General features: G+C 46.1%; 3 protein-coding genes across 6 annotated transcripts in view; 2 read left to right on the top strand and 1 right to left on the bottom strand.

The window, feature by feature from the left end:
- The window catches only part of SLC12A8 (solute carrier family 12 member 8), a 131,354-nt gene extending 122,427 nt beyond the window's left edge, over positions 1–8,927 (top strand). The window contains exons 12-13 of the mRNA XM_027107034.1: positions 4,936–4,996; positions 8,291–8,927. Coding sequence (XP_026962835.1) covers positions 4,936–4,996; positions 8,291–8,456 — 227 coding nt within the window. The 3' untranslated portion in view covers positions 8,457–8,927. The remainder of the gene's footprint in view (positions 1–4,935; positions 4,997–8,290) is intronic.
- A 20,893-nt stretch (positions 8,928–29,820) lies between these two features.
- On the top strand, positions 29,821–112,204 carry HEG1 (heart development protein with EGF like domains 1). 4 transcript variants are annotated; one of them, XM_027107005.1, is made up of 19 exons: positions 29,822–30,245; positions 54,423–54,710; positions 56,407–56,706; positions 62,706–63,059; positions 64,184–64,531; positions 68,028–68,303; positions 68,939–70,297; positions 72,365–72,481; positions 73,111–73,230; positions 77,497–77,600; positions 80,345–80,403; positions 80,651–80,811; positions 83,580–83,684; positions 84,646–84,780; positions 89,663–89,705; positions 89,838–89,875; positions 100,432–100,519; positions 104,359–104,533; positions 107,098–112,204. In XM_027107005.1, exons 1-19 carry the CDS (start codon positions 29,975–29,977, stop codon positions 107,245–107,247), a joined length of 4,491 nt encoding a protein of 1,496 aa, XP_026962806.1. In that variant the 5' UTR covers positions 29,822–29,974; the 3' UTR covers positions 107,248–112,204. The 4 variants fall into 4 exon arrangements, with proteins under 4 accessions (XP_026962819.1, XP_026962823.1, XP_026962806.1 ...); XM_027107018.1 differs by lacking the exon at positions 56,407–56,706 and having other exon boundaries at positions 29,821–30,245; XM_027107022.1 differs by lacking the exon at positions 64,184–64,531 and having other exon boundaries at positions 29,821–30,245.
- Positions 112,205–138,782: 26,578 nt separating this feature from the next.
- On the bottom strand, positions 138,783–141,220 carry LOC113620734 (Bardet-Biedl syndrome 12 protein-like). Its single transcript, XM_027106993.1, has one exon. It carries the CDS (start codon positions 141,013–141,015, stop codon positions 138,871–138,873), a length of 2,145 nt encoding a protein of 714 aa, XP_026962794.1. The 5' UTR covers positions 141,016–141,220; the 3' UTR covers positions 138,783–138,870.
- Positions 141,221–143,395: the final 2,175 nt, after the last annotated feature.

The raw sequence follows: 143,395 nt of genomic DNA, 5'->3' as shown, positions 1-143,395 counted from the left end.
GGAAAAATAGAGAATGCCAGTGAAACAAAAAGCTGGTTATGTGAGATCAATAAAATTTACAAACCTCTACCCAGACTGATCAGAATAAAAGGAGAGGAAACACAAATGCTCAACACCAGGAGTGAGAGAAATGACATGACTGGAGAGTCTACAGACATTAAAAAGGAAAATAAGGAAGTGTTTTAAACAGCTTTATGCAATAAATTTGATAGATGAATTGGACAAATTCCTCAAAAGATACAAACTATCAAATATCAAAGCTCACTCTAGAAGACATATAGGGCTGTTTAGGTCATCTATGAAAGAAATTAAACTTATCATTAAAAAACCTTCCCATAAAGAAAACCTTGGGCCCAGATGGTGTCACTAATGAAACCTATCTAACACTTAAGGAAGAGAGAATATCAATTTGATACAAATGCTTCAGAAGACTGCACACCAATATCCCTCATGAACATAGATATAAAACTTCTAACAAGACTTTAACAAATTGAATACAAAATAATATAAAAAGCATAATAATACATCATAAGCAAATGGGTTGTCCTAGGAATTCAAGGTTAGTTTAACATTCTCCCTCTCTTTTTTTAAAAATTTTTATTGGTGTATAGTTGCTTTACAGTGTTGTATTAGTTTGTGTCTGTACAGCAAAGTGAATCAGTTATATGTATACATATATCCCCTCTTTTTTGGATTTCCTTCCCATTTAGGTCACCACAAAGCATTGAGTAGAGTTCCCTGCGTTATACAGTAGGTTCTCATTAGTTATCTATTTTAGTTATCTATCAGTTCTCAGTAGTTATCTGTTTTGTACATAGTAGTGTATATATGTCAATCCCAATCTCCCAATTCATCCCACCTCTCCTTGCCCCCCTTGGTGTCCATACATTTGTTCTCTACATCTGTGTCTCTATTTCTGCTTTGCAAATAGGTTCATCTGTACCATTTTTCTAGATTCCACATATATGCATTAATATACAATATTTGTTTTTCTCTTTCTGACTTACTTAATTCTGTATGAGTCTCTAGGCCCTGGTTTAACATTCTTAATCAATCAATGTAATTCACCATATTTACAGACTAGAAGAGGAAAACTACAAAACATTTTGAGAGGAAATTAAAGAAGAAATTAAATAAATGAAGATTTATACTATATTCATGAATCAAAGATTCAATTCAGTATTCTTAAGATGACATTTCACCTCAGAATTTTCTATAGATTAGATATAATCCCAATCAAAATCACAGCTGCCTTTTTTGTAGAAATTGGAAAGCAGATCCTAAAGTATTTATATGGAAATTTAAAGGACCTAGAATAGCCCAAGCAACTTTGTAAAAGAAAAACAAAGTTGCAAGACTTAACACTACCTGATTTCAAAACTAACTGTAAAGCTAAAGTAATCAAGACAGCATGGTATTGGAATCAAGATAGATAAAAAAATCAATGCACAGAGTAGAGAGTCCAGAAATTGCAAAGGCAATTCAGTGGAGGAAAAAAATAGTCTTTTCAGCAAATGCTGCTGGAACAATTGGAAATACACAAGCAAAAAACAAACTTCATACATCATACAATGTAAAAATAGCTCAAAATGGATCCTAGAAAATATAGGGAAAAAATTTGTGACTGTGAGTGAGACAAAGATTTCTTAGATACAACACCAAAAGCAGGAAAAAAATTGATAAATTGGACTTCATCAAAATTAAGGACTGTTCCTCCAAACACACCGGTAAAGGAATGCAAAGGCAAGCCATAGACTATGAGAAAATATTAGCAAATCACATGTTTGAAAAGGACTTGTACCTAGAATATATAAAAACCCTCAAAACTCAGTAACAAGAAAACAACAAAAAATTTTAAATGGGCATAAGTTTTAAATAGGTTTCAGCAAAGAACATATATGGTTGACAAATAAGCATGGGAAAAGGTATTCAGTGTGATTAGTCATTAAGAAATGAAAATTAAAACCACAATATAATATTATACACCTATCAGGGTGATTAAAATTAAAAATACTGATCATGCCAAATGTTGGCAAGGATGTGGAGCAGCTAGAGCTATCATATATAGCTGAGGAAAATGTAAAAATAATACGATCACTTCGTGAAACCATTTGACAGTGTATTACAAAATATATATATCTGCTATATGAGTTAGCCACTGTACTCCTAGGTATTTACCAAAGAGAATTAAAAGCATACGGGCATACAAAAACGTGTATATGAATATTTATAGCAGCTTAGTTTGTAATAGTCAAAAACTGAAAACAGTTCACATGTCCATCAACAGGTTACTCTGTAAGTATAGTATAGCCATGCAACGGAATACTATTTCGTAATAAGAATGAACTATCGATATATGCAATAGCGTGAATCTCAAAATAACTGTGCTGAGTGAAAGAAACCAGAAAAAATGAGTACGTAATGTAATATTTTACATATATACATATGTTATTATTAAAATGCAAACTAATTTCTAATGACAGCACTATCAGCGGTTGCCTTTGGATGAGGGTGGGAGTGTGGATACAAGGGAGGGAGGTCTTATGAAGTCGCTTGAGGGAGCTTTTGGAGGGGATGGATATGTTCATTATCTTGCTTTTAGTGATGATTTCACAGTATATGCATGTGTCAACACTTACCAAATTGTACACTTTAAATGCATGTAGTTTGTTCTAAAAATGTACCTGGGATTTGTTTTAATCAGGTATGATAAGACACACAAACACAGAAATTATTATCATGAAGAAAGAAGTTTATACTCACACATCCCTAGGAACAGGAGGGTCATGCAGGGCCACAGCGGAGAGGACCAGGGTTGGTCAGGAGGCAAAAGAGGAAGTGGGGAGAGCATGGCCCATAGCCTTTATTAGGCTTTTAGTGGGAAAGAATGGACAAAGCAGGTAGATAGCTGAATAAGTTTAGGATTAGGTAGTTTGAATAATTTCAGGGAACTCTAGATTATAGGGGTGGTCTCTAGTTGTCTGGTTTTTGGCCCTGGGGTGATTTAAGGCAGGGGAATATTGGCTTGATGTGTGAGAGCTTGATAAAGGAGATGGTTGGGGGCGCGGGCTCTGGACTGGTTGGTTTGTATATCAAAGGTGTGCTCATAGGGGAGTTGTTTCCTATCTCTAGGAATTAGCACCTCTAGGATCAAGACCCCAAGTGCCAGAGCATCAGGAATAAAGAAAGGAAGGGGCTTCCCTGGTGGCGCAGTGGTTGAGAATCCGCCTGCTGATGCAGAGGACACGGGTTCGTGCCCCGGTCCGGTAGGATCCTGCATGCCGCGGAGCGGCTGGGCCTGTGAGCCATGGCCGCTGAGCCTGCGCGTCTGGAGCCTGTGCTCTGCGGCGGGAGAGGCCACACAGTGAGAGGCCCGCGTACCGCAAAACGAGAAAAGGAAAAAAAAAAAGAATAAGGAAAGGAAGAAAATATTATCAATACTGTGTGTCAGTTACTCCTCAATAATAAAGCTGTTTTAAAAATACATTCAAGAGCCCTTTTCATCAAAATTCTACAATGTCCCAATTTTTAAAATAAAATAATTATGTAGTTTTAAGTCCTAACTAAATCAGATGGACCATAACAATCCAGGCAAAATGAAAAAAAAATGCTTCCAAATTAGAATAGTCTGATATACATTTTTGAAAGAAATGCACTTCAAACACTTGAATCACATGTACATTAAAAATAATGCTTTAGAAAAAGTCATACTAAGGGTCCTTATATCAGCTAATTTAATGGAGAAAATATATTTTAATTAACATAGTGATTACATCAGTGATTGCTTCTGAATTTCTTAGAAGTTAGTTTGATCCTAAGAAATTTAAATATTTCCCAGAAATTTATTTACAGGAAAGTATGAAATCAAATTTCAGGCCCATCTTCATCTAAAATTTAGATAATTTAGAATCTAAATGAGCATAAATAGGTAGGACCAGTTAATAGAATATTTATGTTTATTTTCTAAATACATGTTATCAGCTGCATACTGTTGACATTAGTCAAGATTCTAACATAAGCCTCTTAAAATAATGCTCACTTCCTGATCATATATTGAACATGATCTAATTAACCAATTTTCAACCAGCCATATATATATATATATATATATATACACACACACACACACACACACACACTCACATATATATATATAATATGAATATGGTGGAGTGAATATATATAATTTGGAAAAGCACTTTATAAAATTACATTTCATTTGCTTTCCTAAAGTTATATATAATTCATTTTGTGAGATTTTAAAAAAACTCACACCAAAGGAGAAATGGATTTAAAAAAGAAGCTTTTTAAACAAAGTTGATAAACCATATTGTAGACAGTGCGTCTGATGCCAGGATATTTGGTCACTGTCAACAACAATCTCACTTCAAACTTCAGCGCTAACATTTCCACATGCTATTGCACAGGCACTATTTGATTCACCCAGCACCTGAAGAAAACTTCCTAAGGGCCAGATCCTGTGGCTGTTGTGCTGTGTGTGTTACCAGATGAAAAAGATGTGCTTCCTGGCCTCAAAGAGTGTATGGTCTAGTAGGGGACTTTATAGTGTCTACTTAAACACATAATCAGTTTGAATCTAAGGAAAAAAATTATCAAAATTTAAAACAATTAAAAATTCCAAAGACTGAAGTTAGCAAGTCCTGTGCTTCTTTCTCTATAAATGCATTCAGTTTCTTTCTTGGGATTTTGGAGTTTAGAAATCAACTTTTGGAAACTACATGAAATATGAAGTCCTTAGCAGGTTGCTGTCGGAGTATTACAATGAATGTCGTTTGGTTAGACTGAAAAAGGAAAAAAATTTTTTTTGTGCTATTGTGTGTGTGTCAGGGGATGTATATTTATCCCATTAAACCTGGGATTCTAGATGCATACATAGAACCTTCATAAATATTTATGTCTATGTCTTCCCTGCAGGTTTAGCCTCCAACTTCAGCCTTTTCAGATGGATGAGGTCTCTTCTGATCCCCTCCTACAGGTCTGTGCCAATCTGGGGCCAGGATGAGGGGCCTGGGATGTGCTAAGGGTGTTTCATTTCTTGCTGGGCTTGGGTGAATTGTGGTGTGAATACCTGATGATTGAGAACCTCAAGGAAACTCAGACTGCTCCTCACGGCCCTCCACCACCCAGCCTCCCTGCTTTAGCTTCTCAGAAGCTTCCTTTGGCCCATGTCTTCTTGTCTTCTTATCCTCAGGAATCATGAACAGAGGCTTTCTTTAGAATCTGGTTGCAGAGTGATATAAGTCGAGAGAGTTACTCTCAGTGAGTTCACAGTCTAAGACACACTAGCGTTAGTACTCACACACAAGACTAAGGCCCAGAGAACTCCCATTCTTCCATCTCAAGTCAGAGGTAGTTGACATGACTGTATTGGTGAAAGTGCAGAGGCCAAGTACAGAAACAGAGTAGCGATCCTGCAGGATTTCTGTGGGACCTCCGTGTTCAAATATTCAGGGAAAGGGAAGAACAGACTTTCCTGAGAAACAGGAGAAAGCCTCACAGGGAAGGTAAGCTTTCATGAGTGCCCTAATCTCTCTCTTCCTCCTCTACCCTTCCAGTGCCCATGCGTCCTCACCTTTGAAGGCCTCAAGACTCTGGAAATTACCTCCCTCCCCTTTCAGTATCAGTGAGGGGCCAAAGCTACAGGCTGGGAAAATCCAGGCAGAACCCAACTAAGTGTTTATTTGGTTTCATTTTGTTGGTTTGTTTCTGAAACTCTAGAAGTCTGGGTTGCCCTTGCCAATATTTCCACCTTCCACGCCCAGACGTTGCTGAGGGATTATGGGACCCTTTCCCATTGATCCCAGATGTAAGTTCAGAATTTTTTTCCCCATTTTTTTTTATTGTGGTAAAATACACATACCATAGAATTTTTTAAAGTATACAGTTTAATGGTATTAAGTACATTCATACTGTTATGCAGCCGTCACCTCCAAGCACCTCCAGAACTCTTCATCTTGCAAACTGGAAACTCTATACCCATTAAACAATAACTCCCCATTTCTCCCTCCCAAGAATCCTTCTTAAGACAACTTTTTATAAGCACTGCCAATCTGTTCAAGTTGGCCCAAGGAATGAAGGCTGGATGCTAGATCCAGCATCAAATGATGATGAAAGGAGCAGGAAACCAACAGGGAGAGGGCTGGCAGGGAGAGTGGTGTGTAGGGGGGTAATTCCCTGCTGTTTGCTTGGAAGCTGGGCTAAATGTCCTGTATGGAGCCGTGGTGTGGGTGTGTCATCTCTCTGCCTCTCTTCCAGGCTGAGGCACCAGGTTGGGTGACTCAGATCACAGCACTGATCTGAGATCACTGCACTGCTCCATCTTCCCCAGCCTCCTAGGCCTAAGGGCCAGTAGAGTTTAAGTGGAAATAGATTCTGTGTGAAAGCTGCCTGCAGACTCTGGAGCTACAGCTGGTGTGTGGTTGAGAGTATTTGGCCTTATCTGATTCTGCATGAATGTTTTTAGGTATTGTAGGCTTTGAAAGCCTGCAAAGGACCATGGGAGGTCACTACTCTTTTTTGGACTCTGAATTTCTGGAATTTCACCTCTGAGATCACTGTTGTGCAATGTGGAAAGAAGAATGCATTAGGAGGAGATTATTCTTAGAAAAGGGCAGTACTTTGGTTGGAAGAGAACCTAGTCCACACTATTCATAGCTCTATGAGCTTGTGGAGTGGTTGGTGGAGGCCTCAGCTAAGTCTGTGTCAAATTTGCTGGCCTCATCATGGTGACTGAGCGATATTTTGTGATGGTTGTTCAGGAGGGTGAAAGGACTAAGAAATGGTGATCCATTTAAAAGTAGAAATTGGTAGCTGTGTTTTCTCTTTTGTAATTTTGAGTATTTTTCACACCTGTTGCCCCAGATGCTCTTCAAAACCAAAGAAGAATAATATTGTAGGGTGTTTTGGGCGAAGGAATTTGGCTGTTACTTCCTCTGTTACACCTACAGTTCCCAGAATTATGTGAAATTAAGCCTGACCTTAAGAAAACTTTCTTTCCTGAAGTCCTAGCAACTGCCCAGGTGAGAACCCTTAGGCCATTCTAGACTAGAAAGTGAAGTGTATTATTTCCCTGAACTCAGAAAAATATGATGGTTTTACCTTAAAAAAAAAAAAAAAAGCATTTACAAGAAAGTTCACTGGCAAAAACACATGTTGACTGGTATGGCATTTCTGTCACTTCCTAACCTTACTTCTTGAAGATTCCACCTTTATAGAAGTTAATTCATTGCTCAGAAAACCTCAACCCACCTAATTTAGATGTGTTCTCCTCGAGCAGCTGCAAAGCCTTAGTCGTGTGATCCAAACTCCTATAACAGCACAGTTTTCTAGACAGTGAAGCTTTCTGCTTAAGTTCCACAGATTTATAACAAGGTTTCTACCAGTTTTTTACAACTATCAAATAAATATATTCCTTATTTAAACAGTTGAGCGCTGCTACTTATAAAGCCAATGATTCTCTCAGGGTAAAGTTTTAAGAGAAAAATCTATGCCTAAGGTGTGATTTCAGGACCTAGCATAGGCGGAAGGAACTAGAAGGGGCCTGAGAAGGTGAGGAAATAGAGGCACAAGGAGGTGAAGAGGTTTGCCTGAGGCCACCAGCCTGATTCGTGGCAGAGCTGTGACTGTCTCTGTCTTCTATAGATACCCTGGCTGCCAGGATGGTCTTTCCTTACTCCTTTCTGCTGTCAGCAGTTTCTTCACGCATCGCTAACATGTTTCTTTACCAGTTTATTCCAACTCCAACTCTTCTGCGGACCTTCAGTGATAATGGCATCCGTATTGGGACTCGCTCTTTGCCTTAGGCAAGCTTGGTGCCAAAAGCCCTTGCACTTGACCGTGTAGCTGCTTTGCTCTGTAAACCTCGGCTCTGGAAATCATTCCTCACTCAACTTTCTTTCCAGTGAACCAAAGAGCAGGTTTCTCTTTCTCCTCACCTCAGCTTTCCAGCCTCTCCATTCCATTATTTCATTTGACAAGAAAGCCAAGTAAAGCTACAGAGCCCCAACACAACAGCATTTGGAAGGTTATTTTTATAGTTTTATACATTTCTACTAAAAGAAGGTAAATTTCACTCTTTGATGCTTATTTCTCATACTTTGGGTTCATGAAGTATTGTACATATAGCTTTCAACAGTTATGTTGTTTAATACATGTTTATTAGTAAACACGACATTTTTGCAAATCATTTCTCCATCCCAGAGGAGACTTACCACCACTGGTTAACGTTTGGTCTTTCCTTCTGACCGTCCTCGTGTTTCTCTCACCAAAGGAACCTGCGATCCCACCAAGAGCAGATAATTTTGGCGCCGTCCCTGGCTAGGGTTGACATGGAGATGACTCAGCTCACCCAGGAGAACGCAGACTTCGCCACCCGGGATCGCTATCACCACTCCTCCCTCGTGAGCCGGGAACAGCTGATGATGCCTCAGTACTAGAGTACTGAGTCGTCAGTACTAGGCAGCCTGGGACCCGCCCCTCGTGTAGCTGTCCAGGGTACAGTGGACCCAAATCCCAGAACCTTTGTGAAGCTGGTTCTCCTTGGTAAGAAACTCAAAGACCTGCCCTCCCCCTGTCATTTTGGATGATGGAAATGTGCATTCTGGTGTGGAGCACCACGGCTAACCAGGGGACCCACTGCAATGGCGGTGGCCCCTGAAACACGCCTCCAGTCTGAAGGGCTCCATGTGGACCCCAAGACTTGCAGGTGTCCAGACCAGATTGCTCGTTCTGAGTGCCACAATAAATGGTTATTTTAAATTTTATTTTATTATTTATTCCTTGAATAAATAATATGCTTACATGGTTCCAAACCCCAAAGTAGAATCGTATATATAGTGAAAAGTCTCCCTCCCATCCTTGTTTGTCATCCGCTCAGTTCCTACCCCCTACCCCAGAGATAACCACTCTTCTTAGATAACGCTCCCCACATTTCGTTACGAATGTACAAGCAAATAGGAATGTGGATTTTTATTACTCCCTTTTCATCCACAAAAGGTAGCCTATCATACATGTGTTCTGTACCTTGCCCTTCCTCTTAACAATCTATCTTGGAGACATTTCCGTATCAATACATGTGCCGTTTCCTCCTTCTTTTTCATTATATGAATGTGCTATAATTTATTTCATCAGTTCCACAATGATGGCATTTGGATTGTTTCCAGTCTTTTACTATTACAATCAGTTCTGCAGTGAATAATCGTGTTCATATGTACAAGCATGACGAATATCTGTAGGATAAACTCCCAAAAGTGGAATTGCAAGATCAAAAGGTAATGCATTTGTAAGCTATTATTGTTTAGTGAAGGTCTTTTTAATTAAAAAGTTAAATTACCATGAATTACTTAATGGTGACTCAACGTTCTCAAAAGCACGTGTGGTGCCCCACGCTCTGGACACCTTGGCAGCTGTTTTGCTGTATGAACACATGAGGGGACAGGACAGTTTTGGTTCCTCTCTGAGCTCAGTGTGGCATTCATCACAGGCATCCAGTCTGGGGGCCAGGGCCCTGGCTGTGCCTACATGAGTTCAGCCCTGGCCCAGAGTTGGTGGTTTCACCCCTGAACCATGGAGAGAGGTACTGTTGGATCAGTTCTGACCTCTTTCTTCTGTAATAGAGCTTCTCAAAGTCAGTGTGCTAAGAAACCTGGGAGGCTTGTTAAAAGTGCACATTTCTGCATCTCAGTACTGGAGGTGAAGCTTGGGGGTGAGTCGTGGACTTTACTTTTTTTTTTTTTTTTTTTGCGGTACGCAGGCCTCTCTCTGTTGTGGCCTCTCCCGTTGCGGAGCACAGGCTCCGGACGCGCAGGCTCAGCGGCCATGGCTCACGGGCCCAGCCGCTCCGCGGCATGTGGGATCCTCCCGGACCGGGGCATGAACCCGTGTCCCCTGCATCGGCAGGCAGACTCTCAACCACTGCGCCACCAGGGAAGCCCCATGGACTTTACATTTTTAATGAGCGCCTCAGGTGACTCAACACAGGGGACCCTTGGACACCATTTTGAAAAACGTTGACCTGTTGGATGAAACGGGCTTAAAGTAAGTTGGGGGTGGGAATGTCATGATTAGGGGCCAGTTAGGTCTCAACCTTCTCTCTTAGAAAGTGAGATCTGTTGATAGTTTATGCTTACTGTTCACAGTGAGATCTAGTTTATAATTACTGTTCATGCACCTTTGGGGTTAAATACCAGACTTCCAAACATCATTAGAAACAATGTAAAGAAAGCAAACACTGAGTTAACTATAGGCATATGGGAAATCATTAAAGACAATATTCATGAAGGGCTGAGTTAGTGTTCTCTGAAGGCCCTTTTTAAGAAGAAGCCGCACTAGTTTCCTGTAGCTGCTGTAACAAATTACACAAACTGAGTAGCTTAGATCAACAGAAATTTATTCTCTCACAGTTCTGGAGACCAGATGTCCAAAATCGGTATCACTGAGCTGAAATCAAGGTGTTAGCAGGACTCTGCTCCCTCCAGAGGCTCTAGGGGAGAATCTGATCCTTGCATGTTCCAGCTTCCGGTGGCTGCTGGCATTCTGTGACTCGTGGCCACATCACTCCCATCTTTAAGACCAGCACCTTCAAATCTCTCTCAGTGTGACCACACTGCCTTCTCCTGTGTGCACCTGACGTGGGCCTCTGCCTCCCTCTTATAAGGATACATGTGATTGCATTTCGGGTCCACCCAGATAATCCAGGATGATCTCCTCTCGAGAGTCGTAACTTCATCACACCTGCAAAGGCCTTGGCAAATGAGGAAACATCCCCAGGTAACAGAGATTGGGCGGTGGATATATTTGGGGGAGCCATTTTTCAGCCAGCCACAGAAGGCTTTACTGATTCAGCTTTTTGCTCTTCTGAATCCTGGATAACAAGCTAAAAAAGTATCCCCTCTGAAAAAGATGGTCCTGGGTTTGAAAACCATATACAGCAGAAGATTCAAGTATCCAAGATGAGAACTTTCCCAATATGATTAACTTTATGGAAAAGAGTAAGAGAAGAATGGGTATGAGAGAGAATTCCAGCATTTGACTCGGTGTTGGGGGTACTGAAATGGTAGACGCTAAACACTCGAACCTCTACTTAGGTCCAAATATCTTGTATTTAAACAAAACTATATTGTATAAATAGTAATAGTAATCAGTAAAGCAGTAACGGAGTCTTAGCCTGGGCTCCCAGAAAGCAGAAGTTTATGTGCTATTGCTTTACTGGGGGGTACCTTCAGGGAAGGAGTGAGAGAAAAGAGTGGAACAGGTGAGGAGGCATGACATTGGGTTAGTGACCCTTTAGTATCATGTGCAACGGAACACTTGGTCTCAGAGGGCCCTTCTGAGAGATGATAGGAATACCCGTGTCTCATGACCCCTTTGCAGAGGGAGGAAGGGATGAGAATTCATCCACTGGTTCCTGTTTCCCATAGTCAAAGGCTAGCCTTGAGGGGCATTAACACGCGCCCCACCCCCGCCACCCCACACTTGTGATTTGAACTTGTGTGAGTACCTAGCGAGTTCTGCTGCAAGCAGCTACTCTGTGGACATGAGGCACTGTTGGGTTTGTGTGCGTTAAATTGACTGGAGTCCTGCAGAACTGGTTGCTGTGGTGGTGGCTGAGATGCACCAGCCTCAGCTCCAGAATCAGGTGGGGCAGAGAGGATCTGAGGTGGCATATAAGAGGTATCGTGTACTGTCCGTGTATGCCGGAGGTCAGCAGTAAGTTCAGGTTGTCAGAGAAGTGAGACAGATGACACTGGATCATTCAGAGAGAGTTCGGTTATCTACAGAATGCTAAAAGGGCCAGCACAGTCAGGATATTTGGCAGTGAGACTAGCATCATTTTCTTAAAAAGGCAAAGGTCTAACCTAGACTAAAGGTCTAACCAAGGAGTGCACAGTTGTAGGGGAAAACGTCGGAAGGAGTGAGGGTCACATTAGATCTTCTGGGACCACGAATGTCTCCCTTCAGGCCACACTGTTTACGAATTTATCCGTCTAATGATCCATCTATCCACCAGGCCATCTAACCATCTACCCACTCACCCATTGATCCATCCATTCACTCAGCCATCCACCCACCCTCTGACCAGCCGTCGGTCTACCCGTCTACGCACCCATCCATGGCTGGGGCAATTGTACACGTGCCTCAGACCACCTCACCTGAGCCGAGTACACCTCACCAATCTCAGAGCTTTGTAATGTAAAAATATGGTTGCAGGCCATTCAGACAGAAATGAACTAACTCCTCAGTCACCACCCTCAAACTTTCAAGGTGAGTACTGCCCAGTTCTAGAGCATTCTTGAACTCAGGACTAGGAACCAGCACAGGGGCCATTTTCTCAGATGTCTCTGGGAGTCATGCTAACAAGTCCTCTGACCTACACAATAGGGTGCATCCTGCACAAATGATTATAAGTCAGTGTGGAAGTTTGAGGTTCAGGATTTCATCGTCCTACCTTCTGTCCAGTTTTCTGATGGAGGAAGTATGTTTAAGGATGGGAAACACTGTGCCAGTTTACGTATTGATACCTGGACAAGGGCATAAGGGTGGTAGCAGAGAATGCAGCTGAGGTCAGAAGGTGGAAGCAAAGCTTGTCATGTCTAACTTTCTTCCTCTTGAATCTAAGAATCCACTTCTGTCAGTCCCTTGGTTGAGGAGCTGGACTCAAGAGACAGAATGACCAGCTGGGCTCATCACCCAATAACACGTGGGTGGAGATCGTAAAGTGATCACCTTTCGCTCCGGGCTCTACCTGCCAATGAACTGTGGCCCCAGACCTGACCAATCAGACTGACCTCCCCCCTCCCATGGGGAGGAGCTAATACTGACTGATAGACTGGTGGTGGGGGCAGAGGTGTTCCCTCTGCCTCTGGTAAAGCAGGAGGGAGCTTGGGTGGTAGCTCCATCCTCTCCATGGAGGAGGAAAGTGAGGAGAGCTAAAGGAACCCCAGTAGCAGTGAGAATACTGACAGAGGCGGACACAGGGTCTGTGGGTGGACAGAGGAGCTCTAAGCCATTCTGACAGTAGTCAGGGAGGGCTCCCTGGAGGAGGACATATCTGACCTCATTCAAGCACTTCATGGGCAGAGAGGAGGGGCAGGACATTCTCAATAGAGAGATCACCGCGATCAAAGGTGTCTGGGGGCTGAAGGGTAATTGAGAGTTTCAGGAGTGTCCGGGTGGGGCAGTGCAAGGCAGGGGAAGTACTGGAAAGGCAGGCAAGGGTCAGGTCTGGAAGGGGTTTGCTACCTCTCTGTGTGTGCTACGGGAATGAGGAGGTAAAGCTGAGGAATGATCATAAAAATCCATCCTCAGCCTTTTCTAGGGCTTTACCAGAAGACCCTTGTAAGAATTCAGTGAGCGTGATCCAGGCTCAGAAACAATCCAGCTTTGATCTGCTCTTTCGCTGACATTGTGTTGCCGTTCCTGCTCTCCTTACTGGGGAGGGGAGAGAGGGCCAGTGGGGGGCGTCCCTCTTGAGGTCAGAGCACGTGGGAGGAGGGGAAGAGGAACCAGCCCTGAACTTTGCAGGGGCAGGGACTGGTCATTGGAGGTTCCCAGAGGCCCGCCCCCCTCACTCCCTGTATGCTGAGTACCAGCCGTCCCAGTGCCTGGTGGGTGTGGTTGTTGGTGGGAGGAGTGGGGTGGAGATAGGAGCAAAACAATTAGAACACGGCAGCCCTGATGTACTACTTTCCTATTGCTGCTGTAACAGATTGCCACAAACTTAGTAGCTTAAAACAACACGGAAGTACTCTCCTACAGCTCTGGAGGTCAGAAGTCCGAAATGGGTCTCATGGGGCTGAAATCAAGGCATCAGCAGAGCTGGGCTCTTCCTGCAGGGTCTAGGGGAGAATCTCTTTCCTCGCTTTTTCCAGCATCTGGAGGCTGCCTGCATTCCTTGGTGGTTGCCCCTTCCATCTTCAAAGGCAGCAGTCCACAGTCCCGTTGTCTCCCTCCTCTGCCTCTGTCATCACATCTTCTCTAACTCTCCTGCCTCCCTCTTCTGCTTTTAAGGACCCATGTGATTAGATGGGCCCACCTGGATAATCTAGCATAATCTCCCCATGTGAAGAGCCTTTATTTAATCACATCTGCAGAGTTCCTTTGGCCATATAAGTAACTGTTACCTAGGATCTGGGGATTGGCACCACCATTTACTAGCTGTGTGACCTTGGGTAGGCTTCTTAACCTCTCTGTGCCTTCATTTCCTTCTCTGTAAAATAGGAATTAACAATTCCTGCCTGCCTCCAAGTGAATCTGTGAGTACTTAGTAAAGTGAGACTCACATGTTTTTGGAGGAAGTCAAGGTGGAGGCGGGGTCATACGTGTTCTTCCACCGCCCCTACTAATTCCATGTCACTTAATGTGGGCAACACAGAAAGAAAAAAGATCAGTGGGAACTGCAGTGGTTCTTGGCATCTACTAGCCTGAGGTTTCAGAGCAGGGTGGAGTTCTCCTGCTTCAGCAGGCCACGCTATATCTTGTCAGCGGCAGACAAGGTGGGACCTCTTCTCCAGCCATCAGCAGGGACTCTGCGGCATGCGTAGTCAGGGCGCGGGGAGCTGGCAGTCGCCGCTTGCTGACCACCGTGTCAGCTCTGCCTCCCTCTCCACTCCCTTGGCTAATCGGACCCATTTGGCCACGTCCCTATACCACTGCTCTCAGCCTTCTTCATTCCGTTCCCAGAGCCTTGGGGAATTTTCTTAAACATCAGAAAACCTATCCCACTCTCCAGTTCTTTTGAACCAAGGCTTACTTGAGAGCAGATAACCCGCTTTTTGCTATGTCTTATCCCCTCCGTGTCTACGTGGATGCCCTGGAGGAGAGGATCAGAAGTGGTGGTTGCATGGTCTGTGTGAGTCCATACTGTTTGCACTTCTCTGCAGACAGGGACATGCAGACGTCTGTACTCGCCACACACTGCTCAGCATCCCTGCATCTGGGAGGCGTTCCTGGGCTCCTTTGAAGGGGCTCACAAAGGAAAATGGATGCCAGTTTGTTAGTTTGAGGAAGGAAGTAGAGGTGTAAGGCCCTGACTCTTGACAAGGTACTCTTCTTGGAGGGGAAGGTCACATTCAAGTAAAGGGTGAAGCAGACGGCAAGAAAGGCCCACCAGCATCGGGGGGTCCGCAGTTGGCTGTGCTCCTGGCGTGCAGCCCGTCTCGCAGCACCAAGGCTGGTGCCCTTACCTGTTCCCTAGGCTGCTGGGCTAGGTGAGTGGACGGAGGATAGTGGTTGACTACTCACCACCATTCATAGAGGTGAGGGTGGCCACAGCCTCCTTCTGAAAGAGGCAGAGCGGTTCTCTAAATGGGAGTCTCTAAAATAATGGAGAGCCTGGTTTTTTTTCTCCCTTTTTAAATTGTGTTTCTTTTTTTCCAAGTTTTACTCCAGAAAGAAAAAGAAAAAACCAGAAAAAAGGGGAAAATTGTGTTTCTTTGAAAACACACACACACGTGTGTGTGTGTGTGCACGTGCACTTTCCTGACCGTTTGTGTTTGTTAGAGATGCCTCTCTATAAAAAGAAGCTGGACTTACCACATGTGAAGACTGGCTTAAATTATGGGCCATGTGGTCTACATCAGATTCACTTTGGGCAGCCCTGAGGGTGAGTAGCATTTCAAAGGATTAGCAGTCATCCCCCAGCAGCCGGCAAGAGGGCTCGATGAACGCTGATCTGTGCAATGTGACATAGACCATATGTGTTAAGAGGCTGAGGTTCAAATATGAACCCCAAACTGAAAGTCACAAGGACAGACACTGGCAACGGCGGTGTCAAGTTTTAAGTGAACTGCTTGGCAGACGGGCAGCTCTGTGTAACTCTGTGTGTCTGTATCGGTCCGGGTGGGCTTGCTGCTGCAACAAACAGCCCTCAAATCTCAGTGACTTGACACTTCATACATTTATTTCCGGCTTCTGTTCCAGTCTGATACAAGTCAGAAGCGGGAGGGGAGCTCTGCCCCACACGGTCGTTCAGGGACCACTGTCATTCTGTTTTGTAGTTGAACATCTTCTAGGCCCTCAGAATCTTCCCCTGAATTCTCACCCCCACGTTGGCAGGTGAGAGAAGAAAGGGAGGGTGCTGTGGCAGTTTCAGGGGCTAAACGGGCTCATATCACTTCCTTCCACTTTCCGTTAAGAGGCTGGCTGGGAAACGTGGGCCAGCGCTGTGCTCAGGGAGATGAGGAGCCAGGTTTGGTGGTTCTGGCCAGTCTGTGCCACTGTGCTCAGGATGAGGACAGCTGGATTGGGTTCTTCACTGAGGGCAGTTGAGTGAGTCTCCTGATCGTAGGTTTTGCCCCTTCAGGGCTCTGACTTTTGTGAGAATTTACACATTTGATCCAATGATTCTGCCATTCCTTAAATCATGCTTTGGAATTCCATTTTCAATATTCTCTTCTGAGCCTTTGAATAATCTCATGAATGACAAGTTTTTGTCCTTTGAGGGTTCATTTGATTTCTGGAAGCATCAAAAATCCTTTGGAACCAAATCTGGGAATGAGGGGACTGACCAAGCTAAATCATCTCTTTGGGTCAAAAATGAGGTGTGAGCATGAAGCAAACTGACCCTTGAAGCAATTTCTACAGATGAGATGCGAACACAACACGTTTTGAGGACTGACAGTGTCACTGGAATAATTTCATAAGGCCACTCAAGGTGCTGATTTGAAGAAACAACATTTATTTAGATCAACTCTACGTGTGTGTGTGTGTGTGTGTGTGTGTGTGTGTGTAGTGAGTGACTCTGTAGTTTGGGTTCTGCTCACCTTTTATTAATGATCTGTGTTGTTCTTCTTCCGCCCAACCAGATTGAAAGACCTTCAGTAGTAGAGGTGTATCTTCAGTTATAAGTCATCCCAATTCATGGCTTTAAGTATTTTTTATGTGCCCTGTCAACCCGTCCAACTCATCATGGATTCATTCAGTCACTCACTTAGCAAGTATTTATTGAATGTCTATGTGTGCAAAGCCACGTGTTTTGTTTTGTTTTTTTATTCAGAAACTGTGAAAACAGATGACAGCAGTTGCTCCCCCAGTAGCCTGCAGCTCAGTTTTTGGGAGTATTCTAGGATTAAGAAGCAGGAAATGGGCACGGACTTCTTGGCTGGCTAGGAGGAAAGGAAATGGGACTTGGAATAGACTGCACTCGGATGGTTCAACCAAAATGCTCTGAGGAGAGTAATTATTCACATTTTCTTATGGACTGAGGACAGTGCATCACCTCTTCTCTGGGTGATGGTAAAAAATTCCTGGGTGAATACAGTGCCCTGGAAAATCTTCACGTCTGTTTTAGAATTAGTCATGGTACCCCAAGACATCCAACCTGAGTTTCTCTTTTCCTCAGGAGCAGTAGGAGGAAGTATAATAGATAGGGGTGGACCCTGTTCTATGGCTGCAGTTCTAGGGACAAAGTTGGGGATCCCATTGTTTCATCACGCAGCTGCGTTCAGAGATGACAAAGTCTTATTTCTGAAAGCGTGGTTCTCAGCTCACTGGTATAAAAAATGACCTGGGATGCTTGCTAAAATGCACTTTCCTGGGCCCTTCTCAGTTTACTAAACCAGAATTTCTTGGGTGAGGCCTAGGACATACTTTGTTTACTATTAATTTTTATTGGAGGATAGTTGCTTTACAACTAGGACATACATTTTAAAGTAACCCCTCCCCCAGGTGACTTTCTAAAGTTTGAGAAGCACGGGTGGAAAGGCTTTGAGCTGACCTGAGTCTGAAGCCTCTTGTCTCCGTGAGCTCCAGGCTCTGTGATGGGCAGCAGTGGTCCCAGACCAGAGCTCCGTATGCTATGTGCTAGCGAGGCGTGCTGGTCCATGCTGGGGCCTGATAAACCAAACTGCGGGCGGCACGTCCATGGGCCACACACTTAACCAGAGACAAAGCACTGCAGGACCTCGTTCCACTAAGAACAGTGGAGTTGGGCTACATGCCCTTGGTGTGCCTGTGTGTGCACAGGTGTGTGTGTTTGCAGCTGTGGGTCTGTTTGTAGCCCTGGCCATACAAATTTTGTTCTCTCTGCCACCAGGTGGTAAAGCCCCTCTCCTTACCTCTCAGCCCAGCCCCCAACTCCTTCCTTCCTTCCTTCCAGTCCCACCTGCAGCTGGCATCCTGCAATTCATGGTCAATCTTTATAAATAAAAAAATCTTCACTGAGCCAGGTGTTATGCTAGATACCCATATTCATTGTTTCATTTGATCCTCAGAACAACTTAGTGAGGTAGGACTGTTATTTCCTCCATTTTACAGATGAAGAAACTGAGGCTCAGGAAAGTTAAGTTATTAGCTAGTAAGTGGTAATACTGGATTTGAACTCACATCATTCACTGTTCACGGTCCTGTGGACGCCAGCCCAAACCCTAAGTCTCCAATGGCTCCTCCTTCACCTCTAGAGCAGGTGTTGGCAAACGCTAGACCCGTGGGCCAAATCAAGCCCAGAGCCTGCTTTTTTTTGTGTGTGTGTGTGGTACGCGGGCCTCTCACTGCCGTGGCCTCTCCCGTTGCGGAGCACAGGCTCCGGACACACAGGCTCAGCGGCCATGGCTCACGGGCCCAGCCGCTCCGTGGCATGTGGGATCTTCCCGGACCGGGGCACGAACCCGTGTCCCCTGCATCGGCAGGCGGACTCTCAACCGCTGCGCCACCGGGGAAGCCCGAGCCTGCTATTTTTTAAATTGAGGTGAAATTCATATAAAATAAAATTAACCCTTATAACCACTGCCTGTTTTTGAAAATAAAGTCTTATTGGCACACAGCCAGGCCCATTCATTCACGCACTGTCTATGGCTGCCTTAGACAGTCTATGGCAGAGTTGAGTAGCAAAGCCTAAAATATTGACTGACTGTCCCCTTATGGAAAAAGTTTCCTGGCACCTGCTTTAGAGGGTTTGATCGGGATCCAGGCCCCTGGGAGTGAGTTTCCTCACTATCTCCATCTCTATCTCCGCTAAGGAATGCCTCTCCTTCCTGAAGATAAACTCTCCTCCTGTGTTGGATGCACCTCCTGGACCTAGCTGCTCGGCTACCTGATTCCTCTTTCTTCCTCCTGTCTCCGCCCACACGCAGGTCAGTCCTGGCAAACACACACCTTGTGCCTGATCTTCCGGGTGCCATCCCATTTTTCTTTCTTCCCCTGATAAATGCCTGAAGTAGATCATTTGTACCTGGACATCCCACTTTCTCTCCTTATAGTTTCCCTCCTTACCTCTACAACCCAACTTGTGCCCTTCAGCTAGCCTTTTGTGTACATCTCCACACGGATGCCTTGGAGTTATATGAAGTTCAAGTAATCTACCTGGCATCCCATCTTTGCTAAGGTCATGTTATCCTGTTATCTTGCTGTCTCAAATCAGTTACTATGAGGCCACCTTTGCCCTTCTCTTTCCTTACATCTGTTCTCTTCCCAAATTCGGTTGCCTTTTGGGCAATATCTCTTGGGTTGCTCTCTGCCTCATTCCCACCGTCAGTTCCTCGGTCCAGGTCTTCATCACTTCGTGTTGGGATCTCTACAGTGGCTACTGACTGTTCTCCCTACCTCGCTCGCTCTCTTTTCTAATCTGCTTTCTCTAGCTCAGTTTTCAAACACTGAGAGCTCAAGTAGTATCAGGCCCTTGGTGCTTCCCTTTGTCCTTCCTTCCAGCCCCTCTTCCCCACACTCCCCATGTTACGCTGAACACAGGGAGTCTTCATAGGACTCGGCACCTGTATAACACGTTTTCTTCCACTTAGAATGTTCTCCTCTGTTTCCTTTGCTTGGTAAACTCCTAAGCATCCTTCAGGAAAGAATTCTAATGTCACCTCCCTAAGAAAGCCTTCTCTAGCAAATCCTCAGTGTTCTTAGAGCACTGGGTTCATACTTCTGTAAAACAACTTCCTTTATATTATACTTATTTATGGCTCTGTCTCTTCTCTAATTTGCTGGCTAGTCAAGGGCAGGGACGATATACATCTTCCACATCTCTGTGTACGCAGAGCCTAGCACAGTGCCTGCTGGTATACAGAGGTGCTCAGTAAACGCTTCCTGAGCAGCCACTTTGATCATGTCCCTCTACTGCTGAAAGCTTACAGTGAGTTTTGCCACTGCAATTAGGTTAAGGCAGTGGTTCTCAACCCTGGCTGTACACAAGATCACCTGGGGAGCTTTTAAAAAATACTGATGCCCCACACCAGAGATGCTAACTAGGTAGGCGGGTTCCAGGCACTGAGAGTTTGTAAAAATTCCCTTGGCAATTCTAATATGCAGTCAAGGTTGAGAATCACTAGTCTAATGCCTAGTTTTCAAGGCTCTCATTCATTCCTCCATCTCCTTAGGAGTTCCTGCTCAGAACCCCTCTTGAACAAGTGGCTTCCTTCCCAGATCCCTCTCTCTCAATTGGGTCACACTTCCCTCCCCACCCAGACGAGGGCAGGGACCCTGTAGGTTTGCATGCCTGGACCCAAAGCACAGGGCTGCCAGTGTTGTGAGAGCTCGCTGCAGGGCGGAGCTTCGAGCACAGGGTTTGTTTGGGGTGGGCGGGGAGGAGGCACTGGGTGGGAGCTGGTGGCGGTGCCTAGCCTGCATCCACGCCAGCGTGTGGATGGCCCCCGCGGCCCTACACCAACAAATGACCCCACGCTGGCAGAGAGCTCAGACCCTCAGATATGCTCTGCTGGCCAGCAGACATGCAGCCCTGTTTCCTGTTCCGCACGTTTGTCTGATTCTCTCCTCATGAGGGGACAGTGCAGGGGATGGGACAGGGCACCGGTTGGTATCTGAAGACAAGGCTAGCCCTGGCCTTCTGTGTGTACTCTGTGGGCACATCCCTCCTCTTGCGGGTCCTGAGTCTATCCCCAGGTCCCTACAGCTCAGTCAGTGAGGCTTTTTTGTGGTTTGTCTAGACCAGGGGCCCCCATCTGCTCTGAGCCAAGGCCACTTGGAAGGGACAAAAGATGTCACAGACCACCTGTTCCCCGTCACTCATGTGAAACAAAGACTTCTGGAGACGGGGCATTTTGAGACATGTATTCTCTTTTATTTGTTATTTCTTACCTTTGAGACATGTATTTATCTTTTATTGCCCACAGTGGGTCAGGGGTTGGGGAGATCTTTTGTCTAAGGCCCCAGGTTCAAATTTGTTTTCTCAAATTTTAAAACCAGGTAAATCAAGAGCCTCATAATGCGTCTGTTATTTTTTTCTTTAATATGAGAAATAATAATGCATTTTATTTTTCCATGACACTCTTTCCCTCACATCCATCATCTTACTTGATTGTCATAGTTTCCCTGTGAGGTGGCCATGCCTCCCAATGGCAGATACTACTGTCCATCGTTTGCGGATGAGAAAACTGAGACTCACTGAGGTTAATCGATTGGCTCAAAGTTGTAGAAATAGAGAAGAGAGAAGCCAGAACAAGGGCGCATGTGTTCTGCTTCCTATTCCAGAGCCCTTTTCTAAAACATCCCACTTGGCCACCTCCATCTCTTAAAACGAAAATAGTTTTCTTCTCTTTTCCTGATTCTAAAAGTAATAGATGCCATCAAAAGACACATACATGGAAGTTAATAGCAGCATTATTTGTAACAGCTGCTCATGGAAACCGCTCAGTTGCCCATTAACAATAGAAGGGAAAACGAATTGTGGGATGGCCCCGCCCCGGGTGCTATGAAGCAAGGAGAATGAAGGGTTTATAAGTACATGTAATGATGTGAGTGAATCGACCGTCAGATTCCGAGCAAGAAAAGCCAGACACAAAAGGGAACATCCTACAGCACTCCACTGATAGAAGATATAAAACCGGGTGTTTTGTAGTTTATCAGAAACGACTAGTCTCTGCTGAAAGAAGTCAGGCTGGTGTGACTGTGTGGGAGGATGAGTGGAGGGGACGTGGCATCTCTCCACGTAAGCGCTGCCTCTACCCACGCTCTGGTAGCGATGAGTTCTGCGTGGTGCTTACCGCTGCTACACGTGCACTGTCGTCTGTGCACATCGTACTTTAATAAAAAGTTGTAAATAGTTACTCATGCTCTCGTAAGAAATGCAGATGACTCGGAGAAGGACACATATTCTTCAACCAGTTTGAAGAATAAAACACAGAGAATGTAAAAGTGTATTCGACAAATATTTGTTTTTAATGTATTTAGTTCTGTGCAACAGTTTGTTGGAGAGAAGAAACAGAAAAGGGATGAAGAAAAAAAAGGGGATGAGCTGATTAGAGGAAAGGCGGGAAAAGAGAATCTGATGGAGACGCAGAGAAAGGGACGGGCTGGGAGGCACTCTGATACAAAGTGAGACGTGAAGAAAAGTGGAGATTGTGATGCCCAGAAACAGCCCATGGAGGAGACCCCTGCAAGCGGAAAGCGACATAAAGGTCAAAAGAATGGAGGGCCCAATGGGACATAGAAGAAAACGGGGGCTCCAGCCTCACAGGGTGAGGCAGGGAGGATGGGCAGAGGGAGTAGGGGGGAAGTCGGTATGGAGGTGAAGCCACGGACTGGCCCCTGATTGCTAACCTGGGCTGTGTGAGGGCAGCAAGTTATCACTGCTCTTTGAAAGACAGGGACGCTTAGCAGTTGCCTTCCCAGTGACTCCAGATCAGGGCCCAGCACTTGGAAAGTCTTGTCAAATATGTGTTGACGGATTGAATGAGATGATGCCTGCAAACCCAGGTGCCTCTGCCCACAGTGGGAACATCACTCTGGGTTTTCTGCTCCTTCCTTAGGGCCCTGACCACTTTGCCTGGTGTCCTGGCATCCCAGGAATTTCCCTGCCTGCTCTGGGGAGGATTTTTTACACTAGAAGGTTTTGCAAAATCAGACCACTTTATCAGAATCCTGTTGCAACGGAGAATGTTCCTGGCTCCCTGTTGTTTACAGTGTGCAACTGATTTTATCGGAGGAATGTTGTTTGGAAAGGAATGGTCTTCTCAGATGAGCAGACAAGAAACGGAAGGTCATTTGAGGACCCACCCCAAGCTGTTGAAGTTGGAACTCAGGGTTGCCATACATGATGCTCGGGAGCTTGGCCAAGCTGTGAGCAAGTCTTCCTCCCTGAAGGAGGTCCCAGCCCGTTTGCAGCAGGCTTGCCTTGCTGTGTTTACATTCTCACCTTGGCCCTCCAAAGCAAAGGCCTCTGGAACCCTGCACCAGCGGGCGGAGAAGCAGCAAGAGCTCCCTAGGCTTGGGGTCCAGCAAGCAGCCCAGCCGGACAAAACAAAACCATTCGTGACATACCAGAGAGGGACAGTAAAGCTTCTCCCGGGAGGTCAGAAATAGGGAGATGGGTTTATTCCTTCAGTTCTTTTGTCAAAATCGCAAGGCGCTCTGCTTCCCGGAACTCTGAACAAAACAGTGCAGGGGTAGCAAGTGTTCCCTGGGAGGCCTGCACCCTCTCTCTTCTGTTATAACCCTGGTGCTGTCCGGGCTGGCTCAGCAGCTTCTGTCTGCAGGGGCTCTTGATGTATCATCGGGCAGAGAAAAGGATGGCGTGGGATGCAGAGACGAGAGTGAGATGCTAAGAGAGGCGGGGTCAAGAGAGGGCAGAAGTCTTTGCACCTGGTAGGAGGGAATCTATCCTGAAATGGGAGAGAGCCGATGTGCCCCGGCTCAGGCCAAGGATGCTGGGCGCCGGTCAGCAGAGAGGAGTACACTGGAAAGAGCTGGAGCTGCTGGACACTGTCCACCAATCTCTGGGAGCCCTGAACAGGGTGGGTGTGCTAGCACATTGGTCTCACTCTCTACAGCTTCCTAAACTTCTTCATTCTGATGGGTAGAATTGTGTCCCCAGAAAGATACGTTCAACCCCTAACCTCTGGTGCCTGTGAATGTGACTTTATTTGAAAAGATCTTTGTAGATGTAATCAAGTTAAAATGAGATCAGACTGAATTAAGCTGGGCTCTAAATCCAATGACTGTGTCCTTATAAGAAGGCCAGATGAAGACACAGACACACACGGAAGAAAGAAGGCCACATGGCAATGGAGGCAGAGACCGGAGTGTTATGTCTACAAGCCAAGGAACGCCGAGGATTGCTGGCAGCCACCAGGACTTAGAAAAAGGCAAGGGAGAATGCTCTCTCCGAACCTTCAGAGGGAACATGGCCCTGCTGACACCTTGACTTTGGACTTCTGGCCTCCAGATCTGTGAGAGGATAAACTCCTGTTGTTTTAAGTCACCAAATTTGTCGGTACTTTGTTTACAGTAGGCCTAGGAAATGAATATATTCATGTCCCTCCAAATTTCAGATCCTTAGTTCCCACCCCTTCAGTCCCCCACTCTTAACAAACAGCTTTGTATTTGCTATCTTACAAAAAAAAAAAATTCAAGTCGTCAGGCAGAAATCCAAATCCCCTCTCCCCGCTCCTCTTTCCCTCCTCCCAAGGCCGGTCCCTCCACCTGTGCTATGGATTCCATCTTCTCCTGCTTCTCAGAAGCCCTTTCCTGTCAGTCATCTTTCCTCTTTCTTAGACCTTTGATATTTCTCTCTCCCAAGTAGACCCCTTCTATGTTCAAATTCTCCCACTAAAAGCGAGAAAAACTCCCTTACTCCTAATTCCCCTGTAGTTCCTGTCCTAACGCACTCTTCCTCTTCAAAGCCAAGCTCCCTTGAAGTTATCTTGACCAGCTTGGTTTCTTCACTTCCCATTCTTCCCAGCTCGCTCCATTGTCCCTTCTGCTCCACTGACACCTTTCTTAGTATGGTCACCGGTGACTTCCATGGGGCTAAAACCAGTGGATTTTCGGGTCTTCACCTTGCTGGACCTTTGGGCCACGTTACACCCTGTTAACCACCATCTCCCTCCCTTTGCTCCAGTGATGCAACTTCCTCCTGGACTTCCTCCCCCATCTCCATGGCTCCTGCCCAGTCTTCCTTCTGGCAGAGTCCCCCCTCCCCAGCCATTTCATGGTGTGTCCTCAGGGCTCATTCTTAGGCTCCCTTCACTGCCTACAGTCCTCTCTAGATGATCTCATTCCCAGGTAGGCAGATCTAGACCTCAAACTTGGACCTCTCCTCTCAGCTCCAAGTCTGCAGATCTAAATGCACACTTGACATGGCCACGTGCACAGCTCAAAGACATCCCAAGTCCAAGACAAAGTTAACCATCTTGACCTCAAAGACCTAATTCTCATTCACTGTTCCCACTTCCTTGTGAATGGTACCACCATCCATCCAATTATGAAGGCCAGAAACTCAGGAAACCTTTGACCTCTTTTCCTCACCCTCCGTATCTGTCCGCTTATCTTGTGGATCTTACCTGCACAGTCTCAAGTCCATACTCGTCTCTGAACTGATTTCTATCATCCTCATCCAAGAATTATCATTTCTTATGTGGACTCCGAGAGTTCAGGCATCAGTGCTTGTTTCTTTCTAAATCATTCCCCTTATCATAGCCAGAATGGTGCTTTCCATTCCCACCTCACTAAGCTAAAACCTTGAAATGACTTCTCTAAATTCTTAAGATAAAGCAAAAATCTTAAAAATGGGCTGTTAGGGTCTGCCTGATCTGGTCACTCTGAAAGTCTCCGGCCTCACTTCCCTCCACACTCTTTGTGCTCCAGCCACGTGGGCTTTCTTTGGTCCTTTCCATTTATCCCAATCCTTCCTGCCTCAGGGTCTTTGCACATACGCTCCCCACTCACCTTTGCCTGATTAACAGCCTACATGTTAATGGCCTACAGAGCTTTCAGATAGTAGCTCAATCTCATGTTTACAGGGAAACCCAACCCTCTCTCCCTCCTTCAGGGCACTTTCTACACTGACAAATTTACGTTTACATTTTTGGATAACTATCTGTCTCCTCCAAACCTGTAAGCTCTGTGAGGTCTGAGACTCACCCAACGCCCAGCACAGTGCCAGGCACAGAGTAGTCACTTAGTAAATATTTGTTGAATGACTAAATAAAAGAAAGAAGGCGCTATGTTGGGTTCTGGAGATGCAAAGAACAAGGCCCAGGACTTCCCAGAAAGCAGCTGGTTGTCGATGAGGGGTGGGAAGGGACAAGCAGATGAGAGGATGAGTAAACAGACCCAGGGTGTAGAAATGTGATGAGCACATAGCAGAGGAGCAGGCCAGAGGAAGCAGTGATGGCTGGTCCCAGTGTCCCACCTCCAGATGAAGCTCAGTCAAGGAGTCTGTGGACTGGTTTCTCAGCCCTCAGGGCCCCTAGTCCCGCGATGTTACTGATATGCAGTCACCACTGTGTCCACGGCCACAAACCCTGCAGGGGCACTGTCCTCAGGAACGGGCACACGTTGGGCCTGTTGCAAAGGCAGCGTTATTAAAGGCTCTGGTTACAATAAGAGCATCATGTGCAGCCTTTGAGTCCGATGGGCTTCTGATGCCTTCCAGACAGTGATTTCATCATATTCTCAGATTAGCCCTGGGAGGCAGCAAAGCGTAATGATTTTTCTCCCCACTGTACAGCTGGGGAGACTGAGGTCAGTAGAGATCACTTTTCTTGGCCAAGGAGTGAGAACAGCTCAGGAAGAGAACTTGGAGAGAACCCAAGGCCCTCTCTGCGGGGTCCGCCCCCCAGACCAACTGGCAGAGGAGGACACCCCAGACCGAGCGTACATTGTAGCAGCAGCCTGCAGGCTTGTTTACTTTGGTAAAGGACTTTTCATCAGAAGGACGTTTCATCATCTCTTGGAACCACAGAATGTTAAAACAGATGGGCCCTAAGAGATCATCTGATTCGACACCCTTGTTTAACGAGGGAGGAAACTGAGGCCAGAGATATGAATCTCCCTTCCCCTCCCTTTCCTTTTCCTGCCCAACTGATGCTGAGCAGTAGGGCAGAGACGGCTAGCTGTTTACCCAAGTCTCTTCTCCCCTTCTAGCCTATATGGCTAGACTATATTTCCCAGACTCCTTTGCGGTTTGGTGAGGCATGTGACCATGTCCTCTCTAGTGAGATATAAGAGAACGTGCAGCCTGGCCCATCAAAACCTCCCATCCGCACATCTCCATATTCTTTTTCACCTCTGGCTGATCGGGATGTCAATTCCAAGGACAACTTTGGAAGCTGTGCATTAGAGAATGACAGAGCTGCCACAATGCCGAGGCCCTGAAAGGCTATATGAAAGAAAGCCACCCCCTGACCTGAACATCAGTGCCTAAGGCTGTTAAGTGAACAGGGAGAATAAAATATCTACCACATGAAGTTGCTGCATTTGGGGAGGCTCTCATACAAGTAGAGACAGGAGAGCCCCTGCAAAAGCTCTGACCACATACAGCGTTGGGTAATGGACATAGAGGCTCACTGATGATTTCACTGTCAACCACTTTGGAGTGGCCCCTCTGGAAAGGCTAGAGACCTGGCTCCTAACTCACTCAATCCAGGAATCTGGTCTGAGCTGGCTTCCTACCTGTTTAATTCTAGATCAATAGACTCCCAGGGCTGGAATGGACCTGGGAATGTCATCTGATTTATCCCCTTGGCTCCTGACAGGGCCTCTTCTAAGCCCTCTGAGATGACCAAAAATCTTGTCTGGATTTTTATATCCCTGGGAAGGAAACACTCCAGATTCCTTAGACACTTGTTTTATTTATTTATTGCTATGGTGTCAGAAGGTTCTTTACTGAACCCTAAAACAGCAGAGCTGGAGCATTCCTTAGCAATCATCTAGGACAATCCTTGTTTTACAGATGAGGACACTGAGGCCTAGATCACACAAATAGTGGTAAAGTCAGGACAGGAAGCAAGGGCCCTAAGATCAATCTGACTGCTCTTTCCAGGGTTCTATCTGCCTCTAACTCTCTCTTGCTGTTTTCTCATGTTCTGCCTGGGAGGAGCTGAAAATATGCTGGGGTCCATCTTCACTGTGATCAATCTTTCCAGGTTCTCCTGTGTTTCTCCCCTCACCCCTCCCCTCACCTACCCAGCTAACCCGAAATAGGTCCTTCTCCTAGGAGGCAGAGAGAAGAGCAGAGAGGTGAATCTATGCCTAAAGGGGAGGCAGGTGTGACAGGTGCATGTTTGCTCCTTGAGCCTCGGTAGTAAAGACATCTCTGAATCCACACCAAAAGCCTGTAAGGGTCATTAAATCCTTAAATATTACTGGTTGCCCAGGAGGGCAAACTGGGCTATGTGAAATGTTGTCTGAGGAAGGAAGGGAGCAGCAGTGACCAGAACCTCTGAACACAGTGTCTTGGCTTATTGGGGGTTTTCTGGCTGCATTTCGGCAGCTGGGGGCAGTCCTGCCTTGTTAAAATGAGAGCAGGATCCCAAGAAGTCGAACTGGGGCCATGAGCGCAAACCGAGTTTCTTACAGGGGTGTTATTGTATATGGTACTTTCTTGGAAAGACCTGGAAATTCCATGTGAGAGCACTGGAAAGTTGGGTTTGTTTTGTGGCTCTTTAAAAACAAAACAAAATAAAACCAAATCGTTACTCCTCACTCCACGATTTAAGGTGAGCTTGTACATAGAGAGCATCCTTTATGTTTTCTGCCAAGTGACTCACTTGGACTGAATCACCAGAGAGTGGGCCTGGGTCCATCTGCAGCTGCCCTGGACACCACAATCTGCTCATTAACCTGAAGGGGAAGTCATGGGGCTCAGAGACAGCAACTGAGCGGAGCAGAGAAATGGGGTGGAGACAGGCCTGAAAGGGAAGTCCACACTCATAGTTTCCCGAGCATCTGGTGGTCAGACGCAGTCCCTAGTGGAACTGACGAGATCCCCAAGGAGCTCCAGTATTCATTTCAGTTGAGCCATTATCTGGATTATTGCAAATTCATAATTGTGGGACCAGAATTAATGATGCCACATGGTCGTTCACAGATAAATCCCTTAATCTTTGGGTCTAGCTTCAGAACCTTGAGCAAGTTGTCCTTTCATTTTGAGCCCTTCTTTCTTCACCTAGAAATGCAGAGGCTTACAGTCTAAAAATTTAGACATTTTATTCTTTATTTACCAAGAAAGTCTGTTTACACAAAACCTTTGAATCTCTCCTCCGAAAGTGTCCATTTAAGATTCTGGGATCTCTGTGCATCCTCTGTTTAATTTGCGATCTGCAGCCCTTTTCCGGATATGAGTTTGCCCTAGCCCTGTCTGAATTCACAGTTTTCTTTTCCCTGCAGCCTGTTTGGGTGTCCTGGCGGTGACATTTCTGCAGAACTCTGGTGTGAGCCAAAGGCAGTGGTGGGATGGGGATGCGGATGGAATCCGGGCTTGAGAGGGCGCAGGGAGGGGCATAGGATGACTCCCGAGTTGGCTGCGGGGTAAGGTGTTAGGCTTGGCCACCGCCGGCTCAGCCCCACCCTGGGGACTGGAGGAGAGGTGGTGGGAGAGGTGCAGGGGGTGTCAGATTAGTAAGGGTGGGGAACAGGGCCCCAGGTTCCACTTCTCTCGCATAGCAAAGCGCTTTGTATGATCTAGTTGGTGCTAATTATGTTCCCCAGCACCTGCTTTTCACCCATGGGCTGTGCATTTAAGGAGTTGGGAAATTCTGGTTCCGGATTCGGAAGACTCCGGTTTTCTAAATTTTCTGCACATGGCAGGGCAATACTAATTGGGGGCGGGGGGGGGAGGGGGCGGCGTGTGTGTGTCTGTGTGTGTGTGTGTGTGTGTCTGTGTGTGTGTGCCCGAGGTTGCTGGCTCCGAGGACCTCCCCCCGCGGTCCCAGGCCGGCGCTCGCGGGCCCGGCCCCCGCCCCCTTCCTGCCCTCTCCCCGCCCCCGGCCCGGCCGCGCTCGGCCGGTGATGTCAACCCGAGGAGGAGCCGCCCGCCCCGCGACCCGCCCGGGCTAATCAGCATGTAGCGGCGCCGGGGCCGCCTCCGCCGCGCCCGCCCGGCCCCCGGCCTCCCTCCTGCGGCTCCCCACAACTTTTGAGGCGGGGACCGCGCTCTCAGCCTCACTTCGCTCACTTCCCCGGCCCCGGGCAGCACCCGCCGCTCGCTTCCCTCGCACCCGCGCCCGCCCCGCGCCCGCCCCGCGCGCCGGGCATGTGAGCGCGGGCGGGCGCCGCCACCATGGCCTCGCCGCCGCCTCCGCTCCTGCTGCTGCTGCTGCCGCTGCTGCTGCTGCTGCTGCCGCCGGCCGCCCCCGGGACGCGGGGCCAGCCGCCCTCTCCGGGAGGCACGGGGCCGGCGGGGTCGCCCGAGCCCGGCCCCGAGCGCGAGCTGCCGCCGCCCTCGGAGCGCCACGGGCCCGCGCCCCCCGGCCACCGCCAGACGACCACTGCGCCGGGCGCCGCGACGCGGCTGGGACCCTCGGGCCGGGCCCCCGGAGGCAGGAGCGCGGGTGAGTGAGAGCCGGGGACTGGCGCCGCGCGAGCCTCGGGCTGGGGGCGTGGGCGCGCCCGGGGCCGCATCCCCCGCCCTAGGCCCCGGCGCCGCTCGACCCCGGAGGGGGCTCCGCTTCCCCGGGGCGCGCTGGGACCCAGCGCGGGGGGGCCGGGCGGGAGGGCAGCGAGCTGGGAGAGTGGTTTCCTAGCCGCTTTCGCGGGTGGCTGGACTTGGGGGTGTGCCCATCCTGTTCTCCCCCCCATCCCCTTGGAAGAAAACTTATCTCGCATGGTGTACCCCGGACCCCATATACACCTACCTTAAAAGAAATAAAATTTTTAAAAATCCACACCTTCAGAAAGCACCTCTCCCACTTCGGAGGTGATAACGTCCGACGGGTCCATTCCCCAATCCCATTCTTCTATAGATACAGAAATAGGCCTCTTCTGGTACAGAGCCTGACTTTCAAATTTAAATAACTGATTTTTTTAAAGGGTTCTAGCCCTGAGGATATTTGTAAAGGACAAAGGATGTAGTTGGAAACCAAACACTCTGCTGGCTCTCTCTAAAGCAGAGAGACTCGCAGGAACTGTGTGGAGATGGGGCTCCAAGGTGAAGCCCAGCAAAGCAGACGCTGCCACAGGGCTGTCCCCGAGCCTTTCCTCCCCTTTCCTTTCCCCGTGAGCTGGGGCTCCATGCACAGCCCCCGCCTGTCGACTCAGAGGGACCTGCCCTCTCTCCTCCGGACGTTTTTATTCAGTTCCTTCTTTGGGTCTGTAAGAAATGCTAAGGACTGAGTGGAATTCCAACCGTAATACCATTGTGACCTTGGGGATGTCACCTCTTTTGATCTCAGTCTGTCCATCTGTGAAATGGAAGTAATGATCCCTGCTCTTCCCAGCCTCCTGGTGATGATGTGACAAAATGAAAGTAAAAATAAGTGGAAAGTGCTTTGAACAAAGCCAGCAATGCGGTGGCGTAAGCTACTGCCTTCCTGTGAGTGACACAAGGCATACGTTCTCGCGGGTTGTCCGGAGAAGCCAGGTCGCTTGAAACAGTAGGTGTTGTCTTGGAGTTTAGGTGAAGGCTGAGAAGCTTTCATCTTTCTAATGGATACTTCATTTAAGCCTCTCGTATCACACAAACTTTCTGGGATAGGAATTAGCTTGCTTCGTTGCACCTAGGGATGCTTCCTCTAATTAAATAAGAAAAAAGCTTTAAAAAAATCCCATCAGATCCTCCAGTAAAAACTCAATTCCACATTCAGTAGTAATCCCGTCATTGCAGATGCCTTGTCCTCGTGAACTTCTCCCTCACTGGCACAAGATTGAGACACTGAGGAACTGTAAGGGAAGAGAGAGGGGAAGGAAGCTTCCAGACCTACGAGAGAAACAGTCACCATGACTGCAACTCTAGGTGACTTACAACATCCATCATTTTAAGTTCCACAGGAAGGAATCAAAAACATAAAAGACAATATTTCCTGGCTTTCTCACACTACAAGAGTAACCAAAGAATACTGTGCAGAAATTTGTGCATCTTCTAAATGGGAAGTGGAGTGCAGGGGATTGAGGCCATCTCAGGAACTAAAAGCAGTTTCTCTGGCTGGAAGTCAGGCTTTCTTAGCTGTAGGGCCTGATCTTGTTAGTGGAGGGGTGAGAGTGATGCTGACTTGCGGGGGCCTGGCTGGATGAGGCTGGTACAGGAGTCTCCCTCCTTCTCTCGTGGCTGAGAATCCCCACACATCACAGCTAGGTGTCACAGGGAGAGAGACAGTGGAGGCAGTTGGCCTAGGGACTCAGCAGGTAAGAGTTGGGGCTGATCTCCCTTGCTGGTCACAGACACCCCTCTCCCCCGCAACGCCATATGTGAGCCACACTTCCTCACAGGTGTGGCAGGTAACTGCTAATCCTGGCTTTGCAACCTTCCCAGTTACAAAGATTCATTAGGGGAGGTGAGAGCAATGGAGGTTTCAGGTGCGTGAGGCTCTGGGGGAATGCACCTGAGAGTCCCAGAGAGCAGGTAGGCAGGAGCTGGGGTTGTCCAAAACTTCTCTTACCTAAGAGGATCTCCCCTGGGACCACCACCCCCTCCCCCGCACTGTGCACAGACACCACCCAAGGAGTGTCTGCACTTCACCTGAGCTAAGGCGAGATCTCAGGTAGGATGTTAGGAAGGTGAGATGAGAAAAGAGGAAATTGATTACCTGTTGAAAACTTCTAGAAGCTACCAACATGGCTTAGGATTCAGGCAGGACCTGTGCTGCCTTTCTGGTGGTGGCCCACATCACGTCACTTAGAGGGAAAAAGAAATAATGAACAAGAAAGCATCCAGTGATTTCAGTGAGTCCACGTTTCCTAATAACCTCTGAGATTTTCTCTGGACCCTTTTCGATCGGCCACCATGTATCACAAGGTGCAATCAGTTATTTCCCGAGGCAGCCAAGTCTCACCACTGCAGGGGCCTCCGGAAGCCCTCTGGTCCACACAGCGTCCCATGTGGTTATCTGCCCTCTCGGCACCCCTGACAGATGGCCACCCGGGCTCTGCACCGATCTTTTAATGTTTGGGGAGGTGCATAACAGCAAGCTGCTGGTTATGAGCCCTGAGTCTTAACAAATAAGGTGCTTCGTTTGATCTTTGGTGAAACTGCCTGTAGCCCCTTGTGTTGCGGAGATGCTGGTGGTCAGTGCTTGGTCCTCATGGCCTGGGCTTCCAAATATGATGTCAACAGCAGGGACCAGAGAATGTCCTTTTCTTCCCTGGGGCCATTTCTAGCCCCTTAAGCTCCTGGCAGGGTTCGAGGTTCTCACTGTTGAGGAACCGTGCTTGCGTTCTGTCTGTCGGTTGTTTGCCTGCCTTAGACCTCAAGTCCCTGGATGGCAGCACTGCCCCCCTTTGTTTGGCCTTTGATAAGCTTTTGCACCCACCTGGCACCCGCGGGCCGTTAAGCTAACCTTGTTGCTGGTGTTTCAGCCAGTGGCGGTAGAGAGGATGCCAAGTCCTCGAGGTTTCCTTTTTCTTGCTGTTTTTGTTTTGAACACCTCAGGGCTTGTGAGCCACAGTTCTGCCTGCTTAAGTGGATACGCTTTGACTTTCGTACTTCACAGTCCACGCTTTCGCTCTGAGATCCGCAGATGAGCGCGGGGGTGGGGAAGAGGAGGCCTAAGTCATGATGAAAATCAGTGCAGAAGGAAAGCACTTTCCCACCCAAAGGGGAAATGACGCTAACGAGCTGAGCAGCCAGACCAAGGAATAATAATCTGAGAAAAATGCAGCTCCCTGGAGTAAAGGAAGCGCCGTGAGCCCAGCCCCTTCTGGGCTGTTACATAGCTGTCCCCTGAGTTGCTGTAACTTTGTGGGCCAACTTGTCATTTAGCTTTAGCTGAGGGGGAACCCTTACACAGTGCAGTGAAGGTCTGGGCCGAACAGGAGGCAGCCCCCTGGCACGAGAGGGAGCTTTCCTCCGGGCATGTCCCGGCCGAGGCTGGCGGCGGTGGTGGTGGGGATTTCTGAGAAGCCCTCTTGCTTTGATGGAGGGTGCCCCAAATAGAAGGAGGGATGTGGGGAAAGGGACTCATCCTGGCCCGTGTGTGTTTAAAAGCCACGTTCTTTTAACTTCATGCTTGCAAATGCTGAACAGCTGTTTCCTGCCGGAGAGCTGAATGGTGTGGGTAGGGTGAAAATGAAAGGTGTTTGCTGCCCAGCTAGCCAGTTACTGCACCCCTAGTCCTGGACAGCTGGGGAAGGAGCCTCTGCCCTCCCAGTGATCCCCTCTGCCTTCCAGCAGCCCTGCCCAGCTGGCTGAAAACGGTGTGCTCAGAATTGGCCTGTTGTCTCAGAGCTGCTCAGAAAGAAAGCAAAGCACAGATGGCAGTTGAAGTTTCTGAGCCCTTATTGCCTCCTTCAGTGGCTGCCCTCTGTCCCCACCCCCTTTTGTGTGAACGGGAGGTTTCAGCTGCAATAAATGTGCCCCCCTTCAAGAATCCTAAGGAAGGAAGCAACAGGGGAGATCAGTTTTGCTCCCTCTTTGACTTCTAGCCTTTGAGCACCTGTGTGGTTGAAACTTATTCCTCGTCCCATTTAACCCTCAAAACAACCCTGTGAGGGATATCACTGCCCTTTTACAGTCGTGGGAACTGAAGCCTGGTGATGTTAGATCAGACAGTAAACGGAGGAGGAGGAATTTTAATCGATTTGACCAAATCCGTTTGCTCATTCCACAGTATCATGCAGCCTCAGTTTTCTCATGGGTTAAATGGGGTGAGAGTTGCCTAGATCTCTAAGATCCTCTCCAGTGCATCGTTCTTCTTCCTCTCTTCCTCAGATCCTTGCTCTTGCCCTTTTTTCAAGAGTGAGGACTGTAGGATTGGGATGAGAGACAGAATGAGGAGGTGGCAGTAGTAGTGGGGACAACCTGCAGAGGAGAGATCTTATAAACGAAGATGGGACTGCAAGTCTTTCTACATGTGTAAGATGGTATTTTATTTGGAGATTGTGAATTACGCCCTGTTTCTATGCCAATCCGTAAGGTTATTGATGCCAGAGGTAGCTACATTCATTAGCAACCAAACTGAAATGAATTGGTGATGTTCTCAATGGGCTCTCCTGGGAACAGCGCTGGTATTCTGAGGAAGTGTTATGAGTACTTATTCAGTAGGAGGAGACGTCAAATGGTTCCCTATTCAGAGGCTGTAAAATTGTTTCCTTTTTAACTTCTATGCCCTCTTCTACCCATTCATCGTGCATCTCGAGCAGATAGAAACGAAGATGTTTCTGTCCTGTCTTCTCTCTCTTCTTTTGTTGGAGTGTGGTACGTGACTCAGTCTGCATCATGTTTGACTGATCTGTAAATCAGAAAATATGTACAGAGCTCTTTCTCTGTGTGAGGAGCTGTGCCAGGTGACAGGGAGGGTGAGGTGCAAGTCTGCCATGCCCCCAGGGAACATGTAGTCTTGTTGGAGCACAAGATCCAAATGTCTAAAAAGTGAAATGATGTTGCACGAGTGATTCATCGATGAACAAGTGTCACGAGATCACACTGACCCAAGGAATGGTGTGGATGGAGATGGAGAGACGGATGGGGCCGGCAGCCCAGGGAGACACGTTGGGGAGAAGGAAAGAGTTGCTTGGATGTGGATAGACAGAGAGGGCAAAATCCCAAATATTGAAATGCTCAAGATGTTTTAAATGCAGGTTAACAGCCAGGAAGGTGGGGGGAGAGGACTTGAGGAGACTAGTTAGGCTCCAGCATAACTGGAGTCATTAGACGGGGCTAGAAAGGAGGATCAGGTCAGGTTGGGAAGGCGGCCGTGTTTGTCTCGCGCGCGTTGAGGAGCCCCTGAGGGCTCGTGAGGAAGGAGCAGTGTCATCTTCTTGCTCAGTGTTCATTGTGCTTGTGCCGGAGCCTCATGGGTGAATCACATACAGATCTACCCTTACTACAGCCCAGCAGTCATGTCAGAGATATCAGAGTGCTGGTGGGCAGTATATCGACACCCTGGGAGGAAAAGGGTGAAAACAGAGCAGGACGAGAATGTAGGGGAGCGGAAATTGAAAGGGGGCGATGCAAGGGCCCAGGCAGGAGGACCCGGTGACTGCCTGGCTGCAGGTGTGATGGGGGCGCGGTGGGTGGAGAGGAGCTGGTTTGCGCCAGTTGAGGTGCCTTCACCATAAACACTGCAGCCTGTCCCGGTGAAGCCTTCCTTGGCCAGTTGAGAATGCAGAGCTGAACTCGGACGAGGTCAGGGCTGATTCAGCCTGGAGGGTGAGCCCCAGCAGCAGGGAACGTCACGGGAGAAGAAGCAGCCAGCTCTGACCGGGTGGAGAACATCCAGCGTAGATGGTGAGGAAGAAGCAGTGCCAGGCAAGGGGTCAGGCCGGCCTGCGGGGGCCGTGAGGGCCTGGCAGCTTGGGGGCTGGCTGTGGGCGGGCAGGTGATTAGTGTTAGTGCACAGTGTATGCATAAAAGGCAACGGTCTTAGGGGCAGGACAGGAATAAAGATGCAGACGTAGAGAATGGACTTGAGGACACGGGGAGGGGGAAGGGTAAGCTGGGACAAAGTGAGAGAGTGGCATGGACATATATACACTACCAAATGTAAAACGGATAGCTAGTGGGAAGCAGCCGCATAGCACAGGGAGATCAGCTCGGTGCTTTGTGACCACCTAGAGGGGTGGGATAGGGAGGGTGGGAGGGAGGCTCAAGAGGGAGGAGGATGGGGATGGATGTATATGTATAGATGATTCACTTTGTTATAAAGCAGAAGCTAACACACCATTGTAAAGCAATTATACTCCAATAAAGATGTTAAAAAAAAGGCGATGGTCTGTGAAGGAACGGGTAAGCTAAGGTGTATCTGCTGGGTCTTGTCTCATCTGCGTACTGTCCCAGTTGAAAGGAAAAGGGGGATGGGGAGAATGAGGCTGAGGGCAGGCCCCTGGCTTTCATTCTGAGAATTTGTGGGAGCCTTTAGGAGAGCAGGAAGAAGCCTGTTTACTGTGTGGGAGATGGCAGACGTTGGTCTCCCTGGGCAAAGTTTAACAGTGACGTGAAAGAGGAAAAAAGTCAGAGACCTAGAACCCTTGATTCCCACCCCAAACCCATTGTTGACTCCCAGATCTTCCCACGTCAGGAGTTGACAACACCATCCACCTGGTTACTTAAAGGAGAAGCCTAAAAGCCGCCCTCCGTGCTTTTTGTCCTCACCCTCTACATCTTTGTGTGTGCGTGCGTGCGTGTGCGTGTGCGTGTGCGTGTGTGTGTGTGGTTACTCCAGTTGCTTCTGTTTCCAGAATATATCCCGAATCTGCCCTCTTCATCTCCGCTGCTCTTTTCTGTTCTCTCTGCATCCACTCATGCTCTCCCTCTACTTCATGCTCACAGGAGCCAGTGTGCTTCTTAAAATGTAATTCAGGTCACCTCGCTCTCCGGCTGAACACCCTCCGACGGCTTTGCCGTTGCGCTGAGGTAAAATCACGCAAGGTCAGCAGGTCTGAGCCTGCTAGCTCTCTGGCCTCTTCTCACTCCACTCCAGTCCTAACCCACCAGACTGTTGTTTCTACATGCCCAGCTCCTTCCTGTCCTGGAGACGAGGCACGGGGTGTCCCGGGCTCTAGTGGAACCAGCCTTGCCGGCAGAGGGAGCAGCCAGTGCACATGCCCCAAGGCTGGAATGAGCTTGCATGTTTCAGGATGGAGAGAAGGGAGGCCACGGTGACTGGGTCATGTGGGACCAGGAAAAGGCAGTGAGGAGGGCAGACCGTCTTCTAGGCCCCAGGAGGGGTGTTAAGCAGAGGAGTGATGTGGAGAATAGACTGTGGGAAGCCAGGGCTAGTTGAGGGCCTGACACGTTGTAAATACTCATGGATTTGTGGAATAAACGATTGCTTCATGTGTGAGAGTGGGAGGTGGGAAGAGGGATGCGTGCTCGCAGTACTGTCTCTGTGACAGAGCTGTCCTCACATTCCTGGATCAGCAAAACACAGGGTCGGCAACCCAACACCTCCCTCCTGCTTTACCCCCCAGTGCGGTAGGACAGTGGACTGGACAGTCTTCTCCAGGGGAGGGAGAGGGCAGAGGGGCTGCTGGTGGAGCCCCTGCATCCTTGCTGTGGGGTGTGGTGTGGTCGGGGTCCGTGGCTGGGGAGCTGCTGTGGCGGGATCTCTGGAGACAAGGGTTTGGATGCACGTTTCGGGAGCGTTCGCCTTTTGCTTCTTGTGTTCCCGCTTCCCTTGTTCGCCCAGGAGCTGTCAGAGGGTGAGGATGCTTCTCCCTCATCAGGCAGGGGCCCCTCCTCCCTGACGTTTGTTTCCCCTGCCAGAGCAGGGACCCTCAGGCCAGAGATGCCTGGCTTGCCGTCAGTCAACAGTGAGGCCATGAGGTGACATTTTTAACTTAGGCTCAGGATGAAGTGCTAGCATTCGGTACTTCCAAGCTGCATGGTTGTCTTTCCTTTTTAAATGTTTGTGTTTTTTTCCTGATTATAAGAGTTAATATATGTTTATCATATAACATTTGGAAATTATAGAGAAGTAAAAGCAACAAATAAATTATCACCCATATTCCAACTACTAGAAGTGTATTAAAATATTAGCAATTGTTATTATTTCTCATTTACATGGAATATAAAGTTATCTAACTATATCCATGTATCTGTCTACATATCAATCCATGTGTACAGCCGTATGAATTTCCAGAATAGATATTATTCCAGTCTGTGGTCACTTTTTTCTAGCTATTTCTTTATTGGATATGTAGACTGTTTTCAGTTTTTCATTGTCATAAATAGTGCTGTGACTAAGTATCTTTGTGCAAAGATTTTTGTATTTATATCTGATTATTTGCTGAACGTTAATTCCTGGATGTGGATAATTTTAAGATCCTTGGCAGTACTACCAAATGGCCCCTTTGAATTGTACCAGATTATACTTTCACCAGCAAGTTGAGGAGAAGATGTTTCTGTGGGTGACTGACTGTGCAGCGCATCTGACAAGCAGGAAGTTTGGTGGACGCTGCTGAGGGAAGCGGGTCCCTCCAGAACAGGCTGGCAAGCTGTCCACCACGCTGTGTCCAGGGAGCCTGCATCTGGGAAGGGAGGTAGCCTAGCACAGTGCCTTGGCTAAGTGACCAGGCGGAGGGGAAATACAGTATTTTAGAAGGAACTAGAATACAGAATTGGGGATGGGGCAAGAGAATGCAACAGGGACTTTGCATCTTTCTAAATTAGAGTCATTTCATTGGCAATAATTGATCCCTTAAATTGTGGAGTACTGGGCAAAATTAGTGTTTTGTTTGGGGTCTGTAAGAGCGCTTTGAGAATTCTCTTTACGTTCAGAAAATCCTACATCCTCAGGATTAGAAAGGACCTTAGAAGATCCATCTTTATTCATTAAATGATAGGCTTATGTCCAAAATAAGGAGGGAAAAGAAGACTCTCGATTTCGTTTTAGGGCTCTCACTCTTTTGCCCCATCTACCCTGGTTGATTCCCAGCCGGAGTCAGTAATTTCACTTTGTGCTCAGAAACTTTTGGATTCTTTGTTCAGGGTGCGATGCAAGATGTGAGGTCCCCTTAGATCGGGAGATTATCTGACAAATCCAGATGCATCCAACGAATGATGTGATGGGGGCAGCTCATAGACATAGGTATTCCTGGAGAGGTTCTAGAAACCGGTGAAGCAGTTTCACAACCATCACAGTGACAGAGCTGTAGTTGGGGATAGAAATGGTGCTCCAGCAACTGGAGTGGCTAGAGGTGAAAACTGGTCCAAAAGGTCCGGGGTCAAGTTTTAGCTCTGCCATTTAGTCACCATGTGACTTTGGGCCTATCACTTCCTCCCCGGGCCTCCATTTCTTTATGAAATGATGGTCCATCCCATGCTAAAAGCTCCCTTTCTGAGAGGGCCCATCTTTATCCTGTGAACACCTCTCGACTTCCCTGATGCTGGTATAAAATGTGAGGAGGTTCCACACCAGGCTCCCCACCTTGAGGTCCAGGAGCTTTCGGAGCCTGTGTGAGGGACAGGGAAGGGCCACGCGCGCGGTGGCTCTGAACGTGCACTTGTGAGCCCACTAGACCTGCAGCTCCTTGGGAGGAAGCAGTAGGTCTTATCCCTCTTTGTGCCCTAGCGCCCGGCACAGGCCCTGTCCAGCCTGCCCGGGTACTACTGCAGAAGCACCTGCACCACCACGTGGTCAAGGGCTCCTGGTACAAGATCTCTTAAGGAGCCAGCAAGGCTATAGAGGCTGTTCAAAATGCACACATTGCTTTTGAGCTATATTTTGGTTTGGGGTACGTGAACTTCATGCCATGTGAGTGTGTGAGGAAAGCTGGCAGGTCAGATGGTGTAGGAAGCAAGCACGGCTCTGTGTTCCCAGTTGCTGGAGTTGCTGGGAGCGCTGGAGGGGAGGCTCTCAACTCACTGGAGACCCTGAATAACAGCAGGCCCCGCCTCTCTGGGCTGGGAGGGAGCTGGGCTGCTGGAGGCAAGGAGATGGATTTGATAAGTTTGACAAGTTTGTGCTGGATGTCTTTGATAAGTTGGGAGACGAAGACCAGGGAGGAAGACGGGTGATGAGAAGAGGGCAGAGGCCAAGGTCAAGCTCTCCAGCTGGCCCTGCGCCATCCTGGGCGTCTGAACTGAGGTGGTCGCATTGGAGGGAAGGAGTCGCAAGGATACGGGAAGAGGGACACCTGGTAGTAATCTGGTGGGATTTTTTTTCTTTGGGCAAGGTCATGACTAGTGATTACCATATGTTAGGCTAGTATTGAAAACCACTCCATTTTCCTTCCCCGGGTGGTAGGAGGAGGTGGAAGCAGCTTCAATGTGGGGATGAGTGTCACTCCTGTAGCCTCTGGGGCCACCAGGACGTTTGTTGATGCCATGGGTGAGCCCTTCTGGGATCATCTTTTGCCGGGTGTGGAGGAGAGGCCTCCTGGCTTTGCAGTCACAGACCTGGGGAGGTCCTGGCTGGGGGGTCAGATAGCCTCAGTCCAAATCCTAACAGTGCCACTGGCCAGCTGTGGGACCCTGGCAGGTTATTCAGCCTCTCTGCACCTTCAGGTTCTCATCTGTCAAATGGGCTATTAACAGGCCCCGCTCAGGGAATATAGTGTCGTAATCCCCTGTGGAGCAGATTGCGAGGTGCCTGGGCAGGAGAGCTCTATAAATACTGGCCACAACGACTCTCCCGAAACCAATGTCTATTAATACTGACCATTGTATTGGTGACAACGCACCCTTCACCTCCAGGCTCATTGGCCAGGGGACAAGTTCTCAATGCAAAGGGCTCAAGGCCACCTTCCAAGGACCTCTGTTACCTAGTCCGCTCTCACCCTGGACCCCTGCCAACTTCACCTGTGGTCTTCTAGAACTCTCTCTCTCCTTAGCTTCAGAGAAAAGAGCAAGATTTGAAGTCAGAAAAACTCAGTGCCACAGCCCTTGCCTATAATCATCTGAGGAGACCCAGTTAACACACGTGAAGCAATTAGGATTCAACAAAAACAGAATAGGAGGTATATGTGACTCCAAAATAATAAGCCTTTGAAAATCAGTCATAGTTAGACCTCTATGGCCAGTGAGTGTTCCCCTCCAGGTCAGAACCTTTGGAGGTCATTGACACGCCTCCAAAGTGTTTGAAGGAGTTGGGAGCTACCTTTAGAACCAGTGTGTGGGGCACAAGTGACTCACTGCTGAAGTTTTGCAGTTAAATCTCCTCCTGGATCCAAAGTGGGTTCACTCATCTTGATCGCCTTCATCAGTCACTAGATTGGGCTTTGAATTTGTGTCTGTGTCCAAAATAATCTAAACGCCTTATCAAGGGATGAAAAAATTGTCGTTATCCAGGAGAGTCAAGAGAATAATATTCTGCAGGCTCTATTGAAAATCAGAGATTTTAAGAATACAGCTCGAGCAATGACAGCATTGTTGGAATAAGTGTGGTCTTGATGGGACCTCCTTGAAGGGGATCAGACTCACTGGGTAGGTGGATTCTTGTGGTTTGCTAGGAATTATTTATAGTATAGTTGTGCCTTGTGGTAATGGAATGCCGCTGGCAGAGCTGGGAAGACAGATGCCAGTGGTGGCTCCAGGGCTCTGACGGGGTCAGAGGACTTCTGCTCTTAACTCCTTTGCTTTCTAGGTATGTGGCACTGGGCAGCTGCCTAACATCCACCTTTCCTTATGTTAAAAATGAAGATGATAATGTCTATTCTGCTTCCTTAACAAGGCTTTTGAGGAGAAGCAGATATAATTATGACTGTGAAACCACGTTTAAATGTAGACATAGCAAGTAATGAGTTATAATACAATGAACTGACTGTGACCTTGGGCGAGCTGTTTCATCTCTGAGCCAACTTCCATATCTGTAAAATGGAGAGGATAATACCAGTTGTGTCCACCTCACGGTGTTGTTGTAGGGGTGAAATGAATCAATCCACGTGTACGAGCTTCGTAAACATGCATGTGCTGCGTATGGGTTAGTCATTAATGCTCCCCTGGAACACATCGGGCAGTATCATTACTCTAAGTGAGGTGGGGCTCTATGGAGAAGGTAGATGCAGGAGGTGAGAAGAAAGTGGGAGAACATTCTATGAAGTCTCAGTGGCCTTTTTCAAGCCTCCTTCTCTTTGTCCTCTCAGCTGGCACTGGCTAATTAGCTCCTTCCCATCTCTGCCCCTCCCACCAAATGGGATGTTCCTCACAGCTCTGCCCTTGGCCTTCTCCCTCCAACTCAGTGAAGTGAACATTTATTGAGCATTTCCTGTGAGCCATAGTCTCTCATAAGGGACACAGAAATGGGATCGTGTAAGTTATAATTGTATAACAAGGTAAAACAGTAGTGTTGAGGGAGAGAGTTGTCTCTGGGAAGGCTTCCTGGAGGTGGTGGCCTCTGAGCTGGGTGTGAGAAATGAGTCAGATTTTGCCAGAAGGCCAAGGGGAAGGAAGCAGGGCACTCTAGGTAGGAGGACTGCAGGAAGGAAGGCATGGAGGGAAGACAGCAGGGCTTCACCTGTTTTCTCTGAGGGGGAGATCCTCCTCTTTCTTCTCTGCAGAAACCCAGTTCCAAGCCTTCAGCCACCAGTCAGACATTGACACATTCGTTTATCCTGCTTCACTTTCAACAGCACAGATAGCGGTTATAAACGCAGACATGTCTCCCTTTCCTCCCCTAGACCCGACCACCCTTTGCCTGATAATGGTCCTGTTAATCTCTCCATTGCACATTCAAAACCTCCATCATCTTTGTCTCATTGCCTTTTCTCACTCACAGGTAATAAGTGTGGACTCTTCCCTCCCTTCGTTCCTCCCATCCTCCCTTTCTTCCTTCCTCCTCCTAAATCCCATCACTTGTTAATCAGATGGAATTAAGTACCCATAATTCCATTTGGACAGTGGGTGACCTAGGCTGTCAAGGCGTGTCACCCCATTTGGGTTGTGAAGCCGCAGTGTGGACCCCGGAGTCCCTTGGAGGTCATCCTGGAAGCACACCAGGAGGTCCTCCTCAGCCCTTTCCTGTTTCCCTTTCAGAAGCTGTCTTTGTTTTGCTCCTTCCTCTCCTATCCTTCATTCTTTATTTCTGTCTTTTTAAATTGATCTTTGGAGTCAGACAGACCTGGGTTGATACCAAGCGCTACTGTTTGCCGTGCAACCTTGGCCAATTTACTTATCTCACTATACCTCAGTGTCCTTATCAGAAAATAAGGATAATAATGGTACCTACCTCCAAGGATTGCCAAGAGGATTAACGGGGACGGTCCCTGCGAAATGCTGAGCACGTGCCTGCAGGGAGCAAGTGCTCCCCTCATTTGGCTGCCATAATAATAGCCAATCATTACCCTACTCTGGTGGGCATCTTTTTACAAAACATTCTCCCTAGCTTTATTTCTCCCTCCCTCTGTAAGTTTCCCCCTTTTATTTCTCTTTTCAGCCCCCTTCCTTTCTTCTCCCTCTATTTTATCTTTTTTCTTCACTGGCTGTGGCATACAACTTGATTTTTTAAATAATGGTTATGTTTGAATCGAGTGTCATGTTTCCCAATCTTAATTTTAAAAGGCTATCAGTAAACCTTTAATGTATCTTCTGAAATAGATTTTACTTAAACCCCTGCGGGCTCCTCGCGTTCCCACGCTGAGCCCGCCCCTCGTCCCTTGAGAGGCAGTGACCTTGGCGACCACCTTCCTCCCCTTCCCCAGTCCAGGCCTCAGCATCGGTCCAATGTGTACATTTTCTAATGCTGTAAACTTTCCAGACAAATGATGCTTCTCTGGTTTCCTTAAAGTCCTGGGCCACTTCTTACAAGTCAGTGGAGTAAATGGACCCCAGAACGTGTAAAGGCACCGGCGTCTGGCTCAGTTCGCCCGCCGCCCCGGTAGCGGCGCTTCCTGCCCCCTTCCCACGCCTCTCCCCCTTCCTCCTCGGAACCAGGATGTTTTCCTTGCCTCTTTATTGTTTCACTAACCTGGCAGGCCTCCTTTGGTGGAGCCCTGCCACCAGGCTTCCTCTTTGGGTGTGAGCAAATGTCAGGGTGACCTCGCGGGAGGCAGGGAGGCTGGCTCCCCGGGCTCCCACCCCCGGCCCCGACCTTCACCTCTGCCGCTGCTTGCTTCTGCCTCTTTCTCAAAACTGCCTCTTTGCTAAGGAGACTCTTCTTCAGCCCCTCCATGGGCGTTTATTTTTCAGAGGGTAAGAGGGGCAAAGAAAACCGAGGCACAAGGTATAGGCCCCCCACAGAAAGCCTTTTTGTTTACTTATTTAACTGAATGGGAATCTTCTGACCTTTGACCCTAGGTCTGTTTCTCAAGGTCCTTTTTTTTCCCCTTAAACCTATAGAATTATTTTTAAAGCAAGGAGCATGAGGTCATACCAAGGTCCTTCATCTTTCATTCCTGCCTGGATAGGCAGCCTCTTTCCTTAGTGCCCCTGAGGCCGCCTCAGGGGTGATTCCCTTTCTGGAAGCCTGACCCCAGACCCAGGGGCCCCAGGTCAGTCGACTCTGGGTCACGGCTCAGCCTTTTGTCCTGGAGGATGGGCATCTGGACAAAAGCTCACTCTCTCACGGGGAGGGGAGGATAATGTGCCTTGTAAACTTCATGCTTTTCATTACTAGGGGCTGTTCCAGGGGAATCTTTTTAAAAATCACATCATCGGAGTTTAAGTCCAAACACTTCTCAATGTGTATGTTTTTTCTTGGGGCCGCTCCTTTCAGGGTAAGAACAAGGAAGGAAACGAAACTCCCCGAGAGCCCTGGACAGTCCAGATCGAGAGCTGAGTCTTTTGTTCACACAAACTCATTTGGCTCCTAAATGTCCTCCACCCAGAATCATTACATCCGCAGCAGCGTTTCAAAACACTGCCCAGAGTGGCCGAGCTGAGTAGGCGGCTGCCTTTCTGGTGAGGTTGCAGCCACCCTCCCCCCGAGCGCCCAAGGTTCCTGCCTGCCCCAAAATATCCTGCCGCCGGCCATCTGGCCTGAAATCCCCCTCATTTGGAGGATTCCTGGGGTGCAGACAGTGAGGCCACGAGGGCTCTGCTATGGAAGGCCGGGGGTGTTTGGAGGAGGGGGCGGCAGCTGGGGGAGGGAGGATGGGATTCTGGTCTTAGCCCTGTGCCTTCCAGACTCCCCGGGCGCCCCCTCTGCCTTGCTGGGCCGCTTCCTACACTCCAGCAGCACCACAGGGATTTATTCCCGTGGTTCGGCTCTCTTGGAAGCAGGAAGCTCCTTGGAGCAGATTCTACCGTGTCTTGTGTGTGGTTGCTGCTCAGTAAATATATGCATTTTTTATTGTGGTAAAATATATGTAACGTAACGTTTACCATTTTTACCACTTTAAGTGTACAATTCACTGGCATTGATTACGTTCACAATGTTATACAAGCATCACCACCACCCATTTCCAGAAAGTTTTCGTTTTCCAAATAGAAACTCATTAAGTAATAATTCCCCATTCCTCCCTCCCTCCAGCCCCTGCTAACCTCTATTCTACTTTCTGTCTCTATGACTTTACCTATTCTAGGTACCTCAGATAAGTGGACTTAGGTAATATTTTTCCTTTTGCGTTTGGCTCATTTCACTTACCATAATGTTTTCAAGGTTCACCCATGTTGTAACATGTGTCGGAATTTCCTTCCCTTGTAAGGCTGAATAATATTCCATTGTATGCATATACCACATTTTGTTTATCCATCTACCCGTTGATGGGCACTTGGGTTGCTTCCACCTTTTGGCTATTGTGAATAATGCTGCTATGAACGTGGGTATACACGTATCTGATTCCCTGCTGTCAGTTCTTTTGTATATATGCCTAGCAGTGGAATTGCCGGAACAGCTGGTAATTCTATGTCTCAGTTTTTGAGGAACCACCAAAATGTTTTCCGCAGTAACTGCATCATTTTACATTCCCACCAGCAAAGCACTTAGGTTCCAATTTCTCCACATCCTCGCTAACACTTCTTATTTTTCATTTTTGTGATAATAGCTATCCTAATGAGTGTGAAAGTGAACATTTAAAAAAATTTGTAAATGCCACTCACTGACCACATTGTGGATTTGGAACTGTTACTACCCCTTTGGGCCCCAGTCCTGTCACGTGAGGGTCAGAGTAGTTGGTTGCTGGGGTCCGTGAGGACAGAGGTCGCCTCTGGAGAGGGATGGGGGTACCACAGACAACCCAGCCGATTTCCCAATTCTGCCCAGAATGAATGATGCGAAGCCCTGTGGGTGCTAGCTGGCGAAGCAGGCCACACATACCATCCATTAGTTTGGGAAGAGCTGGCTGAACTTCCCTCTTGGTCCATCCTGGTGTCCATGTGGGTGTGTGAATTAGGAAAGATACTGGAATGAAAGAGCTGGCCTCTAGTCTCTGCTCTGCCACTTATTTTCTGGGTTATTCTGGGCGAGTGACCTCAGTACTGAGCCTCAGTCAGTTTTTTTCTTCTATAAGATGGTGAAAGAATTCCTATCCTACCTGCCACTCAGAATGTCAGGATCTAACAGGATAACTTAGCCCCCCCGAAATTATCCTGTAAAAAGTGCTTTGCAGTTGTGAACGTGTGGGATTTCTTAAGTTCATCTCTGAGAATAGGAGCCTAATTTCCTTCTCCCTTAAAGTTCCTGTGAACAGTATCCTCCTCCTCTTGTGGTTTCCACATCCATCACACCAAAGGGATTAAAAAGAAAGGGGCGGGGGGTGTGTGTGACAGTCTCTATCTTTTTAAAGTCTCTTTTCTTCCCTCCCTGTGTGAGCCGTTGAATTTCAGAAAAATCTTTTAAAATTACAAAGAAACCTGCTATCATAGTTCTAAGATACAACCGTGCAGATTCAAGGCACCCAGCTCCACAGCACTCTGAAGAGTGTTTCCCAAGTCGAGGATCCCAGGAAAGCTCCGAGGGGTGGGGGGACAGGAATGGGGAATTCCACAGCTAGGGGTCAGTGTCTCACCTTCCAGAACCTCTCCCTCGTGAACCTTAACCCCTAGCCATCTGACCATCTTCCATCTTCCGAGCGACACTCGGGAAAGTCCTGGGGACTTTGGTTGACTCATCTCTGGACTTTTTGCAGGCCTGGTGTCCATGGCCTCTCTCTGCTGTATCTCTGCATGCACAGCCTTCCTGACTCCTACTTTTAATGTCATCCTGTCCTTCCCTTGTCATCCGTGTGTCTTTCACTGGCTCTTGTCCTCCCGCCAAATTCAAGTTTGCCCCTCAATTCAGTCCTTGACCCCTACTTTCCCCTTCATCTGCCACCTCTTTGTCCTTCCTCCTGATCAATAGCCCACATCTTAACTGCCCGTCACACATTTCCACCTGGAAGTTATAACATCAGCCCAAACTTCATATTTTGAAAACAGGCTTTTCTTCTCCCATAAATTCATTCTCCAGCCAGGCACTACTTCTTTGTTATTCTTTTCATTACCCGTGAAATTCATCTCTGAGTTAGAAGCTAATTTCGAAGTCCTCTTGCTCCGTCTTCCAGCTAATAACATGCAGCTGCCGTCAAGCCAAGTCTGTCCGATTCCAAAGCCCACGTGATAGGCACCATCTCGTTCCTCTTAGAAACGGGGTGCAGTGGGGTTTAAGGCTGAAGTTTGGAGGCTGGTGAGACTTTCTTTGGCCCTGCTCATTGGTTAGTGCCTTGGAGGCCCTGTGTCACCGAATAAGTGGGGGTGTGATGGAAGGGGACCTGGGTTCAGATTCTTTTCTCTCTGCTGTTGAGCCTGTGACCTTGAACAATCAATCTTTCTGCCCTCAGTCTCTCCATGTGCCATGACACCTACTTGACCAGCTGTCACGTGCAGCAAATGAGATAACACAGGTGAAAACACTTAGCACTGGGTAGGGAGATCTGAACCTAAATGGAGGGAAACGAAAATAAAGCGCTTGTGCTTCAACACTGGGCCCCAGAAGCGGGAGTGTAGCTGGCGGCATTTGACACGGGGCCGCGCAGCGGTAGATGGTGCAGCACGGGGGCGGCCGGGCCACCGGGAAGAAATTGCCTCTTTGGATGATGGCACACTCCCCGCAAACACCCACTACACTGCTCAGGAACAATGCAAGCTGAAAAACCCCAAATCATGGGGTGGGTGGCGAGGAGTTGACTCTGTAGCAGCTGCTAATTAGGAAATCCTACTCCTGGGCCGTGCTAGCATCCCTGATGTTGTTGGTTCACAAACAGATGTTTTGGAACATTAAGACATTACAGAAGTGGAAGTTGTCAACTTGGGAAAAAAAAACAAAAACAGGCAAAGCAGTAAAACTCTCTTGTTAATTTAATCTCCATTCATGGTACAAGGGAAAGTGATGGCCTGACACAGGGGGCTGAGTGCAGAGGGAAGGATGGTATTTCCAGCTCAAAAGACACCTGGGAAATTGGGACATCTAAACTCCAGTATGAGGCTGGTCGGTGTGGCTCGGTTGCCACAGGATGTGAGTGGGGCTTGAGCAATCGCCGCTGACCCTCTGGGGAGAGGGATGGATGAGGTGAGGAGTGCCAGCCTCTCCTGAGCCTCGGGACGCCCCTTCCTAACCCCCAAGGCTGCCCCTGAGTGTCTGGTGGCACACGGCCTCTTCTCTTCACTGCCCAGCTGGCCCAGGCTCCGCAGCCTGAGGCATACCTTCTCCTTTCTCGAGGGCCAATTTCTCTTCTCCACAAAGAGGAAGAGCAGGTTCCCTGATACCTTCCCCTGCATGTGGTAGGTCGCTGTCCAGTCCTGTGCACTTTACTCTGAATTGCTCTCCCGCTCAGGGTTTACACCTGTGCTGAATAGGGAGCCACACCACAAACAGAAATTCAACCACAGGAGCCCTAAACAACTCAGGGCTTCTGCAAGGACTCGTCCTTGGACTAAAGTAAATATTTTAGCGTTTGACTCATTGTTCTTCCTGAGATACAGCCTGGAATGGTGTAAAGCACTTGATGTTCACAATCAAACAAGACCTTGAACGGCAGAGAGTGTGGCCTGGGGTGCTGCCTGCCCCATCCTGCGTGGTTTGTTAATCCCTTTTCTGAGGAACAGTTCATACGCAATCAGAGGAGTAGAGGCACATCCAGAGCTAAACAGGGGCAGTGGGATACTGTTCTTTTGGAATCCCAGGCCAGTGACATCAGGGGCTTGTCTTGTAAAATTTAATTTTTATCAAACTTATGCATGCTTTAAAGATCAAATATGTTTTATAAGGCTATTATAAAACCCCTGACCACTCCTACCATTGTCATTTTCTGCTTCCCACTTTCAGCCCTTTCAACTATTCTTTTAGGAATTATGTCCATATCTCTAAATCACATGCTTATGTTACTGTTTATTGTTTTTTTTTGGTTTTGGTTTTAGGCAATGTTCATTGATTTCTCTCAGTGGAAATTTTATATCATTCCAAGCTCTACCACTTTTTTTTTTTTTTATTTTCTTTTTTTTTTTTTTTTGTTGTTGTGGTATGCGGGCCTCTCACTGCTGTGGCCTCCCCCGCCGCGGAGCACAGGCTCCAGACGCGCAGGCCCAGCGGCCACGGCCCACGGGCCCAGCCGCTCCGCGGCACGCGGGATCCTCCCGGACCGGGGCACGAACCCGCGCCCCCCGCATCGGCGGGCGGACTCCCAACCACTGCGCCACCAGGGAAGCCCTCCAAGCTCTACCACTTTTATTCTTTAGGGTCAGCTTGAGGAACTTTAAAGTGCATTTTTGACACAGCTTAAAGTTACCTTCTCCAATACAACATGATTCTGATCATCCCCTTCCAACTTATGTGCTATTGTTATCCAGGATTTGCTGTCTTGTTTTCTTCCTTTTTTTTAAAATTTAATTTAATTTATTTTTGGCTGTGTTGGGTCTTCATTGCTGCGTGTGGACTTTAGTTGTGGCGAGCAGGGGGCTACTCTTCGTTGCGGTGCTCGGGCTTCCCATTGTGGTGGCTTCTCTTGTTGCGGAGCACGGGCTCTAGGCACGTGGGCTTCAGTAGTTGTGGTACGCAGGCTCAGTAGTTGTGGCTTGCAGGCTTCAGTAGTTGTGGCTCGTGGGGTCTAGAGTACAGACTCAGTAGTTGTGGCGCACGGGCTTAGTTGCTCTGCGGCACGTGGGATCTTCCTGGACCAGGGCTTGAACCCATGTGCCCTGCATTGGCAGGCGGATTCTTAGCCACTGCACCACCAGGGAAGTCCGCCATTACCTTTTTGAATATAGCCGTTTCTCCTTTTTCTCATTTCCTCTCCTAGAACTCCAATTAGATATATGTTGGACTTTCTTACTCTATCTTCCTTGTCTCTTCACCTCTTTTTCATAGTTTCTGTATTTTCATATCATCTCAGCATTCTCTTGTCATCTGTCTTGTAATTCTTAATTCCCTTTTCAGCCGTATCTAATCTGTTAAGTTTCCTAATTTTAATTATTATTATTTTTTCAATTCTAGAATTTCCATTCAGATTTCTTTCATATATTTTGGCCATTATGTATAGTCTCTTTTTCTCTCATTTTCAATTTCTTCTTATCTCTTTTCATGGAGTTTTATTTACTTACATTCTTTGTCTGATAATTCTAGTAGTTGAAGTCTTTGCTTGTCTAGTTTGCTGACTTTTGCCTACAGATGCCTTTTTCATGTTTATTTTGTGATTTTTTTTTTTTACTGTTATCTCTTATTCCCTAGGATTTTGTCAGTAAATAATAAAATTGGATTAAAGGTATGTTTATCTAGAGAGAATTCACATTTGTTTCTGCCAAGTACCCAGAGGCACTGTATATCAGGACCACTTTTCCTCCCCAGTAACAGAATATGCGTGTGTGTGTGTGTGTGTGTGTGTGTGTGTGTGTGTGTGTGTGTGTGTGTGTGTTTTGAGATATAATTTATATACCATAAAATTCAGCCTTTTAAAGTACAGGCATACCTCCGAGATATTGTGGGTTCAATTCCAGACCACTGCAATAAAGCGAATATCACAATAAAGCAAGTCACATGAAATGTTTGGTTTCCTAGTGCATGTAAAAGTTATGTTCAGGGCTTCCCTGGTGGCGCAGTGGTTGAGAGTCCACCTGCTGATGCGGGGACGCGGGTTCGTGCCCCGGCCTGGGAGGATCCCACGTGCCGCGGAGTGGCTGGGCCCGTGGGCCATGGCCGCTAAGCCTGCTCGTCCGGAGTCTATGCTCTGCGGCGGGAGGGGCCATGGTGGTGAGAGGCCCACGTACCGCAAAAAAAAAAAAAAAAAAAGTTATGTTTAAACCATACTGTAGTATGTTAAGTATGCAATAGCATTATGTCTAAAAGATACAGTGTACGTATCTCAGTTAACAATAATGCTGTTGGTACCAATAGACTTGCTTGATACAGGGTTACCACAACTTTGAATTTGTAAAAGATGCAGTATCTGTGAGGCACAATAAAATGAGGTATGCCTGTATATAGTTCACTCGTTTTTAGTGTATTCACAAGGTTCAGGACTACTGTTTTAGAAATTTTAATTTTATTGGGGTATACTTGATTTACAGTGTTGTTAATTTCAGGTGTACAGCAAAGTGATTCAGTTATACATATAGATATATTCATTCTTTTTTAGATTCTTTTCTCTTATAGGTTATCACAGAATATTGGGTTGAGTTCCCTGTGCTATACAGTTGTCCTTGTTGGTTCCCTATCTTATACATAGTAGTGTGTGTATGTTCATCCCAAGCTCCTGATTTATCCCTCCCCCATACATTTCCCCTTTGACAACCATAAGTTTGTTTTCGATATCTGTAAGACTGTTTGTTTTGTAAATAAGTACATTTGTATTATTTTTAAAAAATTAGATTCTAGGACTTCCCTGGCGATCCAGTGGTTAAGACTCTGCACTTCCAATGCAGCGCAGGCAGGTTCGATCCCTGGTCAGGGAACTAAGATCCCACATGCTGTGAGGCATGACAAAAAAAAAAGATTAGATTCCACATATGAGTGATATCATATGATATTTGTCTTTCTCTGTCTGACTTACTTCACTTAGTATGGTAATCTCTATAGGACCACTTTTAAACACACCCTTGGCTTGAGGTTTAGACCACACAGGTATTGTGACTTTGTGCTGCACCCTGATGTGAGGGCTAGCTTTATGGTTATAAATCCTTGAGTGAGAGTTATTTTTCCAGATTCCCTTGCTGTCCTCTTCTGCAGGGAAGGTTTGTTTCTATTTGCCTTACATCCAAGGTATAGCCCTGGTCCTAACTTCATATAGGAGTTTCCTCTCAGACTCCCTCCTTAAGAATTTTGTCTCTTATCTCCTGCATCCCTGTGGCCATCAGAACAGAAGTTCAAGGTCACAAATATTGAGCAGGTGCCCCAGGGCAGCTGCCAGCTTCAGAGTTAGCTCAACTCTCGGAATTCGAACTCTCAGTTCATTTTTGACCTCACAAGATTTGTGTGCCAACTCAGCAATGCATTTAGAAGTATTTTTTTTTAAAAAAAAAAAAAACATTTTATTCAGCATTTTTAGTTGTTGTTAGTGCAGGGTTATTCAGGATACTGCAGGACTATTGTCTACCTTTTAGTTTTGTTTATAGAGTGCATTTTTCCTGCCTTCCATTTTTAGTCAACCCTCCAGGGAGACAACATGGTTCAGGGCTAACCATGTCCTGTCTTCATGTGGCCACTCTTTTCCTTTTGAAGACTAGAATTCCTTGAGCTGACTAGATCTTGGGATATCCATCCTTTGTTCCCTGAAGAAGGGGACGTGGCTGCTTCCAGAGGCCCAGCCACGCTCACCATTGGCCAAGTCTCACACTCATCTTGAGGCTGTAATAGAGCTAAATACAGTTCCTTCCCTTTGCTCACGGCTTACCAGTTTTGGAGCATGGGTTTTAAGTCCCTTCTGCCTCCCCACAATCACTTTTTTTCTGGCTTCTTTTGAGAATAACTTCTCTCATTGTGCCAAGTTGACCAAGAGGGTAGGGAAGGCATCCTCAAATCCTTTCCCTTCCTCTTTTGGAGGCCAGCTTGCCTTTGCAGCTCAGAGAGGAAGAACAAAGGTTACATGTGTCCATAACCCCAGAGTCCCAAGTTGAACTTGTGGACTTGGTGGCTGCCCCAGAAACACCCCTCCACATCCCATTTCTAGCTGATTGTGGACCTTGCCTGTCTGGGCCTGGGCCCCAGAGGAGTCCAGATGCCTAGGAAGCTCCCTCCTCCTTAGGAAGCTTCTGTTAATTATCACTTACAGGAAAAAGAATAGGAAGCATGAAAACAGTAATTCTCAAGGGGCTCGGGGAGGAAATGATTCCCTTAGGAAAGGGTGTCAGAATCTCTTTACGGAAGAATTTATAATCACCACCCCTCCAACTCCAGTAAGTGAGCCACTGCTTCAGGTTGGAGTGGACCAGCGTGGGGACAGTGTTGAGAACCATTGCTCTAGAATTGCACTGTCCATATAGCAGCCGCTAGCCACATGTGTCTAGCCTGCTCTTGAAGTGTGGCCAGCAAAATACTCTCTGGATTTTAAAGATTTAATACTAAAAAAAGAATGCAAAATATCTCAGTAATTTTTATATCAATTACATATTGAAGTACCATTTTGAGTATGTTGGAGTAAATAAAATATTTATTAAAGTTAATTTCACCCGTTTCTTTTTACTTTTAAAACTGCGGCTACTACAGAATTTAAAGTTACCGATGTGGCTTGCATTTGTGGCTTACTTTATACATCTCTTGGACAGGGCTGATCTAGAAGATAACTTGCTCCTTTGGGATTGTGTGTGTGTGTGTGTGCACCCATGTGCGTATGATATTTTGAGTTGAACTGTAGGTTCTGCCTGCAGGCTTTACTGGTCCGATGGTTGGACATTTTTGCCTGACTCGTATAGATAGAAGTGACTTCATTCATCCCTGCAGAGCTTTCTCAACAGCCCCCGATCGTCAGCAGAAAGAAAAATATCATTCCCAAATGGGAAAATAAAAATGGGTTTTTTCAAGGACCCATGTGATCAGCAACAACTTCAAATTGGTCTCTTTCTATCAATTTTCATCACTTATTCCACTTGTTATAAAATTTAACCCTATATGGTATTGTTGCTTCATAATTTCTTCCCCTGGATTGCAAGAATAATTACTGTTGGAAAAAAGAAAGGTGAGATCATTCTCGTTGAATCCACTTCTCCTGATATATCTGCTCATATACCTTTTCTGAAGGTTTACTTCTCTTTTCAGAAGCCAACAAGTCCTCACTGATCCATTTTCCTATTGTTTCAGCTGCTGTAAAAAACCACTGGCTAGAAAGCAACACTGAACAACCCCACACAGAAAATATTACCTTTGATCAGAATCAAGTGGACTTTTCAACAGTGGTCTCCAAAGAGGATGTGATGGTTCAGACCCCCAGGAAGAGCCACGCTTCTTCAGATGCTCCAGGAAACTTCCCTCCACAAACTGAAACAGCAGCTACAGGAAGAAGTGACTCTTCAAGGAGGACAGATGTCACCCTTTCCCCTGTTGGGCCTGAGAGAGCAGCCGCTCTGACTTCCCAGAGCAGCACCTTAGGTGAGTTTAGGCCGACGACACTCATGTCACGCATGTATGTCCAGTCCTGGAAAACCTAATGTCTGCTGGTCTCTGCCTTCCCCCATCCTGAGCCGCAGTGCTCAGCCACGGGTCCTGGGCCAGGGTGAACCAGACCTGTGCCTCAGGCTCCACCTGGGGCTCCCTGTGGTTCACTGAGTTGTAAGCCTAGACCAGGTGAGGGTGCAGTTTTGCTGAGTGGCCTGACCAGTGCCATGGAATCTACATTCCACGGCCAGGCTGAATCCACACAACAGCGGCAGTCCCGCCACACGCTGCAGTCTCCCAGGTACCGGGTCTGGTGGGCTGCTTGGCTGCGTGTTCGTGTTGACGTAGCTCAGATGGCTGTTCTCGCTGTGGTCTGCACAGCTCTGTGGTTTGCCGTTTTTAGCAAAGGATTTCAAGAAGGGGCTGGGGCTGGACGAGCAGGATTTGATTGAGGAAAGGAAGACAAAGAAAGCTGGCACCAGCTAGTACCTACGCTGTACCAACATGTCTCTCAATTCTCACAGCCAGTGGTGAGGTCACGTTACTCTCATTTTAGGAATTCGGAAACTGAAGCTAGAGAAATTAATCAATCCAACGTGTGCAGGTCAAACAGTTAACAGGTTTCGGAGCTGAGATTTGTGCCTAAGCCTGTATTGGTGGGAAGGGTGGCTGAGGAGTGGGATGCCTGGACCACATGAGCAAAGATACAGAGGAAGGAAGAGAAGTGTGGCCTCTTCGTGGGTGGCAAGGCCAGCAGCCTCCCTCGGGGTGGGCATAAGTCACACACAGAGGAGAGGAGCTGCGGGTAGGACAGTCCTGTGCGTGGGGTTAGGCACAATTACTGAGGACTTTGAAAACCAAGCAGTTCTGATTTGGTGTGGTGGGAAAAGTCACTGGAGGTTTTCGAACAGGCAGTGACATGATTAAAGTGAATTTGGGCAGGGTTCACTTGGCACGTGGGTGTAAGATGTCTGGGGTGAGAGATGGGGCAGAAGGAACCTGGAGTCCAGGGGACCACCCAGGCAGACACAGAAATCCAGATACCAGGTGCTAACATGTGGCCTGCTGGCCTCAGGGATGGAGAGGAAGGGATTGGTGAAGGCTTGATAAAATCGGTACAGCTTGGTGATGTGATGGCCTAAAAGTAGAGGCTGAAGCCATCAAAGATGACCCCATGGTTTCACACCCTAGTGATGGGAGGTCTGGTTGGGGGACTCAATTCTGTAAAGAGTACCTAGGACAGTATTTAAAGTTCCATTCGTGAATGATGGATATAGAGCTTAGAAACGGCCCGTGACGCAGCCTGGGTTTGCTGGTCATCCAGATAGTGGACATTTTGTTTATGTTAAATTCAAGTGAATTCTGGGACCAACTCTGTGGAATGTGAGTGATGAGTCACGAGGATCAGAAGCCCACCTCTGGTTCTTTATCGTCTGATACTTAGCTTCGTTGTGCACCTCTGCTGATAATTTTACCGCAAAATGCAGAATCTTTGTTTGTGAGATCTGAAAACAGTCTTTGTCTTGGTTTGTGGTCTCTCCTTCAGGAGGTGATTTTTCATAGAATGAACAATGGCTCCTAATTTCTTCTCGTGTCTATTTTATAGAGGTCAGAGGTGAGCCCACTCAAAGATTGTTCAGACATTTGGAAGTCCGCTGGTGGAATTTTAATTGTTGCTGTCTGCTTTCAGCCTTGGGAAGGCATCGCCCGCCGTCCAGCAGTTCAGGGTCAGAAGGAAGAACCGCCCCTCCTCACACGGAAAGCGGAACATCCTGGGGTTCCCCGGCAAGGGGGCAGGGGCTCCCTGAAGAAGTGACTGTGCACACCCAGGTGGCTGCCACTTCAGTTTTGACCCAGTCTTCTCTTCCTGCTGTGGAGGGGGGAGAAGAGACCACACTCCCCAGGCAGAGAAATTCCTCAGGACCAGAGCTCTCCTGGCTGCCTCTTTCCAGGACACTGGCTCACTTCCCTCCCTCAGACCAGTCCGCATGTGAGTACTGCTATCCCAGCTGCACCCTCTGAAGTCATTCAGAATAGAAATAAATAGCCCCGGATAGCCAGCTAGTTACATGCTCATCACAGGGGCTGAGGGGAAAGGACTTTAAGCACCAATGCAAAGTATTGGTTCAAAGTACAACCTGCCCAATTTATCTCAGTGTTGAAGTTCATGTCTAAAATGTATTTTCTTTAACTGTATAAGGAGGAAAATAATAGTTGGTCTGGTGGCTGCTCTAGGCCTTTCCGTGCACCAACCCCTGCTTTTCCCGTCTCCCCACACATATACGCGTAACAAAGACTCAGTGCAGCTGGTGTGTGGTCTTGCACAAGGGGCCACTGTTCTGGGGTGAATGAAATGGTGAACATTGTTTCACTTGATGAGGAGTTATATTTGTATTTCTTCATTATTGCAAAAATGTTTCTTTCAATGGCAAAGATAACATAGATAGACATTTTTCTGGGCATCATTTCAAAAAAACTATACAGGCAGGTGTTTGCAAGACTGCAGCAGTGGAGCGCTGGCCTCTCTGCATTCCAACCCCTAGTCATCAGTTATGTGTCTGTGCAGGCCTTCCATCTCCACTGAGCCTTTTGTCAACCCTCTGAGCCTCTGTGCCATGTACCTTGTCACACCAGCTTATCTGATGCCTTCTACCCAGATAGCCTGTAATCCGCTTGAAGACACAGATTGTGTTTATTACTTCTCTTAGTTAGGTTCCCCTGCCCCACAGTGAGGTACAGTTGATGAGTAAGGGGATGAGCATGTACCTAAATATCACAGGGGTCATCCAGCCACAGGCCGATGTTGGAAACTCTGCCCACTGTTTCTCTTTTCCAAGGTTTTATACCGAGCCTGTGCGTGCTTCTTGTGTTTTCATCTCCATGCCATAGGGAGCAGGACAGAGAGGGTTGGAAATATTCTTGGGAAATAGGTGGCTTCAGAAATTGCCATTTCAAAATTTTCATAGGTCAGAGGTTTTTAGAAGTACTTTCCAAGACTAGGGTTTCAGGTTTATGTCATCAAAGCAAAAACAGAACCCAGAGGCCCTTTCTGGAATGCCTATTTAAAGCAGCCCATTCCCCTTCCATATACTCTGTATACAGTTTCCTGCTGACTGGGTATATATGTAATTTATGATTCATATTTTTAGGAGATTGGTTTTTAAGATTATTCTTAAACATTGGTTAGATAGGATAAAAGCTACGATCCTTTCCAGCTTCAAAGTTCTGTGGTTCAGTGGTTTACAACCAGCTTTATGAAATGGTGGAAAGGAAGCTAAACTTGATTCTGGTCAGGGTCATTTAATATTTATACTTTAAATTCAACCCACTACTGTGGTATATATACTGTGGTATATTTGAAAATCAGCCTATGTTTCCAGCTACTGGCCTTGACTCTGTAGTCACCTGTACTTTTTAACATTAAAAAAATAATTAGCCCTCCAATTCCTTGAGCATTCATTCTTTTAGAACCTTATACTTTTAATTTTTGAAGAGTTCTACCATATCGTTCCTCTTCCTTGAGTTTCACTGGGCATTTCTATTTCTTCTTAGTGAACTGGATGTTCTGTGCTAGGTAGGGTCCCACCTCCCTCTTAGATACTGGAGGGGGCTTTGTGTGCTGTTAAATGAAGGGTTACCCAGGCATCCAGGACTGTCTGGATCTAGCCTGACAGCCCCTGCTCTCCTCCCCGCAGGGATGCAGAGGGGACATGAACGAGGATCCGAAGCCACATGGGAAATGAAGCTCTGCTTTATTTTTAATGCTGGGCTGGTCCCTGCTACCCTGCTAACCAGAGCTCCGGTGTACTTCCTACCTCCTCTAAAATCCAAATCTTGAGATTTAGATTTTCTGAGCACAGGATCTAGGAGCACTAGGCATGCAGGCAGGAGTGCTGAGAAAGCCAGCAGGACTTGCCCGGGGCAGACCGGGAGTCACCCAGCCCAACTGGCCTCTCTGTAGGGAATCGAAGCCAAGAGGGAATGGGGTAGGGGCGTGCGCTTTGTGACACTTGGCTGCTCTGTCCACTAGTAAACGTGACCCAGTGAAAGTCGTGGCACTTGGACCAGTCAGATGAGCGATGCTTTTCACTAGGTGAGCGCTAGGATTCCAGCCAGGAGCCTGGCCTGGGGAGGATGGGAGTCCTTATTTGAAACATGAAGGGATTAGATCCGTTGATCCTAAAGATCCTTTCTAGTTCCAGCATCTGTTATTCCAAACACATCAGCCTTTGTATTCGGTGACTCCTTTCACTTCGCATTCTGCTACATAGGAACATACACACAGCACAACCTCTTCTGAGGCTCAGGTAGTCAGGGGTTACCTGCTTCCAAAAATAAATTGCGTGCTAATAAATGTATGCGTTAAAGCAGGTAAAAGCCCAGACAGCTAACTCAGATTTTAAAAAAAGAGATCGGAAGCTGTTTGAAATCATTTTGCTTTGCTGCTTTAGATCTTTTGTTGCTTTTTTTCCTTCTGTACTTTTTATATTTTCTATAATGACCATGTACTGTTTGATAATCGGGGAAAAGTAAGCAAAGCAACTAATAGGGGAAAAAGTTCTCTTTTAAAGGCAAAAAGAGATATGTGTATGTTGAATTATGTGAACATGGCTACAATTGAGCACTGAATTTAGTACTGAGCTTCCTGGAAGCCAGGGCACAAAGGGAAACCGGGTGAGGCATGCTATTATTGTCAGATAAAGTGAGTATACCATTTCACCCATAGGCTTCAGTGTTTTGGGGGCAGTACATTCTAAGAGGAATGTTTATGTGAGGAATGTTGAGGCTCATAACAGAAAGTGCCTTCAATTGCTGTTTTGTGGACACTGTGCTGATGTTCTTTAAAAGTTGATATTTTCTGTCGATTCTCAATAGGAGCTGAGGGTGTAATAATGGATCTCAACTCATGGAAGTGTTTCTGTGGGTAGCTGAGCTAATGTGGTCCAGGTAAATTGCTTTGTGGTGATTTCACTTTGTAAAGGCAGAGGATATAAATAACTCAGAAGGTTGTAGCTTTAGCCTATCTTTCCCAAATATCAGCCGCTCCTGCCAGATTTTTGGCAAGTTCTGGATAGCAGCCAAGCCAGGGGTGAGCCAGTGATGCGTGCCTGAGGCTCCAGTATGTTGTATTGTGATGGGAAAGTGACCCATATAGTGTTCTCAGAGGAGCAGGCGTTCCTTTCACCTCCTATTATAAAGATTAGGGAATTTAGGTTTTTTTCTGCTCGCAAATGGATGGGCTTCACATTTTTGAATGGCTGCTTCAAGGGTAGAAAATGAGCAAGGAAAGGCAATTATTAAATAATCAATAGTGCTGGTCTGCTGATTAGAAACGTGGTACATTTCACCCGAGATGTATTTAGCAGGCGCTCATTTAGTAACATAAGTGGTGACTGTAGGTTAGTTTGACCAAGCATTTTCTCCTCTTATTAAGAAGCACCAGCTCTACAGAAGTATGCACACTGCTTCATAGCTTTACTGTGAGGATGGAACAAGATTATAGATATAAAGTACTTACGTAGCACAGTATATGGAGGTGTACATGAAGTAGTGGCACATCGTAATTGGTTAGTAAAAGGCAGAGCTTTTAATACTGATGAGAATGAGATGGTGAAGCAGTGTTCCACAGAGCCCTCAGGGTCAGGGAAACCCTAGCCATTTTCCTTTTGTGACTTCCAGCAGTTGTAACTTTTACAATTGTATTTCTGAGGCCATTGCTTTGCTGGACAGGTATTCATGCTGAGTCCAATAAAACCTCACTGTGCATTGAATTCATGAAATAATGCAATTTACTGGAAATAAAAGTGTTTTGAAAGAGCACTCAGCAATCTGATGAGGCTGTAACTGGTGGATATAGATGGTGGCTCTAATGAAGTTAGGCCTGAGAAGCTAAGTGGGCGAGTGAGGATTTAGGGCATGTCTGTGTTGTGCTTTCCTTTTCTTATACTGAACCTTTTTTGTTTGTTTGTTTGTTTGGAGCAGAGAAAGGTTTATCGCAGGGTCAAGCAAGGAGAATGGGTGGCTTGTGCTCAAAAACCCCAGGTCCATTTGTTTTTTTTGCGGTACGCGGGCCTGTCACTGTTGTGGCCTCTCCCGTTGTGGAGCACAGGCTCCGGACACGCAGGCTCAGCGGCCATGGCTCACGGGCCCAGCCGCTCCGCGGCATGTGGGATCTTCCCGGACCGGGGCACGAACCCGCGTCCCCTGCATCGGCAGGCGGACTCTCAACCACTGCGCCACCAGGGAAGCCCCTCCCATGTTTTAATTACTAGTTTTATGGATTGCCTGCATCTTTCTTGTCTCCACGAAGGTCCAGTGACCAGACCTGTGGCCTATGTATTAGGTATACCTGGTTTTATGGTTTTGTACAAAAGTGAAAGGAACCTTTCTGTTGCCTGTGCTCTCCCTATATGTATATATTTGATATTTATTTGTGCTTTTGGTCATGACTGCACATTGGACTCATCTTCAGGGACCCGTTTATAATGAGAACTTCCTTTCTTCCTTCCTTTTTTCATAATTAACAATTTGAAGCCTTTCATTATATAGGTATAGAGAGTACTTTTTTAAAATTTTGGCTTAAAAAGAGCAAAAAGCACTCTTCCTTCTTACCTTTGGATCTTGCCCACTCAGCAAGCTTTCCTTCAGTTCATTCCTGTTTGGAATGAAGATTTCAATGTGCCCTTCTGGAGGTCATTTCTCAGGGTGTCCTTTGGAGAGTTCTTTGTGGAAGGGAACCACCAGCAAGCCACGGTACTTCTGCAGAGCACTCTGCAGATTTTGACCAGTGGTGTATAATTCAGTTCTTGAGGTTCTTGACGATTGATCCAGTGTCTCCCATCCATTTCATCAGAAAAGCTGTTCTCGACCTGGAGTCCTTGGCCTCCTGGAGTAGTATGTGAGCTCGAGAGCTGGTCTCCCAAGCCTCATGACCTGACCAGCAGCCTGTTGCTTTTGGATGGAATTAAATCAAATCAGTGGGGTAACAATCAGTATCTCCTGCTGATTAGAAGCTCTGTTACTTAATAAATGCAGCTCGGTTCATAGTCTTTCAAAACATAAGGTTTACTATGGCCATGAGGTGGGGAATAATAAAGAACACTTGATGGTGGCAAGGCTGGGAATTACTCTTCTAGGCCAGCATTGTTCTGACTGTGGTCTGCAGAGCCCTAGGCCTCCTGAGTGGTGACTGGGCCCCCTGCAAGGCACCCACTTTGATTCATTTTTATGTATGGGTTTTTTTTTTTAATTTATTTTATTTATTTATGTTTGACTGCATTGGGTCTTCTTGCTGTGGGCTTTCTCAGTTGCAACGAGCGGGGGCTACCCTTCGTTGCAGTGTGCAGCCTTCTCATTGCGGTGGCTTCTTTTGTTGCAGAACACGGGCTCTAGGCACGCAGGCTTCAGTAGTCATGGCATGCGGGCTCAGTAGTTGTGGCTCGCGGGCTCTAGAGCGCAGGCTCAGTAGTTGTGGCGCACGGCCTTAGTTGCTCCGCAGCATGTGGGATCTTCCTGGACCAGGGCTCGAACCCGTGTCCCCTGCATTGGCAGGCGGATTCTCAACCACTGTGCCACCAGGGGAGCCCATATGTGTGGGTTTTAATCTATAATAGCATTTGAACAAAAGGGTTACACTGCTGAAACAAAGGAAAACAAATCCTGCACCTTGTTACAATGGTCTGTCCTGTGTAAGTAATAAAGTGGGATTCAAGAGCAGAAGTTTTTAGCTTCCTCTATAAAGACAAATGAAAATCATGTCTAGAGGCTTTCTCCTGTCTTCCTCTTAGCTTGATCTGAAGCTTTTATTGTGCTCGGTGAAGAACCTCATGCTTCTCCACTTAGCTCTGTGAGGAGAGGGCGGGTGAGTGTGTTATGTGTGTTTATCTATTAGATCCACCTTATCTATATTCATCTACCGAAATGTAATTAACATCATTTGTATCCAGATACACCCCAACTAATCTTGAAGCATATTTTCTTCCATTTTAGCTTCTGGAAGTACGGAGGATTTAAACAACTCTACTGCTGTCCACAGCCCCTCGGTCAGTGGGACAAAGAGTGTCCATGTTGCTACCATGTTCCCCGACGGTGTCCTAAAGGTGCTCCAGTCTTTAGCCATCAGTCCAGGACCTCTAAATGAGACAGAGCGTTTCCCTGAGGACTCTGAAATGACCACAACTTCAGCATCAGTCCATTCTTCACACTCTGAGGCAGGGTGGAGAAGAAACAGTGGAGTAATCAGGAGCCCAGGGGATGGGGAACTCACTAAGCCATCCACAGAAAATGGAGCTGGCCTTACGTCCTCCAAGGTCTCATGGGAATTTTGGCAAAATGATTCCCCAAGTAAGTCTTTGATCTTTATTTAATTTATTATGGACATTTTAAAATCGTTGCATTTTCTCAAGGAATCACTTTAAGACCATTTGCAACCTTTTAAAAAAAAAAACCACTGTGTTCTTGGATAACACCATCTCCTTTATCTGGTATACCACATTATCTCATTTTGATTTTCATCCTCATGACATGTTGTGAAATTAGTCAAATAGGCGTCATTCCTCCTGCATTCTTGTAGATGAGGAAACTGAGGCTCATCGGGTTTAAGTAGTGAGTGCGTGGTCTTTAGCTCACTCACCACAGAGTTGAGACCCCCGCCTTGAGGTCCCACTGCTGGTGCATCTTGTCACTCTGCAGCAGCATCTTCAAACTGAGAGCTGGCCCGCTCTGTAAAGCTAGCTTCAGTTATCTTCTGTACAGATCATCTTTACAAAGAAAATGTGCAGATATAAACATACCCCCTAAATTCATGCTTTTAGTGTACCCCCTATAGTTGATTTTTTGTTTGCTATACTTCAAAATTAGAATAATCTTTTTTAAAATGTAAATCTATTTAGTTATTTGGCTGCACTGGGTCTTAGTTGCAGCATGTGAGATCTTCGTTGTGGTGTGCAGGAGCTTTCTAGTTGCGGCATGCGGGATCTAGTTCCCTGACCAGGGATGGAACCCAGGCCCCCTGCACTGGGAGCACGGAGTCTTAACTGCTGGACCACCAGGGAAGTCCCCAAAATTAGTTTTATTAATAATAGAACTGTCTTAGAAAAATGCTCTAAGCACAGTATTTGGGCACATTGTATTTGATGGACATAACAGCATACTCACTGGCTCATAACACCCCATGTTTGGGGGGAAAGAGAATAAAACACTCAGGCCTTACTCTGCTTTGCACATACTGTTTAAAAGCTCCCGTCTTCACCAGTTTTTATTTTTAGTATTGATCTCTTACTGACACTGAAGAGTTTTGAAATAATTATTTAGAACCTGAAAATGCACGTCAGGTTACACGTATAGTAAATACTATACAAGGTCCTTGCAAAGGGCACCTTCTCCTAGGGAAGACTCGCGTCTCGGCTGTGGAGGGATCTCTCTTGCATCCATCCATGTGATGGCCTTTTCTCTCTGACACCTTTCAGCCTCCAGAGGACACCAACTCGCCAGCAGCTCTGGTGTGGGGAGTGGCAGCTCCGTGTCTCAGACAGCGACTGTGTCTCGGTCAGTCCCACTGGCAAGAGGTGGAGAGAGCACTGCTCGCTGGTTCTTGACCGACAGCGAGCCATTCGCAGATGCGACCGGAAGCTCCACTTCCCATCCTGAGGTTGTGAACGCTTCGGTTTTGACCCGGTTTTCAGCCTCCGCCCCACAGTCTCGAGGAAGTGACCCAGCGCCTGGTGAGAGGAGCTATTCCGAACCGGCCACCGAGTCCTTGTCTTCATCCTCCTCAGAAAGCCTGGGCTCCTCGGCACCACGCGGGGAGCGCTCCAGTGAGTCTCCGTTCACGGAACCGCACCCCGCGGACGGTGGAGGGGTGCCTGGGCTGCGATCTTCTGCCGCATTAATGAAATAGCTCCGTGGGCCCCTCATTATTCCCAGGCCATCCTTCTAGCTGGTTGATACCGATATCCCTGTATATCCCCCAGTTTTTCTGTTCTATCTCCAAGATGTTGCTGTTGCCACGTGCCCCTCCCACGCACAGCTCGGGGACTTCTCTGCCGTGTCCTTCCACCCCATATAGCGCCCGCCCCCGCCCCCCCCCCCGCCGCCATACCCCCCTGCCTGCCGCAGTCACACAGCTTCTGGAAGGTGAAAGTATCAGCTTCTCGTGAGTGGTTGTTCACCCCAGGTCTGGGCTTTCATGGAGAGAAATTCTTTCACCGCCTTTTAAGCTGCTTTATTGAGATATAATTCACATTCTATACAATTCACCCCCTTAAAGTGGACAGTTCAGTGGGTTTCAGTATATTCACGAAGTTGGGCCACCATCACAACTATGTCATGCCAGAACATTTTCATCACCCCAAAAAACCTCTGAGCTCATCAGCAGTCTCTCCCCATGCTCCGCTATTCCCAGCCTCTGACATCCACTAATTTACTTTTTGTCTCTATGGACTTGCCTCTTCTAGACATTTCTTATACGTGGAATCGTACCGTATGTGGCCTTTTGTATTTTTCACTTAGCATCGTGTTTTCAAGGTTCATCCACATTGCAGCATGTCAGTGCTTCGTTCCTTTGTGTAGCCAGGTACTCTTCCATCACATGGATGGACCACATTTTGATTATGCTTTTATCCATTATTGGATGGGTGGGTTGTTCCCACCCTCTGGCTATTATGAATAGTACTGTCGTGAACATTCAGGTACAAGTTTTTGTGTGCTCTTGGAATTGCCAGGTTATATGGTGGCTCTATTTCTGACCTTTGAGGAGCTGCCACACTGCTTTCCAGAGTGACTGCACCGTTTTATATTCCCACCAGCAAAGTACGAAGGTTCCAGTTTCTTCACACCTTTACCACCACTTGTTATTGTCCAGCTCTTTTGATTCTAGCCATCTTAGTGGGTGTGAAGTGGTGTCTCAAGTGGTGTTGGTTTGCAGTTTTCCCAGCTGACTAATGATGGTGAGCATCTTTTCATGGGCTCATTGACCATTTGTATATCTTCTTTGGAAAAGTCTGTTCAGATCTGTTGACGGCTTTTTAATTGGGTTATTTGTCTTTCTTTAATTGCACTGTAAGAGTTGTTTGCACATTCTGGATACTCGTCCTTTATCAGAGATGCGATGTGCAGACATTTTCTCCCGTTCCGCGGGTTGTCTTTTCACTTCCTTGATGTTGGCATCTGCAGCACAAATTTTTTAATTTTGATGAAGTCCAATCTATCAATTGAGAAAACTTTTCCTTTTTTTTTTTTTTTTTTTTTATTTGCGGTACGCGCGCCTCTCACTGCCGTGGCCTCTCCCGTCGCGGAGCACAGGCTCCGGACGCGCAGGCCCAGCGGCCATGGCTCATGGGCCCAGCCGCTCCGCGGCATGTGGGATCTTCCCGGACCGGGGCACAAACCCGCGCGTCCCCTGCATCAGCAGGCGGACTCCCAACCACTGTGCCACCAGGGAAGCCCGAAAACTTTTCCTTTGATGATCCTTTTTAATAATGTTTTTGGAAAATATTTAAAAACAATTCTCAACAGCCTTATCAGTGTAAATTATATGCTGACTAAAGCAAAAATGCAGTAATTTATCATTTAAGCTTATAATAGATTTAAATTCTTACCTCTCCACCACTCATGATAGCAGCTCTTTTCCCCCCTATGAGTACCCTAATTGATGAGGAAAATTAACATTTATCACTACTGATGTGACGTGGAAAAGCGTACGCTGTATCGTAAAGAATACCACATGTATGGGTGGAGGCTGTTTGCTCTTTTATGTCTGTGAATGGAAAACACACACTCTGTCTCCTAAACACAAGGAATCCTTTCCGCCCTACCCCTGTGGCACTCTGAATTTTTGCCATCCCAGACCAGGAGCTCATGTCCCATAGCCTTTCCCTCTTCAGTACCCTGCACTCTGCAGTGAGGGCGCAGTTGATTGGTGTGGAAAATGTGATCTCAGTGTGAGTGGACCTTGGGGTTCGGTTCTAAAGCACCAGATAAGGAACAGGCTCATTCCTGAAGCCCCCTTGCTCTGGGTTAACATAATGCTTTCTCCCTTTTCCTCTGAAGAGCCCACAGCTGACCGATTCTGCCATCCAGCTTTCAGAGTTCTTGGTTCGTTCCTTTTTCTGGGTTCAGATGCAGCCCCTCTGTTTCAGGGCATGACTTTCCCCTGTGTTAAGTCTGTCAGCCTGACAGGGTTGTTGGCTTAAGTCTTGTGTAACAGAGCCTCGACCATCATCGTCTGTCCCAGCCCTGTCCTCTTTGCCAGGGAGATTGTGCTCGAGTACAGTCAACTCTCCAGCCTCTCCTGGTGGACTTTCTGTGGGTCTCTTAAGTCCTGCTGCCTGGGTCAGATCACATCTGTGACTGGGTCCTGGCTTTCTCAGTGCTGCCCCAGGTCACTGTGTGTCCCTGTCCCCATTCCTGTCAGTTAATGCAAACCTATCATGAAGAGAACCTACACTCAGCTTTGTATCCATTTTCCACCAAGGTTGGTCCATGGGGTGTCAAGGGCTAGACTGGTCTGGGAATAAGAATAAGAATCAGAAAAGAGCCTGTTTGTCTCATTAGATCCAGATATGTACGCCAAGAAGAATTGGACCTCATTTCCATCATTTCTGAAAAGAAGGATTTATTTGATAATATAATAATCTAAGATTCTTTAAGTTTATAGCATAAAACATATACCCAAGAAAGGAGGAAAAGGATACTTATTCATGTGTCACCTGTCCCTGTTTTATCCCTACCAAGGAAATAAAACTTATACGTTAAAAAAAAACAACCAAGCCCACCCGTAACCTCTGACCACAATGCCATTTCTCACTGATGTGCTAGGGTGAAGAACTACACTATAGAATGACAGACAGTATAGAACAACAGGCTCTGTGTTGATCGTGTATCGCTGGTCCTACCAGGAGGTAAAAACCTTCCAGGTGATACTGGCCTCCCTCCCAGGCCTTGTCGGGTCTAAAGCCCCAGCAGGGTTGTTAGTCTTTTGCCCACTGTTCACCTCTCCCACTGCCACCACCAATTTCCCTGACATAAACACTATTTATTATGTATCACCGAGCAGAAATACCGTATCAATCCTGTTCACTAAGTAATAAACCTTCCCATAAATCCAAGCCACCTGAACAGCAACACTGACCCCCCGCACTGCTTCCTGAGGTTTTAGTCACTGGTGCCTTTGCAAGAACAGCACACAGTTTGGGTTTTCACCTTGTCAGTTTCAAATAAAAACACTGAGAAAGCCTAGGGAAGCGTCTGGCTGACACAGCCCAGCTCTACCCCCCGGAGTGACCGGCCCTCCCCTTTTTGGCCCTCTCGCAGCCACCGAAGACAGTCCTGAGCTGGCCGTCAGTTCCGAAGTGGAGGAGGGGGCGCCCGGAGCCCGCGCTCACAGCCCGCACACCTGGGCTACTTTCACTGGAGTCGGGGAGCGCACGCTGCGATCTCTCACCAAAGGCAGCACGACTCCTGGGGATGTGGAGCGCTCGGCGGCAACGCCCAGAGACGCGGAGCGCCCCACCCAGCGGGGGAACGTGACGGCGACCTGGGATGCCCACGCGGTCTCGGGTTCACTGGCAGCCTCGCGAGTGCTCGGAGGTAATGGGCAGGATCTCTTGCCGCGTTCCCTCAGCTCAGGTGTCAATTTGCTCGTGATCCTAGAGTGATCGAGTTCGCTGTCAACCCAGAAAGTGCCTTACCGGCTCCCTGTGAAGAGGACTTTCCGGGTTCCCCCACGTCCCCAGCACTTGCCCCGGGCATTTGCGGTGCTGTCTGGCAGGATGCTTGCAATAAAGAAACCTGGCCATGTTGTGGCTTAGGCCAGTCTCCTGGGAAAGAAATATCTCATTGTACAGAATGGAAAGTTGGGAGGGTTTTCCTTTTTCCACTTAGGCATAACAATTGTTCTATTTGGGGTCTTAAGAGCTTTTCAGATACTGATTTGCTTTCATCAAAAAAGGCCTGTGGAAGGAATTTGGACCTGTTCCCTATTCTTCGGCCCCTGGCCCCGCTTCTCTTTCATGACCATTTCCCCTGCTGCCGCTGTGCTCCTCACAGGAGGGCAGGTCCGCTCACTGCAGACTCAAACCCTGCCTGCCTCCCCGTACTGTCTCTATCCAGAGAAAGTGTGTCAGCTCCCAGGCGTTCATGGGTGGGACACTGAAGGTCTGTCTCATAGTGCAGGTTCACAGATGTCTGTTTAGTTGACCTCACTTTGGTTTTTCCCTTTGCAGTCACTGGAATGAGCTACGATGCAGTGAGTGGCACACACCCTGAACACGGGACGTCCAGTGACTACACAGACCACACCTACGTTTCAGCTCCTTTCACCAAAGGGGAACGGGCACTGCTGTCCATTGCGGACCACAGTTCATCCTTGGACGTAAGGGAGAGTTCCACCTCTTCCGTTAAGATCTCAAGCTCTTTGCATTCAGACTCTTCTTCCTCTTCTCAGGCTCAGGCAGAGAGAAGCAACGTCTCCTCCCACGATGGGGAATACGCTCAGTCTTCCACTGAGGCACTAGTTCTGCGCACGGCCAGCCCTCCATCCCGCACACCCGCCGTTAGTATGCTGACCACTCTGGTTCTTCTGGACACCGATGCTGAATCCGTTGGCGATACATCATCGTCTTCTTCGTCAGGGCCCCCCTTGCCCCAGCCCTCAGTGTCACAGTCCTACCGGTTGTTCTCGTCAACCTTGCCATCGACCAGGGCCTCCACTCACCCACTGCAGTCCGCCCCTGATGTGCCCACACCTTTGTCTTCCTCGCCACCACCCTCACTAGTATCCCTGACAGCATCTGCCCCTGTCTCGCCGTCTGTCTCACAGACAATCCTCCCACCTTCATCTTCTACCCTGGTCCTGCCCAAGGCAAGGGACACTCCTGTGACTTCAGCCTGGACGTCGGTAATGGCATCATCCGTGGCAATGCTCCCCAGCAGTCAAACGGCAGATCCTAAGAACCAGAGCAGCCCACACCTCGGGAAGCTCGTTACGGAATCAAAGCCACAGAGCCTGGAGACTCTGCCCGTGGAGGCCACGGAAACTGTAACAGTGAGGTCTCCTCTGGGGATCCCTTTGCCCCTGGCCTTAACGGAGTCCTCCACTGAGCAAACCCTTCCAGCCACCAGCACCAGCTTAGCCCAGACGTCTCCAGCTTTGGTAGCTACCACTCTCCAGACCTCTCATCCCCGTGTGCCCAGCCCCCAACCCCCATCAAGCACAGCATCTCTGACGGGTGGTCCTACAACAGTACAGACAGTGGCCGGAAAACAGCTCCCGCCAACCAGTCCTGAAATTCTAGTGGTACGCATCTCAACAGAAGGTGCTGTCACCACAGAAAGGAACCCAGTGAATAGAGATGCTGCCACCGGATCGATCGCCCTGACCAGTACGCCCACATCAGCAAAAGAATGGACCACGGGGCTTGCCCCTACAGAAGAGCACAGCCTGGCTTCACATTTCCTCAGAACATCTCCTTCCCCCCAAAGCACACCTGTTTCTACAGCTAAGGTGTTGACATCTACATCGACCACCCTCACTGCTCAGAGCAGCACGCAGTCGTCCACAGCACCGTCATCTCCAGCCTCAGGTAGGACACAATCGCACAAGCACACTGAGGCTGCAGGGGGCTCGGGGTGGCTGGTATCCGCCATAGGACAGTGTCTGCTTTGTGATCTCAAATGCTTTCTGTTGGAGCACTTAAATCAAAGGAATGTCACGGTGACAGTCTTCTCACCCCTGAGTTTCAGAATTCTTCCCGGAGAAAGAGGAGCGGATGCCGTTGGCCATGTGTGACATCAGTAGTAGTGCCATCGTAACTTGTAATGCCCCGTAATTGGAAGAGCTTTTCAAGCATGGCTTTAACTCTAGCAAAGCCAGAGTGGGGTAGTGAAGCAGGATTGAAGGGTGGAAAACTGGAGTCAAGAAGCTTTAGGTGACCTATCTGAGACCAGAGTGAGCAGGTGCCTGCTCCCAGGTCAGAGCCACGAGCTTCTGAGCTAGTCAGCCAGCCCCCCAGTCACCGGGGAAACTTCTCTTGATCCAGGGGAGCCCAGGCTCCTTTGTCTCCCTAAGATTATGATGTCAGTGGATAAATGTGGGTGGAGAGATGTGTTCAGTGAGAGGATGATGAACTAACCTTTCCCATAGTGACTGTGTGACATTGCATCTGAGGTTATATATCTTTATATCCATGTAGAAGTTGCTGGGACAGGGGAAATAAAACCATCCACATGATTCTTTATCACTTAAGGAAAGGTAGAAGGAAGTAGGACGATACCTCCTTTGATGTCAGGGTCAAATTTTGCTGGATATTTAGGTTGTACAGACTCAGGAAAGGAAACCTGCTGTTGGTGAAGGGGTGAAATGGGAACTGAAGGGAGGAGGGAAGAAGGGAAGGGAGTTAGAAGCAGAGTTCCAACCAGGCAGCCATCATCTGGCTCGTGGCTGGAGGGCCGTGGACCCCACGCAGCCCCGCAGAGCCCTGATGCATCCGTGCCCCCTTCGTGCCAGGGGTCCGAGCCTTGCTGGGAAATGGAAGCTGGCTCCTTCTTCTGGCAAGTTTGGGATCCCTGCTTCAGGACTCACAGGCTTCATTTCCAGATGCCAAATATATTCCAATACCAGGTAGAACATAATTCACAAGTGTCCCTTAAAGCCAGTTATAGCCATTGCAGTGATAACTGTCGGTGAGTATTAGGAGCATTGTTACTGGCTGCTGCTATGTCTTTTGTGACAGAGTCCATGGGTGCAGTGTTTGTACATACGGGTGCTATGCTCATGCAGGTGGTCTTAGGTAGATATGAAGTAGCCATGAGGAGCCGGGACACCATCTTCAGGTTTAGCCCATTTGTCTCCAGGGTTATTCTGGAGTAAGCACTCTTGACTTCTGCCTTCTCTTTCTCATTCTACCACTGACTTTTCTCCCTGGAGATGATTTTTCTCCCTCTCTTATGAGTTTTGGCTTTTCTAAATGTGCGTCAGAAACCTTTCCTAGGCAGTTATCGTACAACTGTAGCACGACAAGGCCAGTTATACAGACCCAAACAGAGAGTGTGGTCACTGCACCTGGGAGCTGGGAGTCCAAGAATTCAGTGGAGCTCGTGCATCGCCAGGGCCTGGATGAATGAGACAGGCTCACGGTCACACCGCGTAAAGAGAGGGTGTCGTAGTGTTCACCTGCAGGCGTTGTTCTGAAGGATGGCACGTTATGTGGAGGCCCAGTTACAGTGCGAGACCTTTAGAAAAGAGAAAACTTGGAGCAGGGAGGATGGTTAATCAGGCATCATTTTCTCCTTAACGTGTGTTTTAAATTGGCATTGATTCAAGTAGGATTTGTTAAGTATCCCAAGGCAATGTAATCATCATTCCCGAGCCGAGGGACTTGTAAGCAGTATTTGGATTTGAACCAGCTCCTGCATTTCGGGATCCAACTGTCTAACACGTGTGTGTGTACACAGCTAGTGTCAGCATCCAGTCCCAATACATCTCCTCTGCGCCTCTGAGAACCCATTCTCTTGCATAGTGTGGCCTTTCAGGGCAAGTACACAGAAATAAGCAAGAATCAAATATTAGCTGGGAGAATTAAATATTTACTTAGCACTGCCCTTACCTTTCCTGTGTGATTAACTGCATTATATCTGAAATGTGTTTGCAGTTAACAGCTGTGCCGCTAACCCTTGTCTTCATGATGGGAAATGCGTCGTGGACCCCACCAGCCGTGGGTACCAGTGTGTGTGCTCACCTTCCTGGCAAGGAGATGACTGCAACGTGGGTAAGAGGAAGAGTCATCTGCAGTGGTCTACAATACAGTATCACACTGAGATAGGCAGTAAACTCCCTTTTCCTCCAAAACATAGGGGAGTAAGATTTTAAAATTCATACCCTGCTTACTTGAGAATTAGCATGCTTATGTGTTGTCTGCAGAGCAACGTCGGACAATAACATTGACGAACCTCCACGACCTGGCTCCCTTATGCGGGCTCCCTACACCCCTGCCACGCTGGACCACCCACCACTCCCTGAAAACCCCTACACTTTCCTGCTCCTGACCTTCACTGTGCTGGTGCCCCAGCCTAGAATCCCCCTACCCACATCTGCTGATTAAAATTCTTCCAGTCTTAGGCCAGATGTTATTTGAAATAGTCCTTAATTCTCCCTTCCATCAAAATCATTACTTTCTCTTTACTTTCAAATCCTGCCTTATATTTATAGTTAGTTGTACTCAAGGCTGCCCCCACCCTCAGTAGACTGGTAGCGCCTTGAGAACAAGGGTAGTGCCTACTCGTTTCCAGGCCCCATCACACCCAGTGCCATTTGGCCCTTAGAAGTGCCCCTTGTACTGGATGATGATTGTGCTGCCTGCTGCAGATTCACTGTGACCTTGTGTTCCCTTCTCCGCAGATGTGAATGAGTGCCTCTCAAACCCCTGCCCACCCCTGGCCATGTGCAACAATACTCAGGGATCCTTCACCTGCAGATGCCCAGTGGGGTACCAGCTGGAAAAAGGGATATGCAATTTGGGTAAGAGAGTTTGTCTGTCTTGGAATTTTCTCTGCTCCACAATGTATTTTGCAAAATAACATTTATTGTTTTTCTCCCTAATCAAAATCAATCTTTGCCCAAGGAATAACTTTAAGGAATATAGAAGGGAGTGGAAGACACTGCCTATTATTCCACCACTCAGAGATGTAGCACCTTATTTGCAGTCTTTTTTAGTGTGTGTTATATTTTGATATAGTTGAAGTCATATGGTATTTGTACAAACTTTATACCTTAAACATTTTTCCATGTTATTAAAACTATTATACAAACTTTGTAATGACTGCATAAATATGCCATCGTTTGTGCATAACACTATTTGCTTAACCATTCCACCCTATGGTTAGGGGGAAAAAAATCAAAAGAATATTCTAACCAAAGAGTTAAAAAAAAAATTTAGGGAGAGAAAAAAGAGAATAAAACCCTGATTATCCTACCACATTCACACATTCTTTTCATTTTTAAAAACGATCTTCGTGGGCTTCCCTGATGGCGCAGTGGTTAAGAATCCACCTCCCAGTGCTGGGGACAGGGGTTCGAGCCCTGGGCCGGGAAGATCCCACAGGCCACGGAGCAACTAAGCCCGTGCGCCACAACTACTTAGCCTGCGCTCTAGAGCCCACGAGCCACAACTACTGAAGCCCGCGTGCCTAGAGCCCGTGCTCCGCAACAAGAGAAGCCACCGCAATGAGAAGCCTGCGCACGGCAACGAAGACCCAACTCAGCCAAAAATAAATGAATTTTTTAAAAAAGATCTTCACGTTCTTGTCCACAGACAAGATACAGTTTTTACAAAGCTACTGCCATAATTGTATCATACAATTTGTCACATTTGATCCCGAATTTAATATTTTATGCAGCTGGTTGGTTTTAGATATAATCTCCATTTTACAGGTTAAAAAGCAAACAACCCAAATGAAAACTAAGGCCCTGACAAAGTACTAAATGGCCCAGCTTGTACAACCGCTTGATGAGACGCCAGGTTTGCAGCCCACAGTCCTTCCATCACACAGTGCTGTGTTCGCTCTGGGAGCTTTCTTGCGCACAGGCTGTGTAATCTGTGTTAGAGCGCCGAGGTCAATGAAGAACTTGAAGAAATTACAAGTGAGGAAGATAGAGCTATCTAAGCTGGATAGGGAGCTGGTGGGTACAGTGACTCAACTTGGAATCAACTTATATTGCCCAGTGTCATACTCAACACGGAGAAAGTGCTCAGTAAATGTGTTTTTGAGAGAGCAAATATCTGTGTCCTTTGAAAGTGTTCTTTGCATGACTTGCATTGCCCATAGGCTGAGGGGAATAATCAGAGTTTTTAAGAAGGTGGCGTCAAATAACAAAACTAAAACAATTTGGTAATGAGTTTGATGTCCTTTACTCAAGGGAAAGCAGTCCATGGACTGGGGAAGTACAGGGTCTCTCTCACAAGCAGTGGAAGGAACACTCTTTCTGAGCCGCTTTGGGCAAGAGTGAGTTTCATAGCGCGTAGAAGCAGCAACGTGGACACAGGGCATGATTGGCTGGGGTTGCATATATGACCTTATTTAGAAAGATCGAGGAACAAGGAAATAAGTATAGAGCCCAGAGTTGGCTTTGCTGTTGGGGATTGGCTGACTGATATGCTGCATTACTGGTCAAGGGGAGCGTTTACAGGAACTCTAAAGTTTGACTTGCTGACGTGGCACCCCAGGCAGGTGCAGCTCCATCTTAGGGCTAGAAATGTATTTCAATAGTTGGTACCCTACTAAAATAATGGTAGCATTTAGAAAATTGTTTAAAATACAAGGATCAAGTCAAAGCGTTATTTTTGAGGAAGAAAAATCTGGGAGTATAGACATCAGTCAAAGTCGAGAAGTCCTCGTATTCTAATAGATTATTTGCAGTTGGGTCACCTATTCCGTTTAGCTACACCCTGTAAGAAACCAGCAAGGAGTTTTCAGTTTAAGAATGGAGATGATGGAAATGATTTTATCTTGAAACAGTATGGAAAGTACACTTGCCAGGGGCTCAAATGCCAGGCTTCCAGCTCCATGTCCAGCACCTACAGCACACTGACCCCTGAGCATCAATTTCCTCATCTGTAAAAATCAGATTACCACCTGCTCTGCTTCCCACTCAGGGTTATTATGAAGATCAAATAAATAATATATTTGAGCAAGCTTGGAAAATGGTAGGGGTCTCCAGATGGGAGGTATCCTTTGACATTAGTCTTCTAATCTCTTGGACCAGAGCTGAAAGCAATGAAAATGATAAACTACTTTGAATATAAAGCAATAATTTTGGATCTTTAAAAAATCATTTAGATAACCTGTGTAAATCAACAGTTAAAAATCGCCCTAAAGCCAGATGATGTAACCGCAGCGTGAAGATGGGAATGTGTCTGGGAGAGGGCAGGGCTGGGGGGACACTGCGGTGCCTTATTCGTATTCACACAGATGCAGAGGCCACATTTACTGTCCTGGTTCAGAAGAGATCTGTGTACCTGATGCTTACCATATGTATGTTTCTGCACAGAGTCTGGGCACAGACCTAGACCTGTGAGATGGGAGGACGAAGGAGTGGGGTGACTGTTCTGGAAGCCTGTGTGTGGAGGGTCCCACAGGCACCGTGCATCAGGAGGAGAGCCACTTATTGTGTTAACAATCATCTTTCCCTTTTCAAGTCATTTAGCTTCATTGTTCATAAACACCAGTGGAATATGCAAATTAGAGCACGCTGCCGCTCTTTCATTTGGCCAGGGATGTTTTCAAAGAGCTCCCTGCTTCTCAGAAAGAGTCCTAAGCAGCTGGCTTCACTGAACTGTAGAACAAGCAAAAAGATGTTAAATAAGGATTAAGGGCTTTAGACAGTAAGTATAAGATGTTAAATGTTTTCTCTGGCTCATCTGTGGGCCTTTTTCTTAATTCAGCAGGCAAGCTTTCTATGAAAGAGCAGCTTCATGTGTTTCTGTGTTTGGGTTTATTTATATTTTTTTCTGGTCCAGAGGGAAAGATAAGAATTTATTCTAAAGGAAGATAAGAGCCAGATATAAAGCAGGCTGTCCTAATTTTTTTTTTTTTTTTTTTTGCGGTACACGGCCCTCTCACTGTTGTGGCCTCTCCCGCTGCGGAGCGCAGGCTCCGGACGCGCAGGCTCAGTGGCCATGGCTCACGGGCCCAGCCGCTCCGCGGCACGTGGGATCTTCCCGGACCGGGGCATGAACCCACGTCCCCTGCATCGGCAGGCGGACTCTCAACCACTGCACCACCAGGGAAGCCCTGTCCTAATTTTTGATTGTCTGCCCATTTGTAAGTTCTGTCACCCTCAGGCCCAATCAGCACAAATTGATGTTAACTAGAATTTTATTTTATGAGTGAAATGGGCCTTGAAAATGGGGCTATTTTCTTTCATGTCTGAACCCAACAGTATCTTGAATATGGGTTGTTTTCATTGTATGGCTTGTAGTCATGGAGTCTGGCAGCCCCCTGAGTGGAGTCCTGTTACAGATGTTTGACACCTCTCTCTGTAGCCACTTGGTTGTCCTTAGACTATGAGATTCCTCACGGGGCTGGGGTTTAGGGGGAAAGAAGAACTTGGAAGATGGACACACATGACGTTAAATGTTAATTTTGGCCCTTGGGAGCTGGGTGATCTTGGGAAGTAACCTGGCTTCTGGAAGCCTCTTTTATCAATGATAGAGCAGGCATTTCCTCTGAGCAAGAGGCATGGGGAATGGATGGAGGTGACTCTCATGAGAAGAGGAAACCAGAGCACGCCCTTGAAGTGGAGGGCTGGCTAACTTGGTAAAAGACCTAGAGAGAAAGAGCTTTCCTCCATCCGAAGCTTTAAAGGGGCCCACGAGCGTTTGTCTTTCCAACCCCACGTCTCCCTCCCCTCTTCCTGGAAGTGTGTTCTTTAGACCAGCTCATCTCTCTTCTCTGTTACAGCGTCACTGAGCATCTAAGATGTGGGAGGCCACTGGAGAGACGAGGGAAGCTCACTCTCTCAGAGCCCTCACACATATGAAAAAGGCTCTTTGGAGCCTCTCACCCAAAGGTCTGCTCAGACTGAGTCTTCAGCTCAGCTCAGTAGGTGCTCCCATTGCTAGAGGAGCCCCGAAGAGGGAGGAGTGGTCTCCACCCTCCAGGAGAAAGAAATGCACAGAGAGCATCCTGGGAGGTGAAGGAAAGTTGGGTGCCTTGAGATTTGCAGACACTCAGCCATGCGTAGGTGGACCTTGTGAGGTCTAACAGGTTATGTTTTCATTTTCAGTTAGAACCTTCGTGACAGAGTTTAAATTGAAGAAAATATTTCTTAATGCCACCGTGGAAAAACATTCAGACCTTCGTGAAGTTGAAAATGAGATCACCAAAACGGTAGGTTTCCCAAAAGGCACCTTCCTGCTAGTCCTTTGTTTTCTAGAACAGATTTTATTCAGAATCGGGAACATCCTGGGGATCAGCTGTATCTCCTGGGCTGTTCATTTCTATTATATTTGGAAGGTGAACTTTAGGGTAAAATTAAAGGCCTCTCGGAAGTAGAAGGGAGGTGTTGAGAACCAGTGATGCCTGCAGAAGCATTTCTTCTAATGTGTCTTCCCATGCAGCCTTTATTGGTGCCTTGGCATTTCTTTTCCATGTTCAGACTCATAGTTACAGACATTTAGGTGACATGCACCAATAAGAGCTGTTGGTGAAGCGGAAAGACCCAGAAAATCCTACTGTCCCATCTGCTGTTGACATGCTTTGTGATTTTTCTGTCTGTGCTTTGGAACCTGGAGAGAATGATGCTTTTTTCTCAAGGGAATGCCAAAGGTGGAACAGTTAATCCTATTATCCAGGGTTGAGAATTCACTGAGTAGATTATCTAGGGGCCTTTGATTCTTCTTCTTTCCCTCCTTGGCTGCTTTTTGTCAGGAAAAAGACAAGAAAGAAAAAAAAGAAAAATGGAGAGGAAAGAAGAAGAGATAGAAATGAAGCTCAGATAGTAAATTTTCCCTCTCAGCTGCTACCGTAGTCTAAGATTTGGTGTTCAGAAGATTGAAATTTGCCATTAAAATAAGTTTTAGAGATTGATTTCTGATTTTAATTTTACTTGTTCTTTATGGGTAAGAGTATATTAGCCAAAACCTACAGGATTTTATGGGACCATGGGTTTTATTTGTGTAAAATGTAGATTCCAATTCCATTTCTGTATCTACTGAGCATCTACTCTGTGACAGGCACTTTACCAGATGCGTCACTCCTATAAGAGGTATTGCCAACACTTCTACAGAGGGAAAACTGGCAGGTTCTGGGAGTTAGTGACATTGCCTGAGTTTACACAGAGCAGGTGCAAAGTTAGAGACCACTCTCACTTCTGACACCAGTTGCGAGTTTGGGGGTCCCCAGGAAACACTCAGTTTTGATAATGCACTAGAAGGACTCACAGATCTCACTGAAAGCTGTTATACTCGTGGTTACGGTTTATTACAGTGAAAAGATCCAGGTTACAGTCAGCTAAGGGAAGAGATGCATGGGGCAGAGTCCAGGAGGGATTCAAATTCAGTGCTTCCGGTCGTCGTCTCCCCATGGGGTCATGGACGGGGTTAACTCCTCTCAGCAATGATGTGTACAGTATTCATAGAGTATCACCAACCAGGGAGACTCACCTGAGCCTTGGTGTCTAGAGCCAAAACACAGATAGTCAACTGCCCATATGGCTGACCTCAGTCTCCAGCCCCTCTGGAGAGGTAACCCTTTGGGTTACCCTTTGTAACCCCAATCCCCACCATAAATCACACTGTTAGATTATCTGGAGCAGCCCAGGGTCTCCAGGTAAACAAAGGCAGGACGTTCCAAAGGCTTAGAAATTACCTCCCAGGAGTCAAGGGCCAGACCTCTCTTTGAGTAAGGTCGAATTCTTTGCTATATGACAGGGTTTTACGTCTACTAACCCTATACCTGGTGTTCTTGGCACTGCACCACAGCTGCCTCTTAGTTCGGTTGTAGGTCAATATTTCCTTCTAAGATAGTACAGAGGCTGAGAAACTCGTGCAGAGGTACAGTCCTTCCCATTACACGGTGCTCAGTGACTTATCTGATTTGCTCATTTTTACCCAGTATCAACATATAATTTATTAGTGATGTGACATCCCCACCCCCAAGATATAGTGAAGATTTGGCTATGACTAGAGATGATTTAGGCTATGACTCAAGTAGTCTTTCCCAAGGTGCCGTTCTGTTCTGAAATGTGCTATTTCTGTTTTTTCCTGGGGAAAAAAGTTGAAGTAATAATAATAATAAATCGTTACCTTGTGAATATAAAGTCATGTCATACAAAGCCAAAAAAGGGTTTGATAGCATCCCGTGTTTTGAATCCATCTTGTGAAGGATGAGATGTGTCTGACACACAGGCTTTGAAGACAGGTGGGTTGCATTGGTCAAGGTATTGAGACCCTCTGCTGCATGAAAGGAATCCCCAGCCCCTACTGTCGGTGGGGGTGGGGGGGGGAGTGGAGAAGCAGGCATGGTACTTCATGCCCCACAGGGATTTTCTGCTCTTTCTGAGAGCACAAGGCAAACACAGGGAGAGTCGCTCTTAATTTGCTCTCTACAAAAGGGCTCTTGACCCATGTAATGTAATTTCCTATGGAGAGCCTTATTGAAGAGGACCTATCTGTGAGTTAGGTCAACTCATTGTAGATTATGAGGGGTCTGTGTCAGGCCTGCCAGACCTGGGGTAGCTGAAAGGCACCCAGCCTTTTCAGTGAGGCTTGTTCGCTATGCAAAGTCCAAATAAACAGTTGCCTCTGAGGTTTTTGAAACCCTGGGTCTTAGAAGAGATCTGCTCCTTTGAAGATGTTTGCATCCAAGGGTGCTGTTCTGAACATCATTTCCTGCCCAGATTTTCCCCACTGATTTACTCTCTGCCTCTCTCCCTTTGTACTCATGGAACAACAGAATAAGAGCAGAAAGGCATTTAAGAAAGGAGCAAAAAAGACACCACTCCTGCGTAAGGCCGCCTGCTGACAACTTGATGGCTGGAAAACGCCTATTTGATCCTGAAAATAGGAAATTCGTTCTAGGTTTAAGGCTTTTGTCTGACTCACAGTTAACGATAAACCTGTTCTTCCTTTCAGTTAAATGTGTGTTTTTCAACATTACCTGGTTATACCCGATCCACAGCTCATGCTTCTAGGTAAGTAACAGGATTATATTCGTTTGTGAACCAGTCTATAGAAAGGGGAGGATGTTCTAACATGGGTGATGGCAACAAAACTGGGCCTTGTTTTGATCGGGCCATAGGGTGATCCAGGGCCAAGGTCACTGGAACTTCATGCTCTCCCAGGCCATCACTGGAGAATGGGGAGGACACTCATTTTCCAAAAGCCCTGGGGCCCACATGTCATTTTAGGACAATTAAAACCTACATATTTTGCCTGTAGGGAGCCCAGTGCGGTGGTGATGTCACTGCAAACCACCTTTTCCCTGGCCTCCAACGTGACGCTGTTTGACCTGGCCGATGGGATGCAGAAATGTGTCAACTCCTGCAGGGCCTCTGCTGAGGTCTGCCAGCTCTTGGGTTCTCAGAGGCGGATCTTTAGAGGTAAGAGGCCCTCTGCGAGGACCCCGCCCATTCAGTTAGGCACAGACCGAGGGTAGACGTGTAAGGCATTCAGGGCTCAGGTCCAAGAAACTTGTCACAGAACCAGCCTGAAATGGGCGTTAAGCACAAGGCCTTTCTGCATCTTTGTGTACACATGCACAGACACACACACATACATACGCGCACGCGCACACACACACACACACACACACACACACACACAGAGTCCTGTACACCCAGCCTTGAAGGCCCCCAGTCCTTGGCATACTGTTTCTATTTCTTCTATCCAGCATTAGTATTGGAAGGGATGTAGGAGCTGATGTAATGGAGCAAAAAGCACTCTTCTTTCCCTTGAAAGGTTCCTCTTCTCTCTGGGGAGATAGAAAGTCACACACAGAATGTACATGCTTGTCAATGACTCCAGACCTTCATCTTGACATACCATTAGGTTAAAAAAAAAAGCATGTACAGAATCACCCGTCTTTCTGTGTATTTGTTTGCAAATTCTATTTGCACAGAAACAAGACTAGAAGATTAGAGGGCAAACTGCTCACCGTCCATGATTTCTCTTTTCTTGTTCTTTATCTGTTTTTGTTGAAAGCTGCTACAGTGCATCTGATGTGAGGCAGCTGAAGAAAGGGATCAGAAACAAGTTTGGAAGGCAAATTCGGGTCTTGGAGGGGAGGTTTCGCCTCTGGGATGGGAAAACTCTGCTGGAATCAAAAATGCTTCCTCATGCAGGGGGGCTTGCCCCTGCTGTGTCTCATAAGTGGTCAGAGCTGGCTCTGGTTCGCTCATTTTACTACACATAGGACTGGTGAGGGATGCAGAGTCGGAGGGAAGCTCCCCATCTGGTGCCCAGATGCTAGACTAAGTTGTAGGTAGCAGGTTTGGTGCTCTGCCTGCTGGAGATCCAGGACGTTCCCGATGAGCCAGAGCTTTGTAAGAGCAGGTCTGGAGAGCCCTCCTTATGGACTGTGCATTACAGACCTGGCAGTTAACCTTTTGCTCAGGGATAAATGCTAGAGCTTTGCCCATTTAAGGGCTATTCACTTGAAAAAAAAAAAAAAAAAAGAGCTAAGCATTCTGGAGTTGAAGTTGCTATCATTCAGCTTCATTGGGGAATTGGTTAAAAAGTTCCTGCCCCATCACACGGTACTCTGCTTTGATTTTAGTTTCTTTCTCTTGCCAGTGATTTAAAGGTTCCAATTTTTCCTCCCCAGAAAGTAGGAAGGGGACCTTGCAGTTCACTAAACACGTGTGGAATACATGCTACGTGGTCAGCATTGTATTAGGTTACTTTTTTTGTCCTTAGTAAACGTATTTCATGTTTTGCAAATCAAGTGGCAAGATATTTGGATTTGTAAGGGCCATGCCCGTGGCAGTCCTGCCCACTCTCTGGCCCCCATTCTTCCAACTGCTCAGATGTAGCTTACAGGAAAGCTCATGTCTTCCTTGCCAAGGTCGCTTTTTTTTTTTTTTTTAAGACTTTTTTCTAGAGCAGAGTTAGGTTCACAGCAAAATTAAGAGGCAGGTACAGAGATTTCCCACAGACTTCCTGCCTCCACATGTACTGGTGCCCATTCTTTGCCTCTGCTTTCCAAGCCCCTGAGAACAAAGACGGCCATGCATCTTGGCTGAAAACAGCCTCACCTCTCTGTTTTCCCTCCCAGGGCTTCTCCAGGTTTTGCCAGCACACTGCTTGGTCCCTCACTCACCTGTCTGAGTGCTAGAGAGGCGGGCTGGACAAGGGGGAGCTGTCAGCTTCTGACATCTGGGTGTTCCCGACACGTGGGAGGCACCGGGCCACTCCGGCCGCTGCCCTTGCAAGGGCAGTTTCTTCCCTTTCAATTCACAAAACATCTACTTCCTCGCCTTTCAAAGAACTGTAGCTCTCATCTCTCCAGAGGTTTAGAGTCCTTGGAAATCCCCCAGGAAGCGTCCCAGCCTTAGATTCACATAAATTCTCATTGTCTGTTTGGCGGATGGTATGCGCAGGAAGGAGCATGGGAATTGTAGATGCAGAAAAATCACATCGCCAGGCTGAAAACGAAAACGGCATTCTACGTGGTTCCGTTGGATGGACTGATGACAGAATATTCTTTAAGAGTTTTGAGGATAGCAACCCCTCCATCGCAAAGGCAGGGCCAGCTTTCCCTGGCTTCAAGTGAATCTGCTTCTGTGCCGGGAAGAGTTGCTTCAGCAGGGCGAGCAGTATTTGCCAACAGGCGGGATTCGTGGGCAGGGTGGAGGGAAAACGTGATATTGGCTTCCAGAAAATATCTAATCAGGCCAGGCAACTCAGGCTGGCTGCTGCACCAACTAGTACCAGCCTGGACGGCCTTCTGTGCTGGAGATATTTCTTTATATTAAGGCTTTAGATGAGAGATTGTGGCCGTTTAGTGCCCCTCTGTGCCAACTTCACCGTGTTTGCCTGGTGAGATTTTCCATTTTTCATTTTTCTCCCTTAAATACAGACCTTTCACAATAAACAAAGGAAATTGTATCACACACACCAATAGGTTCTGATTTAGCATGCCAGCTTCCACTGATAAAGGCAGGAAATTCAGCTCTGAGAGCTGAAGTTGTGTCCTAAACTAACCTCCTGTGACCAAGGCACCCACTGGCCCCGAGCTCTCGAGACTCAGACAAGGAGGCAGATGCCGGGGTCCCTGTCGCCAGAACCTGCCTGGGGTGGGGTGGGGGTATAGCTGTGCTGTGTTAAGAGCTGGCAGCTGGTTTCTGAATCGGTTGGTGTTTTCCTTAAGGTGGGAGAAGGGAGCCCACACCTCACTGCCCAGTGTACACGTGGCCCTTCCTCGGCTGTCTCCTCACGCTGAACTTGCTCACGCCCGCCAAAAACAGCGGCGTAGGTCAGTCTCACCCTGTACATAGTGTAAATAAGTTACCGTCCACTATCCAAGTGATTTCATATTTTTGTTCTGTTGTCTGTATACCCCAATTACGTATGTTTTTTTGTTAGACCTACCTTAGATGGTAAAAAGCACCCTCGTCGTGTCTACTGCATACAGCCTCAGAGAGGGCGTGCTGTATACAACCTGAGAGAGGGTTCACTGTTTACAACTTCAGAGAGGGTCTGCTGTACGTAACCTCAAAGAAAGCCCACTGTATACAAACTCAGAGAGGGCTCACTGTGTACAACCTCACGGCCACATGCCCAGCAATGAATGCTTTCGGATAATCATGAAAGAGTTCTTTGTCGTCCCTGAAATGAGCCTGGCCCACATGGCCAGGAGCTGACGACCCAGAGCCCAGCAAGCCCCAGGCGGGCATCCGTACAGCGGGCAGGCGGACAGTGACAGAGCACATACAGCCCGGCTTACCTTCCACACCTCTCCTCGGAATCAGTCTGCTAGGCAGCAGGCTACCCGCCACAGCAGGCGCTGCGTCCCTTTAGGCCAGACAGACACAGAGCCGGGACACACCTTAGCCGAGACAGGCCTTCTTCCTAAGGGAGCGGGTCACACGTTCCGGGCTTGTGCCGATTCTCCCCTGCAGCCCTAGAGCGTGAAGGTGCAGAGGATCCCACCCGTCGAGGGTTGTGTTTGCGGGGGACGCTGGAGCTGGCGACGGCACCCCGTTTCTTCTGGGTTTGTTTTCTGCCCCGTGAACTTTCACTAACAGACCCGGGGGCCGACTCGGGGGAGGAGCGGCAGAAGGCAGTGCAGAAGTGCCCTCTGAGAGGAGCGGCGCGCCACGCAGGCTCTTTTGGAAAGTGTTCTCTGAGCTTCTTGAAACAGGAAGTTCACGCATCTTAATGTTCGACGTGGAGGAGGTTTTGTTCTGTTTCACTGGCTTGTTTTTCCATTCTAGCGGGCAGCTTGTGCAAGCGGAAGACTCCAGAATGTGACAAAGAGACCTCCATCTGCACCGATCTGGACGGGGTCGCGCTGTGCCAGTGCAAGTCTGGCTACTTCCAGTTCAACAAGATGGACCACTCCTGCCGAGGTACCGGCGGGTCTGGGGTTCTGTGGCCCAGGGGGTGGGGGAGGTGCTTTCCTCTGCCTGGGGCAGTGTCTCTGCTCTAGGGGTGACTGTTCTAATCTGGGGGTAACTGGTTCTAGTTATTTGGCTCCCAGCAGAGTTGAATACGTTATCTCCCTGGAATAATAGCATTATCTCTGACTGGTGCACACTGGTCTGGCCAACCAGATTCAAAGGAAAAGAAAAGAGAATGGAATGCCTGGGGTGGCCAGGCCTTTTTTTTTTTTTTCCCTCCTAATTAGAGGAAATTAGAAAAATTACTGTTTTAATTCCCAAAGCTTTATTCTATTGTCTGCTAATCTTTTAAAATGAAAATACCAGCACGGAAGCAGGGCTGTACCTTTTAGTGGTAGCTGGCAGCCCGGGAGACCTGAGTCAGAGTCCCACTCTGCCTGCCCGTCCTGTATCATCTCGGGCAAGTCACTTTGCTTCTCTGAGCTTGAGTTTCCTCTTCTCTGAAATGGGTGCAGTGATACTTCGTTGGATATTCTAAGAATTAAAGAGGGCAGTGGTTACGGAGGTACTTTGTAAGCCATCAGCCTTTGCTCTTGTATTTTACCCAGGTTGTTGTTGAACCAATGAGTTCTGGTTTTAAGGGTTTCAAGGCAGAAACCTAATTCTGCTAATCTCTTAGGTGAGGATTAACTTCATCCAGTTTGAGACGAAGGCTGGTCAGTGCGCGCAGTGCAAGAATACTGCTTTAAAATAAAATGAATTCAAGTCCAGAGCACTGGGTACCCTGCCTTACGAAACCCTGCTGCAATTCGTGATCACAGGAAAACTAGCAACATAAAGGCATCACGTAGCCTTAGGTCTCGCATCACATGAGAACGTGTATGGCCCAGTTTTCCTGCTCAGTCAGTGCCTGCTGGTGACAGATGTACTGGAATCTGAGTAAAAATGGCGTCCTGGGGAAAGGTGACATGCCACTTATTTCTGTCAGGACTTCCCATTAGAGGAGAGGATAAAAATACATTTCAGGGCAGTGCTCTCATCCTGCGCTTCAGACCCTCTGACTTAGGTGCTTTGCAAGTGCACCTCCTCAGCTCTGCACACAGGCCCTGGGGTGGGGTTTGAAGAGGGGGCCCAACTCTGTGGGGCAACAGGCCTGATTCTGAAGCTCACAGCGCTTCTCAGTGCCCTGTCAGTCTGCCGCTTTGATACAGAGGTGACGCTTCTTAGTTCCCTCTTATCTGGTTTCATGCAAAGTGCTCCTGGCCCGTCTTAGAAACTGGGGCACTGAGCCCACTTCATGCGTGAAGGTAACGTCCTTCACACATGAAGTGCGCTGACGTCCCTGTGTGCTGGCGGCCGTGTGGCTACGTGGGGCAGTCATTTCTGTACGCAGTGCCTCTGCAATTTCGGGTGGCCTCAGGAGCAGCCCTGCCACCTTTGCTTCTGACTGGCATGAGTCATTTCCCTCTCTTTCCAAGTCAGTAGTTCTATAATTGTGTCGCTTACAGACTAGCATTAGCAATAGCAGAGCTGTCAAGGATTTACCAGATGCAGTGACACAGGCACCGGAAACCTTATGTCTATCAAGTAATGACCGGAGAATCGGCATAAGAAAACCGTGGTTAGCTTTTGGGCTTGTGGCCGAGGCCCTATGCAGCCTGGCTTCTGCAGTATCCTGTTGGTTAGATTTTCACCCATGGCCATCAGAGCTCCATGAATGGATCCCGGAGCTCCTTGGACCACAGCCCAGTCAGCTGGGTTCTGAGGGGTTACAGTGACATCTTCTGGCCGTTGGTGCTGGAGCACGGGGGTAGTTAAAAGAAGTACCCTCTCGGACACCTCAAATCCGGGGTCGGTCCCTGGTGTAAATCGAGGCTAAAGGCACGTGGGTGTGTGTTTTCTAAATCTCTGCACTTAACAGTTGTACATTGGCAACTGCGTATTGTTCTTTATTGTATGCACACACACACCTTCTCAGTGTCTCCCATAAAATGTCTTTACCAGACTTTCCAAGCATCATGTAAAATTAAAGTAGGTGTCCTTCCTGTAGATGTCTTAGCTTCCGTCCATCATGCAGATATCCTGATGAATTCTAGCCACCTGTTTGCGGGTCTCTTTCTCTGACCAGGCTGCAGATACCTCGGGTGCCCGTCTCTAGAACATGCTTGCACATTATGGGGTTCCGTAAATGTCTGTCGAATGAACAGTTGGAGGGTAGGGCAGCATATATGATAGGACAGGATTGGCAGGTCTTGATCTGGCTTCCTGCAAGGGAACAAAAGAGCCCTGGAGGCTCCACCATGTACTTCTGGCCTTTTATTTAAAAGTCCAGAAGGTTCAAATTTGCTTGTGTTCCATATCAATAGGGGAAGCCCACTTGGGGTGTCGATGCTGGCTGTTGCCACGTTCATTTCATCTTCAGTGTTCTGCGGGTCAGGGTCCCTCTAGAGCACGGAGAGGCGGAGCTGGATCCTAAGGCGCGCTGGAGTGCCTTATGACAAGGTTTCCCTCCAAGAGCCCCTAGAGCAGCGCCAGGCCCACGGTAGCACTCGGTCTTTGATGAATGACTGAATGAGCCCATCTGAAATAAGGACATATCATTACACCAGGGAGCCAGGCCACTTCTGAAGCGAAGTGAAAACAGCCCAGCCCGTCAGCTCATAGACAGGACAACAGATGGACCTGACATCTGGCTGGATGACAGCCACAGGGTGGAAAGCTCCCACCCAGCAGATGAGGGTTGGGTGGGTAGATTTGCTGTAAAAATATTTCCAGGAAGAAGTGTTCAGAATAGAACAGACTAGTGTGACATCAGCCTGCCTCGGTGCTGAGACGGGCGGGGAAGAGTCACTGGGATGCCAGCAGTCTCTGTGTAGCTGCCCTGCAGACAGAGCCATGGGTCATCCAGGGGCAGCTTCTCCTGCTCCCACGACCTGGCCATAGCACAAGGACTGCCAGGGCATGGCGCTTTCCACGCCGGGGAGACAGGAGGTCTCAGCTTGTTCCTTAGAGAAGGCCCCAGCTGAGTAAGGCCAGCTCAGAGAACTCAAAGGTATCAAAGATTTGGGAGAGGGGCCTCATTCCTCTTCCCTGAAGCGGGAAATGATTATGCTCTACCTTGTTGCAAAAAAGATTTGAAGTGCCTAATGAAAATTCATTGTAACAAGATGAGATTTAATTTGAAAGGTAAATCAGGTTGAAGGAGACATAAAATGACTACTTTGTTGAGGCTAGAAGGAAAATGAATATGCAGAAAGATATACCTTAAGTTCCCGCATGTTTCCTAAAGATAGGCCTCTCACTCAAGTCCTGAGCTTCCTGGACACTGAGGCAGAGAGAAACATGATTTTGAAAGAAGTGGCGACCGTCATATAAAGTACAGTTCTTTAGGCCCATCCCCATTTTTCTAGGCCCCAGGGCCCAAGAGAAGTTTCTCTGGAGCATCCACATCACCAGGTTACTGAGTGGTATTGTGGCGACGTGGTCCATGACAGCCTGTGATAAATACCCTAGGGGCTTGCCTGGGGCTGCTGCTAGTAATGGATTGCCCTTAATAAAGAGAGCCTAGCTCAGGAAAAGGGATTCCAGGGGGCCAAACAGTGCAGTGCAGGCCCACAGCTCTCATGATCCGCTGTGAGAGAATTTAGGTTATTTAGAACAGTATTTTCCAAAGCATTCCACAAAACTCTAGTGATATATCGATCGTCTGTGACAACAAAATAGATACTAGAAAGATTTAGTGTCTAACACTAAAAAATAGAAGGAGGAAAAAACGTTCAGCACATCTACGTAGTTAACATTATTATGCACTGATCCTTCAAGGAGGATGCGGGAGGTCTGTGAGCGATCTCCCATCCCAGCCTGCAGGGCGTGCAGCCTCTGAGCCCAGGTGTGCTGCTGGCACTCACATCTCACCATCCGCGTGTGTGCTGTCTGTCCAGAGATCGCTGCTCGACGCTTTGTACCTTTTCTTACCTGTGATTCTCGTATGCAGCGCGTGGCATACATTAATCACGAATCGAATTCCTATCATTCCTGGCAGCAGTGAATTTGTCCGAGAGGAGATTTTTTATTGTCTGCTTTCATCCAAGCATGCATTACAGCTCATGGTGTTCTGTCAGCTTATTGTAATGCTGAAAATGTTCCGTGATCAGATCCATTCAGGAACTGCTGATCCAGGGGAATGGCTGGCCCACAGGCCTTCAGTGAAGCCGTGGTCCACGAGCTGTACTGCCAGAGGGTTCAAAGCTATGGTCTTGGGTGATGTGCCGATTAGGGCTCATCTAGGTATGTCTAGAATCCACTACACAGACCACGGGGTGAGCGTTCTCTTATGGAAACTGAGGCACCCACCAGGGCCATGGCTCTGAAGGTGTCACAGCTCTCACTTCCTCATGGAAGGGGGTTGATGGAGCCAACAGCTGGTTAAAGGTTTGACTTACGTTAAAGAAGGTGAAGCACTTGTCTTTGTGTTTACGGAAGGATGTTACACAGGGACCACGGAGAACTTCCAAAAATAATTGCATATGTTGGATAATAATTACAGCTACGAACAGTTAGTGGTTACTATGCGCTAGGTGCTGCGCTAAGTCATTTGCATGCCTTAGTTTACTTAATCTCCTCCAAGAAACTATAAAACAGATATTATCATTATCCTCTTTTTTATAGCTGGGAAACTGAGACTCACTAAGAGGTTAAGAATTTTTTTTGGTAGAATTGAGTTGAACTGGCAACAGTATTTAGGCCAGGTTTTAGGGAATTCTAAAGCTGTTTGTAGCCTGCTGGATCTAGAATATTGTTGTGGACTTTAGGGTGGCTGGTTTTATTAACTGTCAGTTGGGACCAAGGGAAGTCAATAGACACGTTCCTGGATTTTCCTTTTCTCTTTCAGCCTGTGAAGATGGATATAGGCTTGAAAATGAAACCTGCATGAGGTAGGCTCCGTGTTCATTTATTCTGATGAATTTGTTCCAAACCTTATTTAGAAGTTACTTAGGTAAATTGCCTCAGTTATTTCTTTTGATATTTGAAACTAATTCTTATTCTTTTTCTTTGTTGACTTGCAGTTGCCCATTCGGCCTTGGTGGTCTCAACTGTGGAAACCGTAAGTATGCAGAAGTCCCGAGTTCTGCGTGGGCAGGGCTGGCACGGCTGTTGGCACGCAGGGTGTCTGTCCCCTCCTCTTGTCCTCAGTTCACATCTGCTGTCTTCCCAACTCCTGTGCTGGGAGGAAAACAGAGCGCTCTCCAGGGCCTGGAGGTTTGTAGGGGAGATAAACGCTTTCCTAAATAGCCTGATTGTGGAGTGTTCATCAGTACATTAGGCATGAGGTTTGAGGCAGAGAGGGAGGGACCACACCCAAGGAGAACAGAAGAGCCTCCTGGGTAGTTTCTTGGAGGGGATGGAATTGGAGGTTTGGGAAGACTTTGACTGGCAGGTATGGAGGGAGAAGGAATCCAGGGAGAGGGAACAGCCTAAACAAAGGTCTTGGGGCAGCTTGGGCCTGTGGTTTTCAGGGACAGTGTGTAAGTGGGTGTGGCTGAGGACAGAAAGAGAGGAAGGCGGAGAATGGGGGATTAGGTTGGCGGAGTATGTGGGGACCAAACTGTTGGGACTTTCAATGGAGTCTGAGAGTTTAGGTTTTAATCAGTAGCCACTGTGGCACTAGCAAGAGTCTTAGAGCAGGAAAGCAGTTTGATCAAGAAAATCAAGTCGGGCTGCCATGAGGAGGACAGAGGACAGAGGAGAACGTGGGGCCATTTAGACCAGTATCATCGGGGCGGGGGTCGGGGCTGGATGCAGACTGGGGGGTCCCCTGCTGCTAGCTGACGTCCGTGCTCCCGGGTACAAGAGGGTTGAGTGGCGGTGACTGTGCACATGTCAAGTTTCACAGTTAATTCACTTCTTTGAGAGAAGCAGTTGGGATTCGTTCCAGATCACTTTCACTGACATTTTCTTATACTGAGACCTGAGAAATTACAGTCACCCTCAAAATTATTGAAAGAAATTCTGGGATATAGGATGTAGCAGGAATAGTAACACTCAGTATTTTAGGACAGCTTTGTCCCTCATTCCATAGAATCTGCCAACAGTCCATATTCTAAGTTTACTAGACCACAAGTAGACATGACTTTATTTAACAAGAGGTGCTCCTCTCACCCCATCAGTCAGAAATTCCAAGTGTTTTAAAAGCTCTTATGCCAGAAATGGGGCGGGGGGTGAAGACTAGATAGATATTTCTTTTTTTTTAATTATTGATTTTATTTATTTAAATTAATTTATTTATTTGGCTGCGTTGGGTCTTCGTTGCTGTGTGCGGGCTTTCTCTAGTTGCGGCGAGTGGGGGCTACTCTTCGTTGCGGTGCGTGGGCTTCTCATCGCGGTGGCTTCTCTTGTTGGGGAGCACAGGCTCTAGGAGCGGGCTTCAGTAGTTGTGGCACGTGGGCTCAGTAGTTGTGGCTCACAGGCTCTAGAGCACAGGCTCAGTAGTTGTGGTGCACAGGCTTAGTTGCTCCGCGGCATGTGGGATCTTCTCGGACCAGGGCTCGAACCCGCGTCCCCTGCATTGGTAAGCGGATTCTTAACCACTGCACCACCACGGAAGCCCTAGATATTTCTTATTATGGCACAATATCACAGATGTACCTGGTTTTATAAGAGCGTGAGTGAGACAAGTTGACGCGCGTGGAGATGTGACCATCTCGGGGTAGGGAGCAGGGGGTGAGAGAGCCCACCTGCCAGTCCTCCCAGGGCCCCTTGGCCCTGACAGGCCTCTCATAGGATGAGCCAGTACTTCTCACCTGCTTGTAGTCAAACAGCTCCCTAAATAGGTTTTACTAGAAAATGCTTCATATTTCTCAGGAAATGGAAGAGTGAAAATGGATACAGGGAAAAGCCCTAGAAAGGGTTGAAGGAAAGGGGAGTGAGCTGCAGGGCGTTGTTCTAAGTGGCGGTGAGTGATTCGCTTTTCAGAGATCACTAACTACTGTATATGTGGAGAGGAGATACCACTACATCCACTGACTGTTCTGTGCGTTCCTGTGTCTCCGCGTTATGGGGGTCGGGGTCTTGGAAGTAGCAGAATTTCTTTCTGTTCCTGAGACTTCTTTTTGCTCCCTTTTATCCAAGTCATCACGATGATGTCCAGCAGAGGGCAGACTCCAGCCTGGAGGGCTAGGTCCCGGCCACCTTTTGTGGGTGACTCTGGTTAACTCTGAGGGTGTGAATACCACTTTATGACTTTGATATCAGTCTTAATGTCAGTGTTGCAAAGCAGTTAATAGTCACTGATAAATAGCACCTTCCAACGGCCCTTTTCTCTGCGGTCTCAGATCAGCCCTGGTGTGGGTTAAGGAAACCGGAGCACCTGAATTTCATCCCCGCCTATGGTGATAACACCGTGTGCATTCTGTGGCTTGTCACTCAGTGTTTTGTGCCCAATAGCAGAGCTCTCACCACCCACCCCTGTCCCTTCCGCTGTCACCACCAAAGACAGTAAGGGCCGCCTTGGAGGTCTGGCTCAGGCTGGATCTTTTATAGAAAAGAAACACTGCTCTCTGCAGGCTTCTGGGGACACACACTCTGCTGCCCAAGCCCTGTGAGACGGGGAGCCCAGCTCTGTCCAGCCACGCACGTGGCCCCGCGATTCCCTCACGCCTACGTTTCTGGGAGTCACCCAGCTCTAATACATTCTGGCTGCAGGCATAACCTCTGATCTGCCTTTCTAAAAGTCCCTATTAGCTTTCTAGTGGTGCCCAGATTTCACCCGTCGCTCCTCATAGAGAATATCCTTCAAACTGGAGCCGGCAGGACAAGCTCTCCTCTCAAGTCCCCGAGTCCCTGAGGCGGTGCGGGCCCAGCTGGACCCCTCTGTGCACCTGGCAAGGCTGCCCACACCAGGCAGTGCAGGGCTGCACCTGTCTTATCACTGCTTGTTTTAATTTTCTTTCCATGTAAAATATGCCTCTTTATGCCGCAGATTCCAACAATCCTGTCCTCTGATAGCACTCGTCCGATGGCCCCAGAATTCTTACAGACTTGTTGTCGCAATGTCCCTCACTGCCCCTTGCCCCTCCAGCCTTTTTTAGGTGTGCGTGTTTCCTCCTTCGCTTGAATTTTATAGAGGCTCCTCCTGACAGTTTTATTATATCTCTCATGACCTTGTGGTTTGCTTCACCTTTTTTCTCTTTTTAAAGTAAGTGAATTTTGTCTTTTCATGACGTAAAAACAACACATGCCCATTAATTTTCCTTCTTTAACCCAAATTAATTAGAAAATAGATACAAGGGAAGAAGAAAACTAAAATAAAGCCTTATCACCCATGAAACACATCACTCTTAATACCCTGGTGTATATCCTTGCTACTAATGCTGGTCAGTGGGACCAGCAGAAGCCACCGCACCTAGGACCTTGTTAGAGATGCAGCGTTTCAGGCCTCTCCACTCCAGACCTACTGAATCAGAATCTGAATTTTAACCAGACCCCTAGATTTGGTTAATATGCAGATTTGTATACATATCAAAGTTTAGGAAGCAGTATACCAGAGGTATGTATGTGTGTGTCTTTTTAACAGAAATTGGGTCTCACAGAATAAACTGTTTTGTAACCTGCCTTTAAACCTAGTCAACTGTGCAGTGTTTTCATTTACATAATTTTATAAAGCCACTTTTTTTTTTTTTTTGCGGTACGCAGGCCTCTCACTGTTGTGGCCTCTCCCGTTGCGGAGCACAGGCTCCGGACGCGCAGGCTCAGCGGCCATGGCTCACGGGCCCAGCCGCTCCGCGGCATGTGGGATCTTCCCGGACCGGGGCACGAACCCGTGTCCCCTGCATCGGCAGGCGGACTCTCAACCACTGCGCCACCAGGGAAGCCCTATAAGGCCACTTTTGATAGTTCTGTGGAATTCTACTCTCTGGATATATCATAATTTACTTAACCACTCCCCTCTTACCATCAGTTTTAAACCTTTCTTTACAGTCCCATCCTCTAAGCCGTTCTTCTGTTTGTGGTTATTGTCACTTTGTGATGATAGAACACACATAATTTTCCTAGATTACCTTTTTCTGGCTGCAGACATTTTTATCCATCCCTCCTTCTTATCCGCACCACGTCCTTCTGTAGGTCATCCTTTCCATTCGGATGTCCTGCGTCTCTCCAGTGGAGACTCACACAGCCAGCGGGGATGTGGGGTCTGTTTCCCCGTGCCTGGGCCTCTTCATCCTCTTCTGGTGAAACCAGACATTCACCTTAAAGATCCTCCTGCCATGCCTTCCCACCCCACAGTCTGGTGGCAGGTGTAGAAAGTGTCCTTTAATGGTCTTCACCTTGTTATTACATTGGGCTTAGAACTCAAACCAGTGGAAATGCTATGTGCTGGCAAGAGTCGCTCGTAACAAACTGCTTAGGAGGACGAAGAGATCATTAATTATCCAGAAGTCAGCTGGAAGTCTCCTGCAGCTAAAAGCAAACAACTCACTTTGTGTCGGAACTGAAAGGAAGCAACCTTGGGAGAGGGGAATGCTGCCCTGTACCTACTCTTGCGTGTTATGGCCACACTACAGCCTGTAGATGTGCGAAAGGCAAATTTCAAGAGGTACAGAGGAAAAAAAAAAAGAATGCTGTGAACAGGGTTCTAAAGGAAAGATGATGCAAGAGGAGTGGAAAGATTTAAAAGGCAGAATTCTAACCAACATCACTAATGAGCACAGTGAGGGGGAAAGGGAGAGAACTAAATGAATTTTAAAATAAAACGAATGTGGCCACCTAGAAAGGTCTGTAATGAGTTCAAGGGTTTTAAAGGAAGGCCTACGGGTTGGTACGATTCTGACACCAATTCCAATGTGTCTCTTTCCACATCACTAAGCCAGTTATCTCAATTCTGACACTATCTCCAGGTAGATCCCACAGCTTAAGGGCTTGGTCCACAAGACCTCCCCACCCCAGTCTCCCAGCGGACACCAATCCCACGTCCAGGTTGTCACCTGTGCTTCTGACCAACCGGCTGTAGATGGAGGTTCCAGTGACCCCACCTCCCTGCGTTCCATTAATTTGCTCTACTGGCTCGCAGAACTCGGGAAACATTTTAGTAGATTACCAGTTTATTATGAAAGGATAGAACTCAGGAACATCTGGATGGAAGAGATACTCAGGGCCAGGTTGGGGGAAGGGCCCGGAATGTCCATGCCCTCTCCCAGCGCGGCACCTTCCCCTCATCTCCCGGCATTCACCAACCTGGAGCTCTCTGAACCCCGTCCTTCTGGCTTTTCATGGCAGCTTCATGACACAGGCACGGTTGACTAAATCATTGGCGGTTGGTGACTGAAGTCTGTCTCCAGCCCCTCTCCCCTCCCAGGAGGTTAGGGGGGTGGGACCGACAGTTCTAACCAGCTAATCACAAGCTTGGTTTCCCTGGCAACCAACCTCCATCCAGGAGTTTCCTAAGGGCTTTCCAAAAGTCACCTCATTAACATAGCAAAAGACACCTTTGCTCTCCAGGCTTAGGAAATTCCCAGGGTTTTAGGAGCTGTGCTTGGAACTAGGACCGGGAACAGATACATATTTCTTATAAATCAGTATCACAGCTGACTAAGGTTATTCTGGAGTAAATAAACCTAGCTGGCTTGAACAAAAAAGATGGTTTATTGGAAGGCTTCTGGGGTAAGTCATGGAATTCCAGCATCAGGAATGGCAAGAATCAGGGACTTGTGGAGAGTCACAGCAACAGGAGGTCGGCGCCTTCTTTTCAGAGCACACGTTAACATGGATCCGTCTTCATCCCTGTCTCTACTCGTGCTGTGGGTCCGTGCACAGGCTTTCTGCCTCACCAGAGGTGAGGCTCTTAGGCTCACCAAAGAGCTTCGGGTGCGCGTCACTGGCTTAGTCATTTTGAAATAGAAGGTTCTGTCTCTCTCCCAGAATGAGATTCCTGGGAAGGAACTAATTGATCCAGTTTGGACCTTGTGCTTACTCCCAGACCAAACCCCTATGGCTGGGGATGGTGTTACATGTATAAGCATAACCACCCCACTGTACCCTGCATGTGGAGGGGGGTGGACAGTTCCCACAAGGGGGTTGACTAAGCAGACAGTCCTGTAGATTCCATCCAAATAAGCATATAAGCAAGGACAAATATAGCCTCCGGGAAAGACTAAGGCCCAGAATGGGTTGGTTTAATGAAAAATGGCAACAGCGCTGACAGCAACACCAACCTATGATCAAACCACAAGAAGAATAATGTAAAGATAGAGCCATTGCTTGGGAAAGACTGTGAAATGTCAGCAAATGTCCAAGACAAAGTAAGTGAAGAATTCCAGGTTCATCATTCTGCAGGATCTCTTCAAAGTAGGAAGGATAGGACAGACGAACCTAAGACAGCACACATGGCCTTTGTTCTCACCTTAATAAACAAACATTCAGGGAACCTATGGGACTAGTGAACATTACAGTAGGGGTTGATTTACAGTCCCATGCACTGTACGTCATCAGGTGGCCTCACAGTAAATCTAAAGTCAGTCCTCAAGTGTGAAAGATCAGTTGTAGTTCATGAGCTGACTTGACCACAGGTATGAGAAAAAAGATCTGTGGGTTATATTGTCCACAAGCGTATTACAAGTTTCCAGTGACATGGCTGCCAAAGAACAACAACTCTTTAAGAAATGTATGTGTATAAAGGAAATTATATAGGTACATATATACACATACAATTTCTAGATTTAGAGGAGGTTGTGTGTATCTGTTTATATAAACACATGAATAAAATTTGGGAAATAGAGAAAAACATGAAGAAGAAAGTACCAGTCCATTATTACCCGAGGCAGTGCTAACGTCTGTGAACGTTTTTTGTGAGTTCCCTCCCAGGCGCTTTCTCTGTGCTTATGTGCACAGAGGTCTTCGGATTTCAGTCCAGCATTCTTTCCTCTCCTACATAATTTAAGCCAGTGCCACCCAAGGTGTGGCCTTCCAGTTGGCAGTGTCTCCATCCCTCAGAAGCTTACTGGAGATACAACTTCTCGGCCTAGCCCAGACCTGCTGGATCAAATCTCTTGGGGTGGGGAGCAGGCATCTGAGTTTTAAGAAGTCCTCTGGGTGAGTCAGATGTGCAGGAAAAGTTTGAGAAGCACTTGTCTATATCAGTGTGTTTTGTTTCAAGGGGGCAAATTATGCTCAGAAACCAAGAGGTGGTCTTTGCCAACATTTTATTTAACACAGGTTGACTGTGGGAATTATAATTTCACAAGGCAGTAGCACACAGGATGTCTCTTTTTTTTTTTTTTTTTTTTTTGCGGTACTCGGGCCTCTCACTGCTGTGGCCTCTCCCGTTGCGGAGCACAGGCTCTGGACGCGCAGGCTCAGCGGCCATGGCTCACGGGCCCAGCCGCTCCGCGGCATGTGGGATCTTCCTGGACCGGGACACGAACCCTCGTCCCCTGCATCGGCAGGCGGACTCTCAACCACTGCGCCACCAGGGAAGCCCAAGGATGTCTCTTAATAAGTCAATAAAGAAATAACAGTCCAAGCTAATCACATATTTATCACACTGTTGTTCCAGGAAAGGGGAGACGAAAGGAATAAAGTCCAAACTTAATTGAGGTGTACCTTTCAACAAGTTGGTTCTCAGGAGAAACGGTTCAGCAGATTTCCAACTGTCAGTGCAAAACCCACAATCCTTGTTTCCAGAGCATGTTGCTAGGGAGTCAAGACACTCGTGTTGACAGGCAAGATGATCTTTGTGAGGCCACTGCGCTGCCCGGCTTCCACCACTACTGGTAGAAGAGTCCCCTTTACCATGGGAGGAGCTGGTGCCCCAAGGTCTTCGGAGAGCTATTTAGATCAGCAAAGGATAGCCTTGTCCAGACCGAACACTCACAAGAGTCCCCACAAACTCTGAGCATTTAGAGTCTAAATGTCCCCTCGTTCATGCTGCTTCTTCATAGGTTCTTATTAAGCCCCCAGCAGCACTAGTAAGTGCTGTCGGCAGCCACAGATGTGGATGCTGACATCCTGAAATACATTTTCACTTTTATATCAAAGCAATAACTTCATTCATTTTTTTTTTTTTGGCCATGCCCAGTGGCTTGCGGGATCTTAGTTCCCCAACCAGGGATTGAACCCTGGCTCCGGCAGTGAAAGTGCCAAGTTCTAACGACTGGACCACCAGGGAATTCCCCAATAAATTCATTCTTAAAAACAATTTCATTCTTGTCACAAACAACGGGACCTGAAATCATATCAAACCACCTCCTAACACGGCACCCCACAAAGTGTGGGAACTAGGAACTGGGACAGGATGGCGACAAGATGATAAAGAAACGGAGAGTAAGCACTTAGAGTCGTTTTACGCTGACATGGCTGTGACACCCAAGCGTGGGATCCTTTGTAAAATAAATAGCTTTGTTGTATTTTACGGAAGTATTGGTCTGCAGTAGATGCCTTAAAAAAAGGAGAGAAGGAAATTCATGATAGCTGGTGCCTGGGGGGAAAGACAAGAGGAACAAATGAGATTTTATTTTCTTCATTTAAAAATAATATCCAAAAGCACAGGCCAAGAAGAACTGGTCCTTGACCACAGATAGTTTGGAAAGCACTGGTCTACACTGCCTTTGTCTCTTTTTAGACACAACACAGGTGCTTGTTTCAAAGGGGAACCTGCCACAGCTGCAGCAACTTGCAAGGGTCACTTCTAAAATGACTGCTCACTTGTTTTGCCGGAAGTGAGAAAACATGAACTTGGTGTGGAGGGATAAGCAAGAACTAGACTTTGGTTTCTGGTTAGGAACAATGGGAGCTTCTGTAGGTTTTTTGAAGCAGGGAAATGGCATGGTCAGATTTGGTTTTTGGAGTGAGTGGGCAAGACTGGGCACAGGAGCGTGAGTTAGGAGGTGATGACAGTTGTCTGGTCAGCAGTCGATGGCGGCTCAGGGTAGTGTTGGTGGAGATAAAGGGAAGTCGACAAATTCAAGAGATTTGTCTTCTGTCCTCGCTTTTTAAAAAATGAAGCTGGAGTAGATGTGTCAGGAGGTGAGGGAGAGAATTAACTCCTTCCTTGGTTTGGCTTTGTTTCCTGATGGTTTTTCATAGTGATCAGGTTTCTGTGCTATTTATTTCAAGAAAGGACAGGTAAATGGTTGCATGACTTGTATTTGCTCTTCTCTCACAGTCTGCTCATTGTCAGCTCTGTGCGTTATCCTTTGACTTTACCTGAATACCTAGAGAGTATGGTTCCATCCTAATTTACTATAGAAAACCTGATCATTGGCTCTTTTTTTTCATCCTGGACCTTACAACCTGAGAGCACAATTATAATCGTATTTCCACAGCAAAAAACAATCTGAATATTTAATAGATTTTATTGAAAATATGTTTTCCAGAAATACATAGGTATAAAACCAATTAATTAAAATTTTAATATTGTTTATTATATATGATCTGTGCTTGCTTATATGACTGCTAATGTCTGGTAATTAAATTCAATGTGTATGTGTTGAGACTACCCAGTTTCTACCATGGTTTATGCAGTGATTCCCAGACTCTGGGTAATATTTCTTATAAAATTGTGGAATCTAACCTAGGGTTGCCTTCTTTTTATTTTATCAAGTAAGAACCTAAAACCAAATTTAAAAAATTTTACATCAATTCAAAAATTTTAAAAAACAATTAACCACCAAGGGTGGGAAGTAGCCAAGAAAATATTTTTTTTCCAATTACTTTTTAAAAAGCAGCTTTACTGGAGGCATAATTTACACAAGATAAAATGCATCTGTGTTAAGTGAGAAAAAAAGTTGGAAGGACCAAATTTTAGAAGGTATTAAAACTAGGGAAAAAACAACCCAGAAGAGTTTAGTTTTTGAAAAATGTATGCATCTCTTTTATTTTTCTCTTCTGAGCGTGGATTGGTAACAACGTCATCGGGCTGGTCTGCAGGTAGAATTTGGGAGCCCCCATTCTAGGAGTGGCTGAGAAAGAGAAACTCTGCTCAACATAGTATAGAGGAGGGATAATCATTTTCCCTCTACCCTTCTAGATTCTTGGCTGACACCCCCTCCCCACTCCCATTAAAAGCCAGAGTAACAGGAGAAAAAACAATTTTAATTATGCACATACACACGGGAGCCCCACAAAGATATGAGACTCAAAAGGCAGCCAGATGATTGAGGCTCATACGCCCTCCTGAGCTGAGGAAAGGGCCAGGGGTCTAGGGCTTCAAAGGGGAAAATGCAATTTACAGGAAAGTGAGAAGAGGAAATGTTTGGGACACAAAGGTTGTGTGCCAAGCAGATAAGTCTCTCAGGTGAAAAAGTTATCTGTGGTATTAGCTCTCTTCCTGGTACAAGCCTCTTTCTAATGTAAATTTCCCTTACAAATGGGTAATTAATACTCAGTTTTCAGAGTTTCTCCTGTGTCTGCAGTTTCTCAAAAATATCAGCTCAAAATAATAAATACACCAAAGAGGCATATTTGGGGATGGTACAATCTGCTCCCCTTCAACTGAGAAAATGCAGAGCTAGTCCCAAGCAGCCTTTGCTGGGGGCCCAGAAAATGAAAAGTGGTCACCAGCTGAGGCATGGGGTAGCCGTGGGGCGGGGAAGGGGACCATTTTTTGGTATTCCTTTATTCATTCATTACCCTCTTACCAATCCACTTTTTTCCTTTAAACGTGTTTAGCCTATCAGCTCATCACTGTGGTGATTGCAGCAGCGGGAGGTGGGCTTCTGCTCATCCTGGGCATCGCACTGATTGTTACCTGTTGCAGGTGAGTGCCAAGAGTCCACATTTTAATTCTCCTTCTTTGCCTGTGCTAAGCAAGGGTCATTTTTACCCCTTTTAAAGAATGTCTGGGAGTGCTTTACAGTATTAAATCGTAATGAATGACTGAACCATTTAAAAAAAGGAAAAAGGGAAATTCATGATAGGTAGTACCATCTGGGAAAGAAAAGGACAGCAAATGGGATTTTTACTAAAAGAGCACAAAAGCACAAGCAACAAAAGAAAAAGATAGATTGGACTTCATCAAAATTAAGACTTCTCTGCTTCAAAGAACACTATCAAGAAAGTGAAACAGACAACCCACAGGAGGGGAGAAAGTATTTGCAAATCATCATCTAAAATATATAAGGAATCCTTACAACTCAGGAGTAAAAAGGTGAAACCGCAGAACGCATTTTGGGACTTAGTAGAGCGTAGGTTCTTATGTCTTGGTGCAGAAAGAATTCAGCAAAGTGATAGATAAGAAGTGATTTATCAGAATAGGATGCTTGTGAGGTTTACAAGCCTGTGGGCAAGAGGGTGCCACACTAAGAACTTAGTGGGCTCCAGTTTTATAATCAAAGGAAGAATGGGGAGGGGGAGAGGACCATTGTTGAGTGGACGTCACGCTTCCATCATCAGCTCCTCCACAGCAGGCGGGGGAGTTTTCTTGTCCCTACATGGTGAAGCCGGGACTGTCATGGCACTATTTAAATAAGCAGAAGGGTGGTAACATATGCTAAAAGTGGTAAATCATCTCAGGTTGTAGTATAATGTCATGTTTTCCCCGTATGTTTGTTTGTAGTGCATGCAAAGGAGCGTGTCCTAGGAATTATTAACTCACTGACCTTACTGGGCAGGATGTTGGTCTCACTTTACCGTTGTTTTACTGTTTGGGGGCATGTCTCAAGCTTCTGTGGCATGGTTTTGTTGCTAAGCAAGCCAGCTTGGTTCTGTGGTTAAGTAAACCTGCTTTCTTGAGTGATCATTAGCTTACAGGGGTCTCCCATGCTTTTTTTTTTTAGTGGGATTAACTATTTAATCACCTATTTTGTCCCTTTACTCTGTCCCTATCAAAGGCAACCCAATTAAAAGTGGGCAAGGAACTTGAATAGTCGTTTCTCCAAAGAAGACACACAAATGCCCAATAAATACATGAAAAGATGCCCAATGTCATTATCCATCAGGGAAATGCTGTCAAAACTAACATCAGATACCACTTCACACCCACTAAGATGGCTACTAAAACAAACCAACAAAACCCAGAAAATAACAAGTGTTGGTGAGAATGTGGGAAAAGTAGAACGCTCAGACGCTGCTGGTGGAAACGTAAAATGGTGTAGTCACTTCGAAAAAGTCTGGTAGTTCCTCAGAAGGTTAAGCAGAATTGCCATCTGACCCAGCATTTCCACTCTTATACCAAGAGAAATGAAAACGGGTGTTCGCACAGAACCACGTACACAAGTATTCATAGTAGCATTGTTCGTAATAGCCAAAAGGTGAAAATAACCCCAATATCCATCAACTGATGGACAGATAAACAAAATGTGATATATCCATACAATGGAATATTACTTGACGTAAAAAGGAATGAAATACTGAAACACGCTATAACATGCATGAACCTTGAAAATAGTATGCTATGTGAATTAAGCCAGTCACAAAAGACCACATGTGTATGGTTCCATTTATTTGAATGTCCAAAATAGGCAAATCAAATAGAGACAGAAAGTAGATTGTCAGTTGCCTAGGCCTGGATGGGCAGGGGGAGAACTGGGGAGTAATGGCTAAGGCGTGTGGCGTTTCTTTCTGGGGTGATGACATTGTTCCAAAGTTGCACAACTGATGGTTGCACAACTCTGAATATACTAAAAACCATTGACTTCTACACTTTTTAAATAAAATTTTTGGCTGCGTTGAGTCTTCATTGCTGCACGCAGGCTTTTCTCTAGTTGTGGCGAGCGTGGGCCACTCTTCGTTGCGGTGCGCGGGCTTCTCATTGCAGTGGCCTTTCCTGTTGCGGAGCATGGCCTCTAGGGCGCTTGGGCTTCAGTAGTTGTGGCATGCGGGCTCAGTAGCTATGGCTCGCAGGCTCCAGAGCACAGGTTCAGTAGTCGTGGTGCATGGGCTTAGTTGCTCCGCGGCATGTGGGACCTTCCAGGACCAGGGCTCTAACCCATGTCCCCTGCATTGGCAGGCAGATTCCTAACCGCTGCGCCACCAGGGAAGCCCGACTTTTACACTTTAAATGGGAAAATTAAGAAGCAAACAAAGACGAAAGGGATTGCCTGGAATATTTAGCAGTGGAGAGGGGGCAGGCATGTGGATGAGCAAACAGTAGTAAACTTGGCTCTAGGCTTCCTGGGCAGCAGTGGGACTGGGTTTCGATTGGAAAAGGAAGAAAAAGAAAGGAATTGGTTCCCTTCTCTGTGGTTATTCAGATAAGGGAAAACTCAGACTTTTGATTTAGATGATAATAAATGGCAGGAATTATCCTGACATAGCAGATGGAGGGGACCTACAAAATAGCAAGTTATCTTTTCAACCATTGACCTGAAGGACATTTTAAGATATCCTCTAAGATATCCTCTATCTCCAGGAATGCTGCAGAGAGCTAGCTGCTCCAAATGCCCATCCAGGGACGCAGGCCTCATGGTTCAGCCCATGCCTGTCATTCACAATGTTGCAATCAAAGCATCAGAGACAAACTGTGTGAGTGGAAATAAAAATCTGGGTAGGAGACTAGGAGCTAGAGAGAGAGACTTTGAGTGCTCCAGGAGACAGAAGCCTCCTATCCGCTCAGTGTCCTGTACCAGGTAGTGTAGCTATTTGGGGAAAGAGAGCCTGTGACTGTTGGTCCCTGGGAGAAGGTCACTGTAAATCAGTAAGCCATTGTTTGAGACAAGATGCTCCAGCCCCCAGGGAGCCACACAATGGCAGGTCTGTTCTCAACTTGAAAGAAGGGACAACGCCTAAGCCCCATGCTGGACATCTGGTTTTAAGATCCTGAATGATTTGGTGCCTTCCCTAGAACATTTATTTACAGGAAAGCGAGGTATAGACGGAGGAAACTCCAGATTATCTTACCCAGGACAAATATCACTAAAAATGTCTGATTCGAGGCCCATTACAGAAGGTGAATAACACATCCTCCAACAGTTTCCAGTCAGAGAACTCTCACCACTAGGGAACTTGTCCTAGGGTTTCCCTGCCCCGCTGACATGAGAGTCCGTATGGGTATGTACACAGGTGGGCCTTTCTGCAAACGAAACATACTGTTTTCATGGTTCGTGAAGTAGCTTCATGCAGTGGAACAGCAGTGGCCGGGGAGTGGGAGGCCTGAATTCTGGCCCCAGCTTTACTAGTAGCCAACTGTGACCCCAGGACAAGTCACATCCTTCACAGAGCCAGAGTTGCCCCATCCCCAGAGCTCCTCAAGCAGGTTGGGAACTGCTGGACTAAAGAATCCTAAAGGCCCTTCCCACTGCAACATCTTCTGAATTTATGACTCTCGTTTCCCTGGCTGACCCCACGGTGCAGCGATGTCTGTCCCCCAGAACAGTCTAAATCTGCTCCACTGCAGCTGTCTTTGTCCTCTCTACCCACGATCACCTGCCCCTTTGGGTTGGAAGATTTTTTGCATCTTTTTTTTGCACCTAATCGCGTTTTTATAGGCAAATACTAAAAATAATAACAACAATAATAACATTCCTCAGTGGGCAGCTACAAAAATGCATAGTGGTATCTTTAGGTCTAATTTTCCTTGCAGAAAACCAGATGGTGCTTTCACAGTTAGCATTTCTTCACAGGACTTATTTCAATTTTCACAATTTTTTTACCTTGCAGAAAGAATAAAAACGACATAAGCAAGCTCATCTTCAAAAGTGGGGATTTCCAAATGTCCCCATATGCTGAGTACCCCAAGAACCCTCGCTCACAAGAATGGGGCCGAGAAGCTATTGAAATGCATGAGAATGGAAGTACCAAAAACCTCCTCCAGATGACGGATGTGTATTACTCGGTGTGTATTCCCATGCCCAGTGACCTCCCAGCTCCAATTTCCTCGGAGAATTAAAGGGATTCTGTTTTTTCTGTTTGTTTTGGGGTTTTTTGTTTTGTTCTGTTTTCCTGGTCTCGACACGTGGCTTGCAGGATCTCAGTTCCCTGACCTGGGATTAAACCCGGCCCACGGCAGTGAAAGCCCGGAATCCTAACCACCAGGCGACCAGAGAACTCCCAACGGATTCTGTTTTGTTGTAGTAGAAGCACTCCAGCTCATTAAAGGTTAAAAAGAATGGTGACCTACGCCTCTTATTCACATAGTTTAATATTCAATTTACTTACTGTCTATTTGCATGGGATTTATTCGTTTCAACATTGAGCTATGAAGAGTATTTCCACAGAGCACGGTATGTACTTTATGAGGTTGAAGCAATAACCTTCATGTCACTGAACTTGCTTTTAAGTTACAGGATTGGAAGGTAAAAGATAGAGAAAGAATTTCATGATATTTAGCCTTTGGCCCTTTCATTCTTATCTCTTGTCTGCCATGCTTTACATCATGCGGTTGGGTAGTTGAAACCGAGGGATTGGGAAAAGGTATAAAAGAGAACAATTCAGCGTCATCCTGAATTGTCAGAGGTTTGGAAGATTCAATAGGTCTTCAATAATTTGCTATGTCCAGCCCTGGAGTGCATCATTTGGAAAGATGAGAGACCGCCTTGAACCCTTGCTGCTTCTGTCCCACACTGAATAACCCATGTCATATTCCCACGCCTGCTCAGTTCTTTCATGTTACACTGCATCAGCCATAAAGCAAACACAGGCGGTGATACCTGAGCTGAAAAACAAACAGCTGGCAAGTGACTTCTCCTGCCTCGCTGAGCTTAGAAGTATAGCAGTAAACGTGAAACCTTGCCCTGAGGTTTCAAGGGACTTAATAGCTTTAGGCAATCCTGTTAACAGACTGAACAACCACTCTGGTTGCTGTGGAGATGAACCTGCGCGTTCAGACTTTGGATGGGAGGGGCATTCGTGCTAAGGAAGCTGTAGTTTCAATGAACTCTGAAAAATCTGAACCTGGCCTGGAGGAAGAACAAAAAGAAATAAGGGGAAAGATAAATGTAGATACAAAGATAGATCTAGTCTGAATGTTTCCGTTGATATGTATGCATAGGAGCTTTGCTTTACCCTCTGTTTGTCAGGAAAGTCTTTTTCCTCTGACAACTGCAGCCGTAACTAAGCAGGTATCTCTCCCAGGGGTACCCACACACTTACAACCTTCACTAGGGGCTCCTCAGCCCCCAGGCAGCACCAGGACAGAGCAACTGACAGGCCTACAGCATCACAGGACCCACGTTTGCTGCACGTTCCCAGGCCATTAGCTGAAGAGTTGTCTTAAGTAGATGCACTCACAAACTTACATGAACCCCATTTTCATTTCAGACAGTGGGCTGAGCAGTCTGTAGAAGCAGAGCCTAAGCTGTCCCCTGAGGGAGTGGGCTGTCCCTCACAGTGGCCTCAGGTGTACGCTGGGCTCTCCTGAGATCCACATTATAATAAACAGAAACTAGTGTTTTGTTTCTATAAGCCGACATTTCTCCCTGAAGGAGGGCCTCCTCAGAGTAGCCAGGGCCTTCCCCAGGGGCTCCTTTTGCGTTAGGTAGGTAGTCACAACCCACTAAGCTGGGATCTGGTCAGAGACACCTGAGAATCAGCTGGCCTCCTGCTTTGGGGTCCTAACTCCACCTCCGACAGGTGGCCTTGTGAAGGTCAGTTCCCCATTCTCAGCAGGGACAATAGCTTTCTGCTAAATACCAGAGAGGATTTAAAGCCATTGTGCTTCGCAAAGAAACTCTTTTTTAAAAGTCAAAATGATAATCAGATAATAATTACTCTTGATAATAATCAAGATAATAGTTAACCCGAGTCTTTTCCTACGTTGGTCTAAAATCACTGGGCTGCTCTTGGGACTTCCCTGGTGGCACAGTGGTTAAGAATCCGCCTGCCAATGCAGGGGACACGGGTTCGAGCCCTGGTCCGGGAAGATCCCACATGCCGCAGAGCGACTAAGCCCGTGCACCACAACTACTGAGCCTGCGCTCTAGAGCCTGTAAGCCACAACTACTGAGCCCACGTGCCACAGCTACTGAAGCCCGCGCGCCTAGAGCCTGTGCTCCGCAACAAGAGAAGCCACCGCAATGAGAAGCCCGCACACTGTAACGAAGAGGGGCCCCCGCTCACCGCAACTAGAGAAAGCCCGCGCACAGCAACGAAGACCCAACACAGCCAAAAATAAATAAATAAAAAAAATTTAATAAAATAAAATAAAAATGACTGGGCTGCTCTTGATTATGTAATGTTTCTAAAAACCCACTTTTAAAATATGGGCAAAGGGATCCCAGGTTCCATAAAGAGATGACCTGGGAGGTCCTGACTTCTAGGTCAGACCTTGCTCTGCTATGTATAGGTGCCTCCATCTTAAATTCGTCAAAATATAGCATTCATTGTTGCTTTTTTCTTAACTATTAAATTTAAACCCAAGAATAATAAACTGACTTTTCTTCTTTTCTCTTTGGCCACCAGCCTACAAGTGTAAGGAATCCTGAACTTGAACGAAATGGACTCTACCCGGCCTACACTGGATTGCCAGGATCGCGGCATTCTTGCATTTTCCCCGGACAGTATAACCCATCTTTCATCAGCGATGAGAGTAGGAGAAGAGACTACTTCTAAGCGCAGCAGAGAGAGGGGCCCGTTGCTGCGACTGCACCAGCGGAGCGCCTCCCGCCGGCTGCTCCCAGGACTTGTGCAGCCATACCTGAGCGGCCAGCGGAGAGGGGATGGGCATGGGGGGTGTGGCCACAGTGGAAGGGGACAGCTGGAGCCCGTGGACGCGGAGCTGCAGGCTGCTCATCCGGCACCTTCACTGCTACTGTGAATGTGAACACGGGCCAGTACGGTAGAGTCCCCGCATGACTGCAGCTTGGCCGTGGCTTCGGGGTGACTGTTAATGAGGGCTGATCATCAGGTATCAGTGCAAGGACCCAGGTTTTCCTTAGTTCGCACTTTAGTAAATGCAAAAGTAGGGAGGGAGGCCTCCTTTTGGACGTTTCTCAAGACTGCTCCAGAACGAAGGCCTCTTCCACTCGGGCACTTCCATAGGCCTCAACGTGGTGATTCATTTCCAGCAAAATACTGGCTCTTTCGTTGTTTTCCTGCCCAGTAGCTACGTGCTGAACAACAGATGCCGATGGACATACCACTAGTGTTGGGAGATGCTGGAGGTTAACACACCCTCCTAAGTCGTCTCGTGCTACGTTCTCCAAACAAACCCCCAAAACGAGGAACTGAAATTTGGGAGGCACAGCACACAATTCCAGTTTGTTTTCTTTAGTCAAGGTGACACATTTACCTAGGATTTTTTTTTTTTCCCTTTGCAGTTACATCTGGATCAGGGCAAAACAACTTCCATTTGGTTCTAGTTAGAGGCCCAGCAAGCACTGGATGAAGGCCCTGGCGGAAGGGTACCATCCCTGAGGGCACCGCATAGTGCGTGGGCTCTGACCTCCATCCTTGAGGCCGAGGCTGCTACATGTGGAGTAGAAGTGGAGAGCTCAAGGCAGGTTGGGTCTGAGCTGGTACTTCACCACTAATGGAGAAGCAGCTTTTGTTGTTGCTGCAGCTGAACATGGTTAGGGAAATGGGCTGAACAGGCGTATTCAATTTTCTGAAACACCAGTGCTTTGGGAAGCCGGGCGTGCGGTTCCTGAGAAAGAATGCGGAGCTGGGCTGGAGCCACACGTGAGCCTGCTTACCCACCAGTGCGGCATCTTTGCTAGTAGCCCCGATCTCGTCCTCAAGCTCAGTGTCGGTTGAGTGGTTCAGCCAACCGCTCAAAGCTATTTATTCATTGAAGAAATAACTTATTTTCTCTCAAACGGTAATTTGTAACTCTTTGTACTACTACGGAGTTCCCTCCAGAAACATGGGTATAATTCAAGTCAGCATTGGAGAACTAAAGACTTCTGGCCAGTTAGGGAGTTGAGCGTTGGCCTTGGGGAAGGAAATTCCACGAGTCTTACGGTGGCTGAAACGTGGGTCCTGCGAGGGGGGCATATCCTGTGCTGTGCCTTTAACTGCTTCTTGTGGAACTGTGATCATTCTCGTCTGCTTTTGAACATCCTGGTTCAGGATGAAGTGAAGAGAACACAAAGGTAAAAGAATTGTTCCCACCCTGAAGCTTGGAGCTCAGTGGCACCCACACTTCTGGAAATGGTGCAGCCTTTGGAGATGGTTCTGTCCCGGTCATGGTTGTTTCTTCAAGGTTCTCTAAGCTCTTCAGAATGAATCTAATCATTAGTCTTATGTAATTCTCGTCCAAACAGTTTTAAGTGCAAAATCCCAAGTCCCGTGGTCTCCACGAGTCACCATTTCCCTGCTGCAGCAGGAGTACTAGTCAGCTGTGATACCACTTAGTAGTTTAAATTGCATTCATCTCATGAGATAGATACAAAAAGAATTCTGTTTTGTTAGTGGGTGCCAACTTAAAATTTCAGAGCATCCCCTTTTAGAAATCTCGGGTCTGGCCTCTTTCCGTGCAACCGAACGGCCGTCTGTGCCTCGTGGTCTTCCATCTAACTGGAGAGCTCAAGCTCCTGCATTCAGCACACCTGAGCCAGCAGGCTGGGGCCCGAGGGAGGCGGCTGCTTCCGGGCTTTGGCCGCAGAGCCTCGCTTGCCCCCGGGACCCGGAGCCACAATGGCGGCTATCCCCAGGCATACGCGCCCGCCGCCTCCAGCTGACCTCACAGCTGACAGATCATCGCCTGTGCCAGGGCCAGAAGCTATATGCTTCACGACATGAAGCATTGTGTCCCCAAAGCGTCCTGGAGCAGAATCTCAACATCCAGAAAAGAGTGTGCTGTAAGTTCCAAGAATGCTTTCCTGGGAGTGGCTTTTGTGCATGTGAAGTGGATTAAGAGTGCTGTTTTTCCTTTCACTGTGAGAAAGGGAGGCCCCCTGCAAGCTTGAGTTCACATCGTATCTGCAGTTTCTAGAGGCTTGCAGGGTTGGGGGCGGGTGTCAGTGCCAGTGCCGGCTGCTCGCCTGGGTAAGGAAGGGAGAGGCTGGCTTTGTTCCTGCTTGGGGTTAAACACCTCTAGAGGGTCCTCCCTGAGCCAAGACACAGCTAGTGGGGCAGCAGCCCCAGGGATGTGGGACAGGCTGGATGCACCCCTGGTGAGCAGAAGCCCTCCCCTCTGGCACAGGCGCTGTGTCAGCCCCTGAACCTGGAGTGTGAGGGCCCTGTGCACAGAAATGCCTGGGTCCTGCGTGGGAGCCCCACAGCTGGGGGTGCTGGAGGAAGCTGCCCGTGAGACATTCAGACGTCTGTAGGGAAGAGAGGCCGCGTGGAACCCCATGTCCCGCAGCAGGCCGGAGCATGGTGACTCGCAAGGCAGGGAGGTGCTCACCGGGGCCTCCCAGCATCTGCAGGTTTTGTCGAAGCTCCAGAGGGTCTTATTTCTGGTGTCTTTTCCTCTTGCCCCATGAGCCAGCCCAGGGCACTAGAGACAGTTTAGAAAGCCTAAATAGTCTCAACAGACATCTCATGTGTTCCCACCACACCCAGGCTCTGTGCCGGGTACGTGGCCTCACTGCACCCTTGTGAGGTGGGTGCGAGAGAGCCCATTTCTCGGCTATGGGGCCCTTCAGAGGGGATAAGCACCTTGCCTTGGAGGGCCAGGACTCAAACCCTTCCGCCTGGCTTGTTCTTCTCGCTATACCTCTTGCCTCGCCTCCCTGGCTTATGCCTCACCATCCAGTGTCAAAGAGAGCTGGAGAGAGTGGGCTTAAAATAAAAGTTGTTTATTTTAAGAACTTTAATATTATTAAACAGTAACTAAACTAATGCCATGAAGTACAAAAGCAAAATGTTGAAACAGTCCTTTCGGGTCTGTTGTTACATGTATTTCTTGGATGCTTGAGGCCATCATCAAGATAACAGTGGCTGGCTCATGCCTGTTAGCAAGAAGCATATTGGTACGTGGCTTTGGTTGAAGGAGGTGTATGGTGATGACCTGGGTGTTTGACAGACACGGCCAGACTTAGACATCTGTCTGAGGGCTGCCTCGCCCTGCTCCCGTGGTGAGGCCACGTTTCCCACATATTGGAAGCATGTTTTCGTGAACATGATCTGAGTCTGGAACATATTCAGTTGAAATGTCTTAAATGCTGACAAATCTTCCTCCTTTGACAAAAGTTTGTTTTCAGAAGCAGCTAAGTCATTTAGAGCCAAAATTGCTGAGTGGATAGTGTAATCAAGCTGGCTGATAGCATTTGAGGTCCAAAACTAAGACGTAACCGTTAAGTTCTTAAAGAGGTCGTTCTTAACGTTAGCCCAAATGGGAGGGCAACATCTTTGCAAGATGAGGCTGGATGGCTGCCCACGAAAGTGTCATTGAAGGGTGATATTCGTTCAGATGTGAAAGTTCCCAGAGCAGACACGTCAGGGTCACTCCTCACGTGTGGCTTCTTGGGGCCTCCGTTAAGCCATCTTGCCCACTGGTGGTGCACCCAGGTGGGTGCCTGTAACTCCATGGGTGCTGCCTGCAGAAGCAAGAATGTTCAGGCCAGCTGCTTCTCGCTCAGTTTAGCCTAACACACCCCAAACTAGGGTTTTGACCCATGGTTCTAAGATACACTGATTTCAAAACTAGAGCGCTTCTGTGGAGAGAGGAAGAAAGCAAAGTTCAGTATCTCAGTATTTTGTATCTTACTGAAAACCACCTTTAGTATCAGAGATATTTTTTCTGTGTGAAAACTTTTGTGGGGATTAGAAGGGACATTTCATTTCCTTCTTCTTGACAAAGCGGCATTCTGAGGTTCTCATGTGCATTTTTGGAAATACATACCGTTTTGTAGAGTTGGCTGTTAAGTATATGCTCTTTTTTCTTTTTCTTTTCTTGGCTCCCCGGAGAAGGAAGCTGGTTAAACTACTAGAAAGATTAAAGTTTTAAATGTCAGTTAATTTGTTGTGCTAAAGTATCTTTTCAAGAGTGTTATAATCTGTCCTATTTGGTGTGAAGTGCTCACAGAAAACCCTGTGAAACCAAAGGGGGCAATTGAGGTCTAAAAAAAAGACATATCTTAGACTGGCTCTGTTCTCGTGGCATTTTAAAGAGGATATTTAAAAGGATTGGCATATTAGATTCTAACTTTTTTTTTCTTGGATACATGATAATGCACTTCAGGTGCAGAGTTCTTGGATAGGAAGGATGGGACTAGACAGGGATGGAATGGAACCTGTCTAGCTGGGACACTAACCCAGGTTTCTGTATTACTTCGCCTGTTTTTTAAAAGATGTCTCATCATGGGGTGCTGTGAGTTTTGTTCATGTTTGTGTTGCTGGATTTATGGTTAAATGAAGCATGTGGCTGGAAGAGGAACTTTTGAGTTTTCACATTGTCCCAGATTTCTCTTTGCAGACCTTTAAACCTTAGCCCCTGGTTGATTGTGTTAAATCCATTATGAGAATGTTATTTAAAGTTGTATTATAATTGCAACCTCCACGAATTATTCAGTACTGTAGTAGCAAAGTATTTGTAAGAATTCGATTATTTTTATACTTATATCCACTATAAGTCTGGCGTTCTAGTCAGTAAAATGATGCAATAAAATCAATATCATTTTCACTGTGTTTTTCTCGTGATAACAAACAAACCACAGCAGAGTGCAACAAGTTCATTTTCATGAGGGCATCATTTAAACGGCGGAGCTGCGCTGTGAACTCTTACATGGCACAAGGGAGGAAATACGCTTCTGATGATGGACGGATGGGCAGACGGATCAGGCATAGAACCTGCCTTTGTTTACTTTTCTTTCTGCTGGTTGGAAAGAGCCAGTAACCAGTTTTCAGACACGGAAGATTTCCTCCTCCATGCCTCCCACCATCACTCTTCATATCTTGCAGGAGAAGGGAGAGTAAGCATATCTGTGCTCTATGGTGGAGAGAATCTAGAACTTTAAGGTGGGAGGCCGTGGCCTTAGACTTACGTGGCCGGTGACTGTGGCCACTTGGCTGACATTTGTTCATTAATTAACTGCTTATTTGAGATTTGAGTGCCTTTTGTGGCAGGGGTGGATGAGCCTTCCGATGCTGTATGACAGTAACCTTGGCACTAGGAGAGGCCAATAATGGCAGCTCAGGACACGACGGTGACCTTTTGGCGGATTAGATCGGGGTTGCAGCCCATCAGACATCTCTCAATGGAAATAAACAGAAGCACTTTCCTCTCCTGACCCGGCTCCCCCTACGCTGCTTTCTGTCCCACCATTTAATCCCCACCTAAGACCTTAGCAGAACCCAGTACTGAACCTCGTTCATGTTCCTGCCCAGCTCAACCAGCCATTGTAAACATCACAGCATTTCCATACCCACTCTCCCCTGGGAACTGTTGAGGCCTGAAAATGGGAGGACCTTCTGCTGTCCACCCGCAAGCTGGCCCTAGTACTTGTCCTACCTGTGCATCTCACCTGGCAATGTGCAGCCTCCACCTCAGGAGGGGATTTCCCAGTAAATAAAAATCTAAAAAATATTTTGAGACCCTTGGACTTAAAGAACTCCAGCAGTACACAGTCATTTTCCAATTGTTTGAGAAGTAATGAAAGGTAAGGGGCACAATATATAGATTATATAGGGAAGAGTCCTCCTGTCTTGGATATTGGTCAGCCAGGACAACTTTAAACCCCCAGAACTGGATGGTATCGACATGAAGCCACCTGACGCAGCAAACATGAACTTCAGATAAGAAAGATACAAGGGAGAGGCCAGGGAAAAGAAATGCAGGTGGATTTTTATTGACCTCATAAAAACTGACATCATCATCAGAAGGCCTGGGCTCTAACAGCTGGTACGAGACACTCCCTAACAGATTCCTGGCTCTTTTTCCCAGATCACGATGTGAGGCCTGAGTCCGCTCAGCTCTCTGAGCCTCAGTGTCCTGATCAGGGAAGTGGGGATAATAAGTGTTGCCTCCCAGAGTTGTTGTGAGGATGAAAAGGGAGAATTCATATGGAAACACTCTGTAAACTACAAAGAAACATAGCACAGATGGGTTCTCTTCAATAGGGCCATCCTGTCACCAAAAGAAAGACAGGCAAGTACAGGATTAATGTGTCATTTCACTAGTAACTGGTCCTGAAGACCTCGGACTTGCCATCCAAGCTTTCTTGTCATTTCCCCTTCCCTCCTTCTCCAACCTGCTCCCCATATCATGAAGGGATTAATGGGTTAAAAATCGTAAGCTCTGTCCAGGTAGGAACCAAGTCTGTCCTGCTCAACATGATATGCTCAGTACCTGGCACCTAGCAGGCATTCACTAAAACAAAGAATAGGTGAGTGGGTGGATAAATCTTCCAACAGCAGAAGTAAATTGAAGTTAAAGTTCCTGGAGATCTACCCGCTCCAGTAGCTGCAGGCTGACGACTAGCTGATGGTGGATGAACATGTAGCTATGACATGTAACTGAACAGGAACCCTTAGCAAAGATCTCTTGTAGCAAAGTTCAAGCAGGCATTTGCAGACCAAACACTAAAGATACACTAGAAAGCCCTTCACCTGATGAATTATGGAACACCTGTATGATGAAATACCACTCAGGAAGTAGAAGGAACAAACTACCTCAACAGGCAGCAACATGGATGGGTCTCAAAAACATTGTGCTGGGGGCTTCCCTGGTGGCGCAGTGGTTGAGAGTCCGCCTGGCGATGCAGGGGACACGGGTTCGTGCCCCGGTCCGGGAGGATCCCACATGCCGCGGAGCGGCTGGGCCCGTGAGCCATGGCCGCTGAGCCTGCGCGTCTGGAGCCTGTGCTCCGCAGCGGGAGAGGCCACAACAGTGAGAGGCCCACGTACCACAAAAAAAAGAAAAAACAAAAACAAAAACAAAAACATTGTGCTGAGTGACAAGAGCCAGCCATCAAAAGCTACACACTGTATGATTCCATTTATATTTCATTCTGGAAAAGACAAGATCATTGGGGCAGAAAACAGGTGAGTGGTTCCCTGGAGGTCGGGAAGGGGCGCTCTGCCGTTCACCAAATATTTCCAGCTTTCCTCCTGTCAGGCACCTGGTAGCCAAACTTCCCCACCCGCTTTGAAATATGGCCGTGTGTCTTGCTTTGGCCAAAGAAATGTGAAGGGAAGTGAAATGTGTCGCTTCTGGGAAGGCACTTTAAGAGCTGTGTGTGGTGGTCATTTCTCTTGCCTCAGCAGTCGTGGAAATATCTACTGAGATGGAGCCACTATTGGCCTGGGACCCTGTGACTAAGAGCAACATAGCCTCGTTGCTGACTGGGCTTAGACACGAACAAGAAAAGACGTTAACACTGGTTATTACCCTTGAGTGAATTACTTGATTCCTAGTTCAACACCATGGGACATTTATATCATTAAAATTCTTCAACTAAGTTGTTTTAGGTTTGTTTTATAATAATTCAAATCAGAAACACTTATTCAGTAGCTAATATTTTCCAAGCCTGTTGTGTGAGAATTTGTGGTATGAATGAGCTTTTGAACCAGAGTAACCTAGATTTGAAACTCATCTCTACGGCTTATTAGCTGTGTGCCCTTGATAGATTTCTTAACCAAACTGATCCTGAGTTTACTCCTCTGTAAGATAGCAATAGCGAGGGCTTCCCTGGTGGCGCAGTGGTTGAGAGTCCGCCTGCCGATGTAGGGGACACGGGTTCGTGCCCCGGTCCAGGAAGATCCCACATGCCGTGGAGCAGCTGGGCCCGTGAGCCATGGCCACTGAGCCTGCGCGTCCGGAGCCTGTGCTCCGCAGCGGGAGAGGCCACAACAGTGAGAGGGCCGCGTACCGCAAAAAAAAAAAAAAAGCAATAGTGATAGTTCCTAATTCAGAGGTATGTTGAGATTAAATGATAGGATGTCTCTAAAGTGTATCTCAGTGATGGGATACATCATTTAGCTCTGAGCATGGGATAAAGCAGGCATTGAATATATGTGTGTTAGGCTCCGTGGTAGGCATGCTTGAAGCAGCTGTCTTGTTCATATAAAACTAGAAAATGTATTCCTCTGCCCTTCCTTCCTGCTTACTTCACAGTAGTTGTCAAACTTTATTGTAAGGCAATATCATAGGAATACTAGTACCATCAAGAAGATAAAAGTTGTTTGAGGAAACATGCTAAAACTTTATAATGTAGAACTTGATCTGTATTTAGCTCAGTGATAACTATATTAATCGAAGAACAAGGTCCATCTTTTCTGTCTCTCCATACCTATTACCTTCACCGTGGAGTATCCTGTCCCTCACTTCCTTATCAGTTGGTCCCCATTTCACATTGAGGCTAATTGCTTTCTAAAGACCAAGGGACTTGGGATATAGTCATCCTACCTGGGAAAATAAGGACAAGTTTCACTGTTACTCATAGTATCATAGACTATCTTTTCAGTGACGTCATCTAGGCAGTGGTTTACTAATCCTGCCCGTGGAGGGGTGCTTGTCCAGGAAGAAGTCATCACTGGGTGGAGGCCAAATGCATGGAATAAGTAGTGAGTTTTTCAAAAAGCTTAGTTTATTCAATGTAAATACAGTCTCATTATTATGAGACAATGTCCTTTCTACTTTTTTTAGTTTTAAAAATGTCCCTTGGGCCTACCTGGTGGCGCAGTGGTTGAGAGTCCGCCTGCCGATGCAGGGGACACGGGTTCGTGCCCCGGTCCGGGAAGATCCCACATGCCGCGGAGCAGCTGGGCCCGTGAGCCATGGCCGCTGAGCCTGCGCGTCCGGAGCCTGTGCTCCGCAACGGGAGAGGCCACAACGGTGAGAGGCCCGCGTACAGCAAAAAAAAAAAAGTCCCTTATTTTATGAAAAAATGATAATAGCAGCTGGCAGCTTATTTTTTAGTACCCACGCTTCATCAGCAAGCACCTCTGTCAGTCCCCTCCACATCACTAGTTTTTTAAAACCTTTAAATCTAGGAACGACTGACCTGGTCCAGCCCTGGATTTTACAAAAGAGGAAACTGAGGCCCAGGGAAGCTGAAGACTGTTACTTTTCCCAACGTTTCCCAGTGTCACTGGTTGTACTTTGCAAGACAGAAGCATCATCGTGCAGTGGGATAGAATAATGCAGGTTTTAGAGACAGATCTAGATACAAGTCCTGGGCTCCAGTGAACTACTCGCTAGGATAATGCCTTGAAAAAGCTATGTCATTCCTACATCTTAGTAGTTGTTGGGTTTTTTTTCCATTTTTAAGACCAGGTTAGTGTCATGTATATAAAGGAAGTCCCCTTCGAGAGGGTTGAATCTGGCTGGTCTCACACTTCTTCACAGCAACATGCAAAGCTTGAAGGCATGAAGCAATATCTATCAGGTTTTCCTCTTAGTCAAAGCAATAGGCAGAGATCGTCCAAAAGAAAAGATCTCAGGGAACCCAGCACCCAAGAAAAACCACTCCATAGTGAAGTCCTGCCAACCAAGAGAGGAACAAAAACACTGAATTGGGGAATGGAGAAGCTATGAGGGATACGTGTTGGATCTGTCTAGATAGAGAATTAAGACACGGAATTAAGAAAATGAAAGAATTAAGATTTGGAAATAGAATATAAATGTTACAAAACCCTGACAAAGTAAAAATAATACAAGTAACAAAAACAGAAGGTATAGGAGAATAAGATGCTCTTTCCCTTGTTTTTCATAGCTGGTACATCAATCCATACTGTTTAAAGTTAAATAATAAGCTTTTTAAAATAACATATCTATTATGGATTTTCACAGTATTTTTTTCTTGATCTTGGAGGAGTGTTCTTGGAATTAATATCTCTTAAAGACATCTTTTGAAGTTTAGCAATCATTTCATTTTCACTTCGACTGATTTTTCTTCTGTTAATTCAAATTAAAAACTAAATGTCTTGTTGCAATTGAAAAATAGTTTCTATGTTGTGATCTCATGCTTAAAAAATTATACCTACTCACCTATCTATCTCTGCCTATTCTCTCTCTCCCCCACTATCCGTCTACAAGCACGGAGAGAGCTGTCTCACCTGGCGTCCTCTAAATGTTAACGCTGGTTACTGGATCGTGGGTACTTTTCCTTTCTTCTTTATGCTTTTCCATGTTGCTTGAATTTATCTTAACAAACATGAGTTATTTTAGTAAGAGCAATAAAATTATTCATTTAAAAAATGAAATGACAATAATATGTAACTTTCAGAACTGTCAAAAGAACGTATATGTGTATATATATGTATGTATATGTTTGGATATGGACATACAGATATAGATATCCTAACAGAGTTCTTGGCATACTGTAGGCACTCAGTAGGTGCAAGGCACTATTATTATTACTTTCTTGGAGAGAGAAAAGTGTTCAATCCTGACTGAAGTCATCTCCTGTGTTAGTTGGGGTTCTTGTTTGCAGAGAAGAGCATCCACTCTGTCTTATTAAAGGACATCAAATGTCTCCCAGAATCTCCAGGAGGGACTTGGAAGATCCCCAGAGGAGAACAATGGCCAGATCACCTTGCGGGAATGAGCCCTCCAGCAAAGACAACCCCTCTGCCACCACTGCTCCACCCAGACCCCACAGCTTACACCACTGCCCCCAGGCATGATACTGGCACCTTAGGTTTCTGCATCTGAAAGACAGAAAAGTAGACGCCATCTGGTGCTGCTACCTTTTATTTCCTCTTCTAAATGCAAGTCATGTGCAGGTGCCTCTGGTTTATGGTGCTAAGTCATAGGCCTGCACCCCACAGACAAGAGAGGCTGTGAAAGCAAGGTCTCGGCTTCTATCTTGGTGTGGCAGGTGAGATGGGGGAGATCCCCAAGTACAGGAAGGGTCGTCCAAGGTGCTGAGTGGTCTCAAACAGGGCAAACACTCCTAAGTAGTGACCATACCTCCAAGTATCCCTTACAAAGCTTGGTGAGACAAAGACCAAAAGGATTCCAAGAACACTTGAAAATTACGGTATATTGGTTCTTTACTCACTCAAAGGTTCTGCTAATTCATTGAAATATATTTATGTACAGTAGGCCCTTCATATCCAGGAGTTCAACCAACCATGGACTGAAAAAAAATTTTTTTAATTCCATAAAGTTCCAAAGAGCAAAACTTGAATTTGCCGCTCACTGACAACTATTTTTATAAATACTATATATATAGTATTTACAGCTATTTTCATAGCATTTACATTGTATTAGGTATTATACGTAATCTAGAGATGATTTAAAGTATATGAGAGGGGGGAATTCCCTGGGAGTCCGGTGGTTAAGACTCGGCGCTTTCACTGCCATGGGCCTGGGTTCAGTCCCTGGTTGGGGAACTAAGATCCTGCAAGCTGTGCAGCACGGCCAAAAAATAAAATAAAATAAATTTTAAAGTATGTAGGAGGATGCTTATAGGTTACGTGAAAATATTACGTTATTTTATATAAGGAACTTGAGCATTCTCAGGTTTTGGTACCTATGGGGGGGTGGGGTCCTCAAACCAACCCCACACAGATACCAAAGGACCACTATAAAATTCTAAAACCTCAGCGAAGGGGCTCCTTATCCAATGTAAACAGTGTTATCAGAGACCTCTCAGTTCTTAGCTGAAGAAGGTAGAGAGGTTTTTTGTTTTGTTTTTTTTCATTCTTTTTAACTTCTTTATTGGAATATAATTGCTTTACATTTGTTGTGTTAGTTGCTGCTGTATCACAAAGTGAATCAGCTATACATATACATATATCCCCATATCCCCTCCCTCTTGCATCTCCCTGCCACCCTCCCTATCCCACCCCTAGGGATAGAGTTTTTATAAAAAATATAAACTGTGTATAAAGAAAAATATTAAAAATCAAAGTAAGGATTTACAGCAAATATGACAGAATGAGGGTTAATATATCTTGATGTTCCTAAACCCATACAAATTAATTTTAAAAAGAAAGGAAACCACTAAGAACCCAAGAGATACATGGGCAAAGGACATGCACAGATGATTGACTAAGGAGAAAGTGCAAGAAGACACATGGTTTGAAAAATGTTAACACTTGTAGCTGGAGAGGAAGGGAGACCACCCCTCCCTGGGCACCAAGCATCTTGCATACAGTTTTATTTCATCCTCACAACCATAGTCATGTTAGATGCCATAATCTAAGTTATAAATGAGGAAACTTGAGGTTCAGAAGGGTCGGATAGCTTATTGACCAATATCAACTGGCAAAGCTGAAACTGACCCCATGACGACTGTCAGGCTCCAAAGACTAGGGATTTCCACTCACCAAGCTGCCTCTCTAGTGATTGTTGTGAATCAAAGCAAACTCTTTTCACCTATTAAATTATCAAAATCCAATGCTGATGAGAGTATGATGGAAGAGTCATTCTCATAAGAGATTATGGGTGGGTGAGTAAATTAACAAAACCCTTTGAACTCTGTCAAGACTTATTAAGAGTCATAAAAATGTTGATTTCCATTGACCCAGTCATTCACTTTGGGGGAATCTTCTCTCAGGGAATAATTCAATATGTGGAAAGAGTTGTGGGCAAAAAGATGTTCATCATGGATTTATAAGAGTGAACAATCGGAAATAACCTAAATGTCGAGAATTGTCTGACTAAACTGGTAAATGTTTACTTTCCGCTTAATAGAATATTATATAGCTGTTATAAACATTTGTTATATTATGAAGTGAAAAGGAAAGCAATTATTTCAAATAGTTTTAAAAATAAACCCTTTGATATCAGGATTAAGAAGTGAAGAAATGAGGGAGCTTCTACTTTTTATATTTATATATTCCTGGGATTTTTAAATTTTATTTTATTTACTTGGTTTTTTGGCTGCATTGGGTCTTTGTTGCTGTGCACAGGCTTTTCTCTAGTTGCGGCGAGTGGGGGCTACTCTTCGTTGTGGTGCATAGGCTTCTCATTATGGTGGCTTCTCTTGTTGCGGAGCACAGAGAAGTGTGCTCTAGGCACACAGGCTTCAGTAGTTTTGGTGCATGGGCTTAGTTGCTCCACGGCATGTGGGATCTTCCCGGACCAGGGATTGAACCTGTGTCCCCAGCATTGGCAGGCAGATTCTTAACCACTGCGCCACCAGAGAAGTCCCTGGAATTCTTTTTTTCCCCTTGGAATTTTTTAATTAAATATTTTATAATTTAAAAAAATAAGGGGTACAAGATGGCGGAGTAGAAGGACGTGCTCTCACTCCCTCTTGCAAGAACACTGGAATCACAACTAACTGCTGAACAATCATTGACAGGAAGACACTGGAACTCATCAAAAAAGATACCCCACATCCAAACACAAAGGAGAAGCCACAATGAGACGGTAAGAGGGGCGCAATCACAATAAAATCAAATCCCATAACTGCTGGGCGGGTGACCCACAAACTGGAGAACACTTATACCACAGAAGTCCACCCACTGGAGTGAAAGTTCTGAGCCCCACGTCAGGCTTCTGAACCTGGGGGGTCTGGCATCAGGAGGAGGAATTCCTAGAGAATCAGACTTTGAAGGGTAGTAGGATTTGATTGCAGGACTTCAACAGGACTGGGGAAAAGAGAGACTCCACTCTTGGAGGGCACACACAGAGTAGTGTGCACATCAGGACCCAGGGGAAGAAGCAGTGACCCCATAGAGACTGAACCAGACCTACCTGCTAGTGTTGGGGGTCTCCTGCAGAGAGAGGGAGTGGCTCTGTCTCACTGTGAGGACAAGGACACTGTCAGCAGAAGTTCTGGGAAGTACTCCTTGGCATGAGCCCTCCCAGAGTCTGCTATTAGCCCCACCAAAGACCCTGGGTAGGCTCCAGTGTTGGGTCGCCTCAGGCCAAACGACCAACAGGGAGGGACCCAACCCCACCCATCAGCAGACAAGATTAAAGTTTTACTGAGCTCTGCCTACCAGAGCAACAGCCAGCTACCAACCACCAGTCCCTCTCATCAGGAAACTTGCACAAGCCTTTTAGATAGCCTCATCCACCAGAGGGCAGACAGCAGAAGCAAGAAGAACTACAATCCTGCAGCCTGTGGAACAAAAACCACATCCATAGAAAGATAGACAAGATGAAAAGGCAGAGGGCTATGTACCAGGTGAAGGAACAAGATAAAACCCCAGAAAAACAACTAAATGAAGTGGAGATAGGAAACCTTCCAGAAAAAGAATTCAGAATAATAATAGTGAAGATGATCCAGGACCTCAGAAAAAGAATAGAGGCAAAGATCGAGAAGATGCAAGAAACTTTTAACAAAGACCTAGAAGAAGTAAAGAACAAACGAACAGAGATGAACAATACAATAATTGAAATGAAGAATACACTAGAAGGCATCAAAAGCAGAATAACTGAGGCAGAAGAACAGATAAGTGACCTGGAAGACAGAATGGTGGAATTCACTGCTGCAGAACAGAATAAAGAAAGGAAAGAAAAGAAATGAAGACAGCTTAAGAGAGCTCTGGACAACATTAAACGCAGCAACATTCGCACTGTAGGGGTCCCAGAAGGAGAAGAGAGAGAGAAAGGGCCCGAGAAAATATTTGAGGAGATTATAGTCAAAAACTTCCCTAATATGGGAAAGGAAATAGCCACCCAAGGTCAGGAAGCACAGAGAGTCCCATACAGGATAAACCCAAGGAGAAACACACCAAGACACATAGTAATCAAATTGGCAAAAATTAAAAGACAAAGAAAAATTATTGAAAGCAGCAAGGGAAAAATGACAAATAACATACAAGGGAACTCCCATAAGGTTAACAGCTGATTTCTCAGCAGAAACTCTACAAGCCAGAAGGAGTGGCATGATATATTTAAAGTGATGAAAGGGAAAAACCTACAACCAAGATTACTCTACCCAGCAAGGATCTCATTCAGATTCTATGGAGAAATCAAAAGCTTTACAGACAAGCAAAAGCTAAGAGAATTCAGCACCACAAAACCAGCACTACAACAAATGCTAAAGGAACTTCTCTAAGTAGGAAACACAAGAGAAGAAAAGGACCTACAAAAACAAACCCAAAATGGTTTAGAAAATGGTAATAGGAACATACATATCGATAATTACCTTAAACGTGAATGGATTAAACGCTCCGACCAAAAGACACAGGCTCGCTGAGTGGATACAAAAACAAGACCCATATATATGCTGTCTACAAGAGACCCACTTCAGACCTAGGGACACATACAGACTGAAACTGAGGGGATGGAAAAAGATATTCCATGCAAATGGAAATCAGAAGAAAGCTGGAGTAGCAAAACTCATATCAGATAAAATAGACTTTAAAATAAAGAATGTTACAAGAGACAAGGAAGGACACTACATAATGGTCAAGGTATCAATCCAAGAAGAAGATATAACAATTATAAATATATATGCACCCAACATAGGAGCACCTCAATACATAAGGCAACTGCTAACAGCTCTAAAAGAGGAACTCGACAGTGACATAATAATAGTGAAGGACTTTAACACCTCACTAACACCAATGGACAGATCCTACAAACAGAAAATTAATAAGGAAACACAAGCTTTAAGTGACACTATAGACCAGATTTAATTAATATTTATAGGACATTCCATCCAAAAACAGCAGATTACACTTTCTTCTCAAGTGGGCACAGAACATTCTCCAGGATAGATCATGTCTTGGGTCACAAATCAAGCCTCAGTAAATTTAAGAAAACTGAAATCATATGAAGCATCTCTTCTGATCACAACGCTATGAGATTAGAAATCAATTACAGGGGAAAAAAAACGTAAAAAACACAAACACATGGAGGCTAAACAATACGTTACTAAATAACCAAGTGATCACTGAAGAAATCCAAGAGGAAATCAAAAAATACCTAGAGACAAATGACAATGAAAACACGACGATCCAAAACCTGTGGGATGCAGCAAAAGCAGTTCTAAGAGGGAAGTTTATAGCTATACAAGCCTACCTCAAGAAACATCTCAAATAAACAATCTAACCTTAAACCTAAAGGAACTAGAGAAAGAAGAACAAACAAAACCCAAAGTTAGCAGAAGGAAATAAATCATAAAGATCAGAGCAGAAATAAGTGAAATAGAAACAAAGAAAACAATAGCCAAGATCAATAAAACTAAAAGCTGGTTCTTTGAGAAGATAAACAAAATTGATAAACCTTTAGCCAGACTCATCAAGAGAAAGAGGGAGAGGACTCACGTCAGTAAAAGTAGAAAGGAAAAAGGAGAAGTTACAACAGACACCACAGAAATACAAAGCATCCTAAGAAACTACTACAAGCACCTCTATGCCAATAAAATGGACAACCTGGAAGAAATGGAAAAATTCTTAGAAAGGTATAACCTCCCAGGACTGAACCAGGAAGAAATAGAATATATGAACAGACCAATCACAAGTTATGAAATTGAAACTGTGATAAAAAAAGCTTCCAGCAAACAAAAGTCCAGGACCAGATGGCTTCACAGGTGAATTCTATCAAACAATTAGAGAAGAGCTAACACCCATCCTTTTCAAACTCTTCCAAAAGATTGCAGAGGAAGGACCACTCCCAAACTCATTCTATGAGGCCACCATCACCCTGATACCAAAACCAGACAAAGATCCTACAAAAAAAGAAAACGACAGACCAATATCACTGATGAATATAGATGCAAAAATCCTCAACAAAATACTAGCAAACAGAATCCAACAACACATTAAAAGGATCATACACCATGATCAAGTGGGATTTATCCCAGGGATGCAAGGATTCTTCAATATATGCAAATCACTCAATGTGATACACCATATTAACAAATTGAAGAATAAAAACCATATGATCATCTCAATAGATGCAGAAAAAAGCTTTTCACAAAATTCAACACCCATTTATGATAAACACTCTCCAGAAAGTGGGCATAGAGGGAACCTACCTCAACATAATAAAGGCCATATATGACAAACCTACAGCAAACATCATTCTCAATGGTGAAAAACTGAAAGCATTGCCTCTAAGATCAGGAACAAGACAATGATGTCCACTGTCACTGCTATTATTCAGCATAGCTTTGGAAGTCCTAGCCTCAGCAATCAGAGAAGAAAAAGAAATAAAAGGAATACAAATTGGAAAAGAAGAAGTAAAATTGTCACTGTTTGCAGATGACATGGTACTATACATAGAGAATCCTAAAGATGCCACCAGAAAACTACTAGAGCTAATCAATGAATTTGGTAAAGTTTCAGGATACAAAATTAAGGCACAGAAATCTCTTGCATTCCTATACACTAATGATGAAAAATCTGAAAGAGAAATTAAGGAAACACTCCCATTTACCATTGCAACAAAAAGAATAAAATGCCTAGGAATAAACCTACCTAGGGAGACAAAAGACCTGTATGCAGAAAACTATAAGACACTGATGAAAGAAATTAAAGATGATACCAACAGAAGGAGAGATATACCAAGTTCTTGGACTGGAAGAATCAATATTGTGCAAGTGACTATACTACCCAAAGCAATCTACAGGTTCAATGCAATCCCTGTCAAATTACCAATGGCATTTTTTACAGAACTAGAACAAAAAATCTTAAAATTTGTATGGAGACACAAAAGACCCCGAACAGCCAAAGCAGTCTTGAAGGAAAAAAATGGAGCTGGAGTAATCAGACTCCCTGACTTCAGACTATACTACAAAGCTACAGTAATCAAGACAACATGGTACTGGCACAAAAACAGAAACATAGATCAATGGAACAAGATAGAAAGCCCAGAGATAAACCCACACACCTATGGTCAACTAATCTATGACAAAGGAGGCAAGGATATACAATGGAGAAAAGATAGTCTCTTCAATAAGTGGTGCTGGGAAAACTAGACAGCTACATATAAAAGAATGAAATCAGAACACTCCGTAACACCATACACAAAAATAAACTCAAAATGGATTTGTGACCTAAATGTAAGACCGGACACTATAAAACTCTTAGAGGAAAACATAGGAAGAACACTCTTTGACATAAATCACAGCAAGATCTTTTTTGATACACCTCCTAGAGTAATGGAAATAAAAATAAACAAATGGGACCTAATGAAACTTCAAAGCTTTTGCACAGCAAAGGAAACCATAAACAAGACAAAAAGACAGCCCTCAAAATGGGAGAAAATATTGGCAAACGAATCAAAGGACAAAGGATTATTCTCCAAAATATATAAACAACTCATGCAACTCAATATTAAAGAAACATACAACCCAATCTAAAATGGTCAGAATACCTAAATAGACATTGCTCCAAAGAAGACATACAGATGGCCAAGAAACACATGAAAAGCTGCTCAACATCACTAATTATTAGAGAAATGCAAATCAAAACTGCAATGAGGTATCACCTCACACCAGTTAGAATGGGCATCATCAGAAAATCTACAAGGAAGAAATGCTGGAGAGGGTGTGGAGAAAAGTGAACCCTCTTGCACTGTTGATGGGAATGTAAATTGATACAGCCACTATGGAGAACAGTATGAAGGTTCCTTAAAAAACTAAAAATAGAATTACCATATGACCCAGCAATCCCACTACTGGGCACATACCCAGAGAAAACCATGATTCAAAAAGACACATGCATCCCAATGTTCATTGCAGCACTATTTACAATAGCCAGGTCATGGAAGCTATCTAAATGCCCATCGACTGACGAATGGGTGAAGAAGTTGTGGTATATATATACAATGGAATATTACTCAGTCATAAAAAGGAACGAAATTGGGTCATTTGTAGAGACGTGGATGGATCTAGAGACTGTCATACAGAGTGAAGTAAGTCAGAAAGAGAAAAACAAATATTGTATATTAACGCATATATGTGGAATCTAGAAAAACGGTACATATGAACCGGTTTGCAGGGCAGAAATAGAGACACAGATGTAGAGAACAAAGGTATGGACACCAAGGGGGGCAAGCTGCGGGGGCTGGGGGGTGGTGGTGTGATGAATTGGGAGATTGGGATTGACATGTATACACTGATGTGTATAAGATGGATGACTAATAAGAATCTGCTGTATAAAAAAATAAAAATTAAATTCCAAAAAAAAAATAAGGAAAATATGTAGGATAAAAGCTTGAGAATAACCATACCAAAATATCAACAATATTAGAGTAGGAGGACTATGGGTTTTTCCCCTCATTTTATTTTTAAATTTTCTTTGTAATGTATTACTAAAGATGTAATTTTATAATAGAAAAACATGTCATTCTAAAATGAAAGTATGGGGCTTCCCTGGTGGCGCAGTGGTTGAGAGTCCGCCTGCCGATGCAGGGGACACGGGTTCGTGCCCCGGTCTGGGAGGATCCCGCATGCTGCGTAGCGGCTGGGCCGGTGAGCCATGGCCGCTGGGCCTGCGCGTCTGGAGCCTGTGCTCCGCGGCGGAAGAGGCCACAGAAGTGAGAGGCCCGCGTACCGAAAAAAAAAAAAAGTTCTCATTGCAAGGAAAAAAAATTATTTTGTAACTGTGTGTGGTGATGGATGTGAACTAAATTTATAGTAGCAGTCATTTCACAGTATAAACACATGTCAAATCATTATGTTGTATACCTAAAACTAATACAATGTTATATATCAGTTGGAAAAAAAAGCAAGGTCTTCTCCTGAAAGAGGAAGAAAGTGTGTGTTGGTGTTGAAAGGCAGGGAGGAGAGAAAGCATCTGAAGTAGCTGTTTGGGAAATGAGAGGAAGCTGATGCAAGACATGGAATAGCATTGGACAGACAGGGAGAACGGTGGGCTGTGGTAGCAGCAACCGTCACGTGAAATAATTTTACTCTAGCAGAACCCAGCAGTAGGTACTAGAGCAGAGAAGGGGGCCAACGGGTGGACCCAGAATTGAGTTTTTGGCAGGTGGCGCCAGGTGGGAGGATACTGGCTAGAGGACTTTACTGTGAGTGATGCCTGTGGGTCTGGACTTAGAAGAAGGAAAGCCTTGATGAAAATGAAGGGCTGGGACTTCCCTGGTGGAGCAGTGGTTAAGAATCCACCTGCCAATGCAGGGGACACAGGTTCGAGCCCTGGTCCAGGAAGATCCCACATGCCGCGGAGCAACTAAGCCCATGCGCCACAACTACCGAGCCTGCGCTGTAGAGCCCGCAAGCCACAACTACTGAGCCCACAAGCCACAACTACTGAGCCTGCATGCCACAACAACTGAGCCCGCGTGCCGTAACTACTGAAGCCCCTGCGCCTAGAGCCTGTGTTCCGCAAAAAGAGAAGCCATTGCAATGAGAAGCCTGCACACACCACAACGAAGAGTAACACCCGCTCGCCACAACTAGAGAAAGCCTGCGTGCAGAAACGAAGACCCAGCGCAGCCAAAACTTAATTAATTAATTTTTTAAAAAACAGAAAATTAAGGGCCAACAAAGGTTAATATCTTTAATCTGTAAAATATGTTAAAAGCTCATACACTTTCTCAGGCTTCCCTGGTGACGCAGTGGTTGGGAGTCTGTCTGCCGGTGCAGGGGACGCGGGTTCGTGCCCCGGTCCGGGAGGATCCCGCATGCCGCGGAGCGGCTGGGCCCGTGAGCCATGGCCGCTGAGCCTGCGCGTCCGGAGCCTGTGCTCCGCAGCGGGGGAGGCCGCGGCAGTGAGGGGGCGCACGTACTGCAAAACAAACAAACAAACAAAACAAAACAAAAAAGCTCATACACTTTCTTTAGAACATTATGAATAACCCTCCCCATGAAACAATAGACAAAATTCATGAACAGCAACTACAAATAACCTAGCAAATATATGGAGAATGTTCAATCTCATTAGTGGTCAAAGAAATGAGAATTTAAATACTGAGGTATCATTTTTCACCTACCATCGTAGGGAAAAAGCCTACTTTTTAAAAGTGAAAATACATTATGCTGATGGATGAAAAGAAAGCTGCAGAGGAGTAAATTAATATAAATCATTAAGAAGATAATCTGGCAACAATTTCTAGAAGCCTCAAAATTTTTATTCTTGAATTAGTAGTTTTACTCCCTGGAATGTACACTAAGGAAACAATACAGAATGAAAAGAAAAAAAGAGAAAGGCACATCCTTCTCGCTCCCTTGCCCCCCAGCACTAGGCTCGTATCCGAAGAACTAAGTCAGTTAACCTTCAGGAATAATGGAACTTTGAGGCCATTAATGCCCCCTGAAGCTCTCTGTCCTCCGATTAATAGGTATCACAGCAAAGCAAGTTTTCTCAGCCTACTTCTCTACAGAGGCAGGTAGGTCAAAGGCCCCCTAACGTCATTGCCATTGATTTCTACATTTCTATTATCCTAAGTTTCTATTATTAGCACCTTGGTTATCACCCACTAGACTGGGAACTCTTTAAGGGCAGGGACCTCAGTCTTATTTATCTCTGTTTTGTATCCACCTCTACTCCTTATGACTAACACTCATATAGTAGATGCCTCATAGATGTTTATAAAATTGGCTGTCATTTCAGCTGCTCCCACTCCATTGTGCCCCATTGTCTACCCTTTTCAATTTGTGCATTTGGCTGAAGTTGGCGTCTTTTTTTTTTAATTTATTTTTGGCTGTGTTGGGTCTTCATTGCTGCGTGCGGGCTTTCTCTAGTTGTGGCAAGTGGGGGCTACTCTTCGTTGTGGTGCATGGGCTTCTCATTGCTGTGGATTCTCTGTTGTGGAGCATGGGGTCTAGGCACGCGGGCTCAGTAGTTGTGGCTTGCAGGCTCTAGAGCGCAGGCTCAATGGTTGTGGCGCATGGGCTTCGTTGCTCCGTGGCATGTGAGATCTTCCCGGACCAGGGATCAAACCTGTGTCCCCTGCATTGGCAGGCAGATTCCTAACCACTGTGCCACAGGGGAAGTCTCAAAATTGGCGTCTTTGTTCAGTTGATTTATTCATAAATGTCCTTGTTTATGTGCCAACCAGTCTGCATTTCAGGGGTGCTATGTTTATGAAAGGACTCTTGCGTCATGTACCTTAAAGCAAGGTTCAAAATCCATTCCTCTCTGGGCCTATTAGCAGTAATCGCTTTCTATAACTATTACTAATAGAGGGATGTGATAACATGTGGGTAATAAAACATGGTGGGGAATCAGTTGACTCATAGAAAGTTAAAACTGGAAAGGAGCTCACGAAATGGTGGTGTGGCTCAGCCTCTATTCTGATTTTACATACAAGGAAACTGAAGACCAGAGAGAGGAAGTTTTCCCAAGAGAGGGAAAATTTGGTTTATGGAAGGGTTGGAATAAGGGTCCAAAGTCTAGGAAGCCAGCTCATTGGATTTCCAGGACACATGTTGTCATCAAAAGCGTATGCGGGACGGTGAGGCCAGCAAGCCCAGCCATGGCGACTGACGTAGTGAAGGCCGAGTCAGCAGGCATCCTGTGACAGGGCTTGGCTGGAGAGCACGGAAGGGCTGTGGGGCAGATCTGGACAAGTGTGTGGATGACATAAAAACAGTGTGGTGTGGTGAGTTGAAAATGGCCTTTGAAACTTGGGATTCAATCCCTGGGCTGCCACACGTCCCCTTGTTACGTTACTTCCCTAAGATCCAAGTTTTCAGTCTGTAGAAACTTGCTCACAGAACTGACTTCTCAGAATTGAGTTAAAGGAGACAGTGGATGTGATTTCAACTCAGCACCAGGAAAGAGCTCTGGAAGATGGTGATTGCTGCCATCCTCGTGGAGGTCAACTCTTGGGGTCCTTCTAGGACGTTAAAAGTGAGCACCCATCCCCCCGTCCATCTTCAGAATGCTTCTGGACAGCTCCTACCTTGCTGAGGGAGGACCTGTCCCCATTGGTCTGACTGCGCTCGTAAGCATGGGCTGGCCAGCTACAGTCGGCTGCCTGGTTTGTAGGGCCCACAAGCTAAGAGTGATTTTTACATTTTTTAAAAATTTATTTATTTATTTTTGGCTGCGTTGGGTCTTCGTTGCTGTGCACAGGCTTTCTCTAGTTGTGGCGAGCGGGGCTTCTCATTGCGGTGGTTTCTCTTGTTGCAGAGCACGGGCTCTAGAGTGCTCGGGCTACAGTAGTTGTGGCTTGCGGCCTCTAGAGCGCAGGCTCAGTAGTTGTGGCGCACGGCCTTAGTTGCTCTGTGGCATGTGGGTTCTTCCCAGACCAGGGATCAAACCCGTGTCCCCTGCATTGGCAGGCGGATTCTTAACCACTGTGCCATCAGGGAAGTACTACATTTTTTTTTAAACTGGAAAAAATCAAAAGAATCGTATTTTGTGAAATGTGATAATTATGTGGAATCCAAATTTCAGTGTCACAAAAGAAGTCTTATTGGGACACAGCTACACTCATTTGTTTGCATGTTGTCTACAACAGCTTTCATGCTACCATTGCAGGGTCGATCAGTCATAACAGATTATGGGTGACATGACATGACACTCTGATCACTTCACACTGCTGCTCAGCACACTACACACCACAGTGGAACAGTTTTAACCCAACAGTGTTTCAAATGCCATGCGTAGTAATACCATGACATTTTGTGACATATAGTTGATGTACAACATTATGTTAGTTTCAGGAGTACCTCATAACGATTTGACATTTACATACGTTATAAAAGGACCACCATGATAAGTCCACAGATAAGCAATAATTTGTCCTCATACAAAGTTATTACAATATTCTTAACCATATTCCTTATGCTGTATGTTACATCCTTGTGTATTTATTACATAACTGGAGTTTTACAACACTTCATCCCCTTTACCTGTTTCCTTCACCACCACCCCGTTCCCTTCTGGCAACCACCCATTTATTCTCAGTATCTATGAGTCTCCTTTCATTTTGTTTTATTCATGTGATTGCTTTGCTTTTTAGACTCCACATATAAGTGAGATGATGCGGTATTTGTCTTTCTCTGTCTGGCTTATTTCACTTAGCATAATAGCCTCTAGATCCATCCATGTTGTCACAAATGACAACCTTTCTTTTTCATGGCTGAGTAATACTCCACTCTGTATATATACCACATCTTCTTTATTCATATATCAATAAGACACTTAGGTTGCTTCCATATCTTGGCTACTGTAAATAATGCTGCAATGAATATTTCTTGTTCCTGCCAAACTCAGCTAGACATTGTAAACATCACAGCATTTCCATACCCACTCTCCCCTGGGAACTGTTTAGGACTGAAAATGGGAGGACCTTCTGCTGTCCACCCGCAAGCTGGCCCTAGTACTTGTCCTACCTGTGCATCTCACCTGGCAATGTGCAGCCTCCACCTCAGGAGGGGATTTGCCAGTAGATAAAAATCTAAAAAATATTTTGAGACCCTTGGACTTAAAGAACTCCAGCAGTGCACAGTCATTTTCCAATCGTGTGAGAAGTAATGAAAGGTAAGGGGCAAAATATATAGATTATATAGGGAAGAGTCCTCCTGTCTTGGATATTGGTCAGCCAGGACAACTTTAAACCCCCAGAACTGGATGGTATCGACATGAAGCCACCTGACGCAGCAAACATGAACTTCAGATAAGAAAGATACAAGGGAGGGGCCAGGGAAAAGAAATGCAGGTGGATTTTTATTGACCTCATAAAAACTGACATCATCACCAGAAGGCCTGGGCTCTAACAGCTGGTACGAGACACTCCCTAACAGATTCCTGGCTCTTTTTCCCAGATCACGATGTGAGGCCTGAGTCTGCTTAGCTCTCTGAGCCTCAGTGTCCTGATCAAGGAAGTGGGGATAATAAGTGTTGCCTCCCAGAGTTGTTGCGAGGATGAAAAGGGAGAATTCATATGGAAACACTCTGTAAACTACAAAGAAACATAGCACAGATGGGTTCTCTTCAATAGGGCCATCCTGTCACCAAAAGAAAGACAGACAAGTACAGGATTAATGAGTCATTTCACTAGTAAATGGTCCTGAAGACCTCGGACTTGCCATCCAAGCTTTCTTGTCATTTCCCCTTCCCTCCTTCTCCAACCTGCTCCCCATATCATGAAGGGATTAATGGGTTAAAAATCGTAAGCTCTGTCCAGGTAGGAACCAAGTCTGTCCTGCTCAACATGATATGCTCAGTACCTGGCACCTAGCAGGCATTCACTAAAACAAAGAATAGGTGAGTGGGTGGATAAATCTTCCAACAGAAGAAGTAAATTGAAGTTAAAGTTCCTGGAGATCTACCCCCTCCAGTAGCTGCAGGCTGACGACTAGCTGATGGTGGATGAACATGTAGCTATGACATGTAACTGAACAGGAACCCTTAGCAAAGATCTCTTGTAGCAAAGTTCAAGCAAGCATTTGTGTACCAAACAGTTTAAAGACATACTATAAAGCCCTTCACCTGATGAATTATGGAACAACTATATAATGAAATACCACTCAACAAATAAAAGGAACAAAGATTTCTGTATATTAATTTTGTATACTGCAACTTACTGAATTTATTTAATAGTTCTAATAGTTTTTTGATGGTGTCCTTAGGATTTTCTATATATATTATTATGTCATCTGCAAATAGTGACAGTTTTACTTCTTCCTTTCAAATTTGGATTCCTTTTATTTGTTTTTCTTGCCTGATTGCTGTGGCTAGAATTTCCAATATTGTGTTGAATAAGATAGCAACAGTGAGCGTCTTTGTCTTGTTCCTGATTTTAGCGGAAAGGCTTTCAGCTTTTCACCATTGAGTATGATGTTGGATCTAGGTTTGTTGTATACAGGCTTTATTATGTTGAGGTATGTTCCTTCTATACCCACTTGGTTGAGAGTTTTTATCATAAATGAATGTTGAATTTTGTCAAAAGCTTTTTCTGCATCTATTGAGATGATCATATGATTATTATTTTTCAGTTTGTTAATGTGGTGTATCACATTGATTGATTTGCAGATATTGAACCATCCTTCCATCCCTGGGAAAATCCCACTTAATCATGGTGTATGATTCTTTTAATGTATTGTTGAATTCAATTTGCTAATATTCTGTTGAGGATTTTTGCCTCTACATTCATCAGTGATATTGGGCCTGTAATGTTCTTTTTTGTGTGGAATCTTTGTCTGGTTTTGGTGTCAGGGTGATGCTGGCCTCATAGAATGCATTCAGAAGCATTCCTTCCACTTCCGGTTTTTGCAGTAGTCTGAGAAAGATGGGTGTCAAGTCTTCTCTAAATGTTTGGTAGCTACTGAGTCAGGCCAGACCCCAGCCCTACCTCCATGTGTACCCACAGAGCCTGCAGCTGCTATTGCTGGACCTGCCCCACCCACTGGAGCACCAGTAATATGCTCATATATCCCTCAGGCACTGAGTTCACAAACCCACCAGCAGAACATAAATCTACAGATTACATAGCCACTGGGACACAGCTCAGATTTCAGCCCTGCTTCCGAAGTCACGAGGCCCCTAGGGATTGGCTTGGATTTTAGCTCCACCTCCATGTGTGGACAACCCGCCAGCACTTGCGCGCTCCCAGAGATCGTGGAGGTGGAGCTGCGCCTGCTGTGAGAATGAGTCTGCTATGATGGGCCCCAACCCTCCCTTCGAGTGTGTGTGTTACCAATGAGACTTTAATGGCAGACCTGGGCTCCTTCCTGTGCCCACCTCCAGTTGGGGTTTGGACCACACTCCAGCCCCTTCAGGCCGTCTCCACACAGCCAACCCCAGTCCTCTCCCTGGTTCTGTCCTCTGAAGCCCAAGTTTTGGCACCCAGACCCTGCACACACCAGTAAATGCACATCTTGGGCTGAAGGGTGCAGGAATGTGGCAGGACCCTCTGCTAGTCTCTCTCTGTTCTGCCTGCTACAAGCTGGCTGCTGTGCTCTCCTCTGAGCCTCTGAAGCTCCCTTTCAGTTCCGACTGATCTCCCAATTGTTAAAAGGGGGTCCCAGGGTAAAGGAACCTTTCCTCTTTCACAACTCCCTCCCAGGGGTGCAGGTCCCATCCTGATTCCTTTTTCCTTTTCTTTCATCCTACCCAGTTATGTGGTGATATTTTTTGCAATTTTGGTTTTATGAGAACTTCTGCCAGCATTCAGCAGTTATTCTGTGAGAATTGTTCCACATGTAGATGTATTTTTGATGTATTTGTGGGAGGAGGTGAGTGAGTTCCACAACCTTCTATTCCTCCATCTTGATCCAGCCCCCTCAAGTCTTTCCTGTTCTGTTCCTTTGGGTGGAATGTTATATATATATCTATGAAATCCGTCTGGTATAACGTATCATTTAAGGCCACTGTTTCCTTATTGATTTTCTGTCTGGATGATCTGTCCGTTGATGTAAGTGGGGTATTAAAGTCCCCTACTATTATCGTGCTACTGTTAATCTTTCCCTTTGGGTTTGTTAATATTTGCTTTATGTATTGAGGTGCTCCCAATCTTTTTGGATTGGCCCCTTTGTCATTATGTATTGTCCTTCTTCGTCTCTTGTTACAGTCTTTGTTTTAAAGTCTATTTTGACTGATATAAATATTGCAACCCTGGCTTCCTTTGGGTTTCTGTTTACATAGAATACCTTTTCAATCCCCTCACTTTGTCTGTGTGTGTCTTTAGATCTGAAGTAAGTCTCTGGTAGGCATATATGGTTCTCTTTTTTTTTTTCCATCTTACCAGCCACTCTTTGTCTTGATTGGAGCATTTAGTCTATTTACATTAAAGTAATCATTGATAGGTTCGTACTTATTGCCATTTTGTTCATTGTTTTCTTTTTGTTTTTGTAGTTCTTTTTTGTTCCTTTCTTCTTCTTTTGCTCTTTTCCCTTGTGATTTGATGACTATCTTTAGTGTTATGTTTGGATTCCTTTCTCTTTTGTGTATGTGTATCTATTATACACTTCTGGTTTGCAGTTACCATGAGATTCATATATAACAACATATCTTTTTTTTTTTAAGTTGATGATCTCTTAGGTTCAAATGCATTCTAACAACCCTGCATGTTTACTCCTTCCCCACAACGTTTGATATTTTGGTGTCATATTTTACATCTTTTTGTTTTGTAGATCCCTTTACTACTTATTGGGATATAAATGATTGTATTACTTTTGTCTTTTAACCTTACTACTAGCTTTATAAGTGGTTGATCTATTACCTTTACTGTATGTTTGCTTTTACCAATGAGAATTTTTCACTTTGTAATTTTCATATTTCTGGTTGTGGCCTTTTCTACTTAGAGAAGTCCCTTTAACATTCCCGCAAAACCAACTTAGTGGTGCTGAACTCCTTTAGGTTTTGCTTGTCTGTAAAACTGTTTATCTCTCCTCCAACTTTGAATGACAGCCCTGCCAGGTAGAATGTTCTTGGTTATAGGTTTTTTTCCTTTCATCACTTTAGATATATTGTGCCACTTCCTTCTGGCCTGCAAAGATTATGCTGAAAAGTCAGCTTATAGTCTTATGGGAGTTCCTTTATACATAACTAGTTGCTTTTCTCTTGCTGCTTTTAAGATTCTCTCTTTAATTTTTGCCATTTTAATTACAGTATGTTTTGGTGTGGACCTCTTTGGGTTCCTCTTCTTTGGAACTGTCTGTGCTTCTTGGACCTGAATTTTTTTTCCTTTCCCAGGTTAGGGAAGTTTTCAGTTACTGTTTCTTAAAGTAAGTTCTCTACCACTTTCTCTCTCTCTTCTCCTTATGGGACCTCTACAGTGCAAATGTTAGTATGCTTTATGTTGTCCCAGAGAGCTCTTAAGTGTTCCTCATTTTTTTAAAATTCTTTTTGTGTGTGTGTGATATCCACTACTTTGTCTTCCACTGATCTGTTCCTCTGTACCATCTAATCTACCATTGATTCCTTCCAGTGTGTTTTTTATTTCAGTTATTATATTCTTCAGCTCTGTTTGTTTCTTCTTTGTATCTTCTAACTCTTTGTTGAAATCTCATTGTGTTCATCCATTCTTCTCCCAAGTTCATTGAGCATCTTTATGATCTGTAGCTTGAACTCTTTATCAGGTAGATTGCATATCTCCTCTTCACTTAGTTCTTTTACTGAGGTTTTGTCTTGTTTCTTCATTTGTAACATATTCCTCTGTCTCCCCATTTTGCCTAACTCTCTGTGTTTATTTGTATGTATTAGGTAGGTCACTTCTCCAAGATTGAGAAGTGACCTTATGTAGGAGACATCCTGTGGGGCCCAGCAGCACACTTCCCTCTGGTCACCAGAGTTATATGCTCTAGGGGTGCCCCATATGTAGACTGCCTGAGCCCTTTTGTTGTAGAGGGGCGAACTGCCATGGGCACATGGAAGGCAAGCCTGGCCCTCAGCCTGGTTCTGCCAGGCCTTGCCTCATGCAGTGGCTGCTGGCCTGCTGGTGAGTGGGACTGATTCCTGGAGCAACTGGCTGCAGGATCCAGGGAGCCCCAGGGCTGGTCCTGGCCCACTGATGGGCAGGGCCAGGTTCTGGGGCTGTTGTCAGTCCACTGGTGGGTAGGTAAACCTGTGGTGCTGATATGCTAGGGAGAGGACTCCAATATTGCACTTGCTAGCACCGGTGTCCTCATGGTAGAAGGAGTTCCCCAAAATGGCTTCTGCCAGCATCTATGTCCCCAGGGCATTTCCCCTTTGCTTCCTGCCTCTTGGGGAGGTGCTCTAAGATCAACAGGTTTGTCTGACCCAGGCTCATTTTAATTTATTGCCTCTGTGCTTAGACTTGGAGCATCTGAGATTTTGTGCGAGCTCTCTAAGAGTGGAGTTTCTGTTTCCTACAGCCCTCCAGCTCTCCCGAACATAAGCCCTGCTGGCCTTCAAAGGCAGACATTCTGAGGACTCGTCTTCCCATGCCAGACCCCTAGGCTGGGTAACCCAGTGTGGGGCTCAGACCCCTTGCTGCTTGGGAAGAACCTCTGCAATTGTGATTATCCTCCTGTTTGTGGGCTGTCTCTCTAGGGTGTGAGTCTTGAGTATATTGCCTCCCTGCCCCTCCTACCCATCTCATTGTGGTTCCTTCTTTATATCTTTAGTTGTGGAAAATTATTTCTGCTTGTCGTCAGGTTGTTCTCATCGATAGTTGCTTTGTAACTATTTGTAATTTTGGTGTGTCCCTGGGAGGAGGTGAGCCCAGGGTTTTCCTACTCCACCATCTTGACCATACCTAATAGCAGACTTTGTATTAGCAATGGGAAATGAGTTTTGTGTTCCATCTCTAGTCCCTGAGGAAATGCCAATGCTTCAACATTTTCTTTTTTAAATCACCAGTGCATAACCATCATGTCAAAAAAGAAGAGAAAAGTGGACTTCAAGTGCCATGCTTTTAAATCCCAGTATGCATTATTTTGGAGTATGGAGTATGGATTATTTTGTCATCAAATTCGATGGCAAAGCATTGCTTATTATGCAACAACACGATTGGTGGGCTAAACTAATAGATTATGTTAAGTTACCAGACTAAGGATGTATCACAGGAGAGCAGCCATCAGGAAAAATAGAAAATTTTAAATGAATTATCTCATTGCAGCAAAATTTCCTCATAAAATTAAATAATGAAAATGAGGCTGCAGTGAAAGCAAGTTTTCAAGTGGCTCATTTGTTAGCCAAGCAAGGAAAACCAATTAGGGATGAGTTAATTAAATTGTTTTTGATTGCAGCAGCCAAAGAAATGTGTCCAGACAAAAGAAATTTATTTAAGACTGTTTCAGCAAGAATAGTTGCTCAAAGAGTTGAGAACATTGGGAACAGTGTCAATGGTCAATTAATAAACAAGGCAAATAATTTTGAGTGGTTTTCCTTGGCTCTTGATAGGTGATAGATGTTACCAATACTACTCAGTTGTGGTTTATTTAAGGAGCCAGTGACAAGTTTGAAGTGACTGAATAATTAGCCTCTATGAAGAGCTTCTGTGGAACAACTATAAGAAATAATATTTTCAAAATGAAATTATCTACTTTAAATGGGTAAATATATGATATGTGAATTAAATCTCAATAAAGCTATTTTGTAAAAAAAATATTTGCAAAGAAATTGTGAGAACACTATTTTCAGTATAAATTGAAGTAGAATCTGCTAAGATATGTTACAGCTGAAGGTGGTAGAAATATGTGTGGAGCAGAAAAAGCTATAGTTGGATTCACTTACAAAGCTCCTGAAAATGTTAGACATTTAAAGCCTATGGTTATTCATTATATTATTTATGAGTAAGAATTCTGTGGAGAATATTTGAATATACCCTGTGTTGTAGAGCCGGTACTGTTAACGATGAACGTCATTCACTGTCAGTGGACTTAACCATCACTGGTTCTGTGAATCTTTGTCTAATATAGAAGCTAACAGCCTGACTTATCCTACTATAAAGCAGTTTCATGGCTGAGCAGTAGTGAGCAGAGTGGAGCAGAGACTGAGATATTTGCCTGCAATGGCTTTTTTTTTTTTTTCTTTTCTTTTTGGCTACTAGAAAATTTATTATTAGCACGACATATTACCAAAGATTATTTTCCAAAGACTTAGCCAATAACACTACAAAAATAAAAAGCCCTCTGATTCCTGCGAATTTATCTGCGTTTGTTCAAGTCCAGTGATAATTTCACTGTCTGTCTGAAGAACTAACAGTACCAAATCCAAAGCTCGGCGCCATGCCTCAGTCTTTGGTGTAACAACGTCATAAACTCTTGGAATCTGTTCCAGTTTATCTGAAATGTCTGAATTTAAAATCCCACTATTTAGTTTACTATATTCATTCAAGACGTAAGATGAAGGAGAGCCAGAGTCTGTAGCATTTTGTAGATGATGTTGAATGAATGTGCCGGCTTCAAATTCTGATGAGTAACTGGCAGTGTTATACAGGAGAGTTGAAAGGTATCTGCGCCATCCATTTGCCAGGAGTTTAAGCACAGTCGGTCTGTACTGTGGCACAGATGAGGCCAGCCAAGAGGAAGTATTATGAAGCCATCCTGAACAGCCTTGGTTTCCTTTATTCACAGACCGCTCCGCAAGAATCTGAAGATGGCTAAGACACAAAAATTCAACTGCGCCACCCCCAAGGAAGACCTTTTGCTCTTTTAGAGCATGATACAGACGATAGGCACACGTCCAGAAGGTATCTTCTTTGGTTTGCACCTGGGCAGTGACTGGACTAGTCAGCACTACTGTAACCAAATTAATTCCTTCTGTTTTTAACATGATTGCCATTCTGTTGATCTCATCTGCAGCATCAAAGGGAATGCTTCTCCAGGTGGTCACACAGACCCCACTGCCCACGCAGTTCTCGTTCACTTGTGTAATGTAGGTCACCTGCACTGCTCCTGAAGCCTCTGCAAAAGCCTGCATTACATTGCCATTCATTGATCCAATTACCAACCTCTTGCTGTCTGTGCATTTTTCAATTAAGCGTTCAGACACATTTCCTTGTGCCAGGACAAGGTTCACATTGAACTTGATTAATACCTGTAACACATGATCTGTCCACAGTTCTTCTGAGCCATCTTGTTGAAACTTCAAGCTTTCTGATACTGTTTTAATACTTGCAGACTTATTAAATCCCAGGTGGCGATAATTCTCTGTGAGATCACCTTCAACAAGAACAACCCGAATAGGCTGATTCTGCAATTCCTTGATCAGAGCAGCACTAGATATTGATACAACAGTGATATATCCTGGACAGACACAAGAAAAAGTTTCAGGGAAGCCCGGTAAGCAGCAAGTGAAGATTCTTGAAATGTCAAAAAGAAATGGCACTGTACAGCTGCCTTGTTGCATACCCGCGTTCTGATATTGTAGCCGTACTGCTTCGTCTACTAACTTCATGCTGCTGTGACCTCCGTGACTCAAACCCACCTCCAACTCCACCAAATCATCACATCTGTAAGTCTTGGGAGTAGCTGCACTAAGTTGTTCTAGAACTCCGTCTGGTTTGCTTATCCATTGATTATTACCTGTCCTACTAAAATGTCTACTGTGGGTTAGTACTGACTTTCTGCAGCGGGTGTCTGCAAGCAGACTGTTTTTCAGAGTTTGAGGAGTTTGTGATGTGTTTTCATCTGCTTCAACCTTATCCTGAGACCTAAAGAGTTGAGGTGATTTAACAGGTCTCCCAGAAAGACTGTAAATGGCCAGTGACTGAGAGGCAACATCTTTGAGATCACGCTCTTTCTGTATCAAACCAGTACCTGAAGGGATGTGGAGAAAAGGGCATACGCCGACACTAAATGTTTCAGGTCCAGAAAATGTCTTTGTGTTAACCATACGGTCAAATACATTGTGGACAGGTACTTGAAGGGAAACTACCTCTTCAATGCATGAATTCAAGCCTTCTGACATTACAGACACTATTAATGAAATGGGGACACCCAAATGAAGACATTCTTCAGCAGCACTGCTCCATGCACCAACAAGAAACAAAAGAGTACTGGTTCCAGTTCTGTATGTGTTATTTTGTGCTTGAACTGCTTCTCTGAGAAGTTGTCCCACTGCACTGGTTAAATCCAAACTTTGCAGAAGCCTTACTGTTGAACTGATTAACACACTTTCATGACACTCTTCATCTATAATAAATTTGGATGATTTTACTGGGCCTAGGAAAGTTCTTCCTGTTTCTGCAAACGATGAAAGCTGTTGAAGTCCCACGTGCCTTCTTTTGTTTATGACCCTGCAAGCCATCACCATGAATCATCATCTTGCAAAGCCACTAATCTTGATGAAATCCAACTCTGTCTACTCCATGTTTACCCTGGGGCAGCTCGCTCTTTTCTCCATCCCTACGGGAGGCTCCAGTTCCCCGAAGTTCTGCCTGACACTGTGACGCCAAAACGTCCGGGGGAAGAACCTTCCTTTCCGGTTCGCATTTTGCGCAAGTGCGCCGCGGGCCCAGCTGGGCTAACGGATAGTCCTGGTTGCCTGCAATGGCTTTTGAAGGTAGCTTTTGCTAAAGACTTGGTAATGCTTCTTAATGAATTCAACTTACAATTACAAGGTAAAACAGCACTACATGCAAATTTTATACTATGGTTAAGTCATTTTAACAACAATTTAATAATGTTGTATAATTCACAAGTAATGTCAAGCTACTTTCTATACTTCCCCTGCAGTCAAAATTTAAAATGAGAAGAAAGATCTTCCTATCTAGCCTGTTTTTTTTTTTAAAGAAGATGTTGGGGGTAGGAGTTTATTCATTTATTTTTTCTGTGTTGGGTCTTCATTTCTGTGCGAGGGCTTTCTCCAGCCGCGGCAAGCGGGGGCCACTCTTCATCGCGGTGCGCGGGCCTCTCACTATCGCGGCCTCTCTTGCTGCAGAGCACAGGCTCCAGGCGCGCAGACTCAGTAGTTGTGACTCACGGGCCTAGTTGCTCCGCGGCATGTGGGATCTTCCCAGGCCAGGGCTCGAACCCAAGTCCCCTGCATTAGCAGGCAGATTCTCAACCACTGCGCCACCAGGGAAGCCCCTGTCTAGCCTTTTATTGAACAAGCTTGCTGACCCAGATCTAAGTCACAGTTCTACCTGTGCTTCAGATTCCTAGCCATAATATATGTATTATAATAGTAAATCTTCTTTATGATTCTGAGTTAATAAGTGTGAAGTGAAGAGTGTAGAATGGTGGCACATGGTAGGTGCTTTTAAAGTGTAAGTTGTTATTAATAACTATATTTCTATAGCTCTTCTGAACTATGCAGAGACGTGGTCATTACAAAAAGCTATCTGTAGGCAGAGGGAGGCCTCTGGTGAATAAAAGTTTCCTTTAAGACAGTCCTCTGTAAAATTGCTGGAGAGATTTCCATCTAATCCATCCCAGATTACATTTTAAACTTTTATTTTTTGGTGGCAGCTTTATTGAGATGTAATTCACATACCATACAGTTCACTGATTTAAATTCAATGCATCATCACAGCCAATTTTAGAATATTTCCATCATCCCAGAAAGAAACCCATACTTCTTAGCCATCATCCCCTCATCCTCCCACTTCCCCCTAGCCCTAGGCAACAACTGATCCACTTTCTGTATCTACAGATTTGCTTATTCTGGACATTTAATATAAATGGAATTATACGATATGTGGTCTTTGTGACTGGTTTGTTTCACTTAGCCTATTATTTTCAAGCTTTATCCACATTGTACTTTATTCCTTTTTATGGTGGAATAATGTTCCACTGTATGAAATATACCACATTCTGTTAATCCATGCATCCGTTGATAGACATTAGGTTCTTTCTATCTTTTGGCTATTGTGAATAATGAACTTTCATGTACAAATTTTTGTGTGGACAAGTTTTTTCACTTCTCTTAGGAACATATCTGGAAGTGGAATTGCTGGGTGAAATGGGAACTCTCACTTTTTGAGGAATTACCAGACTTTTGTCTAGAGTAGCTGTACCATTTTGCATCCCTACCAGAAGTGTATGAGGATTCCAATTCCCCACATCCTCACCCATACTTGGCAATTATCTGTCTTTTGCTTATAGCCATCTTAGTGATGATAAAGTGATATCCAGCTCACTTTCAATTCTCTGGGATGATGTATTGGGGAAAACTACTCTTCCCACCACTCCACACTGGGTCCGTGTGGGAACAACACCCTGGGGGCCCAGCCCTGCAAGAGCTTCAGGGTATTTGCACTAGAACGTAACTTTTTCTCAGAGGAGAAAAGATTCCCAGAGATTGTGCCCCGTTGGTAATTAGTTTTCAGTTCACAAACCCACACATTTATACTACCCTCTGAATGAGCATTATTGGGAGAGGAGGAAATATTTTTCAAGGGACTACAAATAGTTACAGGGCAGATTATTACAAGGCATCTTGACTCAGCAGGAGCCAGGACAAGATGGCTTCTAGAGAGAAGTTCTGTAGACACTACTGCCCAGCCCTACCCCTCACCACCCACTCCCCAACCTTGTGATTTCCAGAGACACCAAGGAGTCTTCTGGGGAGAGGGACCAGGGCCGGTGGGAGAGAATTTCCAGAAAGGAAGGGGGAGTCTCCCTGAGGAGACAGACCTCCCCTCACTGCAGGAGGTCAGAGGGAAGGGTGGTTTCTGGTCCTTCCCTTTATG

The sequence above is a fragment of the Aethalodelphis obliquidens genome, unplaced genomic scaffold (genome assembly GCF_003676395.1).
Source record: "Aethalodelphis obliquidens isolate GAN/ISIS:26980383/991018 unplaced genomic scaffold, ASM367639v1 scaffold1, whole genome shotgun sequence".
Classification (NCBI taxonomy): Eukaryota; Metazoa; Chordata; class Mammalia; order Artiodactyla; family Delphinidae; genus Aethalodelphis; species Aethalodelphis obliquidens.
The sequence above is the reverse complement of the archived record's forward strand: the minus strand, read 5'-3'. Positions and strand labels throughout refer to the sequence as shown.

Coding starts and splice junctions, on each gene's coding strand:
- HEG1 (XM_027107005.1), top strand. CDS start 29,975: ATGGCCTCGCCGCCGCCTCCGCTCCTGCTGCTGCTGCTGCCGCTGCTG. Junction 83,685..84,645: donor CGCCAAAAACAGCGGCGTAG/GTCAGTCTCACC, acceptor TTTCCATTCTAG/CGGGCAGCTTGTGCAAGCGG. Junction 84,781..89,662: donor GATGGACCACTCCTGCCGAG/GTACCGGCGGGT, acceptor TTTCTCTTTCAG/CCTGTGAAGATGGATATAGG.
- LOC113620734 (XM_027106993.1), bottom strand. CDS start 141,015: ATGGTGATGGCTTGCAGGGTCATAAACAAAAGAAGGCACGTGGGACTT.